General features: G+C 54.1%; 41 protein-coding genes and 2 non-coding genes across 43 annotated transcripts; 23 read left to right on the top strand and 20 right to left on the bottom strand.

Moving 5' to 3' along the window:
- Positions 1–197: 197 nt before the first annotated feature.
- Positions 198–2,306, bottom strand: BDZ83DRAFT_748928 (uncharacterized protein; the record flags this gene model as incomplete). Its single annotated transcript, XM_060513692.1, has 2 exons — positions 198–296; positions 2,121–2,306. The coding sequence occupies 2 exons, from the start codon at positions 2,304–2,306 to the stop codon at positions 198–200; spliced, it is 285 nt and encodes a 94-aa protein (XP_060368874.1).
- A 2,800-nt stretch (positions 2,307–5,106) lies between these two features.
- Positions 5,107–5,639, top strand: BDZ83DRAFT_103013 (uncharacterized protein). The gene has a single exon (XM_060501042.1). The coding sequence runs from the start codon at positions 5,223–5,225 to the stop codon at positions 5,505–5,507; it is 285 nt and encodes a 94-aa protein (XP_060368873.1). The 5' UTR covers positions 5,107–5,222; the 3' UTR covers positions 5,508–5,639.
- A 980-nt stretch (positions 5,640–6,619) lies between these two features.
- On the bottom strand, positions 6,620–7,103 carry BDZ83DRAFT_608282 (uncharacterized protein). Its single transcript, XM_060507469.1, has one exon. The coding sequence runs from the start codon at positions 7,092–7,094 to the stop codon at positions 6,789–6,791; it is 306 nt and encodes a 101-aa protein (XP_060368872.1). The 5' UTR covers positions 7,095–7,103; the 3' UTR covers positions 6,620–6,788.
- A 1,598-nt stretch (positions 7,104–8,701) lies between these two features.
- On the top strand, positions 8,702–11,717 carry BDZ83DRAFT_102946 (uncharacterized protein). The gene is made up of 3 exons (XM_060501041.1): positions 8,702–9,101; positions 9,185–10,084; positions 10,164–11,717. Exons 1-3 carry the CDS (start codon positions 9,016–9,018, stop codon positions 11,656–11,658), a joined length of 2,481 nt encoding a protein of 826 aa, XP_060368871.1. The 5' UTR covers positions 8,702–9,015; the 3' UTR covers positions 11,659–11,717.
- Positions 11,718–12,596: 879 nt separating this feature from the next.
- BDZ83DRAFT_569809 (2,3-diketo-5-methylthio-1-phosphopentane phosphatase) lies at positions 12,597–13,623 on the bottom strand (the record flags this gene model as incomplete). The annotated part of the gene is made up of 2 exons (XM_060504234.1): positions 12,597–13,468; positions 13,527–13,623. 2 exons carry the CDS (start codon positions 13,621–13,623, stop codon positions 12,597–12,599), a joined length of 969 nt encoding a protein of 322 aa, XP_060368870.1.
- A 555-nt stretch (positions 13,624–14,178) lies between these two features.
- Positions 14,179–15,057, top strand: BDZ83DRAFT_648467 (uncharacterized protein; the record flags this gene model as incomplete). Its single annotated transcript, XM_060510182.1, has 3 exons — positions 14,179–14,376; positions 14,565–14,703; positions 14,909–15,057. 3 exons carry the CDS (start codon positions 14,179–14,181, stop codon positions 15,055–15,057), a joined length of 486 nt encoding a protein of 161 aa, XP_060368869.1.
- A 1,855-nt stretch (positions 15,058–16,912) lies between these two features.
- Positions 16,913–18,141, bottom strand: BDZ83DRAFT_102855 (coatomer epsilon subunit). Its single transcript, XM_060501039.1, has 4 exons — positions 17,627–18,141; positions 17,428–17,570; positions 17,141–17,379; positions 16,913–17,079 (listed from the first exon to the last, which is right to left on the bottom strand). The coding sequence occupies exons 1-4, from the start codon at positions 18,018–18,020 to the stop codon at positions 16,971–16,973; spliced, it is 885 nt and encodes a 294-aa protein (XP_060368868.1). The 5' UTR covers positions 18,021–18,141; the 3' UTR covers positions 16,913–16,970.
- Positions 18,142–20,408: 2,267 nt separating this feature from the next.
- Positions 20,409–21,120, top strand: BDZ83DRAFT_608262 (uncharacterized protein). The gene has a single exon (XM_060507468.1). It carries the CDS (start codon positions 20,679–20,681, stop codon positions 21,021–21,023), a length of 345 nt encoding a protein of 114 aa, XP_060368867.1. The 5' UTR covers positions 20,409–20,678; the 3' UTR covers positions 21,024–21,120.
- Positions 21,121–24,589: 3,469 nt separating this feature from the next.
- BDZ83DRAFT_569884 (SAM domain-containing protein) lies at positions 24,590–27,672 on the bottom strand (the record flags this gene model as incomplete). Its single annotated transcript, XM_060504240.1, has 3 exons — positions 24,590–27,246; positions 27,307–27,450; positions 27,627–27,672. The coding sequence occupies 3 exons, from the start codon at positions 27,670–27,672 to the stop codon at positions 24,590–24,592; spliced, it is 2,847 nt and encodes a 948-aa protein (XP_060368866.1).
- Positions 27,673–31,282: 3,610 nt separating this feature from the next.
- On the top strand, positions 31,283–31,999 carry BDZ83DRAFT_102804 (uncharacterized protein). The gene has a single exon (XM_060501038.1). It carries the CDS (start codon positions 31,531–31,533, stop codon positions 31,903–31,905), a length of 375 nt encoding a protein of 124 aa, XP_060368865.1. The 5' UTR covers positions 31,283–31,530; the 3' UTR covers positions 31,906–31,999.
- Positions 32,000–33,760: 1,761 nt separating this feature from the next.
- BDZ83DRAFT_569860 (uncharacterized protein) lies at positions 33,761–37,591 on the top strand (the record flags this gene model as incomplete). The annotated part of the gene is made up of 2 exons (XM_060504238.1): positions 33,761–36,320; positions 36,465–37,591. The coding sequence occupies 2 exons, from the start codon at positions 33,761–33,763 to the stop codon at positions 37,589–37,591; spliced, it is 3,687 nt and encodes a 1,228-aa protein (XP_060368864.1).
- A 1,701-nt stretch (positions 37,592–39,292) lies between these two features.
- BDZ83DRAFT_569940 (uncharacterized protein) lies at positions 39,293–40,960 on the top strand (the record flags this gene model as incomplete). Its single annotated transcript, XM_060504247.1, has 1 exon — positions 39,293–40,960. One exon carries the CDS (start codon positions 39,293–39,295, stop codon positions 40,958–40,960), a length of 1,668 nt encoding a protein of 555 aa, XP_060368863.1.
- Positions 40,961–42,640: 1,680 nt separating this feature from the next.
- BDZ83DRAFT_608249 (triacylglycerol lipase) lies at positions 42,641–44,539 on the bottom strand. The gene is made up of 2 exons (XM_060507467.1): positions 43,908–44,539; positions 42,641–43,719 (listed from the first exon to the last, which is right to left on the bottom strand). The coding sequence occupies exons 1-2, from the start codon at positions 44,125–44,127 to the stop codon at positions 42,911–42,913; spliced, it is 1,029 nt and encodes a 342-aa protein (XP_060368862.1). The 5' UTR covers positions 44,128–44,539; the 3' UTR covers positions 42,641–42,910.
- Positions 44,540–46,508: 1,969 nt separating this feature from the next.
- Positions 46,509–47,817, top strand: BDZ83DRAFT_569807 (uncharacterized protein; the record flags this gene model as incomplete). The annotated part of the gene is made up of 3 exons (XM_060504233.1): positions 46,509–46,967; positions 47,025–47,172; positions 47,228–47,817. 3 exons carry the CDS (start codon positions 46,509–46,511, stop codon positions 47,815–47,817), a joined length of 1,197 nt encoding a protein of 398 aa, XP_060368861.1.
- A 111-nt stretch (positions 47,818–47,928) lies between these two features.
- BDZ83DRAFT_102573 (rhomboid family protein) lies at positions 47,929–49,005 on the bottom strand. Its single transcript, XM_060501037.1, has one exon. It carries the CDS (start codon positions 48,736–48,738, stop codon positions 48,040–48,042), a length of 699 nt encoding a protein of 232 aa, XP_060368860.1. The 5' UTR covers positions 48,739–49,005; the 3' UTR covers positions 47,929–48,039.
- Positions 49,006–49,271: 266 nt separating this feature from the next.
- BDZ83DRAFT_716847 (uncharacterized protein) lies at positions 49,272–50,700 on the bottom strand (the record flags this gene model as incomplete). The annotated part of the gene is made up of 6 exons (XM_060511884.1): positions 49,272–49,689; positions 49,758–50,018; positions 50,074–50,170; positions 50,222–50,312; positions 50,367–50,471; positions 50,524–50,700. The coding sequence occupies 6 exons, from the start codon at positions 50,698–50,700 to the stop codon at positions 49,272–49,274; spliced, it is 1,149 nt and encodes a 382-aa protein (XP_060368859.1).
- A 1,893-nt stretch (positions 50,701–52,593) lies between these two features.
- Positions 52,594–58,294, top strand: BDZ83DRAFT_648459 (uncharacterized protein; the record flags this gene model as incomplete). The annotated part of the gene is made up of 3 exons (XM_060510181.1): positions 52,594–53,215; positions 53,799–55,696; positions 55,781–58,294. The coding sequence occupies 3 exons, from the start codon at positions 52,594–52,596 to the stop codon at positions 58,292–58,294; spliced, it is 5,034 nt and encodes a 1,677-aa protein (XP_060368858.1).
- A 4,685-nt stretch (positions 58,295–62,979) lies between these two features.
- Positions 62,980–64,971, top strand: BDZ83DRAFT_569886 (ferric reductase like transmembrane component; the record flags this gene model as incomplete). Its single annotated transcript, XM_060504242.1, has 4 exons — positions 62,980–63,191; positions 63,255–63,416; positions 63,483–64,357; positions 64,418–64,971. The coding sequence occupies 4 exons, from the start codon at positions 62,980–62,982 to the stop codon at positions 64,969–64,971; spliced, it is 1,803 nt and encodes a 600-aa protein (XP_060368857.1).
- Positions 64,972–66,980: 2,009 nt separating this feature from the next.
- Positions 66,981–70,030, bottom strand: BDZ83DRAFT_569778 (formate-tetrahydrofolate ligase; the record flags this gene model as incomplete). Its single annotated transcript, XM_060504228.1, has 5 exons — positions 66,981–67,089; positions 67,142–69,669; positions 69,724–69,761; positions 69,824–69,844; positions 69,907–70,030. 5 exons carry the CDS (start codon positions 70,028–70,030, stop codon positions 66,981–66,983), a joined length of 2,820 nt encoding a protein of 939 aa, XP_060368856.1.
- A 2,018-nt stretch (positions 70,031–72,048) lies between these two features.
- Positions 72,049–73,380, top strand: BDZ83DRAFT_569946 (eukaryotic translation initiation factor 3 subunit I; the record flags this gene model as incomplete). The annotated part of the gene is made up of 5 exons (XM_060504248.1): positions 72,049–72,098; positions 72,246–72,726; positions 72,782–72,898; positions 72,951–73,175; positions 73,237–73,380. The coding sequence occupies 5 exons, from the start codon at positions 72,049–72,051 to the stop codon at positions 73,378–73,380; spliced, it is 1,017 nt and encodes a 338-aa protein (XP_060368855.1).
- Positions 73,381–73,996: 616 nt separating this feature from the next.
- Positions 73,997–74,095, bottom strand: BDZ83DRAFT_t64. Its single transcript has one exon. It is a non-coding gene; the product is annotated as a tRNA-Leu (tRNA).
- Positions 74,096–75,441: 1,346 nt separating this feature from the next.
- Positions 75,442–76,544, bottom strand: BDZ83DRAFT_102324 (uncharacterized protein). The gene is made up of 2 exons (XM_060501036.1): positions 76,349–76,544; positions 75,442–76,298 (listed from the first exon to the last, which is right to left on the bottom strand). Exon 2 carries the CDS (start codon positions 76,269–76,271, stop codon positions 75,459–75,461), a length of 813 nt encoding a protein of 270 aa, XP_060368854.1. The 5' UTR covers positions 76,272–76,298; positions 76,349–76,544; the 3' UTR covers positions 75,442–75,458.
- A 542-nt stretch (positions 76,545–77,086) lies between these two features.
- BDZ83DRAFT_608184 (SNF2 family domain-containing protein) lies at positions 77,087–81,103 on the top strand. Its single transcript, XM_060507466.1, has 3 exons — positions 77,087–77,350; positions 77,448–77,615; positions 77,691–81,103. Exons 1-3 carry the CDS (start codon positions 77,267–77,269, stop codon positions 80,685–80,687), a joined length of 3,249 nt encoding a protein of 1,082 aa, XP_060368853.1. The 5' UTR covers positions 77,087–77,266; the 3' UTR covers positions 80,688–81,103.
- Positions 81,104–82,014: 911 nt separating this feature from the next.
- On the bottom strand, positions 82,015–82,089 carry BDZ83DRAFT_t63. The gene has a single exon. It is a non-coding gene; the product is annotated as a tRNA-Lys (tRNA).
- Positions 82,090–82,803: 714 nt separating this feature from the next.
- Positions 82,804–84,744, top strand: BDZ83DRAFT_569791 (WD domain-containing protein; the record flags this gene model as incomplete). The annotated part of the gene is made up of 3 exons (XM_060504230.1): positions 82,804–82,908; positions 82,968–83,145; positions 83,207–84,744. 3 exons carry the CDS (start codon positions 82,804–82,806, stop codon positions 84,742–84,744), a joined length of 1,821 nt encoding a protein of 606 aa, XP_060368852.1.
- A 137-nt stretch (positions 84,745–84,881) lies between these two features.
- Positions 84,882–86,129, bottom strand: BDZ83DRAFT_102279 (glycosyltransferase family 28 domain-containing protein). The gene is made up of 2 exons (XM_060501035.1): positions 85,528–86,129; positions 84,882–85,416 (listed from the first exon to the last, which is right to left on the bottom strand). The coding sequence occupies exons 1-2, from the start codon at positions 85,847–85,849 to the stop codon at positions 85,019–85,021; spliced, it is 720 nt and encodes a 239-aa protein (XP_060368851.1). The 5' UTR covers positions 85,850–86,129; the 3' UTR covers positions 84,882–85,018.
- A 151-nt stretch (positions 86,130–86,280) lies between these two features.
- On the bottom strand, positions 86,281–87,333 carry BDZ83DRAFT_569774 (uncharacterized protein; the record flags this gene model as incomplete). The annotated part of the gene is made up of 1 exon (XM_060504227.1): positions 86,281–87,333. One exon carries the CDS (start codon positions 87,331–87,333, stop codon positions 86,281–86,283), a length of 1,053 nt encoding a protein of 350 aa, XP_060368850.1.
- A 1,107-nt stretch (positions 87,334–88,440) lies between these two features.
- Positions 88,441–91,866, top strand: BDZ83DRAFT_102259 (uncharacterized protein). Its single transcript, XM_060501033.1, has 3 exons — positions 88,441–88,624; positions 88,680–88,742; positions 88,805–91,866. The coding sequence occupies exons 1-3, from the start codon at positions 88,595–88,597 to the stop codon at positions 91,514–91,516; spliced, it is 2,805 nt and encodes a 934-aa protein (XP_060368849.1). The 5' UTR covers positions 88,441–88,594; the 3' UTR covers positions 91,517–91,866.
- BDZ83DRAFT_102274 (ankyrin repeat-containing domain protein) lies at positions 91,857–94,078 on the top strand. Its single transcript, XM_060501034.1, has one exon. It carries the CDS (start codon positions 92,050–92,052, stop codon positions 93,970–93,972), a length of 1,923 nt encoding a protein of 640 aa, XP_060368848.1. The 5' UTR covers positions 91,857–92,049; the 3' UTR covers positions 93,973–94,078.
- Positions 94,079–94,599: 521 nt separating this feature from the next.
- On the top strand, positions 94,600–96,203 carry BDZ83DRAFT_102235 (mitochondrial ribosomal subunit protein-domain-containing protein). Its single transcript, XM_060501032.1, has 3 exons — positions 94,600–95,232; positions 95,346–95,632; positions 95,731–96,203. The coding sequence occupies exons 1-3, from the start codon at positions 94,686–94,688 to the stop codon at positions 96,031–96,033; spliced, it is 1,137 nt and encodes a 378-aa protein (XP_060368847.1). The 5' UTR covers positions 94,600–94,685; the 3' UTR covers positions 96,034–96,203.
- A 2,143-nt stretch (positions 96,204–98,346) lies between these two features.
- On the top strand, positions 98,347–99,994 carry BDZ83DRAFT_569720 (aldehyde dehydrogenase; the record flags this gene model as incomplete). The annotated part of the gene is made up of 2 exons (XM_060504222.1): positions 98,347–99,532; positions 99,585–99,994. 2 exons carry the CDS (start codon positions 98,347–98,349, stop codon positions 99,992–99,994), a joined length of 1,596 nt encoding a protein of 531 aa, XP_060368846.1.
- A 693-nt stretch (positions 99,995–100,687) lies between these two features.
- On the bottom strand, positions 100,688–101,837 carry BDZ83DRAFT_102180 (uncharacterized protein). Its single transcript, XM_060501031.1, has one exon. It carries the CDS (start codon positions 101,752–101,754, stop codon positions 100,777–100,779), a length of 978 nt encoding a protein of 325 aa, XP_060368845.1. The 5' UTR covers positions 101,755–101,837; the 3' UTR covers positions 100,688–100,776.
- Positions 101,838–101,957: 120 nt separating this feature from the next.
- On the bottom strand, positions 101,958–102,950 carry BDZ83DRAFT_748902 (uncharacterized protein; the record flags this gene model as incomplete). The annotated part of the gene is made up of 2 exons (XM_060513691.1): positions 101,958–102,803; positions 102,930–102,950. 2 exons carry the CDS (start codon positions 102,948–102,950, stop codon positions 101,958–101,960), a joined length of 867 nt encoding a protein of 288 aa, XP_060368844.1.
- Positions 102,951–103,576: 626 nt separating this feature from the next.
- Positions 103,577–104,322, top strand: BDZ83DRAFT_569795 (ribosomal protein L17; the record flags this gene model as incomplete). The annotated part of the gene is made up of 2 exons (XM_060504232.1): positions 103,577–103,792; positions 103,918–104,322. The coding sequence occupies 2 exons, from the start codon at positions 103,577–103,579 to the stop codon at positions 104,320–104,322; spliced, it is 621 nt and encodes a 206-aa protein (XP_060368843.1).
- A 291-nt stretch (positions 104,323–104,613) lies between these two features.
- BDZ83DRAFT_748900 (uncharacterized protein) lies at positions 104,614–106,656 on the bottom strand (the record flags this gene model as incomplete). The annotated part of the gene is made up of 2 exons (XM_060513690.1): positions 104,614–105,913; positions 105,974–106,656. The coding sequence occupies 2 exons, from the start codon at positions 106,654–106,656 to the stop codon at positions 104,614–104,616; spliced, it is 1,983 nt and encodes a 660-aa protein (XP_060368842.1).
- Positions 106,657–107,453: 797 nt separating this feature from the next.
- Positions 107,454–109,189, top strand: BDZ83DRAFT_692332 (Mov34/MPN/PAD-1 family protein; the record flags this gene model as incomplete). Its single annotated transcript, XM_060511326.1, has 2 exons — positions 107,454–107,564; positions 107,726–109,189. The coding sequence occupies 2 exons, from the start codon at positions 107,454–107,456 to the stop codon at positions 108,725–108,727; spliced, it is 1,113 nt and encodes a 370-aa protein (XP_060368841.1). The 3' UTR covers positions 108,728–109,189.
- Positions 109,190–109,288: 99 nt separating this feature from the next.
- BDZ83DRAFT_569820 (R3H domain-containing protein) lies at positions 109,289–111,982 on the bottom strand (the record flags this gene model as incomplete). The annotated part of the gene is made up of 6 exons (XM_060504236.1): positions 109,289–110,020; positions 110,069–110,403; positions 110,456–110,544; positions 110,594–110,926; positions 110,977–111,845; positions 111,932–111,982. The coding sequence occupies 6 exons, from the start codon at positions 111,980–111,982 to the stop codon at positions 109,289–109,291; spliced, it is 2,409 nt and encodes an 802-aa protein (XP_060368840.1).
- A 1,257-nt stretch (positions 111,983–113,239) lies between these two features.
- On the top strand, positions 113,240–114,644 carry BDZ83DRAFT_608153 (zinc knuckle-domain-containing protein). The gene is made up of 3 exons (XM_060507465.1): positions 113,240–113,609; positions 113,664–113,799; positions 113,859–114,644. Exons 1-3 carry the CDS (start codon positions 113,531–113,533, stop codon positions 114,559–114,561), a joined length of 918 nt encoding a protein of 305 aa, XP_060368839.1. The 5' UTR covers positions 113,240–113,530; the 3' UTR covers positions 114,562–114,644.
- BDZ83DRAFT_608151 (cwf18 pre-mRNA splicing factor) lies at positions 114,645–115,539 on the bottom strand. Its single transcript, XM_060507464.1, has one exon. The coding sequence runs from the start codon at positions 115,289–115,291 to the stop codon at positions 114,662–114,664; it is 630 nt and encodes a 209-aa protein (XP_060368838.1). The 5' UTR covers positions 115,292–115,539; the 3' UTR covers positions 114,645–114,661.
- Positions 115,536–118,412, top strand: BDZ83DRAFT_608150 (uncharacterized protein). The gene has a single exon (XM_060507463.1). The coding sequence runs from the start codon at positions 115,743–115,745 to the stop codon at positions 118,182–118,184; it is 2,442 nt and encodes an 813-aa protein (XP_060368837.1). The 5' UTR covers positions 115,536–115,742; the 3' UTR covers positions 118,185–118,412.
- Positions 118,413–119,426: 1,014 nt separating this feature from the next.
- BDZ83DRAFT_569885 (emp24/gp25L/p24 family/GOLD) lies at positions 119,427–120,331 on the bottom strand (the record flags this gene model as incomplete). Its single annotated transcript, XM_060504241.1, has 3 exons — positions 119,427–119,576; positions 119,695–120,000; positions 120,128–120,331. The coding sequence occupies 3 exons, from the start codon at positions 120,329–120,331 to the stop codon at positions 119,427–119,429; spliced, it is 660 nt and encodes a 219-aa protein (XP_060368836.1).
- A 669-nt stretch (positions 120,332–121,000) lies between these two features.
- BDZ83DRAFT_748894 (SWR1-complex protein 4) lies at positions 121,001–122,956 on the top strand (the record flags this gene model as incomplete). The annotated part of the gene is made up of 1 exon (XM_060513689.1): positions 121,001–122,956. The coding sequence occupies one exon, from the start codon at positions 121,001–121,003 to the stop codon at positions 122,954–122,956; it is 1,956 nt and encodes a 651-aa protein (XP_060368835.1).
- Positions 122,957–125,857: 2,901 nt separating this feature from the next.
- On the top strand, positions 125,858–127,052 carry BDZ83DRAFT_101974 (uncharacterized protein). The gene is made up of 3 exons (XM_060501030.1): positions 125,858–126,187; positions 126,271–126,581; positions 126,648–127,052. The coding sequence occupies exons 1-3, from the start codon at positions 126,084–126,086 to the stop codon at positions 126,875–126,877; spliced, it is 645 nt and encodes a 214-aa protein (XP_060368834.1). The 5' UTR covers positions 125,858–126,083; the 3' UTR covers positions 126,878–127,052.
- The last annotated feature ends 1,735 nt before the right edge of the window (positions 127,053–128,787 follow it).

Below are 128,787 nucleotides of genomic sequence, written 5' to 3'. Positions count from 1 at the left end.
CCAAAGACTTTTAAAATTGGCCATCCATCGGTACATGATTGACGGCTGGCCCCCCCGGACCGGACAGAGCGATGGCGAGGTCACGGATGAACCGAGTCGGACGCGAGGACCCCGTCTACGGAGCACTACCCCATCGGGAACGGCGACGGTGACGGCCGTAGGAACGAAAGGAGGGAAAGCAGGATGCTGGATGATTGTTAAACCGAGAGAGAGGAAACGCCCGTTTCATTATGACGAACGTCCTCCGGCAAGACCACGGTGAACAGCTTGACGCGCACGACGCGGTACGTGGTGTACTGTGAGGCAAGTCAAGCAGAGACGGACATCAATCATCATCATGCTCATCAGTGGAGGCCCCTCTCCCGAGTTGCCCCCTGGTGTCTGATGTTCAGTCTCAATTCCAATGCAGGTCCGGTCCTCCACCAAGGTACCCAAAGTGGGCTCCCGTCTCTCTCAGTCTCTCTCTTGACTCTTCTTCTCACCCAGTCCTTCATTCTGGCGTTGGTCTTGCGTGAACTAGGGTGATGGAATTTCCCGTGAGCTCTTCCCAAGTTTTCCACCCCTCTTTTGCGTCATGGTGGGGTCCGGTCAACAGCGGTCTACGGGTACAACTCTTGACCTAACGATTGTTCCTGGTTTCGGAGTCCGGACTCTGGACTCTTGAGAAGGTTTGCCAATGGTTGGAGATGCACTCAGTTTGTGGCTCATGTGGGGTAGGTTATCCCCCCCCAAATCGCTCATAGCCACATACATACTCCGTACTGATGGTACGCGATAATAATGTACGCAGGCAGTAAGGGGAAGGGGAGGGGGCTCCGCCCGACGATCACTGATTGATAACAGAGAAGTGCCGGTTCGGAAGGGGGGGAGGGGGGCTCGAGAAGAGTCGGTGTCGGAAGTCGGATGTGGACCTACACGTGTATGTATGGAGTATGGTCCATGGAAGGGGAGACTGAAGTTGGCTAGGAGGCAACTTGGCACGTGAAGAGGGTCATTCGGCTTTAGACGGGGCATTGCAGACAGGTTATGATGACACTGAATCGACTCTGTTGGTCAAGTTGTAGATTACAATGTTTCAATCACAGTTGCCAAGAATTGCTGCAGCGGCATAGAAGAAGTTGATGTGAACAATTTATTTGGGGGTATCTATTCCATACACGGGAGCCAGTGTTGGAGGCTCTGCTAATGAAGAACAAGAAAAAAAAGATGCAGAATGCAAAATGCGAAATGCAAGGCAAGCAGAAGCAGGCCGAGAAGTAGGAGGGGTGGAAGGGGTAGGAAAGCAAAGATGGAGACGAATGTCGTAGCTTTGCATGTCTGTCGAACGATATTCTTCCCCCTTCCCCTTCACATCCCACCTTCCTCCGCGTGCCCCGCCGGCGATACAATCGTGGAGGGGTGCTCTTGACTCCTTCCCCTGCCTGCTGATGGTACGAGCAGCAACTTGCAAAGAGGAAAGGGTACAAAGTACGGAGTACAAAAGAGACAAGAAAAGTGGGCTTGATGTGATGCCCGACCCTGATGGCGTGACGAGGAAACCTTTTCGGATTTACGTCCTTTCCCTGACACCCCACCAAAGACTGCCGGAATGTGATGTGAATGTCTGATTGATTGTGTTGTATGCGCCGTAAACTCCCCGATACTGTAAATCCGGAAAACCCTCAATCGAACGAAGAAAGGATTGAGCGTTTGGCTGTGGTTCTCCTGTAAAAGTCCTGCCGTTGATAAGACACCCGAACGCGAAAGCGACCGAGTCAGCGCCGGCTGGAGCAGAGCTTGGAGGTAACGTCGGCGTAGTGGGGGGCCCTTGAGCTCGCGTGCTGCAAGTCTAGCTTCGAAAGATTGATGTTGCTGTTTTTGAATTCCAATGTCCTTGACGCCTTTCCGGTTTCCGTGACTATCGTAAATGCGTACATGCAGGTAGCCCAGTGTCCCAAGTTCCGATGATGTGTTGCTTGGTCCAACTGGGTAAGAGTGGTTGTGGAGAGCTCTTTCAACACCCCAAGCTGAAGCTCAAAGCTTCAAGCTCAAGGGTATAAGAGCTGACCGAGATGCATACAGTCGCTCCCCTATTTGGGTCCACGCCACGACGAGGCCGAGGGCGATCGAGACATGGGCACGGTGGTCTCGCTGCGGTCGCTGTCCATGGAGCGCTTCTCTGGAGAAGGGCTGCGAGGGAAGTAGGAGGTCATGCTAGGAGCCTGGACGCCGGGGGAGGGCAGATCGGAAGGCGAACGGCGGGTTTCGCGCCATGAGGCGTAGATGGACTTGCACAGGTGTGCGGACATGGTGTATGTGGGCGACATTTTGGAGTGGGTGTGTGTGGTTGTCGTGTGAGAAGACTTATTTGTAAGTTGTAGGTTATGAAGAGACGGAAGAAGTCTCAGATAGTTGCAGGGTGGTGGTCGCGTGCTTTGTATAAGAGGTTGAGTGAGGCTGAGGTCAAGTTGGATGTGGAGTTATCGACACGCGGCTCTGGTGGCAGAGGGAAAGAGCAGGATGGTGGTAATAGGGCTTGGTCGGTTATTATTAGAATCCTTGAAAGGGAGAATGGGAAACAAGATGATAGAAGGCAAGTTATGAGGGGGAGCAGACGGGCTGCATTATATTTGGGCTGGAAGTCGTGGGCAAAGAGATGAACTGCGCGGTAGGCGTGGGCGTGGCACCAGACCAGGCACCAGGAGAGGGGGACCCTTTTTTCGCTTCTCACTTTCCTCCACTTTCTCTTTCTGACTTGTACCACAGTAGGATGAATTGTACGAATGCCACAGGTAGGTACTGCGTACATTTGTGATGTGTCCTCACGGCGCGCGCGCTCCCACCTGTCAACTTGGACCCAAATCGGCGGACGGGGGGGCACGAAACATGCGATTTGGCGTCAAAAGAGGCAGAAAACGGACGAGGGCGGGCATGAGGAGATTGAGTGTGACTCGTTGCGCAGAGGGAACCGCCCACTAACAAGGCCCGGCGAGCTCCCTTCACACCCCTCCCTGGTGGGATGAGCAGGCAACGCAGGCTGGCAGCACCTTCAACCCCCACTGCCCAAGAGGATAGCCGCCACAGTCGAGATTCACCAATCAAGAGCCCAGAAGAGTGAGATTGATGGCTTCTGACCAATGGACGCCGAGACAAAGTAAGCAGACGGGTGAATCTGGTGCAATCTGACGGGAGGAAGGTGGGAGTGAAAACGTACGATTCGAGGCCTGTGGCTGTGCTAAATCATCATACGGACGGGTGGGCGTTGGTGGTCCGGAACCTGAAAGGGCGGACGGGTCCCTGTGGACGGACGAAGTACATACATACACAGTAGACATGTATCCCGTAAGGTAGGCTGGGCTGACCATTTTTAGCCACGGCGCATCATCTGGTTCGTCGGCCTGGCCCTTGAACTTTGAAAGGCCCCTCCATCTAGATCCAGAAGAGCTTGCCAACGGAAAGAAAGTGTGACTGGATATGGCTGGATGCCGTTGCTGATCCTTTTGGCGTGGATTTGGTACGTAGTCGCCGTTGGGTACGAAGTACGGAGCATGTGTGGGATAATGATCTGTTTGTTAGCTGTTGATGGATATTGCAGAGCGTTGGGATCTCGCCAGAGTGAGGTCCTGTCCATTGTCAAACTGCTCACTTTGGGGCATTGCCATTTCGGCCCTCGCAAGAGACACGACGACATTTTGCTTCAAGATGATAATCTAGCAAGAGTGACGACGGGGAGAGGGGCAGATTCCTTTGACTCTTACCAAGATACGTCACTGCTTGCGTGCTAGAGATGGGGAATGAGCAAGCAAGAGTGACACCAGCCACAACCCACAACAGGTACGGATACCTACGCAGTATGCCAGGATCTTTCATGATTGGCCGGGGTTCACGACCAAGGCAGCTCCAAGTTTGCAAAACACGATCCACGGTCAATAACGGTCCACCCGTGGCCGAACCGACCCTCGCAGGGCAGAGGCAAGAGATCCCGAAGTGGTTGCCGGGACTTGGCTAACTATCCGTTTACCGTACGGTACATTACTACGGGCAATATGCCCTCTGCTGCCATGCTAGGTACTCCATCAGGCCCAAGAGAGGCAGGCAATAGCACTGTGGATCGGCCGCTTCGGGTCGGAGCTCCTCCCGACTTCTGCTCCGACTTCCTTTCCCGACGGGATGCCCAAAGGAAGCAACCATCTGCCAAGTTTGAGGTCTCAGGATTGGTCTTTGGGCTTTCCTAGCCTGGCACCGCGCGAGAAGCTACGTGAAGGTTGCGGCAGGTGAGCTCCAAGGCTGCCTGATTGTGGACCGGTATGCCTACTTTGGAAGTAGGTATCCAAGGACCAACAGTCGTGTGTAGGTTTCGTGAAGGACAGAGAAACCCGCCCGGCCTCACTGGCTGGAGCTCCACGTTCCGAACCGTGGGGGTCCGAAGCTTCTGCTGCTGCTGCCCCGCGACAGCGAGACTGACCAGCAGCCTGCACTGCAGGCCTTCTTCAAAACCTTAACGCTCCAGCGGTGCGGTACTCACACGACCAAGCTCCAGCTAGGCAAGCTGTAACTCCTCCTGCTGTGCCGATTGGAGCTGCCGGAAACCATCTTCTTCTGTCTTGTGGCTCTCGGTACGCGGAACATTCGAAACTGTAAGATGTACCGTATGTCCGTACTTCCGGCAATTATTTCCCGCGTGTTTACACTACGTCTGCACCCTCTCCGGATGGGACGACGTTCGTCCCAGTCTGAGGAGCCGGGACTGAGGATGCGACATGGGTGAGGTACCTTGGTGAGGTGTGGGTTTTCCGATGGCTCTAGATGCACACACTCTCTCTCTCATTCCTCTGGGCTCTGGCGGCTGAGAAATGCTGACCAGCTTCGTGTTGGCTGAAACGTTGATTGTAAATCACAAAAGGGCAGAACGCGGCACGCCATTCTGTGTGGAATCGCAGAATGGTCAGCATGTGGACATTTGTAATGTGCCAGACAGGCTGACTGTTGTAGTGGTAAGGCGAGCTGCATGACTGGTCGAGAAGAAAACTTCGAGTCCACCCGCTGGCTCGCAAAATTGTTTGTTTGATGCAGAAGCTTTGGGGAGGGCGACGAATGTCATTTGTTTGAGATGGCTGAACAATTGACCAGTTTCGAGGAAGAAGTTCGTCTGCCAGTTGTGGTGCGAATACCTGCTCTGGTGACTACTTAGCTTGGTGGGGTGAATCTTGCCCTACTTATTTTGAGTTTAGGCCAGGAAAGACATGAACATCCGATATGGTGTAGTGGCCAACATGATGCCCTCTCATCTCAGTGAGAGGTTAGGCATAGCCCCGAGTTCGATTCTCGGTTTCGGAATTCTTTTGCCATTTTCACGTACTATGTTGTTGTTGAGCGTGATCTTGACTTATTTTTCATCTTCATGTTGTCAACTTGACATTATTTTGCTATTATTCGCCCGAATGAGCGTTTTTTTTTTTGTCGGTGCTGCACTGCCATTGTGCGATGCCCTCGCATTGTCCTACAACGCTGGGTACGTGCGCTCTTGACAGATAGACATCTTTGATGACATACAACAACAAGATGCAATTTACGCACAGCTCTCTGCTAGCACTTACTTGTCAAAGTTAAGCAGCCGCCCGTCAGTGGTTACCTTTCCTAGCAGCGCCGTCACAGAGTTAGCCTCACTTGTCACCGCAATCCTCAGGTCTGCCGAGGCGATCGTTGGTAGATATAATATGAAATGTCATAGCTTAACAGCCTAACAGATCCCGCGGGGCGCCAACGATGGCGCACTTCCGTCGTTTCAAAAGATGATGGCTGGGCGCCATCTCACACCTCATTCGGGGAAGATGGTCTTTCTATCTCTACTTTTGGATGTGGTGGTTGTGTATAACTCGACCATCTTATTGCGAGATTGCGTCGGTGAGTCGTCAGCGGAGGGGAAGGATTTACTTCCGGCTCACCGTCCGTCCACAGACGAACCTGGGGTAGACAAAAGCCCAGAGTCTGTGAGTGTGGTGGTGTTGGTTAGCTTCGGTCGCAAACTCGCAAGCAGTTGCCCCAAACATGCGCAAGCATAGCGAATGCCAACGTTCCATTTGCAATGATTCCCAATGATCAGAGACGTTTCGTTCTAGATTCACTGATTCGTTCATTCATCACTCTCCTTTCCAACTGGGGTCGCTTTGAAGGGGAGACTCGGAGAGGAGCCAAACGTTCGGGGGGCAGTGATGGCGACGGCCGCAGTGGGCGGCGGAGACAGTAGGAGATTTGAGGGTTGAAAGGAAAGCCGGCCGAGTCTATGCCATTACGACATTGGGGCGTCGCGCAAAAGTCGCACGCGCACTTGGCGTTTAATTGAATCTGGGGCCCTAGTTGGAGCTGAAGCAAGCCCGAACGGTACGAATGGGAGTCTCCCAGCATCCCAACCTTTCCGATCGAAAGTGAAGGGGGGAAGGGGGTTCATCTTTAATCGACTTTAATGACCTCTGCTCGTGGACTCAATGCGCAGAGTGAGGCTGTGAGGGAAGCACGAGGTGAGGGTGGGGAGGAGGAATGGGCAAAAGCCTACTACTCCTGGGATGAGGGCCAGGATGAGGCAACTTGTGTTGAAGAGGAAGAAAAGCTGTTGGCTTGTAACTTATAGGTGCCCGACATATGGTTCGACGGGCATTTTTCGCCAGACTTTTTCTAGCGCTGCACACTTAATGCTTCTCGAGTTCTCAGCCCCCTTGAGAGAGGGACGTTGTTGAAACAGGCAGACCCCAGATGCGGTGGCATGGGGCTACGTCGGACGCATGAAAGTGTGAGTGGTGCCTGGCTCGCCTTCACATTTCACGGCCTCGATGGGTCTTTTGGGACTTTGGGTTGAATGGAGAGGACCAGATAGGATGGGGGCGAGGGGGATACGCGGTAGGGATGGTTGGATCTTGGGTGGATGAGAAGCCCGGGTTGACCGTTCCAGGCCTTGAATGGTTCTTTTCCTGTGGGTTGAGTGAGGGCTCCTCTGCATAAGGGATCGAGACAATCGCAGCTTGGTGACGCCGTGATGGACTGGAGGATGCTTCATGAAGGGATGCCAGTCCCTTTTGAAAATGTTTCAATCTTAGGGCAATAATCCGCAAAAGACTCATCCGTGAGAGGCATAGATAAGAGAGTTCCAGCCACGCGTGCCGTGGTCGAAAGCCCATCGGTTTGCAGGTGTCTAGAAGAGCCAGAGCCAAAGCCAAAGCCAAAGCCAGAAGAGAACAAGCCGATTTCTGAAGATGGAAAATGCAGAGTGCCATGGCGGCCTCTGATTGGTCTCGTCTGTAACAAGACCAGCCGTCCACCGGCAATGCTTCCCCCCTTCCTGGTTCCTTTTTATTGTGGATTTTGAGGTGCTTCAAGTCTTCCTCCCCCCTGCACCTTTAGTGTTGAGTTTGACTGTAAGGTATGCAGCCCTGGCGAACATGCGCAGAAACCGTCCTTCCCCCCCTTGTCCGCCCCCTTCTCGGCCGCCGTTTCCTCCAAGAGACATGCCGGTAGTTGGATGTGCTTCTATGCCCTTCATGACAGTAGTCACGAGGGCTTTACGTCTGAAACGGCAATGGGAACTGTTGGCATCCAATCGTGTCCGTCCCAACTCGGCCTGAACTAATTCCACCTAATTACATCTTGCGGATACTCTCACCAACGCCGCCGCCGCCGCCGCCGTAGCTCCCGGATCGACGTACATCGTCCCTCTCTCTTCCATGGGCTGCAAGTCTTAGTTCGCTGCCGCCGCCGACGCCTCTTGATTTCCCTTTCCGAGGGGAAGAAACATACTCAGGCGTATTCGTCAAAGTCCCGTCGATGAGTTGCAATCGTTTGGCAGGCCAAGCCAGCATTGACCGAGATTCGGATTTTCCACGTCCCTCAAACGTCGAGAAACAAAGACATTGTCAGACACGGCCGGCACTAGACAAGACACGTCAAAGATATCAATGCTTTCTTCTCTGTCCCTTCTTCGTCTGTTCTACCCACTCTCCTCTTGGTCCCAGATTATCGGATCCTCTAGCTTTGCCCTCGACTCACACTATGACCCGTGAGCTCATCAAAGCTCAGCCACCCCTATTGCCAATTACCCAGCACGGTCAACGATATGGCTCTGCGGGCTTTGCTTTCTCTGCTTTTCCCTCTCTTGTCATCTAATCCACGAACTGTCCGCAGAAGAGGGAATATGGCTGAGTCGCTCACCACGCGCGAGGGCTGCCATCTCATCTTGCATCTCAAAGCATCTGCATCCAACATCCCTGGTTGCTCTCGTCATGCTCCGACGTCGTCACCCCTCCATCTTCGGGCATTATACAGCCCCATGTCACATCTCCCTCAAGTCTCCCCCTCCTCCTCCATCCACACACCGTGACCCATCCCGCTAGTCGTCCTCGATTTGCGCTGTGGCTCATCCTTCCGCATCAGAATAGAGGCCTGAGAAGTCTCAAATCCCTTCCTACGCCGAAGGGAAACAGGGTCCCTCCCCTGCTCATGATCTGCCCATGCCCTTAGTCCAATAATCGGTCACCCTGCTTCCTCCACCTACGCTTCTGTGCCCTTGCTTGTTAGGGCCGCCTCTCCCGCAAGAGGCCCGCCGTCCGAGTCTGAGAGGTCGGACGGGCAAGAGAAGGAGAGTACAGAGAGGCTAAGAGAGTCCTCTGACATATACAAGACGATCGCAAGCCCTGGCGCTCTGCCATGGATGCCTTTTTCCCTTCCTCCTTCCGCCCCCTTCACCAAACGTGTCAGTTGCACGTCACTCTAAAACTCTATTCTGTTTTGTCTTTACTGTTCTAGACGAGACGAAAAAGAATCTGCTGCAAAAGAACCAGGCCTACACTCCTTCGGTCTTCCTTCTGCTGCTGCTGACGCCTCTGCCTCATCCCGCACTGACCGGCTTCTACTAACTATACCATACTACACCTTATCCATATTGGCAATTCCTTCAATATTCTTCTTCTTCTTCTTTTTCTTCTTCATTAATCTCTTCATGTCCATGTGCCGCGCGAACGAATCTGCGCTGCTGTCCTCCACGAGGTCATGGAAGTTGTAATTCCACCCAGAGATCATGGGCCGTCCTACAGATATGTATGGGACGACGAAGGACAGGTCGAGAGGATAGAAAGGTTGGACCATTCCAGCACACCCTCTTTACAGAATCTTGAGAGTTAAGTTTGTACGGTCAACTAACGCAACTCTCTCACCTCAGAGTTCGCTTCCAAGAAAACAATGAACAGAGAGACAGTACAGTGAGCAGGCAAACGGTGCAATGGCCTTTTCTCCGTCACCAGAGCTCCGCTTCCGATGTCGCCTCGTCGAGGCCTTTTACTGGCTTCACGGGGAGCTACCCGGACCCGCAAAGTTTTCCACCAAAAGAACCAAAAGAACCGACTCGAAGAGCGACGTGGGCGCCGGGGAAGCGCAACTCGACGGCCACGATTCTGGAAAATATCGTCCCGGACTACATCATCAACTACATCAGGGGAGAGACGCCCGAGACCATGGCGCAGCGGAGAGAGGAACGCAAGAGGCAGACGGAGAGCCCAGACACGTTGGAGGCACAGGCCGCCGCGGCGAATCACGCGGCCGCGCAAGGATTTTACGATGAGGCGACCACGGATCGACCGTCGACGGGCGAGAACGAGATTGGGGATCTCGAGCGGATGCTGCCGCCGCCGGACGAGAAGCGCGGAGGCGGAGGTACCTTTAGCAGGATGAAGTCGGGCTGGAGGGCCGGCATCGCGTTGAACATCATCATCGGCTTCGCCATTCTCATCGTCGCCATCGTGTGTCTCGTCCTCGCGCTCGTCGTCGTCGGCATGATCAGGGGCGAGAGCATAATCTTCAAAGGCTCCTGCGCGACGGCCGAACAGCTCAAGATTGGCCTCTTTGTCGCCATCAACGTCATCACCATTGTGCTGCTGTCGGCGGCCAATTACGTCTTCCAGGTCCTGAGCAGTCCCACGCGCATCGAGATTGAGATGGCGCACGACGGGAGGCGGTGGCTCGACCTCGGGATCCCTTCTTTTAGAAACCTGTGTTTCGTATCGAAACCGCGGGTTGTCATGACGGCCATCATTATGCTGGCGGCCGTCAGTACCCAAGTAATGTATGCGCGCGCTGCTGCTGTTGTTGCTGAGAGCATGATTCCCTTCACCAGATCTGACAGGCGTTGACTTTTTCACTAGTTATAATGCTGTAATCTTTTCAACGCAACCTGGCTACGCGCACCAGGTGGTTTTCGTCACACAAGAGTTTCTCGCCTCGGGCCAGTTCAGCAACGCCTCAGAAACGAACGCCGGCGGTCTCTCCAGAGGCGACATCCTCGACCTCCAAGACCGGGCGTCCCGGAACCAGCTTACCAACTTCACAAACGCCGAGTGCGCAAGGGAATTTAGCGGCGTCTACCAAAGCGACTTCACCGCCGTCGTCCTGGTGACGGACGTCATCGCTCCCAGCAACGCCCTCGTCCAGACCCAAAAGTCTGGGTCCTCCCTCGCCCCCTTCATCGTTAACCCGTCCAACCCAACAAAGATCAAGATCAACAGCTCCTCGGTCGACTACTGCCTCGCCCGCCCCGAGGACCGCAACCCCTGCACTGTCGTCCTCAACGGCTCCCTCCTCGGCGTCATCGCCATCCTCAACCTCGTCTCCGTCTCCGCCATAGGCGCCGTCTACTTCTTCACCGGCTTCGAGCCCCTCGTCACCCTCGGCGACGCCCTGGCCTCCTTCATCTCCCAGCCCGACCACACCACCCGCGGCATCTGCCTCCTCGACAAGACGGACGTCAAACAGGGCCGCTGGGGCTACCGCGAGGCAAAATACTGGACCTCGCGCGACCACTTCTGGTTCCAGACCCCCGGCCTGACCCTCTGGACCTTTTGGCTCATCACCTGGGCCACGCCAGCGGCGCTCGCCGCCGCCGCGCTCGCCATCTCCCTCGGAAAAGACTCGTCCTCCTCCCTCGGCGCCTTCGGCAGCGCCCTCCCCCACGAGCTCTACCCCCTTCCTAACGGCGGCGCCCGCGCCGGAGTAGCCATCGTCGCCGCCCTCCCTCACCTCCTCCTCGCCGCCCTCTACCTCTCCACAAACGCCCTCCTCTCCTCCTACTACCTCTCCCACGAGCTAAGCCAGTACGCCCTCCCGGGCATCTCCCTCCCCCTCCGCGTCAGCTCCGGCCGGCCCCGCGGCACCCAGACAACAAGTCTCTACCTCACCCTCCCCCGCCCCCTATCCTGGCTCCTCCTCGCCCTTTTCGCGGCGCTCAGCCTCGTCCTGAGCAACGCCGTGCCCATGGTTTCCGTCGACATGCGGCCCGCCACGCGCGACGACAAGTTCCCCATGCCCATCAACGGCGTCGGCTTCAGCGGCGTGGGCCTGCTCGCGTTCCTGGCGCTCCTCGTCGTCGTCGCGGCGCTGGTGCTGGGCTTGGGTCTCCGGCGCGCGGACCCGTCGCCCACGAGCGTCGACGGGGAGAAGGCGGGGAACCCGCTCGTGCTGCAGGGCGGCGGGTGTTCCGCCGTGATTACCTCGCGGTGTCACCGCCCGCCGAGCGACGTCGGCGCCGCGTATAGCAACGTCGCGTGGGGTGTCGTTGACCAGGATCCCGAGACTACGTTTGGGCATGCTACGTTTTCGAGCCAGGGTGTGAGCGTCTTGGATCCTGCCAAGGGGTATGCTTGATTCTTGATTTGCTTCCTTGCTTCGGTTACGTTTGTCTGCACATTGTTTTATTCATTTCCCGTTCAGCTGTACATATTTCTCTTTCGGGCTCTACAGTACCCCTTGTCATGAGTTGGGTTCACGAGTGCTCTTGCTGTTTTCTTGTTTCGAAAAAAAGTTCTGCATCTAGGAAAGGCATTGTAATGGTGTTAATTAGGGAAGTCAGTGTGTGTATTATTGTTTTTATGGTGGAAATGGAGAACAGGGTTGATGTATAGAGATGGGAAACGAAACGGGTGACGACTGATATCATTATCTCGACCAAATGGATGGATGGGACAGGTACGGGACTGGATTGGACAATCGTAGGGGAACGGTTATTGTAGTACGTTTATACCCTAGTGTTTTGCTTTGGCTGGTCAGGGAAACCAGGGACTCGAGAATATACAGAAGAAAGCCTCTGGATGAGACTTGAGTTGAATTAAAAGAAGTTCTGGAACACAATTGGGCCGTGTCGCCATGTTGATCTGTAATTCTGTCTCCCTGTGTATGGAAAGTTGTCTGTCGGCGTTCCTCTCAAAGACGAATGCTCTGTGTTGTCAGATAGCTTTGATAACGGCTGAAGTATACCAACTGGTCGTAAGACGCTATCTGGGACCGGCCACATCAAGTGTCAAAGCAGTTACTCGCAACGGAAGCAATCATTTAAAATGGCAAGACATTGTATTCTTGATCTGTGACTGTATCTATATCTAATGATGTGGAAGATAGTTTATCAACTTCTCTTTACACCATTGAATCTCTAATCCAAGCCAAACCTTGTAACCGAAGCCAACGCCAGAGTATCCGAACCATTATTCTCTGAAAGCAAATTCGCACGCTATGCAGCAGTCGTCTTCAAACACAGAAACGACTTGACGATAAACAAATGAGAAGAGGATTACCCCTTGGCATGACGCCTAAGCGAAGACGGGAGCAATGTTGGCCTTCTCGATACTGGGCGTAGCAACGCTGAACACCTCGGGCCACAAAAACATCTTCTCTTCGGCAGGCGTGATGGCAACGAGCTTGGGGATCGCCGTCTTGCTCGACATGCGTCTCCACATGTTGGCGCGCGGGTTGAAGGCGGCAGGCATACCCTTTCCACCCGTCTTCTTGTCGTCCTCGTCGCGGATGCGCTGGATCTCGGTCTGGATGTCGGCAAAGGTATCAAAGGGGATGTAACCAATCGAGTTCTCGACGCAGTACTCCTCCAGACGCAGGCCGCGGCGCGCAAAGAGCACGTCGGCCTGGCGCGCGGCGGGCAGGTCGGACACACCGTCGCCGATGAAGACGATGAGGGGAATGGTGCCGTCCTCGCACGCCATCTCGGCCTGCTCGCGGGCCTCACCCATGGAGAGGGCCTTGTCGTGGCCGAGCTCGTTGTCGTGGCGCCAGATGGGCTTCCACGCGGACCCGTCGTCGGTGATCTCGGCCTCGTTGGCAACGATGTCAATGTGCGCGGAGGCGTCCTCGCCGAGGAAGGTGTCGAGGACGCGGCGGAGGATGGGCTTGAGGCCGGCGGAGATGACGTTGAAGGGAATCTCGTTGGCGATGCAGTACTTGTGGAACTCCTGGAAGGCCGGGTCGATCTCGAGCTTCTTCTCCATCACCTCAAAGCCGTCGTCAAAGGGGACGTTGAGGGAGCCCCACATCTCCTCGGATACGTCGCGGAAGGAGCGCTCGCCGGACTTGATTTGCTCGTCGAGGATCTCGCGCTGCTGCGAGCCGCAGCCGTGGGCGTCAAAGAGGATGTGGCCGGTGTCCTGCATGAAGATCGTTCCGTCAAAGTCTGGAGGACTCGGTGTTAGCAAGTTGTGAGATTCAGGGGTGAATAGAGGTGATCTTACCTGAGAAGCAGATGATCTTGCGCTTCTTGTTCTGCGAAGCAGGCAGGCCAGACTCGGCGGCAGCCTTGACTGTTGAGGGAGAGATGGCGATGGGCATCGTGACGGTTGGAGGATTGTGTATGCTTTGGTTGTGTCAAGATATGGGGATACACTGGCACTAGGAGACGTATTTGTAGACTCGAACAGATACACAAACAAAGGTTAGATATTTAGGAATTAAAGTTGTCACGCCTAAGTTTCACCGGGGAGGTGTCCAGCTTTAATAGAAGTCAATGCCCACATGCGATACTGCCGAACTCTTGACCGAACCGGTAACGGCAAAGAAAAGAAAAAAGGCGCAAAGCCAGCCGGCCAGCCAAAGCATCCTCTTCACGATGACGGCCTGAATTCCGAAAGGTAGTTAGCTTTTTCTTCACACCCCTCCCCGCCACCCCCGTCCCTCTCCCGAGTCCTCCGCCAAATACGGGGCGTCAGGGCGCGCCAACCTGCATGAGCAAAGGGCTTACATGGAAGAGAAACCATACCAAAACGAGGGGGTCATGGATCATGGCCGAACAAGAAGAACCCTAGCCAAGGCCAGCCAGCCTTTGAGCGAGAAGGACTCCGCTCTCGTTGGGGATTCTCAAAGCCGCTTCCGGGATGCTACTGCACAATGGCAAGCGGCCGAGACGCCGACTCGGACGGCGTCAACGGGCGCACCGCAGACTGCCAGTCGCCAATGGACACCACATACGATGACGGCGTCTCACAGGGCCCCAAAGGGCAAAGGCATTTGGCTTTTCCGAACCATGCCCACTTGGGATGTTCTAGCGCGAACGAGGGGCAGGGCCAGATTCGACCAGTGTACGGAGTATGACTGGTTGTTTCCTTTACCCCCCTCTCTCTCCGACTCTCGAGCTTTTTTCAGAGTTGCGGGATGGGCTGGCTGTATTGCCACGCTCCCACACCCTCACACGAGAGACGGAAGGCGGCGGGCTGTGCAATCTGACAAATGGCTGTGAGCGATGTGGCAGACAGCCACTTGGAGGCTCCGACCAGGTCTCAGAGTCTAGCAGAGCCTCTAGTGATCGCCAGGAGAAAGATTTCTCCAACGAACCCGGAACGAGTCCAGTGGAATGGCAGTCCTTGGTTCGTAACTTGTTGGCATTCAGCCCTCCCAAAGCCGGCATTCGAAAAGGTTAGAAACAAAGTGGACAGATAAAACCGTTTCCGACTGTTCGAGACAGCCACCACAATGGCCGATGATGGCTGCAGAATCCGATGCTTCGGTCAGCGTGCCCCATCGGTTCACTTGAGCAGGGGGGAAGGGTCGGGAGGCGACATGATACATCCGTCCGAAGAGCGAGAGAGTACTGCGTATGTGAAAAAAATAAAATAAACAGAGAAAGGTGCCACCAAACAGAACATTCCAGCCCCCAAGGACCACAGTCAAAAGCCTGGCCGCATCGGTACATCGACATGGGGGAAATGGGAAATATGCCACCGAGAGCGGAGTCTGAAGCCCGTCCCCACATTCACTGCGCCGAGCTGATCCAAGCAAAGCAGAAAACGTAAGGAAAGTCGGGACGTGAAGACCTGATGCCAGAGGGGATGAATGTGCTGCATTGAGGGTGCGGTAGACGGCCTTGCGTCCTTCCATGATGCGTGCAAGGATAAAGGGTGACAAGCCCACAGTTGTTGTTCCTTTGCCAACACCAGAGGCATGTGGCATTTGGTTGGCGGATGGGGAAAACATGGAGGAATTGATGGGAAAATGGCCAAATTCGAGCTACCTGCGCGGTGATGTCATTCCGTCCCTCAGTGGGGCTCTTTATCGTGTTGCTTGAGGCGTAAATGAGTACTCTGCTCCGTAGTTGCTGAGAAGAGCACCAAAAAGGCTCTAATATGTCCTGGTCCGCGTCCAACATGCAGTTTAACTGCGCTTAACCTTCAACAAGGTGCGCTAGCCAAGTGACTTTTGTCGTAACGCGATGCAACGCGATGCGGGCAGGCTTGGCCACGGTGTACGTGCCTTGGTCGTTTGGCCCCAGAGTCGTTGCTAACTCGCTGCTACACTCCAGCTCGTCTAGCCCAAGGCCCGTGGAGACGTGCATATGCATTGTGAAAGGGGCTTGAGCCTTGAGCCTTGAGGACGAGATCGAAACAATCGAGGTCGGGGATGCTGGGGCAAATGAGCGGAGCCTCCATCCTTCTCCAGTCTCCATGCTCGAGCCTAGACGTGCCCTCCATTTTCGCTGTCCTCCAATGATTCCATCCCATCTGTAGCGGCCCGGTCTTCTCATTCGTCTGGTCCCCGGCTGACTGAGGTCTCGACGAGTCCTCGCCATGCAGTTGTGCGAGGAGCATTTTCTAGCCGATCAGGACCCATGTCCGTTTTGGCGGTGAACACAACGAGGCCTGCGCTGTACGTATACGTATCAAGTTGAGCCAGACCAGCAGAAACCTGCAATCCTTCACAAAGAGTCCTTATCGACAACTTTCATGGCGCCAAACCCCTTGCAAGCCGTCATAAGGTAGCAGACCTTTATCGGTAGGGCACTGCTGATATCGTCAACCTACAGCAACCGATGACGTTGAAGGCGATCTTTGCATGTGCCTGCGAATGAAGTGAGATGTAGTGACTGAGCATATGCATCGCGCAATCTGTAATCTCGACTTTCTCTGAGCCCCGCGCGTCCGTGCAAGACCCTGAGTGCTCAATTTACCCCTCCACGTCCGGGCTCGATCCACAATGCTAGACCGGCGAGACAAGCGAGACAAAATTCGATGCTGTGCGATGCGAAAGATAGTGGCAACATTTTCTGTACTTCGGATGTCCTGTCCATCATTGCCCAAACTCAATCCTTGCCGGAAAGTCTGCTCCGTCAGCCAAAACTGTTCAGAGCGCAAGTTCGATTGGCCTGTCCCGGCAGTAAGCCCTAACAAGAACTGCTTGCCTGTGATTCTCCTACTTCTTTGACTTGAGAAAGTTGGGAAAAAGCCCTGAGTCAGGCGCAAGGGGGCCCCGGCCGTCTAGTTGGCGCTTGGTGCTAATCAAGAATCGGAAGCCATGATGTCAATCTGCCGATGTGAAAAGCCACCGATCCGTCACCTCGGGCGGCTTCGGTCAACCGGTCCTCTCAGTTCCGGCTGTCCAGTCCCGTCTTACCATGGCCCGGGGGTTTACTCATGCATGCCCGAAATGAACAGCTGGCCAGACGGTCTCGGCGAAACCATAGACCCTTCGAGCCCTGCCGATCACTGGCGGGTCGCGCGCATTTGGCAAAGAAAGAACCGACTTTCGGATCAAGCGAGGGCGAGCGGATGGGTATCTTCAAGCGGAAAGTAGTAATTCGAGTGGTCTCGTTGCGCCTTTCCGAGCCGTTGTATCTCCATTTGAGTTCCTCTAAACCGTACGCCTAACATTATGCCTCATCAGCAGTACACACCGCCCCGCTGTCTACCTTATGCAGACACCTTGGGGCTGTACTTTGTCGCCGCCTTGTCGAATAGCGCACTCTTCTCCTCCAGGTCCACCAAGAACTGATGCTGGGGGTCCGCCGCCTTCAATTTACTGTGTCCACGTGGTCAGCATGTCGACTCGACGCCTCTACAACCAAGGCATCGGAACTTACTCCGTGAACTCCTTGGGATCTTGGCCCGAAATCACCGTCAACACCAGAAGGTTAGCAATGGCTTCAGCATAGCCTGCGTCCTTGGCCAGAGCCTGGTCCAGCGCGGCCTGTGCCTCCTCTGTACGTCCAAGGTGCAGCTCAGCAACGGCCTGAGAGACGAGAGTTGCAATTGACGACGTTGCTGGCGCCTGCGCAAGCTCCTCGAACACGTAGAAAGCCTGCTGATACTTGTCTCCGCCCTGTTCTTTCTTAGTCTCGTTCTTTCATTCGTGGTGTAGTTATCGTACCTGTCTCAGACCAACCCATGACTCGGCCAAGTTGACCAACAAGCTGTCCTGTGCCCATCGTCTCGCGGCGGTGACCTCCTTGAGAGCGAGGTCGTTGCGGTTCTGTTGGAGATGGATCTGAACAATCAGGGCAACAGCGTCCACTGGGAGTCCCGGGTCAGCGCCAATTCCTTCAACTACTCATGGGAGTCAAACGTACAGCTTCCCTGGTGCTGTGAAAGTAAGGCAAGAGCCTCCTCTGGCTTGCCCGCCGCCTGCAGGACTGTGCCTCCAACAATCTGAACTGTAGCGTTTTCCCCCTCGGATGCGGCGAGCTTCTCAATCGTCTTCACGGCAGAATCCGTCTTGCCAAGTGCGCTCTCAGCGAGCGCTCCAAGGGCGACCAGTTCGGATTCCTTCTCTCCCTGTACGTCGGCGATAACATCTTCGGCATGACCAAGGGCGATGCGGGCTCGCAGGACTAGGACGCGGGCGGGAAGCTCATTCTCGGAGGAAAGGGCAGAGGTATCGTAATCAATGACCTCCTGGTACTGGCCCTGGTGGAAATAGTTGTGGATGTTGATCAATTCGCCTTCGGCAGAGTAGGGGTCCATTTTGGCGGTTTCGTTCGTTCGGAGGGAGGTTGTCGTTGATGATTGATGCCAAATGACGGGCAGCTGCGATGTGTTCCCCTTGACCACTTAACTGATGTGGGGGCCTTTCAAGCAACGTGGAACCCTGAGAAGACACGGAGGAAGCCGTGGCCGGGAAGGTGGATTTGCCGGGTGGTCTGTGCACCGTGGACGACCAACAGCACCACCGTCTAGGCTTGACTTTTGATCATTATCCAACAGCCCACCTTCTAAGGACACGAAATATTGGTGTAGGACTATGAAACCCATGATACGTGTAGTATGGAGAGATAAATGAGGCTGTCGCATCTTGCACAGTCTAAAATATGGTGTCCCTGAGATAAGGTATTTCAAGTTGAACGTCTCTCCCACTGGCATTCATGTCGGCTGTCTGACAACGCAAGGTAACGCTCAAAACACAACACCTTCAGCCAAGTGGCCGTAAATTCCCAATGCATACAATTTCTAGCTTTATCTTATTGCGGTTGTATTTCCTTAACGCCAATCAACAATCTCCATAACGCTTGTGGTAGTGAGTCTTACATATCATTATCTCTAGCATAGGCTACGGAAAGCAGCAACTTCGAGCATATAACGAGGCAAATAGGACAATCAGCTTCTAGTGAAGGCTGTGGGGGAAATATACGAGAAAAGTCTTCCGAAAGAGACCACAGTCAGTCTTAGTGACTACTAGCTTTGATTCTATGAGCATAGAACATATCACACACCATCGAAATGTTTTCTGAGGGACTCTGGATGTACTCCTCTACGCATATTACATACCTCTCAATGATTCGAGGCCACAAGACATGCTCTGAGAGTTGCCATTGCATCTATAAAGGGGGTGCTCTCTTACCAAGTCAAGTGTCCAGCCTGAAAGATGGGTCAAAGTTCATCTGGAATATCGTCTGGAATATGAAGATGAATATACCAAAGACAACCGTGGCAGAGTGGCGTTCAATCTCTCGCTTCCTGCCACCTAGGCGCAGGTGCTCCTTCCTTCAATTATTGGACAACTGCTATACCCAATTCCACGCATCTTCTCTCATCACAGCTCATCACTCTCGGCATTCACACAAGTATCACACATGTCAAATCCCCAGTCACTCACCAACTCCTCTTTCATGGAAGTCATCTTCACTCCGCCCCTGATTTTCCAGCTTGTGGGCTTGGTATACAGCTTGGCTCCGATGACCCTCCTTTACGTCGTACTGGCCCCTTTTGTTGACGACGATTTTCTCCTTGTTCTGCTTAACGGCTTGTTCTTCCGAACCGCTCACGTCAAATTTCGCTTCCATCTCGCCTTTCGCCTCTCCTTCGACTGAAATTTGAAGCACATCACTCCGTCCGGACTAGAATCACCTGACCTGCCCGTCTCGTCTTGCCGCTCATCTCACGATGGATCACTTTGACCCGCTTGAACTAAGAGAGGCAGGCCCTCAGAAGCCTAGAGGGCCCCTTGAGCCCAGTGTGCTCGACCGGAAGAGGCCAGTGGCTCGATTCCCAGACAGCTTTTCTGCCAATCTCGGTCGCAAGGCTTCCTCCTTCTTTCGTCAAGACGATTTTGCTCTTGGATTCGACCAAAAGTCCTCGTCATCCCCTCCTCCCCTTCCCGAAAGCCAAAGCATCATCCATCGAAAACGAGACATTTTACCTGGCTTACCTTCTCCATCGACTACTCGCGATCGTCAAACATCCGTCGCGTCTTCGGTCAAGGCGATGGTCGCGAAATTCGAAGGAGCAACTGCTACACCCAAGAAATCCGACAAGATGTCTGACCACGGAGATTTCGATCTCACCCCCTCCTCATCGCCCGTTGCTGACAAGGGCAAGAGCAAGGCGTCGTTTGATGAGTCTACTGATACCATCGCTGCTTCTGTCGCGGCTGGCGATGCTTCTCAGCCCGAGAAGGAAAAATCCGCTCGAGACATTGCCGACCTGGAGCTTCTCAAGATGGAGGATTACTTCAATGACGAGTCCCTGGCGCGCTCTCTCGACAATTATGTTGCTCCGAAGCATATCCATACCAAGGTCAAGGTTCTTCCTCTTGAGGAAGACGAGGGCGTCTCCATGGTGAAGGCTGCCAAGATTGAATTGTGGAACAAGTTGGCTTCGCTCAACGAAGCCTTCGAGAAGCGCCACCCGTCCGCCAAGGAAGAGCGTCTCGCTCAGGAAGCTGCTTTCGCTGCGACCAACGCTCGTCTCGATGAACTTTTCGGAGAGTCATCCAAGCAGGGCGCTCTCAAGGAAGAGGCCAAGAAGACCACTCGTGCCGAGCGCAGAGCCGAGCAAAAGGCCCAGAAGAAAGCCAAAAAGAAAGTCCAAAAGGCTCGCAATGGTGAGGTCCCCGTCGCTACTGCCCCTCAGGCTGTCACTTCGCCGACCCTCGAGGAGCACACCACCAAGGAGGCTTCGCTTCGCGAGAAGTATCCAGAGATCTACGCAAAGATCGACTACTGGCGCGCTCTTGGTGGTGCCAAGAAGCCCGCCGACCTTCTCGATCCTCCCGATTCTGGTAGCGAGTACACCGACGACGCCCACTCTGACGACGACTCGCTTCTTGCAGCTCCTTCTCAGCGCGTGGCCCAAGAGACCCAGACGCCCACCGCCTGTGGTCAAGCTGCGGAGAGCAAAAGCCAGATGAAGGAGGCCTCTACCGACGATTCTTCTTCCAACGATGATGACTCGAGCACTGGCTCGTCCAACGGCGACCCGTTCCACTTGAACAAGTATCTCACGCCGGAGTACCAGGCCAAGGCCCAGGATTATCTCAAGGCCTTCGACGAGGCTCAAGCTCAAGCTCAAGCTCAAGCTACCGACAAGCCCGTCTACGGGCCTGCCCCTCCCCCTTTCTGGACCCAGTCCGGAGGAAAGACCATCGCCGCCAAGCCGACTGCCACGGATAACCGCTCTCAGAAGACTGCGGAGAGCGACGAGTCTTACACCTTCATCCAGAGAGACCCGAAGGAAGTGCATGCGTTCTAGAGCAACGTACGAACCTCACTTCACGTTTCCGACGATGAACTGTCCGATACCGACGACGTCAAGGCCGCCAAGGTCTCCGCTGCTCAGCGGGAGCGAGACGAGATCAACCGTCGTGCGTACGAGCGCGTCAACGCCGCTCATGCTCGTGGTGAGATTGTTCATCTCGAAAACACAAAGTCCATCCGCGACACTTTCTCGACTGATATCGAGAAGAAGGACATTGTCCCCGGTTTCGGAAAGGGCAAGAACAAGCAGGCACCTGCCGCCTTCGACGAGGAGGCCTACGCGGACCGCTCAATTGCGTCTCACACCATGAAGCCCGCTCCTCTTCGCATTCCCTCTCGCGCCAAGCAGCCTACCGTCGACAACGACAAGGTCAGCGCCATGGATGTATCTCAGGCCCAAAGCAAGACGCCTACCATCTCCGATACTTCACGCTCGTCGACCTCCAGCAGGTACCGCATGGTTGCTGGAGAGTCCACCTCCTTCATCCAGGCCTACAACGGCAACAACCCGTTCCTGAACAGAACCACCAGTAGCTCTTCTACTCAGAGCGGCGGTCCGAGAAGTAGCGGTAGCGCTCGCAACTTCAGCTGGCCTAAGAGACCGAAGAACAGCAAATACGACTTCGTCGACAGTGATGATGAGGAGGCCACCAAGAAGAAGAAGTCGGACAAAACTCCAGCTCAAACTCAGACCACCACGTCTGGCGGCAGTAGCTCCCCTACGAACCTTCTGAACAACACCGATTGCCTTACCAGCTTCACTCGCAAGATGGCCCCGCTCCCCAAGCCCCCGGTCGACGAAGAGACTGGCGACCCCCGAAGCTACACGGTAGAGGAAATCAAGACCGTCATCCAGGACGAATACAACCGTTTCGTTCAGCAGTCTCCCAAGAAGAAGGCGCGCGATCTCGAGACGGCTCTTGCCATTCTCAGCGGTGTCCCCTCTGCGTCCTCGTCCTCCAGCCGCGCCCTGACTTCCCCGGCGCCCGCTGCTGCCTCGGACAACATCACCCGTCAGACCGTGACCGTCAACCTGTTCCAGCAGCGTCCTGCTGTCCGCCTCGCCGGCGCCACGGCCCTCCCGCCCACGCCTGCGACCTCTGTTGTTCCCGCGACCACGTCCCAGCAGATGGCAGATATAGATGACTTCCTCGCGGAGGAAAATGACAACCATTACACCACCTCCGGCCTTGCCGCCGCGGGCTCCAGCTATGCCTCGAGCTACAACTCCACCGCCTCCACTGGCCAGAAGAACCAGAAGGAGGAGGAGAACCAGAACAAGGACGAGCCCTGGAACGATCCCAACTACCACGAGGAGGCCCTTTCTCACGGCTACGCCTTCAAGAAGACGGGCTACAACAATCTTCCCGACGATATGGACCCCGTCCCTCTCACCCGCGGCCAGCGCCGTGAGGTTCTCGGGCACTACGGCATGGCTGAGGAAGACTACCCTGCTCCTCCCGCCGGCTACCCCAACCCTCCCGGCCCCGAGCCTGGCACCGTCTCTCCCCCCTGCCCCTCCCGCCCTGCTCCATCTGTTCCCGGCGAGGTCACTCCGGCTGGCAGCATTGGCGGAGGAGAAAGTAGCGTCTCTAGCATTCACGACGGCTACAGCGACGCTTTTGCTCCTGCTCGGACCTATACACAGGTTCAGGCTCAGGCTTCTGCTACCGTTGAGAGCCTCCGTACCCCTCGTCGCTTCCGTCGCGCCGCTACCGCGCCCCCCGCGCCTGCTCCCGACAGTCCTGCTCCCGGCTATGATGCTGACTGGTTCTGAACGAATGAATGATAACGAAGCATGCCGATACGAAGAGACGCACGGATGAACGATTTACGAAATGGTCCGAGACGTCTTATTCTTTGCTGCCTTGCGGAATGGTTTAATTTGTTTTGCTTGCGATAATTATGAAAAGCTGAGAAAACAATACGAAAAAAAACCCAAAAAAGACAATATGCTCAGAGTACCCATCATGGGGGCATCGTCGTGGAACGAAAACTTGGCACAGTATCTCTCGGCGTTTCGTTCTCTTAGAACTGTTCTTGAGATCAACCCGCCTAGATTCCTCGTCGCGGCATAGCTTCAGTACACAAGCACCCAAAAAAGTTACAAAATCAAACAAACCCCAGAGAAAAAACGACGTGTTGAATTACAGGAACTGGATTCTCGTTTCTTCGACTTTCCATTCTTCCCCCCGAGTGAGGAGGTACTATTTGGGAAAAAGAGATCAAGACAGGCAAAATTTTCTCTTGCTTTTGACAGAAGAAGTTGGCTTGCTCTGAACTCCTTCCATGATTTTACACACAACTTTCACTCGTTCTTGTTCAGAATCTGACTCTAGGAAATATCCTTTCCTCTTCCCTGAGAAAAGCATAACCCCCCAAAGTCAAACCCCCCTTTTTTTGCAATTGGCAGTTCGCATCTCGCAACAGTCTTTTTGCATGTTTGAGAATACCCTGGATTTTTCAGGGCACACGGCCGTGGCGAGATGAGTTTGAGGAAAGGAGGAATCGGACAGGATGGGAACATGGTAGGAAACGGGGAAAGATATTCTCGTGAACACTTTCATTCTTGACCGGTCCCCTCTTGAGTCAGAGGTTTGAGCCAAGCCGACCAAAGTAGATAGTCAACAGAATCGACCAAATTTGGATCGAATCACTGGAGCTCGTAGCTCATTTCCTTCCTCGCGTGACGTATGACTGGCAATGAACCTATGACTACGATTAATTGTATTGATTTGCTGCGATAGATCCGGTAGAACCTTCCTTTCCCGTATGTCAGGCTACCGATACCCAAAGACCTTCCACTCAAAGTTTCCCGCCCTGCTTCCTTCCTTTCTGCAGGCCCTTTTCTTCTGCCAGGTCCTCATATTCTTGCTTCATTCCCTCCTTCCTCTGTCTTTGTGGCTCGTTATGTCCACCCGTCCGTCCTCATTCTTCCAGCAATCCCCGAGATACCAAATCAGGCCCAAAATTGTCTCCTATTCCAACTTCAGTGCAAGCAGCCTACGGCGACGAATCGCGCTCTTCCGTTGATACTGTCAGACAGACATCCCGTAGACATATACACACAAACATGGAAGCATCAGATCAGAAAATTGTTTTGATTAGGTATCATCCCCTATCCATGGCACATCAACCCCTGTCGGGGGAGAAAAGCCATTGTGCCAACTCCATTCATCAACGTAGCCTCTAGTGCGCGTTAAAGGACCTCCTTCTTCTCCTGTGTATGTACAGCATCGGTTGCTGTGCTGCCAACTGAGTCTATGCCCTCTCTACAAGGCGACTCGACAGCCAGAGGAAGAAAGAGAGTAAAAAAGGTGAAAAAGGAAACAAAGGGAATCACTCTTGTGAAAATTATTCGCTCGTATGTCCAGGTCCATCGCCCTTCCTTGCTGGATCTTCTGGCTCTCCTCAAGCAATCCCAGATACGCCGCCCCTATGCGGAATTCGTGTCCCTCATACATGACAAAGGTATATATAGAAAGGTCCCATCGTACAAGAAAGGAAGGAAGAAAGGGGAACTTATTAGGTGCCACAAACACGCTCAAAAGGGTTCCACCTCTAAGCACTCTGTGGCGGTGCTCCGGCCGTACCATTGTTCTCCGATTCAAAAGCCAACTTCCGAGGGTCGGCACTCTCCACCTTGGGGAAGTTTGGCTTCTCCATGCCGGATACCCCGCTGTCGGTCTCACCAAAGGTAATGCCGAGGGAGTCTGCGTTCTTCTTCGCCTCGAGTGCTCGTCTTCTCTCATCTTCTTGAGCTTCTTCGAGGTTCATCAACGCAGGAGGGCGGTGTCGCTGCTGTCTTGCCTTGGCAAGGGAAATGGTCTTTTGTTGATACGTCGTTGTTATCGCCTGGGTATCATCTCGGTCAATGGTGGCCTTCATGAGGGCTGCCATCCACAATCTTCCTGACTTGAGATTGGGGACTGCAAAGTAGTGAACAGTCGGCTTGGTGAAGTTCACGGCGCGGGACAGGCCTGCGCGTGGTGGAACAAGCTTAAAGATAAACATGGTATCATCCCCCTTTTCTCCAGTGTTGGCGTCGTGTCCGGTGGTAGCACCTGCGCCAGTAAGCTTGGCGTGAAGTCCGGTCAGCTGTTCATTGTCGGCTGGAAGAACACGGTGGAAGGAAATATCAATGAGTCCCTTTTCTTGATCGTCATTCTCCGAATAGTAGTATGAAAGTCGGCGTCCTTTGAGCACAAACAATCGGGGCTTCCATGTCGTCATGAGGTTGGAGCTCTTCTTTCTCATCCACCCGCTGTAGTCGGCATCTTTGACGGCTTCAGCGGGGCTGATCTTCAGAAGTCCCCGTTGGTAAGCACTCGTCTCCTTCTTGCCCTTCTTCCTACTGCCCTTACTCGCCACGGTGGTGGCAGTACTAGGGCTCTTTGCGGTATCAGGAGAATCGAGCTCGAAGCTGGGCCCGGCAGAGGGAGTACTCGATCCGGTTCTAGCGGGCGAGGGCAAAGGCGAGTCCTTCAAAGATGGGTCGATTGGCGAAGCCACCTTGTTGCGATCGCTCGAGACTGAATCCGAAATTGCGCGCAAGCCGGCCACCTTCATCGAGGGCTTAACAACAGCAGAAAGCCACTCAGCGTGGATTCCCTGGCGGGCCGCAGGAGACTCGGGCACCGGAGAGGCACGAGTCTTGCCTTCGAGCTTCGTGACGCTGGGTGCTCCAACGTCCTTGACGGGAGGCACGGGCCGCGCAGACTGAGTGGTACTTGTTGAGGCAGTTCTTCTGTGGGCGGTGGACTGCATGCCGTAGTATTTTTGCGCGGCAGGAGAGGCCACGCTGTCACGGTTTGAGTCGACGCTTCCGAATCTTGAGTGCCTCGAAATGGCGGTAGCACTGCGCACCCGTTGCTCCTCGGCGTAACTATTCTTTCGGCCGTGGCTGGCGGTGCTATCGCGCTTCCTAAGCACGTTGCGGCGTCGGCCGTCGACTTCAGTGCCGCTAAAGTAACCACGGTCGGTATCGATGGCGGACTCTGGAGCGTGTAGACCAGACTGTTGCATGACGTCTTGGAGCCCAGTAGAAGAAAGTGGTCGGCTTGAAGCGCTGCCAAGGGTCCAGTTCCTGTCGAATGATGGTTGCTTCTTATGAGCGCCATCGGTCTGGGGAAACGTTCCACTCGTGGCCAGTTTCGGTGTCACGGTGCTGGCCATGGGTTGTCCCGTCAAACGGAAGTCGGTGGACGACGAGTGTCTGCGAGAGTGGTGCAAATCTCTGACGGACGCAGCCGAAGGCCGTTTCATGTGAGATGGACGGGTGGGACTGTCGACAATCGGGGAGACTGGCGACACAATTGATGCTGTATCCAACTTTGGCGTTTGCGAAAATGAAAGGCGCTTGCTTGAAAACGACATAGCTCTGTCGTCAACCGGTGTCATCCTGGGCATTGAGCTGGTCAAGGTGTCGGCCCGGCTTCTAGACCGCTTCGCATCTTCCGAGCCCACGTCACTGCCGTATGTCTGCGTCGTCCTTCTTGTCGCGATACCTAGGTTGTTACACTCGTCTTGCAGAGACTTGATCTTCTGCCACGTCTTGAGTCTCCTACCAACAGAACCCAATTCGAATGCCTTGATGAAGAGGGAACTCTGGTCCATGCCCAGCAATACTTCACCGGTAATCTCTTGGTCACGGAATACTTCGCAGTGCGATTTCTCAACGCCGACTGTGAAAAGGTACTCGGCAACTTGGTCCGGCGTCCATGCCTCCACCTCGGATCGACTATGCATGCCCTCCTCTTCTTCGTCCGTTTCTTCGCCATGAATGTAAGACATTCGATGATCGAGCTGGGCACTGTATTCGCTGCCGGAGTCGGTGGGAGGAGCACGCATTGCGCCGGTGCTAGGTGTAGAGCGCAAATCGGTAATATGCTCATCGATAACGTTGAGGGTTTCGCTGAGTACATGATCCTGGTTCGTGTTGATACGGCCGAGAGCCGCCGAGGGCGGCGCACTCACGGCTGGCGGCGCATTCTCGATTGCAGCGGTCTCTTGCTTGATGTTGTTGAGAGGCAGCGTAACGGGAGCCGGAGACTCGGGCGGTGGCGTGGGAGTGGGTGGAGCGGCGGGGGTGGTAATCTTGTCGTCGGTCGGGTCGGGAGGGTTTGTTTGTTTGGATTCGTTCACCACCTCGGGTAACGTTGCTAGTGGTTTCGAGAAGTTATTCGCGGGTGCTATCTTCGGAGCTGGCCTGGTGTAGACTGAACCATGGATGATGAGCTTCTTGTTATGTGCAAAGGTTGAGTGCCATATAGACGAACCTTCGGGAAATAAGCCGCTGTTTCCGTTCACAAGGTGCTTGCCCAGAAACCATCCATCTCCAAACTCGTCATCTCGTTCTATTAACTCAACTCGGTCGCCCTTGGTTAGGCTCAATTCGTCGGAGCTACGAGCAATGAAGTCATCTGCAAGAAGAGAAAGAGGTCAGATGGATTTCCACAGCGGAGAGACCCGGCCCGGTACTGTCAAGGGCGGGGAGACGAAGATGCTGCATGACGCGAGCGAATACGAGTGACGAGCAGCGGGACAAGGCGGGCGGGTGGGCTCAGGCGTTGTTAGCGGATGAGTGGAATGGACTTACGTATGACCAAGAGGGTATCGCCAACTTCTGGCTTCTGGAGAGCCATGATGTCGACGATGCCAGGCGCCGCGACAGATGCGGGTGGCGTTTGCTGAAGAGAATGAGTTGTAACGGGATCAATACATAGGAGATGAGTTCGCTGGCTGGGCAGCCTGGTCTGGGCTGGGCTTGACTTGGGTGCGACGATGACAAGGGGGGTGGAGACGTGCTGCTGGCGAAGCGAAAAAAAGAGTGGCAGTAGCCAGGGATTGTCAGTTGTTCGGCAGCTGGGACCAGGTAGGTATTAGGTGGTGACCGCGGTGGGCGGATAAGATGGTGAGGAGAAGTCGGATTGGAGGAGAGTAGGGCGAGGGTGGTGAATGGGAGATGATTGCGGACCGGGGTGGAAAGACAGGAAGGAGCAAAAGTTGGACGTGTTGACGATGGCCCCCAAAAGGTTGTTTTTCCTGTCAATGTGTCGAGGGCAGAAAGTTGTGGTTGACGTTTCTTTCCCAGCAGGATGAGGTCTCCTAGTCGTTCCCGTGTCGGACTCTCCTGGGCCGGCCACTCGGTGTGGTTACTGGTGTCGTCGGGCTGAAGAGCTGACTGCCGACAGCGTATGAAAAAAAAAAAAAAAAAAAAAAGTGGCGAGTTATTGAAAAAGGGTCGTTGCTGGTTCGGGGGAAGCAACGGAAGCTGAGGTGCGAGGTTGGAGTTGCTCAAGGCGTTGTTGTGGGATGTGATTGGGGGACACAGAATTGGCGTAAAGGGCCGCTATTGGGTCATTGCGACGTAGAGGTAGGGCGCATAGACGACGCTGGGGACTTTAGTGGACGGATGATGGAGTAGGACGGGTCAGACGAAGCTGGAGTCGGTGGTGGTGAGGCGATCCCAACTGGAAGCCTTCTGCCTTCTGCCTTCTGCCGTCCGCTGTACCGCTGCACCTGCACCTGCGCTACGCTGTGTCGGTATGCGCAGACCTCTTCGCAGTAGCTGGATTGTGGTCTGGCCCGAGAAGCTACCTAATGAGATGCAGACCTCGAGGTTAGTTTGGTGGGTTTGGTCGATGTGAGGCCGACTGGGCAGTCATGGGCTGGTGGTAAGTTGCTGACGGGTGTTTGATGTGGTTGTAAGGGGGAGAGGAGGAGAAGTCCGTAATGTGAAGGCCGAAAGTCTAATGTCTAATCCAATTGACGTCGAATTGTCGTCGTCGTCAGTCGAGCAAATACGCAGTACGAGGCAACGAGAGACCTGTCTTGGTGTTGTTTCTTCCTGAGGCAGAGTCGAGCAGTGTGCGATCCGCAGGGATGAACAACAAGAAAAAAAAAAAAGAGAAGAAGCAAAGGTGAACCGTGAAGGTGCACGGAACTAGAAGGTGGCAGGAAGGGGTCGCAAGCTCGGGTTTCGAGTTGGGACGGAAGGAAGGGACCGCCAGATGGTGGTGGTCTGGTCGAGGTGCAACTGATGGGATGGATGGGATGAGTGCCCGGATGAGTGAGGTGAGGTGAGGTGAGGTGAAGGTGACAGCAGGCGATTACTGGCTGGAGCTGAAGCCGTGAGACCTGTGTCCTAGGAGACCTGGCAATAAGGTGAGGTCAAGTAGTTGGAAGGAATGGAAGAAAGCCCAAATAAGGAAGGGGGCTTGCTGATACGGGGACCGTGTGACGAAAGCGAAGCTGACGATGCGGAACGCCCAATGCAAGGGACGGCAGCGTCCGTGAACCCGTTCCTGTTCCTGTTGGTTGATGTCGCCGTGCCGTGGCTTTCTGTGCTCAAGGCAAGGTGCGGCACCTTGGAGATGATGATCAGACCAAGGCTCAGAGCGCGCCCAAGGTAAGGTAGTTGCGTACTCGTTGGATCCGGCCGGGCGGGATTTGATTTAGGACCCGCTGCTGCTGCTGCTGCTGCTCTCTACACCGGAAAACAATACGAAAAGCAATGGATGATGGACGGTGACGATCTAGGTAAGGTGGTCCAATGCAGAAGTCAATCAGGAGCGAAGAATTTGATTATACAAGAGTTTTGCATTCGTAGGTCAGGTAGGTAGTAGCTAAGGCTGGAGAAGGGCCAGATATCTTTGCTCAATGAGGCGCAGTTCAAAAGGGACGGGTAATGGAGGATAAAGAACTGCTTCTCGGTCTACAGCGAAACACACAAAGGCCGGGAAGAGAGAGGCGACTTCAAGCTAAAGTACCTATGAGGAGGCACAGAAGAACTCCCAGTTGATCTCTCCCGTCTTCAAAGTGCATCTAGCGAGTGCCTTCCTTGAGAAGCTAAAAAAAAAGTAAAGTGCGAAAAAATACCTGACAGAAGGCAAAAGATGATTGCCGCTGAACGGCGCGAATGATGCGAATGCTGCGAGTGATCAATATGGAGGGCAAAGAATTGGAATGGAAAGGCAGGCCCAGGCCGGGGGCTCCTTCCCTCCTTCCCTCTTTCCCTCTTTCCCACCTATCCGCTCTTCCCACAATGGCAAATCTCACCTCAACCAGACGGGACCTAGGTACTAAGGTAGATCTATCCTAGTAGGGCAGGTCCCTTAAGAAACGCGATATTGGATCTTGCAATGCAGATGGACACGCATCATACACAGTACACACTATCCGTACCATCTTTACTACCTACCTTACCTACCATCCGGACCCGTGGGAAACGTGATTAGAGTTCACTGCTGCGAGTAGCAGATGGCGAATGAAGTCACCGACACGAAGAACACGTTCTTCACGATCTGACACCATCCCGAATTCCTGTCTCGGCCACATCATCAGAATACACTATGAGATTCCAACCACCAACAGCGGGAAAGCGGATGGGTCTTGTTTCGTTTCGGCTTCCGGCTCCATTGGCTTCCTTTGCCTTTCGTCTCCTCTCGCATACCTCCGCAATCCACAACACATTCGACACCTTTGCGATGTGCAAATGCAGCCCAGAACACTGTGATGCGACCTACCACCGACCAGTATAGCCCGTCGCCGTGCCATGCTGACGAGTTTCCCGTTTCTTCCGTCGCTAGGACATGCTTGGCTCCAAGCTCGCCCATTGCGTACCTGGCCAACCGAACGGACAGTCACGGCTGTGATCACGCATCCCTATCTTTTGGTACCCACCCCGAAGGAACAGCACACCGGCGGTCCGTCCGGTGCCCGTCACCAAGTTTCGCCATTTCACCATGCGTCAAAAGACCAGACTTTACACGCGCCACGAGGCCCGGAGCAACCAGGGCATTCCCGTTCCCCGTTTCCTCGTGGACACCAGCAAGACGATTGGGGGTGGGAGGGGACCGGGAGGGGCATCTTGCAGCGAGTGTGCAGCGGCTGGTTCCCCCCCGGCACAGCAAGGATGACCCGGAGCCGCGTGCAAGCCGCTGGCCCCAGACACGCCAATCACATTGGCTATCTGTGTCGGTCGTGGTGGTAGTGGCAAGGTGATGCCCGCTTCGCCAATGCAGTTAATCTGCTTGCTTTTGAACATTCGGGCGCGTCCACCTCGAATCACGGCTAACTGGCAAAATTGACAAGCCAGGGCAAGCTGGGGCGGCACAAAAGTAAGTAGTGCCGACCATTTCCCATCTGGACATGTCCCACCGCTATCTATCCAGGCTGGGAGAAATTGGGGGAATCAAAGTTCAAAGAAACAGGACGAAAGATTCTGCATTACATAATCTACCTGCATACCAGGCCTGCGCTTTCATTCCCCCAGAATAAGCAATTCGATAATCGAAGCTAGCGAGATGGACTGTCGGAGTTGTTCCCACAAGTTGACAAGTATCCGTACACTACGCATGCGATGCCGCCCCCGGCCTGGCCGCCATCAGATACAAGCGTACAAAGTAACGACACTTCTTCAGTTGTTCTAGGTGTCCATTCTGAAATTGCCTTCTGTATTTTTCGCCCAGACACTGGCTGTTCCTGTCTAATAAGTAAATATGAGCTTGACCGTATGTGAGGGAATGGCTTGGATACAGACCTGCAAGTTTGTTCTGCTCGTATCGGCTTTCATCATGGCGCAACCTTCTGATAGGGCTCTGGAGCCCGAGTATGGACATGTCGATGCCCCTCGGCTGGTGACGAGAATAATCGCAACGTTACACATAGGCATCGGTGGCTTATATACCTCAGAAACCCCGATAGCTGTGACGAGACTGGTTACACAGAGTTTGTCTTCTGGAAACCAGGAAGAAGCAACAATGACAAAGCAGACAAAGAACTACCGCTTCTTGTCATACCCATCGCCCCTGAGCCACTATCAACGGTGGGAGACAAGACATCAACGATGTGGAAGCAAGGGGTGTGTGCCATGAGGTCCGGCGTCAAGTTGCATACCTACCTTTGAGCGTGTGAAGGGAGTTTTCCAGGACGCAAACAGAAACATCAATAGATATAACCCGTACGCCTTTCAACCATAGGTGGTCTATTTGCACGTGGATATGAACTTTCATATATAACTGACTCTCAAGCTACTATGAGTTGTTTACTTCATTGAATCCGGAAGAAACCGTGGGGGGGCCCTTGTAGGTTTGCTCTTTGAATCCAAGGAAGCAAGGTGACTCTGCCGCAGGACCCAGCTTCCTCTGGTTTCATGACTTCAACATGCCATCTATCTACACCCCAATTTTGCCTCCCATCTGTGAGTCTTGCGCTAAGTTCATATTCAGACTTTGGATGTTTGCTAGGAAACAGCATTGTAAGGAAAAGAGTGTAGGCTTCTATTCGTTGCGTCTCTCCCTGTTGGGTTGATATATCCATGTCTGTGGTGAATGCGCACACATACACACGCCATGCACAATACGGTCTCGTGAGTTCATGAAATCTTCTGCATGCGGTCCGGATACGAAAGGGGACACGACTCTTAACTTCTCAAGGTGCGCGACGAATAGTTGTGATGAATGAATGCTTCAATTTTGACTCCACTTAACACTTGTCACCGGTGCCATCCAAGCCATTGCAAGTGGACCTAGAACGAGACGGGTATCGTGTCGAATGGCTACTAGCCAAGCACCAAGCCATATTCGGACTAACGCATCCCCATCCCACCAATCGTCAGGGCCACCCCAGTCACTACCATCTCGGCTCCGGCCTTAGCCTGGCAACTAGCAAACACCTCCCCCGTCGTCCCACCCCAATGTGTTCCAGTATGCTCTTCCATTGCTCCAATCTTCCAGCATCCTTTTGGGCGGTCCTTTTCATTAACTCTGGCCGTTATCCCCAATCTTTGGCGCACGTCCCCTGCAAGAATCGACCTTCTCTCATTTGGCCCAACCCGGAACTTTCACCACCGTCGCCGAAGTTTTCCCCGTCCCGAATGTCGGATCGTCACTTCAGTTGTGGAAAGAGCAACCCAACTGAAGTAGATCTCTTCTACACTGCTACCTTGTTTGGATACACTCTCGAGTTTCACCGATAGTCTTCCCAGCATCGCATCGCTATACACAGCTTCCACTTGACGAGGGTCTCCTCGGCCGCATACCGGAGAAAACAATACGCCACGCCGGACGTCTGCGACACACCTATTCGAGCTCGTTGCTTTGCTATACACATCTACTCGCCTTACCTTGGCCTCGGATCACGACGAAACCGCCCGCTGAGGAACTTCGCCCTACGAGATATCTGAGGCGCGCCTTCCCGAGACCTGCGCCGTCGCGCCTGCCATTGTGTCGAATATTGCTGTCCACCAAAACGGGACAAGACCTCAAAGTGCAACAGTTCCTGAAGGCAAGAGGGGTCGAACCGTACTCTCCCTCTTATTTCAACCACCACCCTGCGACTGCCTCCTCCCTCACTTGAGACGGTTGCTCTTTCCTCTAAGTGTCGACACAGAACCTGCCTCCGACTTCGACTCTGACTTTTGTTGGCTGGTGACCTGTCACTTCAGAGCTAGCTGAGACTCCGGCCTCATGGTACGCGCACACTATTACGTTTCCTTTCTCTTGATAAACCACAGCCTCGTTAACCAAAATGGCCGACTCCAGTCTCGCTCAAGATTCCCCTTCGCTCCCGCCGCGCTCCCGCCGCAAACCCCGTAAACGACCGCCCAAAAACAAAATGTCACCTCACAGGGCCCAGCAAGACGTAGTCGGGGGGCCCCTCTCAGGAGTGCAGGTCGCCCGCTCGAATGAGACTGTCAACTTTCTGCTGGGAAATCGTCGTCCAGCATGGATGATCTCGCAAAACGAACAAGCATCTCGCAGCCCCCATACGAATAAGAGACCGACGTCAAGGAATCGACAGGGTGTTCATGGTGTCCCGATAGTCCCGACTCAAGCGCCCCGGAAAGAGTCCTCGACAAACGCCTCGAATCCACCCTCTGTGCCAGGAACTGTCGCGCCGTCTGCTTTCCGACTTCGACCGCATGAAAACCTACAAGACAAGTCGACGGCTGCGCTTGAATCCAACCAACTCATAACGTACTTCCCCTATCCTATTTCATCTTCTGGAATCCCGCAGTCTTTCCCCTCGCCCAAAACGCCACAACCGTCTCTAACGTTTTCCTTCGGCAGTGACTGCGCAGCCGCTCTTCCCTCTCCGGCCCCAACTGACCAACCTAGTCCTCCCACAGTCACATCAAACCAGACCTCGCATCAGATCCGGGAGACTTTCCTTCAAAGTCCAGAACTCGGGCTCGATTTCGCAGCCAACAACTCAAACGCAACGACGGCTTGGACTAGCGAGACCCGCGCCCAGGAAACACCAGCCAATGTACTCGCGCAAAATTTCTCGGGAGCTGGCTCTGGGAACGCTGTTCCAGATCTGAGCAAGCCGACTCCTTTATCAACAAATCTTCACTCCACCTCAAGATTCACCTCCTTCGAACCCAGTGAGCACCCAGCGCTGTTGACACCGTCAATCACGCTCTCTGGAAACCCACCAAGCTCAGTCTCGGTGTCACTCCCTCTGGTTCCCGACTCTCAAGCCGCGCCTAGCCCTACGCTCAATATATCATCTCGACTATCATCTGGCCAGAACTCTAGACCGCCAGCGATTTCAAGTCCGCTTGTTGCTGGTGACCACACGCCACAGCCTCCTGGCGAAAGGCAAGATGCTTATTCCCATGCAGTACAGCCCGCAGGAACTAGCCGGGACTCGCTAGATAGCTTCGTTCAAGTAGTCATGGCCAAGAACCTCGACAGCTACATATCCGATCGCGGCGGCATGGCCAAACTTCCAGAAGATGGCACTACGGCACCCAGAGTACGGCTTCTCAAAGACGCTATTGAGAAGGCTGATTACTTCTACATAGTGCTTCACCAGATCCTTTGTTTATGGACGCTTGAGAAAAAAGCCGCACAGGAGCTCCTTGGTCTTCCTCCTGACGTGACGGACGGCGCACTCGGCATTATGCAAAATGTCCTTCGAAAGAACGAAAACATGGGCCATGACACGATTTTCTTCTTCGCAAACTTTCCAGCTAGTAGTGCCTCTGGACTTTGGCATACTGAAGCCTACCGCAACCACACTAGGGACATTTCCAGATTCCTAAACAATCTCCACGAACAGTGGAACAGAATTTTGGTTCCTGCCATGCGACCTCACTCAGGTCGAGGCTATCCTATCTTGGCAGATGAATTACGCTATCAGCTCAAACTTCGGTCTCCGATTCTAGAGACTATTTTCTTCACTGTCACTAGGAGACATACTGGTGTCCCAGACGGGCTCATCGCCGATCAGATGAATGCGCTATTCCGACAAGATTCTCAGAACGACCAAACACAGATGTCCGAAGAGGAGCAAAGGGTGTTCCAACACTCGCTGATCTCGCGATACAAGATCTTGGTCAGTCAAAGTCAACAGCAGCAGCAACAACAACAACGGCGAGTAGCACATCAGCAGCAGCAGCAGCACCCTCAACAACAGCACCATCAGCAACAGTCGCATCAACACCAGCAAGCTCACCTTCAACAGCAACAGGACTTCGCCAGAGCAGCCGCCATAGCACAACAGCAAACCGCAATCGGCAATCTTAGAAGGATGTCTACCAACTTCTCCCCGGCACAAGCCAGAGCGCCAACACCGATACAAAATTCTCCAACTCAAGGGGCTGAAAATATGACCGGGATGCCAAATTCCTTCGACCAACGCGCCGGGCCAGTACCGTCACAGTTGAGGCTTCTCAGTCAATCCCTGGCGAATCAGCCCCTGACCCCAACAGGTTCGCCTCACTACCCCAGCATGCAGTTGCCACATGTGGCACAGGCTCCAGGGCAGATATCTCCAGTTCTCCAAGCACCACCAGGGGGGCTATCAATGTCTATGCCAGGCCTGACATCGCCTACGCAGGCTGTTGCCCCTAGAGCCCCCCCACTTCATCCGCCTGGGTTGTTTCGTGATCCCTCACATTATCAGACTCAACCCCATAATCTAGGTTATCAGCTCCTCCAGCAAGCCCGCGATGCAGAACAAAGGCATACCAGGTCCCGGCAACTGGATACTGCCCAGAACCAAGCCCAGGCTATGACGCAGCTGCAAGCTACGAACGTGGTCCCCCCTAGAATTCAACTCCATCACCACCACCAACACCATCACTCCTCTCCGCGGCCTCAAGGAATGCAGCAGGGGCCGTCACGTGGAGCGGCTGTGCGGACATCAGTAATGCAGCAGCTGCCTTCGCCTCAACCCGTCGCTTCTGTTTCGCATGCGAGCCCAAGAGGTTTAGGAATCACTCAGGGAGCCCCGAGTACGCAAATGACGAGGCCTCCTTCGGCTAGCTCTAGGCCCACTCGTGACGCAGCAGGACGGCTCGTAGGCAACCTTTTCCGACCACCGAACGTGTCGATTCCGCTAGATCGTATACCTCATACACCATGGGAACCAAAGGCTGTGGGAATCGCACTTCACCAAGTCCAACTTCGGAGTCCGAGAAGAGTGCCGCGAGAGTTACCCAGGTCGGAAGACCAGTCACAACCAGTGAGGTTTTATCAGTCCACCAAAGAGCTTGCTCTAGGCCCGATCGCAACACCAGCCACGAACTGTGTGCACCGTCTCGCCTTTGTGGTGCCCGACGAGCACTGCAACAAGCTCTGCCCGACGAGCAATTTGGTAGGCGACTGTGTTCCAGTCTCGGAGTACTTTGAAGGGTCTCTTCGATACCGTCTTCGTCTCTGCGAGTTGCCAATCAACCCGGCCGAACCGGCAAACATCTCAGAATCTGTCTGGGCAGTAGCACAATCCTACTGGCCTGAACATATTGCCATCATGGTCAATGAAAACGTCGTTGCGGTCCGCCGAAAGCAGCATAACGGGCAGCATCTGCCTGTGGAACTCACTCCATACATACAAGCTGGCACAAATTCAATAACTGTCAGCATCAGCCCCATGCCCGCGGCTCAAAAGCCAAACATGATGTACTTCATGGCTGTTGAGGTGGTTGAGACGCTGAGTCATGACAACATTGTCAACATGGTTTTGAGCCAGGGCACAATCTCGGCGGACACGACAAAGCAAGTTATCCGGAGCCGTCTGGAACCAGCGTCTTCCAATGGGGACGATGAGTTGGTTGTGGTTGGCAGCGATCTCAGCATTGATTTAGCCGACCCTTTCAGCGCCACGATATTCAAAATTCCAGCGCGCGGTGTTGGCTGCACGCACATGGAGTGCTTTGATCTGATCAACTGGCTACAAACCCGACCGGTCAAGCCTAGGTGCACCGCGCACGGGGCTGGCGATGCATGCCGCGTTTGCAATCGCGGTACCGAAGCGAGACCTGAGCCTTCTTTGGTTGACAAGTGGAAGTGTCCTCTTTGCGACGGAGATGCTCGCCCGTATAGTCTTCGAGTTGATAAGTTTATGGAAGACGTTCGCAAGAGCCTCGAGGCTGAGGGCAAACTTCATACGAAGACCATTTATGTTAGGGCTGACGGAATGTGGAAAGCCAAGGAAGAGGAGGCTGATGACGAGGAGGAGGAAGAGAATGCAGAAAACGGGCAGCCGCCAGCCAAACGGGCCAAGACACGGCCGTCAATACCGGAGCCAGAGATCATTGAGCTGGACTAATTGCAAGGAGGCTGAAGCTTTGGACGTATGAGAAGGGACGTCGAATACGTTCCCTTTCTTGCTCTGGGGAAAAATTGCTTCTTTTTTTATTTTGCTTTGCGCGGGCATTGGGATGCCGAAATGATACCATCTGCAACATCTGGGCGTTTGGGGAATTCGCGATAGGGTGGGATACCCTACATCAAGGCATTGCAATCCTGCTCGTTTATGAGGGGATTAGGAGAGACAAAATGATCTTAGCCATCGGCTTTAAACGACAATAGCGATAGGTCCTGGAAGCTGTAGTTATGTAGCTTTCAAAGCATGTGTACGAATACATACAGCATTTTAATACCAACCAGCTTGTCATGTTATAGCTGTGTGACGAGTTTATTCCTGCAGAAGGTGTACTTTGGACGCGACTCAAGCTTGAGTATTATGCTCAAAGTGAGCTCGGCCATGGATCCACGTTTGCCAGTCATCTCAAATCCAAAAGAGGGTGGTTAGCCTCTTAGGTTGACATGGTGTTTATTTAAGGTACAACCCACGGTCGGCAGTGTCGGCAAGGTGAGGACTAAAGTACCTCAAGGCTCGAGGTAAGACGACTGGCAGCAAGGGAGTGACAGCGCTGGTGATTGGGTCAAACGCCCAATGACATCAACCCTACCTTTCCTTCCACCTGCCATAGCTGAACTCAACCTGACACATGCGCGGTATCTGTGTCGAATCGACCCGACTCAACGCGGCGTCTTATCCATACTTATTGCGGGAATAAACTTGACTTGACGACTGTGAACTATTACCTCACCTCACCTTGCTTTGCTTTGCTTTGCTTTGCTTTTGTGCTTCCTGGTGAGCATTTGCAATAGGCACCGTCCTTTCCTTTTCGTTGCTTTGAGAGACAGCTGGAGCTTTTGAGCCTACGCCTTCGGTCTCGGCTCCGCACACCTGGGGGTACTCCAACTCTCCAAGTCAATTGTCGCTCAGCTCAGACGACGAGGCTTGGAAGAGGGCTCAGCCACAAGCGTCTACGTCGCCTCCTTGTCAACATCACGCTCTGTTCTATCCATACGGATAACATCGAATTAATCATCGCCTGTTACCAGGAAAGCCGAGGTAGCGAGTTGTCTAACCTTTTTGACCTTTATTGCATCCCGTGGCGACGCAAACGATACCAACGACGCCGACTGCGCCGACTGTAGCTTCAGCCTCTTTCCACGACTTCCGACGAAAGCTCCCTCTCGATTTCTTGAAGGTTTCTGATGAACTGAAGCAAACATTCTTCTCACTTCTCTTCCGCCATCGTTCTTGGCTACCTCGCCATACTATTCCATACATTTCACTTCTAACGCAAAGCATTGCGCGCAGCCAAGAGAAGAAAGACCAAGACCGGGAAAAAATAGACACCACCCCACCTAGGTTGCTTGGACTAAATTGCCCCTCATTCCAATTCGGAGCTCGCACGGTGCAATACGTTCACTTAATTGAGGTCGAGGAGCTGTTTTGCGACGTCTGGTGCGCCTGTTTATCTGTGCCTCATCCCACCTCCGACCAGCAAAACCACCATCGCAGAGAACCCAAGTCGTGTCAGCATATTACACGAAGCGCACTGGGTACCTGAACCACACACCATCAACCGACGACACCTCCCATACTACCACCACAGGATATCCTCTTAGACAAGGAAAGCGCGGACTGAGCGAGTACCAGAAACTCACAACCATGTCGATCAGAATAGCGCTCGACAATGCGCCCGAATTCTACACCAATCTAGACAACGTCAAAGGCCGCGTCGTGCTCCACCTGAGCCGGCCAGAGCAGATTGGCGGCATCGTCGTCAAGCTCGAGGGTGAGTCCAAGACCGCCCTCGGCCTACCGCAGGACAGCTACCACGAGCGTAACACCCGGCCCGGAGGCGGGCCCGGGAGCATCGCGAGTGAGAACCACAAAATCCTCTACCGGGTCGCACAGGTTTTCCCAACGTACGAGGAGGACCTCGGCGGCGGCGGCTCGAGTTTCTCCCAGAGCTACGTCATCCAGGGAGGCCAACATGAGTTCCCCTTCAACTTCAAGCTGCCCATCAACAATGCCTGCAGCGATCCCGTCTCCATGTCCAAGATTGGTGGCATCGGCGGCATGGGAGGCTTCGGCGCCGGCATCGGACCCTTTGGACTCGGCGGCGCCCGTGTCATGGACGGGAGCAAGCAGCTCTTCCTGCAGCACGTCACCAAAACCTTGCCGCCGTCCTTCACCGGGTTCCCCCGGCAGGCCGAGGTGCGGTACTACCTCAAGGTCACCATCCAGCGCCCGGGCTTCTTGAAGGAGAATTGGCGGTACCAGATCGGCTTCAAGTTCATGCCCATCGAGCCACCCCGGCCACCAAAGACCTCACAGGAAGCCTTTGCCCGTCGACCATTCACCTTTAAGCCGCGGCCCCAGAGCTTACAGACGAAGAAGTCAACCATGTTCGGCTCCAGCAGGGACGACGGCACCGGGGACGCCAACGCCGTGCCACCGTCCATCGAGCTCTCTGCGCGCCTGCCACACCCCCCGATCCTGACGTGCAACCAACCTTTACCGCTGCGGCTCATCGCAAAGAAGCTCGTCCCGTCGCACGAGCAGGTATACCTCACCTCCATCCAGATCGAACTCGTGGGCAATACCCGCGTACGATGCCACGACCTCTTCAACACGGAAGTCAGCAAATGGGTCGTCGTCACGCAGTCCGGCCTCAGCATCCCGCTCCTCACGGACCCGATCTCGGAAGACCTGAACCTCGAGAGCGTCATCCCGGACGACCTGTGGCGCTCCATCTCGCTACCCAACACCGTCGCGCCCTCCTTTGTGGCGTGTAACCTCCAGCGATTCTACGAGCTCGACATCCAGCTGGGCCTCTGCTGGGGCAAACCGCCCACGCGCGGCGGCTTCCTCAACTCGACAAAGGAAAACCCCGCGGCGCAGACAATCTACCTCCCGCTTCACTTCTCCAAGATTCAAATCTACTCGGGCATCGCGCCGCCGCCGCAGCTGCTGGAGGCGCTCGCGGCGCAGGCTAACAGGCCCGGCGCGGCGACGATGAGCATGCCGCCTAGGTTACCACCTCGCACGGCGCAGTCTGCCCCCGTGACGGCGACGCAGGGGAGACCTCACGGTCAACAACAGAGACCACCGCAGCAGCAGCAGCACCCTGCGATGGCGGCGCCGCAGTATGATCCGCTGTATCCGCCGCAGATGGGCACTCCAGGGGCAGCCAACTTTGATGAGGCGCCGCCCAGTTACGATGAGGCTATGGCTGCGGAGGCACCTGCGCCGGGACCAGAGTCGAGGCCGGCGTATAGTGGCGTTACGAACGAGAATGCGCCGAGTCAGATTCCCGAGAAGGGGAACTAGAGATGATGATGATGGGATGGGGGGATGGGATATGATGGGTCAGGAGAGTTTCAATGTTCGTGTGTGTGTTTTGAGATGCTCAGGCTCTTGGGGAGACGAGTTAGGTGTAGATGGGAGGGATGGGAATACCTTGGAGGGAAATTTATGAGTAATGTCGGGGTTTGTTTGGTGTGTACTGAGAGGGCTGGTGGAAGCTCGACAGATGGGCATCGACATGGATGAGGGGGTAGTGGATGGTGAAGCGTTTTCGTTTATTATACCATGATCAATATTGAAGGGATATCACACTTTGAACCATATGGTATCTGCAAGAGGTGCTATTTTCATAATGATTGGTTGAGAATGACGAGATGAACCTCCGTGGAGTTTATATTATGATCTTGTTCGCCCCAGGTAAAGTCGAGCTCAGAACCTGCGGCAATGCAGAACCATGCGGAGTGTCAGGTATCTCATTAAGTACAGCATAGCCATCGTGAAAGCTTTCCAAATGTTTGGTCTTCCAAATTCGAGATATGATCCGTAGCTGTATCATGCCGCCTAGGAAATAGCAGATGAAATTCTGTCTCTGCCCTTTGCGAGACCTTGCATGTCTTCGGGTCCCCGGGTTGACTTTTGCTTCGACATGTAAATCCTCCGATCGTGAGGTAACTCAACTTTTCTGCACCGCAAGTGTGACCTTCCGGGTCGAGTAGCGTTCTCACGACGAGTAATCAGGGCATTCCTCAGTAGTGAGACCATTGGGCGATCTGAACAAAGGCAAGACACATGTTCCCGCAGTGGCTTTCCACGGGTCTTTAATAAAGGAATAAAAAATAGGCTTACTATATTTTGTCTCCATTCGGTTTTATATTCAGGGGTGAATAGAAGGGCAACGGGGAAGATAGTTTACTGGCGATGTGGTTGATGAAGGTTGAAAATATACTTCTTGTGTCTACCCTCAACACATTCATCTCGCAAAAAGCTTGCTAAAGACAGGCAAAGAGAAAAGCCCATGATAAACCAGGTCTTGGATGCTCTGATGGCCGTGCCAGTAGAAGCTTTACACGACGCGACGGGGCGGATTTTATACTACTGGACACGACGCGCAGATCACTCGGCCGGTGAGAATAGTTCTTGCTACTATACTTTCTTCTCCAACCTATAATAACCAAATGGGTTGGGAGTTTTTTCCGGCCGAGGGATTTGGGGTGGTATTTCGAGACACTGTGTTTGTGGATTATGCTCTTTGTTTTTCTCAGCTGAAGTTCTGCTTGGTGACTGATGAAATTTACAAGGGAGATGTCTTTTTACATCAATTCATAACATCACTAAGATACCAATCATATTCAGTCTCATATATAGTATGAACTGGTGAATACGAGCCAGAGGGATAGAGAAGAGGGGATGGAAGTCTTGAGCTGATTCGACGGTGTACCTAGCTCTAGGTGCCACACAGCAGCGGCTTCCTTTCGGCTGATATGATGATGGGCCCTAAAAGTGATACGTCCTCGTCGGAAGTTGGCGGTCAATTAGGACTCGACCTTTGGAAATCAGGTCAAAGTTCCGGCTATGACTTCTAGTGCTCACTGCTGCCAGGGAATTAGTGCGAAGCTGTCTTCATTGGTACACCCCTTTAGTAGTAAGGTGCCTCACCTTGGGGAACTTGACATTTTCTATGCAATGTAATTCTATGTCATTCATGGGTGATGGACATTTCATTCATGTTCGTGCTTTCGTAGTGTATGTTGTGGGCTCCTCTCCTCTTGTATGTTTTCCATCTACGGGTTCAAATGCGTCTCATACTTACAAGCCTTTCTTCATCTAATCCTGCCGATGACGCCATTGCTCGCTATTCTATCCCTTGCCCGTTCGGTATCTTACACAGCCCATAGTAGAGATTACAGCCATAGCCAACATCATTATACAGACCCCTCAAAGTGATTCCATCTCACACAACATACACCAACTGCCTCATAAACCCTCCTTGGCCAACATATCCGCAATATCAAGATAAAAAGCAACAGCATTAAACGTCCTCGTCTGCCCCATCCACACCTTACGCAACGTCCACTTGAGCCGATTCGACCAATTAATCAAATCCAGATGGCTCACATCCAGCAGCGTACCCTGATACTTCCCCCACCGACTACTCGCAACACTCACCAACCCATCGTTCGCGCCCTCAGCCTCCTCGATAACCCAATGACTCTGTCGAAACGGACTCAGCAGCGGCGGCCGATCCGTGCACGCGCCGTAACTAAAATACCGCACCTCATCGCTATCCGGCGTTGCAGGGTTAAACTTCTCCTCCATGTACCGCTGCGTAAGCTGCTCAAAAGCCTGCGTGCCCAGCCCGGCACGCTCAATAAGCCCGTACAGATTCGCGAGCTTAATGGGGCCCTGACCGTCCAACAAATAATCCGCAAAGGCACTCCCGCGGTGCGGCGTCGCGACGGTGACGAGGCTAAGCACTTTTACGTCGCGCGGCTTGAGGTGGGAGATCATGTAGCGGGCGTCGAGCCCGCCCATGGAGTGCGCGACGATGTTGACGGCGCGGCCGCCGGCTTTGGCGGCGATGTCGGCGCCCAGTTTCGCGGCGCGCTCTTCGATGGAGCCCGAGGGCGGGACGGAGGTGGTGATGATGTTGGAGGGACCGGAGAGGGTGCTCAACGAGTCGGAGATGCCGCGCCAGTAGTGGATGGGCGGAACGTAGGCGCCGAGGCGCAGTTCGGAGAAGCCCATCAGTCCGTGGGCGAGGACGATGGGGTTCTTTGGCGTGTCTGGCGGGCGTGTAAGTGTGGGTGGATCATTGTGGGTGGACCGAGGCGGAAGGGAGAGAGAGGAGGAGGGGGTAAAAGCAGGAAGACTCGAAAAGGTGCTAGGAGGACAGTATCCTAGAAAGGGCAAACCAAGAGAAAGGGGAAAGAGTCGGATCGGATAAGAAGAGAAGAGGGGGGTAAAATGGTACCATAGTGTTCTCTAACGACGGCATACTCGTCCGATATCTGTTTGCCCAGGTCTCTGAACCTCGGGTCACCGTCGTGCTTCGGCCGCAAGTGCGAGACGGAGAAAGGACGGCTGTCTCGGGCTGCAAGAGGGCGAAGCAAGCGATGAGACGCGGTTGGCGCACAAATCAGCCGGGAGGAGGGCGCGCAAGGGCGGCACCTCATGAGGCATGCGCTGTTCATGGCATGGAAGGAAGAGCGCAAGCCGCCGCGGGCGCGGGGTGGTGGGGAGAATAGAGAGAGAGAGAGAATCTGGCAAGTCGGATGGTCTCAAGTCTCTTGATGTGGGTTGGATGTATGTACCCTCTGTTCGCCTCAGTTGGTTGGTTAGCTCCCCCTCTTTTCTGTACCGGTTTGTTTGCTTTGCTTGTTATTCTCGAGGATGTGAATGGCCTGGCTTGGTTCCGGTCCCTCGACGTCTCTGTTTACTTTACAAGGTTTGTAATGGAGTGTGGAACGAAGATGCTTGCTCTGCAATCCAACGTCTGCATACGGAATATGTGTGTGTGCTGCGGAAAGGAAGGAAGGAAGAAACGCGCATTTCTGAGCAATGAGAGGTGTTTGCCAAGCATGTTTAAGCGCCCGGCTCTTTGACGTCACGCAGGACCGCGGCCGCGAACAGTTTAGCGCGACAGCGGGGGGGGGGGGTGTCTCTCGGCCGGAGGGTCCACCGTATGCTGGAAGTACTCCGTACACTACCTACAGTGGAGCTTTTGGGGGCCTGGCGTGCGGCTTGCGGCTTGCCCTGGGCTGCGGCCGCTAGTGATTAGTGGACGGATGTCTCCCGCACAATCCACCACTTGGTCAGAGCTTCTTTCTTGCACTTCTTCCTCCTTCATCCTTGTCTCTCACTCTCTACCCTCTGTGCGATCTGCGCCCTTGTTGACCGGGGGTGGTTGGGATGGTGCCTAGACATAGTCCATGGGTACATCATGTTGTTGTCGCTGTTGGTGTTGGTCTTTTTGCTTAGCTTCGCATGCCTGCAGCACTGCAGATTGCCAGATGCTGCCCTGAAGTTTGCCAATCCTGTTCTGCCTTCGGGTGCCGGTCCCGCTCCTTGTCCTTGATCAGAGTTCAGACTTTCCCGTCCCAGGTTCCCCGTCACTCCAACTGCCAAAACCAACGCCCACCGGCCGTTGGTTCATCTCCTTGCTGTCGTCTTCCGCCGCCATCTTCGAGGGTATCTTGGTGTGAGGGCGGCCGCATCATGCAGCCTGCAGTTGCCTGCTGTGCGGTGCGGGCGTGCGCACACAGTTTGTTGCACTGCACCTGCCATGGCAGCCCATGGCAGGAGAAACAAATCTCGGGTACGTCGGCCATGATTCATCGGCTCCTGGCGATCTGCCCTCTTATTTTCCTCCATGTTCATCTTCACTCTCTCTTCCCTCACTGCATGGAGATCATCGATGCTACCGTTGGTCGGCCACAGAACCAACACGCACAAGACAAGGAAGCAGTAAGTCAGGCTTCGACTGCGAACCCTGTCTAGGCCCCTCGAGCGTGTTTGCCCTTTCGCGAATGATATTCCATTATTGACTGTTTCCCCCGCTTCTGGGGCCACGTCTTGATTACCTGCCCCCAGCCCCCAACTCGTCCCCAAGCCCAAAGTGCAATGCGGCGTAGCAGCTCAAAGTTCAAAGGACTGGCCGTGAACCAATTTGTTCAACACCCTCCCGTGGCTATCCTGTAGTGCAGATGAGAGCAAAGGCTGCTTTCGCCATTGGATGGCGGCCCCCTGCTCACCGGCCATCGTAGACCAACATGGCCTCACTGAATGACCATCCAATGTAACCTCCTCATCTGCGCCGCCCGTGGGTAAACAGGCCGCAACCGCCAACCTTGCCTGCTTGATTCGTCCAGAGCTCATGCTGAAGAGGGCCCGGATCTGCAAACTTTCGACTGTTGCACCGTCGAACCGTTCCGCTGGGACGGCTTCGCCCTCTCACGCCCGCCATCCGCACCCACACCTGGTGTTTGTTTGCTTGCCTGCCTCGCTGGCTCGTTGGGAGGCGTCAGCGCCTTCTTCTTCCTTCACGGCAGTTGGGCATCTTGGAAAAGCCACTCAGCACTGCTTATCATTGTTCATCAGTCAAGTTGCGATTCGTCTTATAGGTACTCTCATCGCTGTGTTGTCAGTCACCGACTACTAGTACTCAAAAAGTTGCCTGGTTGAAGGTCGACTGAAGAAAGTTCTTGTTGGTACAACGTCTCTTCCGTAGTGGATGTATCCATAACGGATGAAACCGCGGAAGCTGATGGTGTGGCCGTTTGGATCGACCTCAGCCTGGTCCTGCGTGTACCTTACCTCCATCTCCGTCGGGCCGCTCGTCTTCATTGTCCACGGCTTCTGCTGTCCGCAATCATCCATATCCCAGCAGTCGCGATTATGCAGACCGGTTTGCTGGAATGCTTGACCCATTACGCACCTGGATTCTGCCGCGTGTATATAGCCCCAATGCCCGGCGCGCTTCTTCCTTTCCCGCTCCTTCTCTCGGCATGTCCAGCCACTCGATGGTCAAGCGACGCAGCGTTCACTGTCGCCTGTCAAGTGGAACGTGAGCACAATGACAGGCGACTGCGGAGACTCGTGCCCCTACCCGGGGGGCTTTACCTCCTACTCGCCTTCAGTAATTGGTAGTGCCATCTTTCTGGTAGCCTTTGCGCTGCTCGTGCCTCTGGCCTTGTACCAAGGCTTTCGTTTCAAGACGCCCCTATTCGCGTCGACTCTGGCAACCGGCCTTCTTCTCGAGGTCTTGGGCTTCGCTGGAAGACTGAGGCTCCGAAATGATACCGCCAGCGGGACCTCATTCTCCCTGTGGCTCATCGGCGCCATCTTGGGCCCAACTCTCATCGCAGCGGCCATATGCCAGATCCTTCCCCATGTCATCGCCCTCTACGGTCTTGGTATTGGCTTTACCCGTCCAAGAATCGCTGTCTTGTTTCTCATCTTCGCTCTTGCTCTTGTCATTGCGCTGGAAATTGCCGGGGTTGTCTCGGCTGTCTTTGGACTCGGCGGTGTGCAGGTATGGATTTTATGGTTTTACTGCCTAAAAGCTCCCATCTCTAACAAGCCTCAACAGACACCGTCGATTCTTCTTGCGGGCCTAGGCGTCCAGATTTTAGCGTTGCTGCTCTTCGTCGGACTGTTCCTCTGGTTCACCCAGAAGCTTCCTGACCCAAAGCATATTGCCGTGTACCAAGCACCGCGGTTTAAGAACTTTGTCAAGAGTAAGTAGACCCATTGCTGCAGAAACGTCATAATGGTCTGACAGTCTCTTCTCAGTGATACCAGCAGTCGCTGTCGTCTTGGTGGGGCACACCATCTATCGCCTCGTTGAGTTCTGGGACGGACTCAATAGCCCTCTTCAGCGGTCGGAAGCCGCATCTCTGGTCATCGGTGGCGCTCTGCCATTCCTCATCGCCTCGGTCTTATGCGTATACCATCCTGGCGCATCTTTCGGTCGGGCGTGGGGTCTGACGTCGCCGCGATATCGGTCTTTGTCTCTGAGATCGCGCCGCGGTGCTCCATCGCCTCTGCAGTCGCCTACTGCACCGTGGGACGACCACAAAGGACCCCGTCAGCCGGGATTCACTGCCACCCGGTTCCCGGACAAGAAGATGTCGCCCGTCGGAGTTGGCCCAGTTCCCTTGAGAGAGTCAACGATGGCAAGCAAGGTTTCCGGTAGCCCCGGCAATAGATCGGTCACTTACCCGAGCCCCATTGCGTCGACACACAAGTTGAGTCCCATCGGCTCACAACACAAAATGAGCCCAACCTTCCAGAGCACTCAGCAGCAGCCGACAAATTCCAATCGCTATAGTAACACCAAGCCCAATGCAAAGCCAATGGTGAATAGTGAAGAGCTGTGGTAGCCTGAAGTTGGTAAAGAGTAGCTCTTGATTCGTGGAATGGTATATCCTCTTTCATGCGGTAGCGTGGCGTTTGATATTTTTGGTGGCGAAGAATGCTATAACCTTTTGTCTTTTTTGTTACCAGGATACCATTCTCCTGTATATACCTTGGGCGGCTAGAGTTGATCTCAATATTCATATTTACCCATAGCCTCTGCATTTCGAGATGTAGATTGCTTGAGGTTACAAAGCAAAAGCACCCGTAGCTTTCCTCCAGAAGAAGTATGCCAAGCCAAAAGCTGCGCCTCCGAGGTGTCCGGCATGTCCCACTCCAGTGTCTCGCTCCATGCTCAGGCAGTAGGCGTCCACGGCAAACATTCCCAAGACAACAAGACGCAAGGGCAGAACCTGATTTGTTCCGGAAAGGCGGACTTTCATCGTGGGAAACATTAACGCCAGAGCTGTGCCGAGACCAGTCAAGGCTCCGCTTGCTCCAACAGCCGTCCTCTCGGTATTGTTCTTTGCTCCTCGTCCTCTCCTGGCATTGAAAATGTGGCAAAGACAAGCGGTGATTGCACTCCCAAGAGACAGCACGATGAACCGTAGTGGCGATATACTGAGTAAATAGAACGACTGGACATAAGTTTTGTATGTCGACATATTGACGAAGAGGTGTAAAGGCTGGATGTGACTGAAAGCCGAGGTAAAAAAGGTGAGGAGTCGGGGGTTACTTGAGCTGAGCATAAAGTATTTGTGAAGAAATGCTGAAAGACGCCTGCGGTCTATTGGGAGCGAAGAGAAAATGGGATGGAGCGCGGCCAGCCAGGCGAGATGGATGGCAATGTTGCTCACTGGAACTCCGTAGAAGAGGGCAGTCCAGAGTGGTCCAATATTGCCGGGTGCGAATCTTGCAGGATATCCAAGTACTGAGAGTGATGCCATGTTGAGGCTTTCTCCTATGACGACTAAAAAGTACTAGGAATAAGAGGTGACATCTAGAGGCATAGACCGTGAAGTGGCGCCGTTGGGTGACAAGATGAGACCCAATGCCTTGGACGAGCTCTCAGGGGTTTTGGGTTTGTACGAGCCAAGCTGGTGTTGATATCTCGATCTCTACGAACTTCAATCTCGGATTGCGTATGATATTTACTGAGGGAAAAGTATGTGTAGATTGTACAGAGTCTAGATGGCGTGACGTCGTCGTTTTCTGTCGAGATAGATTCGGAGGTTCGCAGTGCTCCGTTTTAGAAAGGAGCCGAAGTCGTCGTTGCATGGAATGTGCGTGTTGAAGAAGGATTGGTCCGTGCCTAAGATACGTGGTGTCCGACAGTGCTGATATTGAGCTCGGCACTGTCCCTCCATACTCAAGAATCCAAATGTTTAGTGTTCTTACTAACCATTTCTCAAATTCTTCATTCACGCTTTCACTACAGATGGCTCAGATACCTTAATTAGCCACTAGACTCTATTTTTCGTTATGCTGCTTGTGTACTCTCGCCCACTTTACCTGGTGTCAATGTATCTGGCTGCTTGCCAACTTGACCAGCGCCTTCCCCCTTCTCAAGATCCACCATCTCGACATCGCGAGGCTGGTCACCTACAGTCTCGACTTGCCCAGCGCCGCTTTCCAACGGCCGACTTCCTGCGCTCTCACTGCGCACGTATCCACTACTCCGCGACCACCTGTACAAAACGCTTTTTCTATTGGAAGCCGCCGTGGACGTCATCGTGTTTCGCTTGCTTGCGGCACCCGTGCTGTCCAACTGGCTGCGCATTCCGAGCATCAAAGTCACATGCCGGAGTAGAGGCTGCAGCGCCGGGAAGCAACCGACCCAAAAACCAACATGGAGCTCAGCGTCGGTCCACGCAGCTACGGTAAGCATCTTGTACGTCCTAGGCCGTGTCAGTATGGTGAAGGTGCTTGTCCGAGTCGCTCCTCGTTCTCCACAAGGAGTACTTACGTGTTGACGCCAAAGTCTGTCGTGACGATGATGGAAAATCGAACGATTCCAGTGACGACGGCAAAGATTCCCAGAGAAAAAACGAGCAAAATTTGTATGGCCTTGACGCCCATTTTGACGTAATTCGTCACGACACAAAGCGGAAGAACGACCAACATACAATCAACAAAGATGCAGATAATGGCATGGCCCAGCATCATTGATCGCTCTTCACGTTTGTCTCTACATTGGCGCCATGTGCTGGAATAATTGAAAACATCACTGAAGCAACGAGTCAGCCGGCCATCACCACGTCTCAGGAGAGGGTCCGTCTTACGGTATCTGCGAGCATTCCGTCAAGACGAAAAAGAATCCCGACAGACTGACTATGATCACAATAGCATTTAGAGCATATATGCTCCAGGTATACATCTCTGGCAATACAAATTAGCACACTATCTTGTCGAGGACTGGGAAGATCATACTGTGCTTGCTTAGGCGTGGAAGAAACGCTAATATGGACAGGCGTACTGCTCCGGAAGCGAGGAAGTAGACCAACTCCATGATGGAAAGCCTCTATTCGCAGCACGTTAGCTCTGTGGGGGAATTTTATTATGCGAATTAGCTGACCTTGAAGAACTGAAGCAGCGTCGGCCGGGGAACATCTTGAATCTGTGCCCCGGTGCCATAGTTGGTCGTGTCCATTTCAAGGGCCGAGAGTGTGACACACAAGGCCTGGTTCTCGTGTTAGTCCATGCAACTTACACGGGAAAGCGCCTTGACCTACCCAAGCTACTATTGCAAGGAAATCATCCCAGCCCAGAGCTCTTACTATCATCTTCCGTGTGAGCAGACGGAGAGAGACCAACAATGTCGAAACAATAATCAGAGCTAGGTTCAGATTGAATACATGGTGTCCACCCGAGTTGGGGTGGTACCGCAAGGATTGTCCGACTTCGACCATTTCAACAACAATGTCGTTGGATTTGAGTGCTTCGAAAGCTTCGAGATTCTTGCCATTCATGGAAGAGACCAAGATCATGTGCCGATTATCCGAGGCGGCCGATGGTTATAATGGAGTCATGGACCACATTCGCCAGCGTTGAGCCTATGCCAGACACGTGGGCTACGGAAACATCTACGTACGAGAAGACACTTGACGCCCAAGACACGCGCCAAGCCCTGTTGCGAACCATTCGTGGATTTTCTGCCGCCTCGAGTCTCTGTACAATTACATACTGGAGTCTAACGAGCATAAGACACCTCTCGAGGCGAAGTCCAGGCTGATGTAGATGCGTGGATGAGCCATGCCGGCCGCCGGAATCGCTCATCGCCGCTACATCTAGAGTTTACGCCTCGAATGCCGGTCTCAGAAGCTACTTCTTCGGCCGGAAAGGCGCTGGGTGGCCAGGGTGGTTCACGACGTGCTGAAAGATCTATGAATAGTGGCTTGAGTTGAAGCTGAAAGCTCGCAGTCACGGCAGTCATAGATGCCCAATCTCTGATGGATTCCTTCTCTTCGATGATGGTATTATGAGCAAGAATTGCTATTCTACCATCAGAGCAGCTTCCAGCTCTGTCGTTGTCGTCACGCAGATCACATCGCACAAGAATGATAGGTGCCGTCTATGTCCACATTCCGTTCCCGGATGCTTTCTTTCTTTCTTCTATCCTTCGATTCCCTTCGGTTTCCTTTCTCATCAAGAATAAGGGTTCCAGAACATCTGTGTAACGGTTGTGTTTCTTCAGCGATGACTGTGTATGATGCTTCTCGAAAGCTTGGCCTGGACCCCGACTTGACGAAAACGTCCAGATCCAAACCTTAATAGGAGCCTCAAGGATGTAAAGCATCGCCTTCCGGCTAGGTACAACCGAGCACTTCTCATCGAGGAAATAGTCTTTAGTTTCGCAGCGCGTTGAACGCTCACTGCCCACACATCGATCGGGCTGTGCTTACTCATACCCAAAACGACACAAGCATTCCTCGCCATTGCCGCGTCCAGGCCCTCCCTTCAAAGACATTTGCGATCGATTCAATTTAGCATGCCACCGAACGAGCCCGGCGCCCTCTCATCAATAAACTTGGCAGGAAACAGTAGTTCTTAGTAGTTCTTTCGTCAACGCAACCTCAGGGCACATAAGTAGGCAGAGGAGCCTGTCAGCGATCCAGACGAGTTCGGCACTCAGATGCCTGGCAATCTTCTCAATACTGCTCTCATTGTTCTTGCAATTCGATTTTCCTCACGGTTGGTCTTGGCATTCGACGCCTTTGACGAACGCGGCAATCGCTGATCCATACCAACACAAACGAGCGGCAGTCTTGGCCTAATTCCACATCCTGCGTCAATTGTTCCGCCGGCTCACGGAGAGAGGGGGCCAAGGGACTTTGAGAATTTCAAATCGAACGATTTACTTCATCACCTAAGTCCGAAGAGTCGTTCAAAGTATCGGGGTACTTGCAACAAATTCTGGAGGTAAGAAGTGGGAGATATTCTTTTCTTATTCACTTTCAGCTTACCCCGAGGCAAAGGTCCTACGTCAATCTCATCCCTTGCAACACCCTCAGCTGTGCCTACTAAGCTCTCAACGCTACACAGCAATTTTCCTTCTCCTTCTTTGAAATAAGGTAGAACGAATGCTTCAGTTCAAAGCTCGGGATCTGGGCATTCCAAAATAAGCTCCGACCACATTAAAGTCCAGAAAGAAGAACAAGCAAAGGGAGAAGAGCACCCGCCGGCACAGTCCGTGGCACGCCAAACTAGCAAATCGCCGTTTTCGTCAGGACACCAAGCAAAGAATACCTCCCGTCAGCCTACGTACAAGCCGAACAATACCAGAGAGCAAACTTTCCTTCCTAATGAGTACCTCGTCTCAATCCGATAGCATCGCCCCTGCCGCCGACTCCGCCGCCCAAACCGTCAACTCCCTCCTCCTCCGCACCTATGCCCTGCTCCAAACACCTCTGTCCATCCTGAAGCTTCACCAGGCTCTCAACGCCGCAGACCAGGCCCTAGCCATAGCGGCGCACTTACATCGCTTCGACCTCGAGCCCCGCGCGTACTTGTACCGCGGCCATGTCCTGAGTGCCTGGGGCCGCTGGCGCGAGGCTCACGCCGCCTACGTCCGGGCTGCCAGCGTGAGGGGGGTCGGGTTCACGGGGACAAACATCCGGGGCCTGACGAGGGACTGTCTTACGATGATTGAGTTTGAGGACGTGAGGCGTCAGAACATGAGACGCGCTCTAGAGATTGAAGGCAAAGGCAAGGATGGGTTGAAGATGGTTCGATTTAGGGATGAGGAGAATCTGGTTCTCAAAGCTTTTTACGATTATGATGATGACGATGATACTAATGACGACATTCACGACGATGATGAGACGCAATCTGAAGAGAGTCACAGTGGGCTCTATCTTATTCTGAACGGCAGCGGAGAAGTGGTCGGTAGCCGGGAGAGCCTGCCTGACCTGAGGAGTGTACGCGGTAGATCTGTCAGCAGATCGCCGACGCTATGAGTAAGGGGAGGGATAATGGTCATGACTTCGAATACAATAGTAAACATCTCAAAACGGTTGAATGTTGCTACTAAGCAGTAAACATCTGATGGATCACACGCGTTTCTCACATGGCAGCGCTTACAGCGCTTAGTAGCAACATTCAACCGTTTTGAGATAACTCAAACAATAAGTCGTTTGCCTGATCTTCCCTTTCTTAGTTGCTTTATGAGTTCGAATCATTGAGTTCTTTGACGGTATTGAGAAAGGCGCGGCATGTTCTATTTCAAAGCAAGCATGGACTCCAAAGTCTTTGTGTTCTGCGACTCCCTTGTGTCATCCTCGTGATATCTTACACCAAGCATCCAAGTGCTGCCACGATGGAGTCCCCAGAAGATGCCAGAAGATCCAACGACATCGAGGGTTGGGCCAGAAATTGATAAAATTCGGAGAGCTCTATACGTAAAAGGGTGAAGAGTATTTGATGCTTATCCTTCGTTCGACCTAGGTCCTGCTCGTGTCCTTGACTGTGACTTCACCAAATTGTCTACTTTCTGACCGACATCTAATAGAAATCACAAGGGTCATGTCGGGTAAAGGGAAGCCAACGTCGCCGACGCCCAGTGGTTCACAGAACAGTGGAAACGATGGCACGACAACCTCCTCCTTAATAACTGCCACACCAGCTGAAGATACTTCTGCTGACGCTGTACGAAAAAGATCTCAAGTGACAGCACAGACGTCCACAGCCTCCGATGAAACCTCGCCAGAGTCGGAATCGAAGCACACGACAACCTCATCGCCAGGTCAGAGCCAGAATTCACCTTCTCAACAGGGGGGGAAGTCATCGGACGAGCAAGAAGTCGGGACTGGAGGAACGAAGCCTCCTAGCGAGACAGATACCAAACCTAGACTTGGCTCAGGCGCCATCAGCTCCCTGCTATCCGCACTCGATGAAAATATCGCGTCGCCCGCCCAGGAGAAGCCCCTTGAGGTCTCAAAGGATGGGAGTCGTCAGACTCGCAATACATCTTTAGCCGCCATAATTCCAGATTCAGACATTGTCAGCCCCCTCGATCTCACGCCGTCCGTCCCTCATACACAATTCCAGCCGTCGACGCAATCACCAACAGCCACACGGCCACCCAAGAAGTACTCCGAATCGGTGGGTGAAGGCTCTCAAGACGATGAATCTAGCCCGAGTCATAAGGTTAGCGAGAAAACAGACGCTACAACTGCTGATCCTGAGCCTGAACTCGAAGCAGTCTCTAAGCGTCCCTTATACTCTTTATCAATTGAAGTAGCCTTGGACTCGCAGTCGGTGAGTGCCGTACTCGGGAAAGCAAACGGACTCTCCCCTCAACGTCCCCGTCCGATAGAGACTGCCCCGAGGGACAACGTCACTGGACATGGTAAGAACAAGGATGAAGGCGCCGATAACCATCATATTTTACCATCGGCAGTCTTACAGGAAGCGGAGCCCCTAACTTCGGGATCAGCCAGCTCAGAATCCCCTTCACCTACATCTGTGAGACCTTTGACACCGAGAGGGCTAGTGGCAGCGCGTGAGAGGGCAAAGAGAGAAAGAGAGCGCAACAGCACTCAACAAGTGATGGATGAGAGGCTACCGTATCCTGAGGACTCCATGGAATTCCCAGCGCCGAGACGTTGCCGACCAGAGTCTTCCCAAACAGTCACGTCTCCTGGGAAAACTCAAGCCCGAGATCGAGACGTGTCACCTGTATCACCAATCATCCATACTCCCACGCCAACTAGACCCGGTGACATACCAGGCTTCATGAGATCCAATGAGCCAGTCTCGCCCTCCACTCCCATCCAGAACCAACGACTGCATGGCTCCCGGTCCTCATCAACAGATACCGTAGTTCAACCTCCGCCTCCAGTTCATAATACCCAACGCCGCCGTCCGCTCCCCGCCGGTATAGGCGCATACAACAATGAGCCAGACCGCTCCGGTCCGGGCTTTACCCTCCGCCGCATCAAAGTCCCGCCCCCGGGCGCCCTAACCCGCACACACATCTTTATCCGCCCGCAACCCCTCCCCGGCGGTGAAGAGGAGCGCAGGATGATTATCCAAGCCTGGAACGACACCTTCGCGACGATGCCCCCCGAGTTCCAGACGATGCTCTCGAGCCGTCTCCGGTACCCGCGCTACACCCGCGACGTGGCGGCCCGGCTCCGCAAAGAGGAATTTGAAAAGGCCACGGGGGAGAGCATGTCCTCGGACGACTACTACGCCCTCTTCGACCTCGAGACGTCCAATGACGGCATGATTTCCGCGCTGCTGGAGTGGATGCAGGGGCGGACGTGGGTCAAGGTCCCGTTTGTGAACCGCATCATTCACCAACTCTGCCGGCTGATGTATACCTCTGCGCAGGAGGAGGCGCGGCTGCGGCTGACGTACCGACAGGATATGGACGCCGTGATGGAGAAGCTTGATGAGGTGGAGGTGAAGTGCGCGGCGGAGAGGATGCAGAGGGCCTGGGAGCAGCTGGATGGGTCTACGAGGAGGCAGCACACGTTTATCGGACAGACGCTCACGCGCAACGGCGATCACTGGGGTCACATCCCGGGCGTTGTGGTGATGAGTGGGTGTTCAAGGGACGCCAGACGTTGGGAGGCTTTCCTTGAGACGGCGCGCGTGCTCGCCCTCGATCACCAGAAGACAGAGGAGACCATTGAGAACAGAATCAACGATAGTGGGGAGATTCTACAACAAGATCTCGAACAGCTGAGCGGCATCCTCAGAGACATGGCGAAGAACAGCAGGGAAGTGAACGAGTACGTCGGGGCCAGACATCAAGGAGACCAGGTGCAGCGGATGTTCCAAATCGACAACAAGGACCTGGTCGATTCTCTCAGAATCCTTGACGACCAGGTCAACCGTGACAATGAAGAGCGTAGGTCTGCCGTCATGGCCTTTACCAAGATCGCGACGCAGCGGTTGGAGGTGCGCCAGAGGTATGCTAGCAGCCTAGACTATGCCGCGCAACACGCTCGCGAACCTACTATGCTCGCACCGGGCTTCCAGCCGCAGCCGCCGTCAGAGAGACTCGGGAACCATCCGCTGCGTTCAGCTCCCAACGAAATGAGGCTCAGCGTTCCCGTGGCGAGCATCCCATCAGAGGCGCCAGCATTCGCAACCACCTCACGGCAAGAAACCCCGCCTCCCCGTGATGGGGTCAGATTTGTCTTGAGTCCCAGAGGCAGCCAGGTCGTAGAGTTCATGGACACGACGGTACCTCCTGAGCCAAGCCCCGTCTTCACAGATCCCTTTAGTAAAACCTGGAACAACCTCGATTTGGCCGCGGCAAGGCCGGAGTGCCTGCGATGTCCCACGCTGGAGCGGGAGATCAGCGCCAGACTTGCAGAAATCAAGGACTATTGCCGCATACTAAAGTACAGATTGGATGAGAAACTGAAGCTCGAGAGTGCGCTCGAAGCCGTGAGTTTCCGCGAGATCAGAGCAGCGATGGAAGCTATTCACAACTACAAGAAGCTTATGGATCGCCCAGAGGTGCCTGAGTCTCTGCAGTGTATCGTGGACCTGCTGGAGATGCATGGCAAGCGAGTATCCGATCAGGTCGGCTTGCTGAATATGTCCCTTCAGCTGGGGCAAACTGGCGATTCGACGGACAAGATGCTAGCAGAAACAAGGACAACGATTAGGTCTGTTAAACGACTAGCTGACGCCATCCTCGAACTCAAATCACAGATGGCGCTCTACCTCGAGAAACCCTTTCCCAAGGTAGGCGACCAATCTGGCTCCGGCGAGAACGAGGCCCCAGAGAATGAAAAACAAACACGCTTGATAAAGTCACTGCAAAGACAAGTCCAAGAGTTATCAGAACGGACCAAGCGTACTCTGGAGCAGCAGGCGACAGAGAAGCTTGAGCTAGCGCGCAGGGTAGAGTCATGCATGAAAGAGGAGAGAGATCGCCTTAGAGAACAGGTTCGCACTTTCCAGAGCAAGCTTGATATGCAGGCCGAGGCTCAAGAGCGTGATTCGAATACGGAGCAGACCGTGTCGGACAGACTCAGAGAACTCAACAGAGAACGGGAGACGCAAGAGACAGAACTTCGCAATCTCGAAGCCCAGAATAACGCTCTGGAGGAGCAACGTCTAAAGACCACAGAGAAGCTCGCGGCTTTGGAGACGGCCAAGGAAGAGAGCCAAAGCGAACTGGCAGAACTCGCACGACAAACCCAAGAGCTTCAGATTAAGCTTCAAGCTAAGAGCGAAGCGTTGAAGTGGACATCGTACATGACTGTTCCCAGGGCTGTGGATGACGCCAGCTCTGATGCTCAACAAGGGAACAGAGCTTCTCAGCTGCGGACAGAGCTGATATCTGCGCTTGGCAAGGCAAGGTCGGATTCATATCGCATATTTGGAGACCAACAAACGAGGAAGGCTCTGCCAGATATCATACAGAGTGTCCTATGGCCCAACACCAAAGCAAAGGAGGGCATCAACGCGGATGTGCCCAACTTCTGGAGGCTAGCGGAGTTCGTGAGAAGGAGAAAGGAAATCATAGCAGCACTCGGACAGAGGGATTCGCACAGCTTGCAGAGAGCATTCAACTTGCTTGAAGTGCTCCACGAGTGGAATAGCGACTTGGGCGCTTGGCAGACAGAAGCGCAATCAGCAGAGGTCTGGCGGTCCATCAATCTCCTCAGATCGTACACCAATCTTGAGCTTGGAAAGGTCGAAGGGCTCGAGGCTAATGCCTCAGAGAGGCGCAAGGTCGCTGGGGCATTGCTCGAGCAGGCGGCGGCTTCTGAAGACGCAGAAGAGATCAAGAAGCCATGGAGTTCCTTGCAGAACAGTCTGGAAGTACAGCTGAACGGAAGTGCTGACGACGCTCCCGCTTGCGACTGCAAGTTTAAACCTCGCCTCTGTCCAAAGCACCAGAGTAACGGTGGACTCATGTTCCATAACTTTATGGAGTCAGATGGTTCAAGGCCGGCGGAGATAGAGTTGACGCAGGAGGCGTCCGAGGTGCTTCAGCGATTTGGAGAGACGTTCAAGGTATCGTCGCCGGTGTAGGTTTGTGCGATAGCGGAGGCATCCGGTAAAGAGATTGCGTATGCGCCGACTAGAGAGAGTTCTGCAAGAGGAGGATGATCTGCACAAGTGTTTTTGATGTCGGGTTGGCCCTAGAAAGGAGCAAATGAGAGTGCATACCAGGTGCTCGTTTGTTTATCACCGTCGATTTGCTATCTACAAAGCCTTGGCTGCTATCGCCGCGTGCTGTTAGTTCCTTGTTTCAATGCTGAGACCCTGTTTCTCGAGGTAGAGTCGAAAGGTGAAGTGGCGTTTGTCTCTGTCTCTGTCTCTGCATCCGCGCGGCCAGCTGATTCATGTGTTTCCCCGTTGACCAGGGCAGCGAAGTATGTTGATGAAGGCGGCCTTGAGCGAACGTTGGAATCTGCCAATGACAAATGCGGAAGTGTGTGTCGTCTAGGTTGACGTCGGTAGTGGTGGGCAGGCGAGTGAAGTCAAATTGATGTCGAGGAAGCGGATGGTGGGGCCGGGAGGAGGGAAATGGGGGGTTTGAGATTACCAGAAGTTACTGGGATACTACCGTCTAGAGCCTTGGCATCGCGGCAAGGGCTGTACCTTGCTATCTACTCCTCCAAAGTCCTTTCCTCGTCTAGCGTAGTTACCCGCGCGGGTGGATTGTTCACCACACCATTGCTGCGTTGCATTCCTCTCCTCCTTCTCTTCTCCGGGCTCCCTCTTCGTGACACTGATACCAACGCATCTACGCCCTGCTGCCAATAGGTCTAACATGACTCTTCCTCTCGACTCAGCCTTTTGCGCCTCTCCCGCTTGTATGTTCAAACCATAGGTCAACTCAATTCGATCCACCCTCAGCAATACCAGACCAGACAGATCTGGATCTTGTCTCGGGAACGGCATGTCCACGAGCCTCAACCTGCGTCGCCAGCGCGCACGTCAACTGTCTCAGCCCAAACGTGGACCTGGAATGGTCAAGGGGTGTGGCTTTCTCATCACTCAAAGATGATGTGAGTGGCACGCAAAGGCAGGCACGATCTAGGCACATCATGCTTAGCTGCATCTGTTGTGATGGAGGCACCTTTGGGCCCTGGCACCCAACGAAAACGACTGCATTTTGGCGTGCTTCAGAACCTGCCGCTTCCCATCGTCTCCGCACTTTCACCTCACATCACGACTGAGAACACGTGGATAAGCAACTCTGTACACCAGATAACGAGTGAATTGTTCCGGAAAGTGACAGCTCAAGAAGCAACGGAAGCACCAGGTCCATGACGCCCAAGAAAGTCATCGGTAATCTGCTAGCCTTCTAGACGGAATTGCATCGTTCCGGATCCGGCTCATCGCTTGCCCTCCGGTATGGTACGCGTGGATTCGAAGGGCAGCGGCTGCTTTCACCAAGACATTTGTCTTTTGAAGATGAATCAGAGCTCTACCAAGGCTACCAGACTATCGGAGCCAGACGCACGAGCGAGAGAAACGGGCAAGTCGTTACGCGACAAAAGTCTGGTACACGCGATGCTACGCAAATGAGCACGATACAACGGCATCCTGGCCTCGGAGCAGCTATTTGCCCGCCCACTCTAGCTAGACGGCTTGGGCAGTGTCACCGACCGAAAGCCTACCTCATGCCATTCGCCGCCGCCATTTACAACAGATTGATTAGATTGCTTTACCTGGCCCAATCTCATTGGACGCCCTCGCCGGTTGACTTTGACGTACATCCAGGCTGTCGCTTCGAGTTGTATGTACGGAGGCAGTCTTTGCCCTTCTGACGCGGCGCGCGCGGCTGCTTCCGGCGATGGCGGCAACGAGCACCAGCCAGCGGTGCAATGTGACGAGTCTAAGCTGGCTGGAAGCACACTTTGGCCAGCCGCGTCGCGTCACATCACACTGAGAGTTCTTGACGGACTGTCAAACTACGGATAGAGGTAGACGACGATGAGTGTAGTCCAGCACTGGCCAGGCCAGGTCCACGCCACTCACTTCATGTCCCGTCCTCCCGCGCTCTCCCGTCAGGCCCTGGCACATCTAGTTCATCCCGTCCCCGGAGGCGGCGTGTAAGTCGAGGAAACCCCCACTGGAACGGTGCCGTTTCCAAGCGAAAACACGAGGCCTGTCAAGCAAGCCCTTGACGACTTATCCTCTCGGGGATTAGACGCGGGTGGACTATGGTGAAGATCACTACTAACGGATCACGGCCTAATGCAGCAAGGTCAGGGGGGACCAGGGTTACCCTTTTAGCAGGTGACTTTGAGGAGGTCGACAAGATTTGCTGCTGACAAGACATTCCAAGGATCTCTCTCACAAGGGATATTTGGGCTCGAACTTGTACCCGAAAAACACGGCCCGTACGAGGGCCTTTGCAGTAATGTTTCTATCCCATCTAGGCAAGTCAATCTATCTGCAAGATGCAGATAGGCACGTTGATACCAGAGCTCCACACTGAATGCTACTATCTGGATGCATTTTGGAGCCGGAAGCCTGGCTTTCACTCAGCCCTCAGCCCTCGGCCATGACAGTGTCTGGCTTGTGAGGCGGACTCTGTCTCTCCTTGGCGTTGTCTCGTTTCTTTTTGTGGTTTGGCTCGATTTACCCAAATTGTGTCAACAACCCCCGTGCTTCCGTCTTTGGCTGTGTACTGTGTAGCGAGGCCCCGTAGACAACGGTGGGGTCGAGAGGCTGTCCATCATAGGCGTGATGGACCACTCTACTTTAACCTCAACGAACTCTGCTTGCCTGCCCTTTGCTTGCCTTAGTATGTATCCTACACAAAAGTACCTCGTCTATGGATCATTATCTTTTCTATCGCAACGCAAAAGAAATGTAGAGTGCTTTGTCAAGCTGACCAAACCAAAACAGCTAGTCCAGGCTCTACGGAGCTAGACCTTACGGCCCTTTCTGTTTCTCAAATTCTCGTAGGGGAATCCATCTTAATCTAGATCCACGATCTGTGAGACCTTCCCTAGCAAACAATCTCCCCCGTCTTTTCTTCTCGCCTCCCTTCCCGCTTGCCGCTGCCCAAGCTCCCCTCCCGCCCTGCTGCTGCACCTGCTCCAGCTGCGGAGAACAAGATGGCGTGAAAGTTACACCGGCTACCGGCATCGAAAAGGACACTCATCGAAGATGGGGTTGGCCATCTTGTCATTGGGCATTGGCATGGAGCGGCGATATGTGTCCACGTACGGTGTTTGAGCCCTTTTACTCAGCGGCCGTACGACGCAGCTATCCAGGAACGGCTCGAGGCTCTCCACATGAACCAAGGCTTATTATTTTCATGCTTGGCATCCTCGAGTCTCGAGGCGGGATGAGGGAGATGTACCTACCCTACCGTATGAGAGGGGAAAGTCCCTGTTTTCCTCTTCTTGGCCAAAGCCAGGGACTTGAACAACGGATCGACTTATCTGGGGAACGTGGCGCTTGTCTCACATGGATGTTTATGGAGCTGGGAAATCGGTCTCTGGTATGCACAGGTCTTTGGGACCGCCGTTGTGTGAGTGCGTTGTAAGCAAAGCAACATGAGAGGGTCAACAAATTGAGAGAGGGTGCCATGTGAAGCGGGTGGCCGGCCGCGAAGAGAAGGTCTAGACTGGATACACAATCCGACGGCTATCATTGCGACATTCTCATCGGGCAACCTTGGGCTGATTGCTCTCGAGTCTAACGGTGATACCCTCCCTCACCTTTCTTATCTGGACGTTTGCCCTTCTATCTGAAGTCCAGCTACGATCAGGAAAGGAGGGGATGATCAGAAGAAAAAAATAAGGGTGAGTGGGAGAAAAAGCCACGCGGGTCAAGCCACGGGAACTACGTCGGTAGACCGCATTCATCCAAGGACAGCATGTAAGTGGGGGCGTGCGGACGACTTGTGTAAGTTCACGTATGAGTTACATACAGCGGCAGGACTCGACGCCTTTTTTCAGAGTTTCTCAACGCCCCTCCTCTTCATCAGATACATCTCAATAGTACTGGATGTGGGACGGGCAAGAAATAAGGTAGGGAGGTATAGAAAGAAAAAGAAAAAGCAAGGAAGGTACGCTGTAGGGAAGGAACCAGGTAGTAGCAACTCCTTCCTAGATAGATCCGCTCTGCCAAACTTTACAGTCTCATAATATTCAGGGTTGGTTTTTATTTTTGTTTCTTTCTACTTGACCCTACCTTATAATGAGATCGATTCTAAGCCACAAGGGTGGGATGAATCTAAAATTTTGAGGAAGGCACGACCTGGACTGTGTACCTGACCTCCTTCCCTACCTACCCAATCTACCCGGGCCAACCTCCACCACCACTCCCACTTGGTCCCCCCCTCCTTCACACACATTCACCTCACCTCGATATTATCTCCGGTACACAACGCTTCACTTTATTCTTCCTCGCCCTCCACCGCTCCCGCTTGCCGCAAACGGGAGTCTTCCAAGTTTTTTCTACTTTATCCACACCTCCTGCTGCCGCGTCCCGAGCAAGCATTTCTCTTCATCACAATACTCTGAGACCCTCCGCGCCATTCTTATCAACGAGGGTTCTTTCACACCGTCGTCGTCTACACATCATAACAATACCTTCTTGTTATAAACTTGGCACATTCCCGCTTCTCATCCTTCCTTTTGGTGCACTTCAACTCACGACGACAACCTTGCCCACCGCGCTAATCCTCCATCCCTTCTACAGACTGCGAATAGCCTCACATTGCTCATCCCGACTACGCTCAAAAAATGGCTGGAGGTGCTAGCGGCCCCTCAGCTTACCCTTTGCTCTTCGCAAAGCGGACCAAGCTGAACCAGGAGGCGACGATCTACTTCGCCATCGCCCTGGCTTCTATCATGGGCCTCTTCATCGTCTTCCATCTTGGTCGTCGTGGTGCTTCAAAGGCTGGTCTTGGTACGAAGCTATCTGGTCTGGCACAGCCGTTTCTCTTCGTGTCTCGGTAAGACTCGAGAAAAAAAATTAGCTTGTACTTTATCGCATAAAATTACTGACCACCACATAGATCCATCCGAAGAGTCACCGTCTACAAGTTCCCTGCCCTGCCATCCACAGGCCACTTCGTCGTCGCTCTTGAATACCTCGTCATCAACATCGCCCTCCTGTTCACCCACATCGATGCCTCCGCTCTTCCCTATCTCACCGTCATCGCGGCTCGTGCGGGATGGTAAGTTGAACAGCACCGCAAAGCTCATTAGCATCGTTGGAACACTCCGAAACTGATACTTGACAGGCTGTCCATCGCCAACATCGCTTTCGTGGTCTTCCTCAGCCTGAAGAACACTCCTCTCGGCTTCCTGACCGCTTGGTCTTACGAGAGGTTGAACGTTCTCCACCAAATCGCCGGGTACATCACCATGGTTCTCATCATTGTTCACGGTGCAACATACTCCGCCTACTTCATCGAGGCTGGTAACATGGCACGCCTTCGTGTTGCCGAAGAAATCTACGGCATCGCCTCCGGGTTCACCTTCCTTTCCCTTGTGCTCGCCGGAGCCATCGTAAGATTGTGGTACTATGAGCTCTTCTACATTCTTCACGTGTCCTTCTTCGCAATTTCGATGGTTCTCGTCGGCCTTCACCAGCCTGAACTTAGCAAGAAGATCATCATCATTACGGCTGTCGCTGCTGGTATCTGGGTTGCCGACCGCGTTGTAAGATTCATCCGCGTCGTGCTCTACAGCTTCAACAACAACGCAACCGTCTACCCGCTCCCCCACGGTGGCACTCGTATCATCCTCAAGAAGGCCCCCGTTGGCGCAAGCTCTGGAGAACACTGCTTCCTCTGGGTTCCCAAGATCCGCGCTCTGGAGATGCACCCTTTCACTATTGCCGCCATGAACCCTCTGGAGTTTGTCATCAACTCTTACGACGGCTTCACCCGTGAGCTCCACGAATACGCAGTCCAGAACCCTGGTGCAACTCTCAAAGCTTCGGTTGAGGGTTCCTATGGAACGTTCCCCAACCCTGCCGAGTACAACAAGATCGTCCTCGTCGCTGGAGGTAGCGGAGCCAGCTTCACTGTTGGCACGGTTCTCAACCTGCTCAAGAAGGCTGCGCAGGGATCTATGCCGAGCGTCACTTTTGTGTGGATGGTCAAGGATCCCGGTAAGTACATTTCGCGATTAACTTTGCCTCCCAAACTCCCAAACTAATCGGATCTCTCAGCTCGTCTCGAGTGGTTCGCCGGTCACCTCTCCACGATTCGTCAGGCCCTCGGTGCCAACATCCAACTCTACGTCACCCGCGCGCCTGGTAGCCAGGGCTCCTCTTCCCAGAACCCCGGCTCTTCCAAGGAAGATCGATCCCGCTCGGGCACAATCTCGTCTGAGGCATCGACACCCTTCACTCCTTCATCTGAGAAGTTCGAGACCACCAACGGCGTTCCTCAGCAGCCTCAGCAGCCTCCTCGTATCAACACTCGCACTATATCCGACCCCGAGAAGTCCGGCTTTGAGTCTGATGCCACCTCGCCTTCGTCTCCCACCATCCAGCAGAACGGAGCTTTGAATAGCTTGGGCGGTATCCCTGTTCACTATGGACGCCCCGACGTCGCCAAGATCATCCAGAACGCTGTTGATGAGACGCCTTCTAGCGAGCGAGTTCTCGTCATGGGCTGTGGCCCCAAGAGCCTGATGACGCAGGTCCGTAACACGACTGCCGGGTGCATCCGCACATCTGGTCCGGCTGTGGAGCTTCACTGCGAGCAGTTTGGCTGGTAATTCGTGACAGCCGTCCGTGAGAGATGCATCCTGAGTTATGAGCGAGTGGTTTAGCATGGACTTATTGTCTTCAACATCCTGACTTGCTCATATCGCTGGCTTCACTCAACGTTGTTCTTCATGTGCATACTTTGATCTTCTTTGGTCTCTTTGAATGGTGTTGGAGTATATATGGGTACAGGAACGGCCTTCTGGTTTTGCTCTTCTTTTTGCTTTTATGCGGCAGCGGCTTGGCAACAAAAAGACCAGAGGATATAGAGATTGGATCCTTTCTTAGGGTTTGGTCAAAGAGATATCGTTCTGCTAGGTAGTTGCCGCCCGGTCATTGTCGTTGCGCGCGCGTTCATACCCTCATACAGAAGCTTGGCCTCGGTGGCCGCACTGTAAATTTTCGATGAATCATAGAACAATGGACTATTGGGAAACTCAGATATTTTACTCAATTCCTATGTGATGATAGCCTCTCCATGCACGCCTTGCAACTTACCCCTTTTGGTTTCAGTGTGGAGTGTGGGAGTGTAGAATAATCTATGTTTCGTAGATTGATCTGAAGTTTTGTAAACTCTGAGGACGGATTTGGTAAGCTCTTCGAATGTTTGACAGCCGATGGGGTTGGGGTAAATACAGATATTGATGAAGAGGTTTCCAACGGTCGTCTGATGTCCGGATCGTGATACCCCGCCAAGGACTCTTCCCTCGGAGCATCAATAACTATGTCGGACTTTAGATCAATTCCCCTCGGCCGTGGAAAGACAGAATACTCGCCGACGGCCTAACATCACCGAATCGCTTTGGCGGTGAAGTCATTGGATTAATCAACGTGGATTTCTCGAGCTCAGCTCCATCTTGTAAGCAGTTGATGATGGACTATAGACCTCCAGAAACTGTGTGAAATGCGCACCTTGTGTATTTTATGCCAGCAACTAATCCAACTTTGTCACGGCCCCGAGTCGCCCCTCCCCTAGTGGCTGCAAGGTATTTCAAGAACCTCCGCTTACCTCAGCCGCGGCGAGACGGCGAGCAGAGAGAGCGTAAAAGAGAAGGTGTCGAGGCGGAGAGAAGTTGGGGGGGAGGGGGGGGGGAGCATGCACTTGAAACCCACGAGAACCAGACAACTCGAGCCGGCCCGAGACGAAAAAACGCTTCCAGGCTTGTCACGACAGCTTCCCACAGACAACGGGAACACGCCGGCCAAGACCTAGCTCACGAATGTTACTAACTCACCGTGTCGCTGGATACTAATGTTGCAATGACACTGCCGACGCAGCCGCCGCCTTACACAGTACTCCAATCGCGCAATCCCATGCATCTCATCTCCAGGCTACAACTACCTACCTCGTGCCCCAAAAACGGAGCATCGCTTCCCGTAACTCGATTCCGGCTCCCCGATGAAACGATTAGATCACGGGCCCCCTCATACACATAAAGCAACCTACAAAGCTAGCTAGCTACCTCCCGCTGACTACTTCGAGAAAGTGGACAATGAGCCTCCCCGAAGGAAATGCCAGAGGGAGAAGAAAGTTACGATGACCGAGTTTGGGCGATTTTTGTGGTAGGTAGTCGTTTTGGGAATCCTCGTCGGGGCTTTGGCAACTTGGCATGAGATGACATCGGGACTCCTTGCCGGGGTCTGTTAATGTCGGCCGGTATATTGAAGTCTGCGGCTCCGAGCTATCAATCTGAGTACGCCCCCTGCTGGGCAACGCCTTTTTCGTGACAGCTAGAACAGCAGGGTTGTACGCCACGCTCAGAGCAATCGGGTTTTTGCTCTCTTGGATGTGAATAGTCTTGTATTCTTGTATTCGGTCTATCTAAGAGTCCGAGAGGAGGTATCATTGTTGAACAGATGCATATTTCTTTAGTCTTTCTTTCCGTATTCCCCAGCGCCATTTGTTGAATAAATGGAATGCCGCTTTCCTTTTTTCCCACGTCCCGCCATGTAAATCAGTTCTCTCTATAAGCGCCCCCAAAATTCAAAATGTCGTACGTAAGATGGTCCCTCCACGCACTTAGAATAAGCCATCAATCTCACCAGTCTCGGTGTCAACATCGACGTTCAAGTAGCCAGGGGCGGTAGGCAGACCGGGGATGGTCTGGATGTCTGCGGCGAGCGCGTAGCTGTGATTTTTGTCAGTAATGTAATGATTCTCGCATGGGTAGCTCAACTTACACATAACCTGCGCCGGCAGCCAGTCTGACGTCCCTGATGGGAACGGTGAAGCCAGTAGGAGCACCCTTCAGCTCAGGGTCGTGAGACAGGGAGTACTGCGTCTTGGCAACACAGATGGGAAGGTTTCCGAAGCCTTGCCTGGTGTAGGTATCAACCTTCTTCTGAGCAAGCTCACTGAACTCAACAGCAGCGGCGCCGTACATCTTCTGGCCGATGGCCTCGATGCGCTGCTGAACAGTTCCCTCGAGGTCGTACAGGAGCTTGTAGTCCTTGGGCTTCTCACTGGCGGCGATGACACCCTTGCCCAGCTCAATAGCGCCCTTTCCACCCTCGGCCCAGTGGTTGGACAGGATGGCATCCTCTGCACCAGCAGCGATGGACTCCTCACGAATGACAGCAATTTCAGCGTCAGTGTCCGTGACGAACTTGTTGATGGCAACAACAACGGGAATACCGTACTGCTTGGCATTCTCAATGTGCTTCTTCAAGTTGACGCAACCGGCGCGAAGAATGTCGACATTCTCCTCCTTGTACACAGCGTTGAGAGGCGCACCAGGGGAGATAGGGGGACCGCCACCGTGAACCTTGAGAGCACGAACAGTAGCAACGATGACAACAACGTCAGGGACAAGTCCGGAGGCACGGCACTTGAGGTTGAAGAAACGCTCTCCACCCATGGTGAAGTCGAAACCAGCCTCAGTGATGGCGAAACCAGCCTTCTCAGAGTGGTCCTCGTCAGGCTCGGTACCGACAATCTTCAAGGCCATCTTGTCAGCCAAGATGGAGCTGTTACCAACACTGATGTTGGCAAAAGGACCAGCGTGCACAAACACAGGAGTTCCCTCCAAGGTTTGCATCAGGTTGGGCTTCAGGGCGTCTCTCATCAGGGCGGTGAGCGCGCCACCAGCGCCGATGTCGTCGCAAGTGACAGGGTCACCAGCTCTGGAGCTAGCAATAACCATGTTGCCCAAGCGCTTACGCATATCAGCCAGGTCGGTGCTGAGAGCAAGAATGGCCATGCACTCGCTGGCAACAGAGATGTCGAAGCCAGTCTCACGGGTCTGGCCCTTCTCAGTCGGCGCAGTGCCAACGGTAATACCACGCAAGTGGCGATCATTGACATCCAAAACTCGTCTCCAGGTGATGGTTTCGGGGTCGATGTCGAGGCGGGCGAAGCGGCGAATCTCATCAGCGGTGAGGTCGTCGGGATTCGTCTTCTCGATGCCGAGCTTCTTAAGGCGGGGCTGGAAGACTGGCGGGAATACTCTCTTTCCGCCCTTGGCGGGCACCAGACGCTTGTAAAGAGGGCCATCCTTCTGAGTGTTCTCGTGGAACATGCGAGTCTCGATCGCAGCTGCAAGCAGGTTGTTTGCCGCAGTGATGGCGTGGATATCTCCAGTCAAGTGGAGGTTGAACTCGTCCATGGGGATGACCTGAGCATAACCACCACCAGCGGCACCACCCTTGATACCAAAGGTAGGTCCCTGACTTGGCTGGCGGACGTTGGCGAAGGTAACGCGGCCAAGGTGGGCGCCCAGGGCCTGAGCGATACCCATCGTGGTGGTAGACTTGCCCTCGCCAAGAGGTGTGGGGGTGATACCCGTAACGACAACATACTTGCCGTTGCGGCGGTGCTCCAGGCGCTTCAGGATAGTCAAGTCAACCTTGGCCTTGTAGGCTCCGTACGGCTCGAGTTCGTGAGATGCAATGCCGACCTCCTTGGCCAGGCGAGTGATTTGCTTGGGGTTCTGGGCTCTGGAGACCTCAATATCGGAGGGGACAGGCTCCTTAAGGTGCAGAGGCAGAGGAGAGATCTTTCTCTGTCTTTGCTTCTCGAACGACTTGACTGTGGACTCGACAACGTTGGACAGAAGCATAGCAACGGTCATGGGACCAACACCACCCGGAACAGGGGTGATGTGGGAAGCAACCTCGGCAGCAGAGTCGTAGTCGACGTCTCCAACGAGGCGTTGGCCAGACTTCTTGGAGGCATCGGGGACGTAGTTGGTACCGACATCGATCACAACAACACCAGGCTTGAGCCACTCGCCCTTGACAAAGCCGGGCTGGCCAATGGCCGCAATCACGATGTCCGCGGCCTTGAGGTGCGCCTCCAAGTCCTGGCTCTTGGAGTGGCACACGGTGACAGTCGCATCGGCGTTGCGAAGCAGGTAGCTGACAGGGCTGCCAACGATATCACTGCGTCCAAGGACAACAGCGTTCTTGCCCTTCACGTCGACTCCAGCCTCCTTCAACAGAACCATCACACCCTTGGGAGTGCAAGGGATGAAGAAAGGGCGGCCGCCCTTCTTGGCGAGCTCACCGATGTTCCTGGTGCCGAAGCCATCGACATCCTTCTCGTCTGCGACGGCAGATGTGATGACATACTCATCGAGGTGCTTGGGAATGGGGAGCTGAACCAAGATACCGTGGACAGCAGGGTCGTCGTTGAGGCGGTAGATGCGGTCCAAGAGCTCGGGCTCAGAAATGGACTCGGGGAAGTTGACCAATTCGCAATCGACATTTGCCTGACCATGTTAGTCATTGGCCATTAGGACTGGGGCGTCAGTGACATGTCTTACCTCCTTTGCGGCCTTCTGCTTCATGCGCACATAGGTGCCTGCGGGGTTGTGAGCATCGCGATAAATTTCATGGTGGGGTAAATGAGGAAGCACGACATACTCGAGTCCGATCTGTCACCGACTGTGGTAGACTACTGTTAGCATTGCGAAGGTATGACGACTTCGGAGAATGATGAGATATACCTTGAATGATGGTAAGGCGAGGCTGGAACCTGGGGTTCGCCTTTTGCTTCTCGAGAATGTCGCTGGCAATGGACTCCCGAATCTTCTTGGCGACGGCAGTGCCATCGATCTTGTTGGCGACCATGGCTGAGGTTGCAAAGGACCTATTTTTGGAAATCGAATCGTAGGAGCCCGGGGCCCTTGCAATGAATGGACGGGGGGATCGCCAAGAAACCAGAGATGCAACTTGTCCTCGCAGGTGTCCAAACGCGAAGTTTTTGGGATGATGGGAAGAAGATGAAAATGTCGGGACGGGCACCGAAGTCGAGCGCGCAGGTTGGGTGTAAGCGGGAGCAGCGAGAATGAGGGGTGGTGGGCAGCGGTGCAAGTCGGGATTTAGCGCGCTGCAGAGCCGACGGCCAGATGGGGAACGACCCGTATCTACCCCAAGGTTCAGAAGTGACCGGCGGGAAGGGGAAGTTTGGGTCTTTTGGGACAATGACGATGGATTGTGAGTGGACGACGGTGCTCTCGAGGGCAAACCGCGGGTTCTCAGCCGAAGCTGAGACTTGTTGGGCATGGCCATGCAGCGTGTTGTCCAAGACAGCCTCTGAGGGCCTTTCAACTGGCTGATAGACGACATGCCGAATACCGAGATGAGTGTGAGGTGTCTGTCTCCCTTTGGACCTTGGTGGTATGTCCCTTGCTGGCTTCGATCTTCCCTTGGGTGGAGCTAAACGATAGGGCCCTGTGACTCCCAGATCGCGTGCGTGTGAGTCGTACCTATGACTGTTGAGGTTCCCTGGTAGGCTGGTCCTGGCTATGCAGACTCTGTACGAGTGAGTCCCAGTGAAAATGGAAGGATCAGCCGTTTGTGGCAGGTCGAAAATTTTCGGGCGAGTCTCCGAAGCCGGCGGCAAACCCGATCGATAAGCAGTCGAGTTGTGGGTATTATATAAAGTGAGCTACTGCGTAAGTACGGAGTAATTGGCTTGTATATGGTTGGAGGAGGCTCCCGCGAAATGATATGTTTTGGGAAAAAACACACACAATTGAGAACCCAATCAAGACTGAACGGATAAGAAGATGGATCAAATGAATTGACGTGCCCAAGAAGGGAAAAGAGGAAACGGGGCGAGTGATACAAATACGGTACAAGAAACAAGACAAGACAAAGAAACAAACGACGGTGGTCCGGACGGTCTGATTTCTCTTTCGCAAAAAAGACTGTCTCGGTAAAGCGCATGTGAAACTAACATGAGCTTCACGTAGTTGAGCCAAAGGGTCCGAGGCTTGACTTGATAGTGTTTAATGCCAAGTTTCGAGGTCCGGAAACGCTGTTCATGGAACACGTATGAGTCAAGGATGAGTCGAGTTGCCATAAAAGGACGCTGTTGTTATACCGAGTACTCGAGTCGAGGGAAGGATGGGCAATTGGGAAATGCAACGGCGTGGGAATTGGATGATGATGACCGCACTATTCTGACGGGCACGTAGCTTCAACGGCTGAGCTGCCACGACTGCCACGCTGTCTGGCTTGGACAGTTGGAGGGTTGGCACTTGGAGGGCTTGGAGCTGCCATGACTCCCGTCCCGCCGCCAACCTCTCCAGGGGCAGCTCCTTCCGTGACGTGCGCCAGCCTGGACCGGCACGCTAAAGTTTTAGAAGGCTGGGTTTGCCTGCACCGGTGGAAGTTTCCTCGAACACCTCCCTCAGGCTTGACAGGCAAGACAGGTGCCTCGAATGCCTGAGGTGCCCTACTCTAGGTACCTGCCTTATCTTACCTAAGGCCTAGGAGATGAGCTGTAAGCGCTGGCGCCGTCACACACCTGGGACGATTGACTCACCTTGCTGTGAGCCTGTGCCACACCTAGGTAGCCCATGCTCGTGCTAAGTTAAGCTGCCACTTGCGGCTTGCCTGAGGCGGCCAAAGACGGCAAGGCGGTGAATGGCCCTCATCTCAACCGGCAGAATGGTCGCGGGGAAAAAGTGCGCCCCACACACCAGAGCACCGAAACCCACAATGTCGAGGTGAAGGCAAAAATTCACGATTGACCCGACGACATCAGCCTTTTAAAGACCGACGTCCCCTGCCGCAACAACGTGCCCGTATACCAAGCCCCCCGATATCGAGAACCGCATCACCTCCCGACATCAGACAATATGAGGCCCATTCTTCTGGCAGGCCACGAGCGTGCGCTCACCCAGATCAAGTACGTTTCTGCACCACCCAGCGCGCGAAATGTCCAATTCGAGGAGGGGGAAGCAAGACGCCAGGGCTATCTCCTCCCTCATCCCCCCCCAACTCCCGTACCATAGGAGGGGCCATGCATGCTAACCCGATGCGCCACCTCGAATAGGTACAACTCGGACGGTGACCTGATCTTCTCGACCGCCAAGGATCAACAGATTTGCGCCTGGTACGCACACAATGGCGAGCGTCTGGGAACCTACCACGGCCACGTCGGTGCTATCTGGACTGTCGACGTCGATCCCACCAGCACCCTGATCGCTTCCGGTTCCGCCGACAACACGATGAGACTTTGGGACGTCAAGTCTGGCAAGAACCTCAAGACCTGGGAGTTCCCTACCGCCGTCAAGCGCGTCGAGTTCAACGAGGACGGCACCAAGCTGCTCGGTGTCACGGAGAAGCGCATGGGTTACCTTTCCAACATCATCGTCGTCGACATCAACCCCGACCCCGAGGCCGAGCAGAGCGATGAGCGCGTCCTGACTATCGTTTGCGACGAGAGCAAGGCCACCGTCGCTGGCTTCAGCTACCTCACCAAGTACATTATCGCCGGTCACGAGGACGGCTCCGTGTCGCAGTACGATGCTAAGGTGGGTCTGGTCAGAGGGATGTCAAAAAGGGAACGTGAAGCTGACCATCCTCCAGAACGGTGACCTGATCTACAACGAGCCCGTTCACGAGCTTAACACGCCCATCACGGATCTCCAGTGGTCCCAGGATAGAACCTACTTCATCACCGCCTGCAAGGACAAGACGTCCAAGGTACATCCGACATGTCTGACGATCTGCAAGACCAAATGCTGACTTGATATAGCTCATCACCGCCAAGGACCTCGAGGTTCTCAAGACCTACACCGCTGATACCCCTCTTAACAGTGCCACCATTACACCCAAGAAGGACTTTGTCATCCTCGGAGGTGGTCAGGCCGCCATGGATGTCACCCGTACCTCGGCGAGACAAGGAAAGTTCGAGGCGAGATTCTACCACAAGGTCTTTGAAGACGAGGTTGGCAGAGTCCGTGGTCACTTCGGTCCTCTTGTAAGTCCTCCCTACCTGAGCTCATGATATCATATCGTGCCGCCGACTGACTTTTTGGAAGAACACCGTCGCCGCAGACCCTACCGGAAAGGGCTACGCAAGTGGTGGTGAGGACGGTTACGTCCGTGTCCACCAGTTCGACAAGGGCTACTTCGATTTCATGTACGAGGTCGAGCGGGAACGGAAGAACAGACAGGAGAACTAAGAAAGATTTGGGGAATTTCTGGTTGGAAAAGAAAAAATTCAAGAGCAAGGCCCCCCTTACTTTTTTCTTCTTTCGTCTTTCTTTTCGCGGCTTGCATTAGTACGGCGTTCTGGGAAATCTCTGGGGGGATGGTTAGATTTGGTTTTGTAAAAACCTAGGGCAGTCCGCGAAAACCAAAAACGAAAAGTAAAAAAGAAGCCTGGTAAAAACGGATGATATCAAACTTTCGTCCTCTCCGCGCTTTTGAGGCGGTGGGGAGAAGCCTCGAGGATGAGATGAACCAAAACGTAATGATGAGATTTCTGACAAGTTAGTACCATCAAATGAGAGTCATGATGATGTTCAAACGTGGTTCACTTGAATAGTGTTTTGTTTCCTTTAAGAATGCAATAACACGCAGTACTGTTTGCCGTGAGACTCTGCTGGTCTGTGAGGAGGGTCTATGTGTGCAGATGTTCGTTGTTGAGAGTTGCGACTGAGAGTCATTGAGCTCCCTACAACTCCGCAACTCTCTATAACGTCGGAGATGTCCCAACACCAAGAAAAGAAGAAACGTCCATCATTATCTGACTTCCTGAAGCTAATCTGTCTCGACCCGTCCCGGAAAACGCAAAAATGAAAGGGACGAGACTCGAACTCGCGCGGGTTGCCCCACCAGGAAACAGATGTTAAGCTGACCTTAACCTGGCGCCATAACCAACTCGGCCACCCTTCCGATGCCTCCTCCTCGCGCGTTTTAAATTTATGAAGCGCTAGCCTTGCGCATTTCTCCCGTTTGGTGGGGGTTTCTCGAAGGCGCTGGTCCATGTGGTGGTGCCCGTAGAGCCATTTGCAGTAATGGGTTTTCCCTACCCCTGGGGCCTGTTGTACCCGTCACTGGTCACCCCGCCCTGTTGACGGGCTCGGCCAGGGGCATATTTTCACGTGGCTTCTCTCGGACTGAGACAGGCCGATGAACCTTGGCGGAGAATGGGAGATCGTCACTATGAGTTGCAACGATTTGCATTTTTCTAATTCTACTTTTAGGTATTCGTACTTCCCAGCAGGGCATGCAATGTCTACAGATCTTGCCAAAGCAAATGATTCTAGAAATCACCAAAGCGCCAACGTGTAGCTGGCCTGAAGCCTCTGGCACGTTCTAAAGAATGTGGGGCCCCTTGAGCGATGACTCTTTCCGCATATTGGACATGCTAGCGCATTTGCAGTTGAGGGACTTTTTTCTTGGGCCCATGGAGGGCGGGCACCCCGCCGGTCCGCGCGGGTGTTTGGACGAGACGGGCACCACCACCGCTACTCGAGAGTTGGGACGAAGTCCGAAGGGCATATTCCTGCGACCGACGGGATGTATCTCTACTGTGGTATGTGTGTTGTGTGTTGAAACATGTTTGAATGTACGACGGTATGCACATCAGAAGAGCAGCCCGAACTGAGAGGGAACACTACGCTGAAACCCTGAAACCTGAAACTTTGTTGGGGGATTCGTCCGCACAATGCGAGTAAAGTCAACGTCATTTCAAGGAAAGCAAAGTAGACACAGAGAATGCACAGAGAAGACATAGAGAGAAGATATAAGCGACAAGGAAAATGTTAATGTCTTTATGATTACCCCCGTGTTGATGGCAGCCGACCCTTTTATCTTCCAAAAAGGTCGTCGACATGAAACCGCCAACAAGTGACGGGGGAACAGATAGTATGATGAATATGTGTAGCTATGGGGTTCGTGAGACTAGCTAGCCGTCCCTTTCATTTGGCATCATCGCGAAAACAGTCCCCTAAAAACCATAACACCGCCCCATGCACCTTGGTTTTAAGTGAAAAACCAGAAACAAAACGGAAAACCAACGCCTCTCATGAACACGCAACTCTCTAAATGCTTTGCGTGCGAGTTTCTTCCCTCCAATATGCCTGGCCCCCCTTCGATGCTCGCTCAATCCCGTCGTCAAGACAATGATGTCCGCATAACCGTTAAACAGACAACTTCAGGAGGTGTAGGAGGACGCGTTCCGCTTCCCCACCCCCCAAAGTTGAACCGCTGTCGAAAGTGAAGAAAGTCGTGGAATGCTAGTCGGGCAAATGCACTATGTGTGCCTGCTACGCTTTGGCCCGCCGCCAAACATGTTCTTGTCTAGACTGCTGAGGTCGAATATCTCTGCAAAATTGATCTTGCGCTTCGAGCCCGCGCCACGGCCGAGGTTGCTCCCTTGTCTTGATGCTGAGCGGGGCATGTTGGCGGGGTGTCGTGGTCTTGCTGTGCGCGTTGCGGGGTTTGCGTTTGTTGATGATGCGTCGTGTGTCCGAGAGTCTGAGAGGTCCAGGTTTGCGAGGTTCAGGTAGGCGTCTTGTTGCTGCGGCTGAGGCGGCCAAGGGTGAGATGATTGAAAGGTGAAAGAGTCTGCCGTCGGTACCGTGACTGATACCGGTTCCCGCCCTTCCTCTTGCTCTTCCTCGACGGGCTGCGGGATGCTAGGGGGCGCCGAGTCCGTCCTCAGTTGGGACGAGAGATGTGTGCCGCTGCTCGCCCTGTTCAGCTCCGGAGAGGAGGCAGTTTCCGCCTTGTCCGCCTCGTCGTCGCTCTCAGCGTTCTGGGAGCCCGCATCTCTGGCACCGTCAAGCCTCTCGGTCGCCCAGCTTCGGATCCTCCAGCCGTCGCCGTCGCCAAGCCCGATTCTCTCATTGTCGAGGAATGATAGCAGGTCGTCGAGGCAGTCTTGGTAGCCGTCCATGCGGGCCTTGGATTGGGCAGCCGCAGAGGTCTTGTAGAGTTTCGTCACGGAGAGCGCGGCGGCCTTGAAGGCGTCGATGAGTTGCTCGGGGGAGTCATTTTGCGTCGGCTGCTTGGCGGCGGCGGAGGCGCCCGGGAGGGAGGTGTTCAAACTTCGCATCGAGTCCATGATACCGTACTGTCAACGACCGAATCGCTGAAGGGAATCAGTACCGAGTCAAAGGGTGAGAAAGATGAGTCCCGCACCTCTAGCGGTGAAATGTAGGTAATTGAGGTTGTCGGGTAAACAAATCTTGCAGTTGATGCCGGAGTGGGGTCCAAACGGGGTCCCCCAGCGAAGTTAACTGTGTGGCGATAAGGTGCGAGATGGTGGTGGTAGTGCTTGAGTGCACCTAGCTGCACTACCTGTTGAGGTTTTTCGGGCGGGCTGCCTTGGACCGCAAAGAGTAAAAGAAGGAGATGCCGAGGACTTGGTGATGGAGACAATCAAACAGGCTGTGATGAGAAGATGCAGTTGATTGACGGCGGAAGTGAAGCACTGAGGTCAGCTCGCCTTCGCCGCAGAGCACATGACACTGGACGGCGGTGCTAACCGACAGCCAACAGCAGCTTAACAGGGCCCAATTTACCTTGGATCTTAGGTGGCTTTGACGTTATCCCCTCCACCTATGGCCAGTGCGCTGGATAGGTAGTCTTGGCCAGCTGACCCAATCTTGGAGCGGGCGGTGGATCCTCCGACGCTTTTCCAAATTCCCATCTCCCGTCAGCACCGTGCCCCTGGGCTGGCGAGCGCCCGAGACGACACGGGATGGGGGAAGAGTCGGAGGCTGCCTTCTTCCGGACCCGAACCACGGGCGGCGCTAAACGTACCGGTACTGGTGCACTGATCGGGAATTGACACGGCGAAAACGCGCTAGTCCTGTTTGGAAATTGTCTTCTACAGCAGAGGGATCCCACCTTTCCTCCCATCATCTCTAAAAAACATCTACGGACCGTTCACCCTCACGCAGCAACAAAGCATTCGGCCATCTTCCTGAATGCTCCGCGACCGTTTGCATTGCGATATTACTTTGAGCATTTGAACCACACCCACCCATCTAGAGCGCGCTGTCAGATCCGTAAGAAACGCGTGTAAGTCGCGTAAAGTGATTTCCAGCCGTCAAGATGGCTCCTCGATCTCGAGCTGCCGCGGTCGATACCGACGCGTCAATGTCCGACGCTGCGGATGCTCACCCCGTGGAAGATATGGTATGTTTTCCCTGCCATGATTATTCGCGTTGGTGTACTCCCTACGGAGCTCATGTTGCGATTGAGTCTTTTAGCCCATTCGCTGACGTGCAAGTAGGAAGTCGATGAGACGCCCGACTACACCGACTCAGACACCAATGCGAACACCACTGCTAGCAGTGTGGTCGGAGAGCCCCTCGGAGATGGTCGCAGAAAGCGATCCGAGGCCAATCAGCTCCGTCGCAGCATCTTTGGCAAGAAGCATGACAGACTGGGCGAATCAAAGGTATGCAAGGCGCAAACCGCTTACTATTTTGAATATACCATCATTCTTTGCGTGCTAATCAATACTTGAAAACAGGAAGAAGATAGTATCCGGCGATTCCGATACTTGTTGGGTCTTACGGACCTCTTCCGCCACTTCATCGAGACGAACCCCAACCCCAAAATTCGCGAAATCATGACCGAGATCGATCGACAAAATGCCGAGGCATCAAAAACCAAGAAGAAGGGCGCCCGCCAAGGTGGCGCCAGCAATGAACGAGTACGCCGGACCGAAGCTGAGGAGGATGCAGAGCTGCTTCGTGACGAGAAGCACGGTGGGTCCGCCGAGACGGTATTCCGCGATTCGCCCGCCTTTGTTCAAGGTCAAATGAGAGACTACCAGATTGCCGGTCTCAACTGGCTTATTTCTCTCCACGAGAATGGTATCTCTGGTATCCTTGCCGACGAGATGGGTCTCGGAAAGACCCTGCAGACGATTTCCTTTTTGGGCTACCTCAGACACATCATGGACATCACCGGACCGCATATTGTCATCGTACCCAAGTCGACTCTGGATAATTGGAAGCGAGAGTTCGAGAGGTGGACTCCTGGGGTCAACGTCCTGGTGCTTCAGGGTGCCAAGGACGAGCGCCAGGCGCTTATCAATGATCGTCTGGTCAACGAGGACTTCGATGTCTGCATCACGAGTTACGAAATGGTCCTGCGTGAGAAGAGTCACCTGAAGAAATTCGCATGGGAGTACATTATCATCGACGAGGCGCATCGTATCAAGAACGAAGAATCATCTTTGGCGCAGGTCATCCGTCTCTTCAACTCCCGAAACCGACTCCTCATTACCGGCACACCCCTTCAGAACAACCTGCACGAGTTGTGGGCTCTGCTCAACTTCTTGTTGCCTGACGTCTTCGGCGACTCCGAGGCCTTTGACCAGTGGTTCTCTGGCAGAGAGCAAGACCAGGACACCGTCGTTCAGCAGCTTCACCGTGTTCTCAGACCATTCTTACTCAGACGTGTCAAGGCTGACGTGGAGAAGAGCTTGCTGCCGAAGAAGGAGGTCAACGTCTACCTCGGCATGTCGGAAATGCAGATTAAGTGGTATCAGAAGATTCTCGAGAAGGACATTGACGCTGTCAACGGCGCCAACGGCAAGCGGGAGTCGAAGACCAGACTGCTTAACATTGTGATGCAGCTGCGCAAGTGCTGCAACCACCCCTACCTATTTGAGGGTGCTGAGCCTGGACCGCCCTACACCACCGACGAGCATCTCGTTTACAACGCTGGAAAGATGGCCGTTCTCGACAAGCTGTTGGCCAGAATGCAAAAGCAGGGAAGCAGAGTTCTCATCTTCTCGCAGATGAGTCGTCTCTTAGATATCCTTGAGGACTACTGTGTGTTCAGAGAGTACAAGTACTGCCGTATCGATGGTGGAACAGCCCACGAGGATCGTATCGCTGCCATTGACGAGTACAACAAGCCTGGTTCTGAGAAGTTCATCTTTCTTCTTACGACCAGAGCTGGTGGTCTAGGTATCAACCTCACCACCGCCGACATTGTTGTTCTCTACGATAGTGACTGGAACCCTCAAGCCGATTTGCAGGCTATGGATCGAGCTCACCGTATCGGTCAAACCAAGCAAGTTGTGGTGTACCGTTTCGTGACGGACAATGCCATCGAAGAGAAGGTTCTGGAAAGAGCAGCACAGAAGCTGCGTCTCGACCAGCTGGTCATTCAGCAAGGCCGGGCTCAAGTCGCAGCAAAGGCTGCAAACAACAAGGATGAGCTTCTCTCCATGATTCAGCATGGCGCCGAGAAGGTGTTCCAGAGCAAGGGCGCCACCGGCACACTTGCCTCCAAGGGCACCGAGTTGGACGACGATGACATCGACAAGATTCTTTCCTCGGGTGAAACAAGAACGAAGGAGTTGAATGCCAAGTACGAGAAGCTCGGAATCGACGACTTGCAGAACTTTACATCCGAGTCAGCCTACACCTGGAACGGTGAAGATTTCAAGACGAACAAGAAGGAGATCGGCATGAACTGGATCAACCCCGCCAAGCGTGAGCGAAAGGAGCAGTCCTATTCCATGGACAAGTATTTCCGACAGGCCATGTACCCTCCCAAGGAGAAGGACACGAAGCCCAAGGCACCCAGAGCTCCGAAGCAAGTACCAGTCCACGACTATCAATTCTACCCTCCTAGATTGCGCGACCTTCAGGACCGTGAGACTGCCTTCTACCGCAAGGAGATTGGTTACAAGGTGCCGCTGTCAGACGGCGACGACGAGAACCTTGATGAGCGCGAGGCGGAGCGAGCCTTGGATCAACAGGAGATCGACGAGGCCACCGCACTCAACGAGGAGGAGCTGGAAGAGAAGCAGCGCCTGTCGCAGCAAGGCTTTGGAGAATGGAACAGACGTGACTTCCAACAGTTCATCAACGCGTCAGGCCGCTACGGCCGCAATGACTACGCAAACATTGCCGAAGATATTGACAACAAGACTGCCTCCGAGGTCAAGCAGTACGCCAAGGTCTTCTGGCAGCGATACACAGAAATTGCCGACTACAACAAGTACATCAAGGTGATTGAAGACGGCGAGGAGCGTATGCGCAAGATTGAGCACCAGAGAAAGCTTCTCCGCAAGAAGATGTCGCAATACCGCGTTCCCCTGCAGCAGCTCAAGATCAACTACTCCGTGTCTACCACCAACAAGAAGGTGTATACCGAGGAGGAAGATCGGTTCTTGCTAGTCCTGCTCGATAAGTACGGTATCGACTCTGCAGGATTGTACGAGAAGATGCGCGACGATATTGCGGAGAGCCCTCTGTTCCGATTTGACTGGTTCTTCCTCAGCAGGACGCCCGTCGAGCTGAGCCGTCGCTGCACCACTCTACTCACCACCATTGTCAAGGAGTTTGAGGATGTTCACCCGACCAAGGGTGCTAATGGCGTCAACGGCAAGCTCAAGAGAGAGGCCGAGGATGAGGAGAATGACGAGGACAGCATCCTCGGCATGGCCCCTTCGAAAAAGAAGACTAAGAACGGCGTCAAGGTAGGGGCTAGACTGGTCGCATGAATGAACTTTGCTAACCAGAAATATAGAATAAGGCGCTGGACAACGTCAAGTCGGAGGTTGCAAGCAAGAACACATCCGCCGCGCCCTCGAGGGCATCGAGTGTCGCCTCGAACAAGTCCGCCACCAATGCCAAGAGCAAAACCAAGGGCAAGAAAAAATAAACGCAGGCGAGTGAAGCTACATGAGCAAGATTAAAAATTGGTCTTTGGGTTGGGGATAATGGCTTTTCATGGCAGTGGCTACGATAGATGGAGGCGTTTGGTCTGGCATAACCATTGGTCGGTTATCTGGTAAGGAACCTCTTTGTATGATTTTTGCGATAGAGGGGACTATGCCGTCTAGTGTTGGGCATCATTAGTTCGGACAATACGAGAACAAAATGCAATCAAAATATGACTCTTTTCCATGATGCGACGTATGGAGGGAATGTAGAATCGCCGCCGGACATCAACAGGAGCCGGCAGCCTATTCGATACTAGGGAAGTCACATTAAATAACTCAGCCAATATAAATATCTCCTCGTAAGGCGGTCACCAGGCGCAAGAAGTCGTTTGCTACAGCCTTCTTCTGCCAGGGCGAGAATAGGGTAAAGTAAACGTCAAGAGGTGCCATCGCAATCCCAAGCTTGTTGCTACGACGTCGAGGCTGATGAGTGTGAAATGGGAGACGTGGGAGGAGTAGAGGGCTTTACATCTACGGTAGGTGCTCTTCGTCTCGGGTTTCCGGGCATTTTGGCGCAGGTGCCTATTTGGGCACCGTAGTATGGTCAAAGCCTCGTTGGCGGAAAGCTATCGTCTATTACACGGGAGAAAATTGCGGTTTAGTATGGTGGCACTGATAGCTACGTTTGCACCGTAGTTGGATGTGGCGGCCAACTATTGGGTTTCTTAGATGTTGGACTCGTTAGTCCCGCTCACGTACATACAGGTGTTTCGTTGCTGATGAGGATTTACCTACCTATGGCAATTTATTCATCAACACGGCTATCACGAATAGTGTAAGCTGGTGTAAGCTGGAAGATGGAAGTTAACGTTCATTTTGTGAACAAAGTAAATGTATTGAACATTATCGTAAGAGTTGTTGGTTGCAGGTAATTTTTCAAAGAGTTCCCCATTTTGCAATTGCTTTTACTCAAGACGTCTTTCTCAGTATCATCGGGATGCATGCTTAAATATTGGATGCAACGTATTTAAAAGAACACAGAACAACCAACTGGTCTCTTTCATATATTCAGAATACGATGGCAAAAAGATTCGTACCGTTTGGCGTAAGCAGCTGGCAAATAAAGAAAGAAACAAAAAAAAGGAAAAAATACAAAAACATGAGACGCGATCCGTGGGACTCGAACCCACAGCCTTCCGATTAAAAGTCGGACGCTCTGACCAAATTGAGCTAGGAAAGCGACGACTTTAGTTGAAAACTCGAAGCGATTTGGATCACTATGTACCCTTTCGTGGGTGGGGCTGCCGAACGCACCACGTCAGTTTCCGACCCACGTCAAGTGAGCCCCGGCCCATTTCAGCCTGGGCTCTTTTCTCACCAGTCACCAAATATTTGTCTTATGAAGGGCGTTGATGTGTATTTGGGCAAGTTTGGCAGATGACGTTTTGTTTTCTGATACAGATACCTAGATGCTAAACGCACTGCATACGACGCGTATGCATCTCGTAAAACACATATAGGTGATCGAATATGCACACCAGCTCACATCCAAGCTGGTGCCTGTTGCTTTACTCCCAATATACCTCCTAGATAATCTTAGTTCTAGGTAGGCAACTGCAATACTTGTAAATATTTGAATGTCAACAACATCGCCAGACAATAGTCGCGTCAGACTGTGAGTGGTTGGCTGGCTTAAGATGGACGTGGAACGTCATTCCTGCCCCGCAGTAGCAACAATAGCACTAGCACTGCCCCTCCATCCCGGATCGACATCCCAGCTCCTGGTCCAGGTTCCCACTCGACACTGTCGACCGCCATTGTGGTGCCTGGCTAGAAAGCTGAACCCCGACGCAACTCGCTCTCCCCAAGACTCTTGGTTGTTTCATCATCTTTGCTCGGAGCTTTAGGGAATTCGATTCGCATTGCATACCAGCGTATTTGGAGTTCACACATCATGTCTGTCACCATCGAAAAGATCTTAGCTGCTTCGCCCGCTACGCAGCGTGGCCAGCCGACACAGCTCTCCACAGACAACAAAGGAGAGCGCATTGCTTACGCTGTTAGTCCCAACTGCACCTCTCGACGAACAATGCCTCAGTTAACAATGCATTATCGCAGGCCGGCAAATCCATCTTCCTCCGATCCATCGATAACCCTTCCGTCTGCAAGCAATACACCGGCCACACGGCGGCAACAAGCGTCGCTCGGTTCTCCCCCAGCGGCTTCTACGTCGCCAGTGGAGATGTATCTGGATCCGTGAGAGTCTGGGACGCCGTCGAGGCCGAGAACACGAAGGGTACAGCATAATACCTGCATGTCACAGTCGGCTCTCCTCCGGTCGCTAACTACATTTCCAGGCGAATACCACATTATCTCGGGGCGCATCAACGACATTGGCTGGGACGGCGACTCCCAGCGCATCATCGCTGTGGGTGACGGCAAGGAGCGCTTCGGCCACTGCATCACGGCCGACAGCGGTAACTCTGTCGGAGAGATCAGCGGTCACTCCAAGGTCGTCAACTCAGTTGCGGTGCGGCAACAGCGTCCGCTGCGGGCAGCTACCGTCTCTGACGACAGCTCACTGTGCTTCCTGCACGGCGCACCCTTCAAGTTCAACTCGAAGAACGCCAACGCCCACAAGGGCTTCGTCTTTGGAACGGCCTTCTCGCCTGATGGCAGCCAGCTCGTAACAGTGGGTGCCGACAGGCGGATTCAACTCTACGACGGAAAGACGGGCGAGCCTACGAAGTCGATTGGCGAGGGAGAACACACTGGTAGCATCTTTGCCGTTTCATGGTCTCAGGATGGCACCAAGTTTGTCACAGCAAGCGCCGACCAGTCTGTCAAGCTCTGGGATGTGGAATCAGGCAAGGCTACGCAGACGTGGAAGTTTGGAGACGGCGTCAGCATCGGCGACCAGCAAGTCGGTGTTGTCTTCCCACACGGCAGAACCGACGGCTTGATCATCAGCTTGAACCTGAACGGTGACTTAATCTACCTGAATGAGGGCAGCGACAAGCCTAGCAAGATTGTCCAGGGCCACAACAAGAGCATCACGGCTTTGGGTGCGTCGTCTGATGGCAAGGGGCAGACACTGTGGAGCGGTAGCTTCGACGGGCGGGTTTGCCAGTGGGACGTTGCCACTGGTACTGGCTCGGTGGTTGACGGACAAGCGCACACAAATCAGGTCACCCAGTTCAGCGCCGAGGCGGGACAGACCTACAGCGTTGGATGGGACGACCACCTGAGGATAGTAGACGAGTCAGCTAACACGTTCGCGGGAGAGGCCCTCAAGCTTGCTGCCCAGCCCAAGGGCGTAGCCGCCACGGATGGAAAGGTGTACGTGGCCACCATTGAGGGTGTTGATGTCTACCAAAAGGGTCAGCTCCTCTCCGAGAACCGTCTCGGTTTCACTCCCGGCACTGTGGCTGCCTACGGTTCGACGGTGGCCGTAGGATCTGGCAACTCTGTCAAGATCTACGCTGCGGACGGCTCAGGCAAGCTTTCCGAGACAAAGTCGGTCGACAAGTCGACGGCTTTGATTTCTTGCCTGTCGTTCTCTAGGGACGGTCAGTACCTCGCCGCAGGCAACCAGATCGGCAAGATCGTTGCCTACAAGACTGCTGACTGGGAGGTTGCGACGGACCGTTGGTCTGCGCACACGGCGAGGGTCACGTGCATTAGCTGGAACGATGCCGCAACGCACGCCGTCTCTGGAGCTCTGGATACCAATGTTTGCGTGTGGAGTCTGGCCAAGCCCGGAAGCCGTGTCAAGGCTCTCAACGCCCACAAGGATGGTGTCAACGGTGTTGCGTGGGTTGAAGGGGGCAGCAAGATTGCGAGTGCCGGAGGCGATGCTGCGATCAAGGTTTGGACCGTGGCTGGACTGCAATAGTCGGTTATGCCGACAGTTTTGTAGATGTTTTCATTAGGTGATGGATGAATAAATGAAAAGCGATATGATGTTATCTCGACGATGAACGCCGCTCGAATTTGGGTATCTCATGTCTAAGGGGCAAGCTTGTTGCTACAGTGTTCATGGCATGCACTCCACTTCGACCATCCTCTCTCCTATAATCTCATAGAGTATTCGTCATAGTACTCTTCTCAATCTTTTCCAATCATGATTCGTCTGGGAATGTGAAAGGCTTCCAGTGTTGATAAGACTCCTAGCCCATCGTCATCTGCGCCACCTCCTCCCGCTGAACCTCCTCTCCAGCACCGCCGCCGTCGCTCACTTTAGACGCCTCGGGCGCAGCAGCAGCAATACTAGGTTCGTCAGCGTAGCGGTTCATAAGCGCGCCGCTGACCTGCCAGACATCCACGTCCACCGTGTCCGCTCCCGTTGTCGCGACAGGATGAGGCCGGTACTGCTGCTCCGTCTTATCGAGCTGCAGGGCCAGCTGGTCCAGGGCCCACGCGATGTCGCCGAGGCGGCCCCAGATCCCGTAACCCAGGCGCTGGATCTCTTCGGCGAGCTCGACCTGGTGGTTGTCCTTCAGGGTTGGGTTGGGGACCACGACGAGGGGGACGCTGACGCGCATTCCGTCGAGAATGGTTCCCGTGCCTGGAAATATCTCGAATCAGCTTACACATACACACACATATGTATGTGTATAGGCGGATACATATAATGAAGACTATCGAGTCACTACGCGATGGATGATCCCCAGCTTACCTGCATGACAAATGACCACACCAGCCTCACGCACACCTGCCTGCGCTCTACACTTGACCATCTCGGTGGTCAGGTCATCGACAAAATCAAAGGCGGTGATTTCGATTCCTGGGTATTGATTCAGAAGCGGAGGTAGCATCTGGCGGGAACATTCTGCGTAGTCTTTGCCGCATTGAAGTGTGAGGTGCGTGTAGCGATTCGAGGTGACGTGGTCCAGGAAGGCGGCGGAGAGGACTTCAGTAAGGAGCTGGGTGAAGCGGGCTGTTGCGCCTACTGTTACGAGACAGTGCCGCTCGGGGGGTGTGGCTGGTTGTGCGGCCATGATGTGTTTGCGGCGCACCGTTTGTGCTAAGCGCCGATGAGAGACGCGGGCTTTTGTGGTCGAGGTTGGGATGTTTATGAAGAGACGTCTGTATGACTGGATGGCGATTTGAGGTTGTATTGAAGCTCTCACGGAAAGTCACTTCCACAGGCACAGGCACCAAAAGGCACCTTCTATTGGATTGCCTTTGGTGACGTTCGGCCGCTGTGGCACAGCCGATTGGCCGTGGGGCAGGCAGATCGGGTGTTGTTGCGGCTGCTGGCTCCTTCAAGGCCGGGATCTACGCCCTGGCCAGGAAGCTAGAGCCGTCCTTGGCTACCCGTCTAGCTGGGAACCCTTAATCATCGTTGAGGTCCAAGGCATTTTCAACTTCACACGTTCCTTTCTTATCATTATGAATTCGTCTCCAGGGTATCTATTTTACTGCCCTCCTACTCTCTAGGCCCCTGCTTCGATTCTACCTTCGTGTACTGATTGTCTGCCTTCTGAAATCTCCAAAATGGCTCAACACCCATCTCTTGGAATCTCTTCTTCTCGTACACCTTCGTTACCCCCCAGCTGCTCACAAACATGACCACTACGATGCCAATTATACAAACGCCGGCGATAAGTGGCGCAAGAATCGAAAAGACTGTGAAGCCATAACTCACACTTTGAAACGCGCTGTCACCAACGAGTCTGTCCGTGGCTAGGCCAACCTGCATCGCTGTCAAGACGATAACAACATAACCGAGCATCGCCGCCAGCGTTGCAAAGTTGTCCCTGATCAAATCTTCGTACACGGCGTGAGAAACTACCTTGGAATACCCCCGGAGCAGGTATCCCAGGCGGATGCGGTAAATCTTGTTCAGCCGACTGAGACGAAGCTCGCCGTACCAGTACCGCGGGTTGACGGACGCATAACAATGGTTCTGCGCGATCTGGGCCGATATTGCCTTCCACTGGTACCAGTTCATCCGATCCGGGAGCAGGCCTCTTTCGACGGCTATGCGGAAGTCGCTCTCGTACGCGATGAGGGCTGTGTAAGTAAAGAGGAAACCGAGCGCGCAGGCGACGAGCTGCTGCTTCCGTGGATCAGACTGATTGCCCGATGCTTCGACCAAGTTGGCGGCCCAGAAGTCTGAGCTTAGCAACCACCGTGGTATCGGCTTGACGAAGATTCGGTTCTTGGCCCAGACGAGATGCAGCTCGGGGTTCTCTGTGATGTGTATCTCGCGCGATATTGTCTGGTAATGGAGAGACCGGGGCGGCATTGGGCGGCCACAAATCCAGAGGAGATCCTGGACATCGTTGATTCGTTGGACGAGCAGCTCTCGTTCCAGAAATTCAATGTCGTCGGCTTGCGGCACGGTGATGTGATCGTGCTTGGTTCGGCTCGTTGCCGGTAGAAGATCGCTCCAGTCTCTTAGCTCCTGCACTGTCACTGCGGGATTGACGGCGTCATCGAGAACCCGGACGGTAAAGGGCACAGACGACTTGTCCATGGTGCGACTCGAGAAACTTGACATGTGGACGGTGAATCTTGCTTTATGCTGGTCTTCGGCGTTGTCTGGTCCCACAACTTTCGGTCCCGACGCTCTTTTCTGATCTTGGCGAGAGATATCACGGTCCTCCGAGGCGCAGTCTATCAGACCGTCACTATCGGGAAGCGGGATGTTGGTGACAGGCCTTTTTGCTTGCAGAAGCGCCCGCAATAGGAACGACTCCAACAGTGGTAAAAGCCCGATCGAAAATAGCCAACGGCGTGATTAAGAACCTTTCCAAAAAGCCCGATTTGGCTGGTAAAAAGAGTAGGCAGCGGAATTCCAGGGGTTCCAACAGTGGCGGTCCCCTGTCATTTTAAGATGACTTGATTGCCTAGAGCCTTTTAGCCTGCAGCAAGCAAACCGTGTTGAGATTCCGAATACAGACGAACCCGAACTCGCTACTGCAGCGTGAGACGAGTTGCTTACTTGTGGGACAGCGCTACAAAATTAGAGGTGGCTTTGATTCAGCTGAAAGACACTATTGGCGCAGTCGGACGATCGTTGGCATCGCAGGATTACAATGCATGGGGGTGGCTGACACCGCTAAGGTCGTTTCGGGCCGCCCAGTTGCAGGGAAGGGGGCTTATTAGCATTTTGGACCCCAAAGTGGCAGCCCTGTCAGGCTATGCTTATTACGCCGGTGCCTAGCTCCGTGGTCGGTTCGTATTCAAAGCTTGTTGATCCCCAGTTTCTCGGAAGTCGCGGTTGCGTTGTCGTTTTCTCAGGTTCATTTCGTTGTGTATGTTTCTTCGCAGCGAGTGGCCATCATCATGTCTATCCGCCGCACGGGAACGAGAAGGGTGCCTCAGGGCGCCCCTGGGGCTCCGAAGCCCAAGACGACATATCAGACGGTTCAGCAGGGCTTCAGGGAACTTTACAATCCTCAGAAGGAGACTGGGTCTTCCATTGATGTTGAGTATGTCTTGATCTGCTTAGGTTGTGAGTTGTGGTGGTATCTCGAGAGTCTCACACAATCGATAGCGTCGTCTTTGTACCTGGACTAGGTGCCCATCCGGAGGACAGTTGGAAGTCGGAAGCCGGCTTTAACTGGGCAACCGGAATCTATGAGGGCGTTACGAAAAACTCGTCTGAATCTACCAGCAAAAAGGATGGCCTGGCGAGGGACTTCCCCAAGGCTCGCATACTTTTGTATCAGTATGAATCAGCATGGGTTGGGGATCTCAAAGTCAAGACTTTCTTGAGAGACATTGCCAAGTCAATGTTGGAAGGGCTGCAAGCAAATCGTGAAGTAGGTCGATCATGCTGAGGTCTGAATCGCGAGCTTGGTCTAATCTGAGACTTAGAAAATAAGAGATCGTCCCATTGTCTTTATCGGACACAGCATGGGAGGCCTAGTTATTGCAAAGGTAAGAACCCGGCTACAACAAATTCAACTAATGATGTGAGTTGAGGCTTACGGAATGTCAAGGCTATCACGCTTGCAGCAGAAACATACAGGGAAATCTTCCCAAGGCTGTTTGAGTGCATCGCTGGATGCGCCTTCTTTGGAACGCCGTTCGGCGGTGCTCAAGTTGCCGCTATCGCCTCCATGCTGGGTAATATAGGCGAACAACTTGGGTACACCAAATCGTCGGCATTGGTGGATATGATGAAGCCCGGAGACGAGAGCTTGAACGAGCTCCGAGGCGACTTGCTGCGGTTAGCTGCCAAAATGAGCCCACACGTCCAGCTCTTTTGCTTCTACGAGAATCACCCAACGGACTTTACACAAGCAAAGCTAGGTCCAACCATGTCGAAAATCGCAAAGACGTTTGTTTCCAAGAAGCTGCAAGACTTCGTCTCCAGAGAGTCGGCGACATTACCTGGAATCCAGGAGATGGGTCTTGCCGCCAACCATCGAGATCTCGTAAAGTTTAGCGACTTCAAGGACCCTCGGTACCAACTCGTCAGAGAGCCGCTCAAGAGACTCATTCATGGCGCCAATCTCGTAGCCAAAAACAGACTCAACTCAACCCGTGGAATCGAGCCAGAGGTTGTCAACAATGTCATGGAGTTGCTGAACGGCGGTCAAGTTTCGAAGAAGCGCAAAATGCTTGCGCCTCAGTTTCCGCCATCAATCTGGATTCCCAAGGCGGAGGCATACTTGGAGTGGTTGCAAGAGGACCACGAAGCGGGGAGCGCGATACAGAAGCACAGAGGACAGGCACTGTACATTCGCGGTCCAGAGGGAAGAGGAAAGACGCGAGCGACTATGGCGGCCCTCCAGGATATCGATAAAATCATCTCAGCCGACGAAAAGGTGAGCCATGGGCGAGGACCTGCCCTCGTTGCGTACTTCTTCTGCGACCCGTCTTCGGACTTTTTGACTGCTGAAGACTTACTCAAGTCGTTGGTACGGCAGCTCATCGGCCAGCAAGCCACCTTGTCTGTGTACGCGAAGCACTTTGTGAAGAAGAAGGGCGAAGACTCGTCAAAGACTTCGGCGAATCTCACGGTAGAGAACCTGTGGCAGACTCTCCAGGATATTCTCACAGACGAGTTCATCGGTCGCAGAGTCTACTTCGTCATCAACAACTTACACGTTCTGCCTGAAGATGCCGAGTCCACTGTTAAGTTGATGCGGTTCCTCAACGCCGAGCTGCAAGAACTCAAGACAGAGGACGACAAGCGAGTTCCTACCAGATGGTTTCTCACTAGCAGAGAAGTTCATCACGTGGAAGACTCGTTAAAGGTGGACGGAATCCAACTCATCGATCTCGAGGATGACAAGTACTGCGACCAGGTTCAGCGGGAGCTGCGCAAGGCGGCACAGGAGAAGGTGCAAAAACTCGGCGAGACCAAGAATTACAATAAGGCGCTCACATACTATGCGAGCAGTCTGATTGGGAAGAGGGCATCCAACAGTCAATGGATCAAGCTTTCCTGCATGCAGCTTGCGGAGCTCCCTAAAGCAGAAAGTGATCTCAAGATCAGACACATGCTTGAGGGTATGCCTCAGGAGCTTAAGGCTCTCTTGGACGCTGCGTGGCTCCAAATTTTTCAATCCAACGAAAAGGAGACCGACAAGATCAAGGAGCTGCTGCGAACACTCGTTTTGACGTTTGAAGAGCCTACCGAGGATGAGCTTGTTGTTTTGGCGGGCTTCCCTGCCACGGAAGCGGGAAAGGCCGAGCTTCAGGATTTGGTGAAGAAGTGCAGGCCGTTGTTGACGGTGACGAGAAGCGGCAAGTCTGAAAATACCATTGGCTTCATGGACAGGGTCGTCAAAGAACATCTTTTGGAAAAGGAGACCTCGAGGAAGACGCTGGGCATGTCGAATGACGAAAGCAAGTGGCAGCAGGGCATCATTGCGCTCCGGTGTTTGGCGCACATCAAGGAAGCGTTCAACTTCCCTGAGGAAGTGAAGCCTGTTGTAGAGGCTCAGGAGGAAAACGAAGAGGCAGAGACCCAGTCTACAAAGGACGAGGACGAGGAGAGTGAAGGATCTGAAGCAGATGGGGAGGAGAGCGCCGCGGCTGATTCTGAGCAAGATGATTCGGACAGCGACACAGACTGGGACGACGATGAATCCACCTACGGCTACCAAGACGACGAGGCCGAAGAGGCGAGAATACTGGCCGAAAAGGTGCTGCCCTACCCCGTCAAGCACTGGCTACACCACGCCAGCAGAGCTACGCTGGAGATTGCGGAGGATCTCAGCGAGGATGACTTTTGGAAGAAGCCCGAGTCTTTGATTCGGTACCGGTGGCTCGTCGTCTACATGTCCATGACGAAAGTGCTCGATGGCTTCGAACCCAGGGAGTTGACTGCTTTGCATATCGCCGCTGCGGTCGGATTCAAGCAGCTTGTCTCCGCGCTCATCCAGAACGGTCATGAGCACGAGATTAACATGAGGGACAATCTTGTCAATACACCTGTAAGGCTACACTATATTCCATTCTTGAGCCATTGCCAGCTTGGAAATTTTGACTTGTTACTAACATTCGTGGCAGCTTCATTTCGCCGCATACATAGGCAGACCAAACATCGTGGACGAGCTTCTCAAAAGAGGCGCCAGTATCGACGATGGTATCGATATCGGCGAGCAGACCCCGCTACACATGGCGGCATTTGCTGGCCACGTCAAAGTCATGGAAAAGCTCATCAAGAGGGGTGCGAATGCCAACGCTATCGCCAGTGATGTCGGCCCAGTCATGAATGCCGCCATTTCTTCCGGTAGTCCAGATGCCGTCAAGCTACTCGTCGAGAAGCAGGTTTCGCTATCCGTCGAGGACGAGAACATCGATTCGCCTCTGGCGTTGGCTGGTCTCCACGCAGACCTGTCCATGTTTGAATACCTCACGCAAACCTACGCTGACAAGCTCCCGGCCAAGGAGTTCGACAAGGCCTTCATCAAGGCCGCCGTCTCTGGCAGAGTGGACGTGTTCAACAAGCTATTGACTTACTCTCATCCTCAAGAGTGCTTCCAGACTGCGCTAAAGGTGGCGGCAGAGGAGGAGAATTGGGACATTGTTATGATACTTCTGGAGCAGCGCAGAGGCCTCGACTGCAACGACCTCTTCCTTAGTGCGGCGACTACGGCGGAGCATCAAGATAAAGTCTTGGAGGCCGTCTGGAAATACACCAACGGAAACATTAGACCGGAGACTCTCAACGAGAGTCTGTATGAGGCTACTGATCTCGAGAAAGAGTCCACAGTCAGGTTGTTGATTGATGACTTCAAAGTCAATCCTAATGCCACTGGAGAACAGTAAGCTACCTAACACACTACACCATTATGTGAGGTCCAGACTAACAACGTTCAGTTACGGGACTGCCTTGACTGCCGCAGCCTATGATGGCACCCTCAAGATCGTCAAACTGCTCCTGGACAGAGGTGCCGATGTTGACGCACCAAACGGGTGGGCTATCCAGGCCGCCGCTGCGGAGGGCCACTACGACGTGGTCGAAGAGCTTCTCAACCGAGGTGCCGATGTCAATGATCTTACCACAAACGAGAACTTCCCGCAAGGGACGGCTCTACAGGTAGCTTGCGAATCGGGAAAGGTGGAAATCGTCAAGCTCCTGCTTGACCGTGGCGCCAATCCCGACCTCGGCACTGGAGAAGACACCTGCCCGATCATCGCCGCTGCCATGAAAGGAGAGCAGACGATTCTCGAGCTCCTTGTAAAAGCCAAGGCCGAAGTCAATGTCTTTGGAGGCTGGGACAATTCGACAGTCTTGATCAACGCCGTCATCAACCTTCCGGTCGAGTCACTGCGCGTTCTTGTGGATGCGGGCGCCGACGTCAACCTGGCTGACCAGGAAGCCGACACGCCCTTGATTGTTGCTGCTCGGGAGGGCGATGCGGACAGCGTGAGGTTTCTTTTGGATAATGGCGCCGACATCTTCCACGTCAACGAGGACAACGAGAACGCTCTTCAATCAGCCATACAGTACGGAGACGATGAGGACTGCACAGCAGTCCTCGTGGAACGCGTCTCAGAACTCATGGCGGCTTTGAGCAAGGCTATGAAGAATGGTAACATAGCCGTAACCGAAGTGATCCGCAGCGCTGCCATTGCTCACCAGGGTCTTAACTACGACGACGAGGAGGATGTCAAGTCGGCACAGAGTCAAGATGATAAGCAGCCAACGAGCTCCGAGGACAGAGACGACGTCTTCGACGGAGACAATGACAAGGGCAGCGACGAAGACACCCCTCGGACGGAGTCATTCCCTAACAGTGCCAAGAGAGTTGACGACGCAGCGTCTGAGGAAAGCGCTTACCGGCCCGTGAGAGAGCTATCCGAGGAGCTTGAGGCCGCCCTCGTCACCCAGGTCTCGTTGCTTCAGAACTTCACCTCCCCACCGCCCCGACCAGAGAAGGTGCCGGAGCGAGAGCAGCCCGTGGAGATGCCGCCAACGACGATTGCGGAGCTGCCCTCCCAGCGCAGATACTCTCAGCAAGTGCAGCTGGAGGAGCAATTGGGCCACTACGAATTCGACCAGCTCACCCGCATGGACTCCTACTCGAAGCCCGCCTTTGTCAAGCAGCCGACGCTGCAGTGGGCCACGCAAGCTGAGAGCCTGCCTGCCAGTGAACCACTCCTCTCGCCCGGCCAGGCCCCGATCCGACGGAAGCCGGCGCCCAACACGACGACGTTCGGCGCATCGTACACCCAGAACGCCTCGCCCGCGCCGTCAAACGTGTCAAACAGCCAATTCTCACCGCCAGCACCGTCGGCCACGCTCCGCAGGGCGAGTACGGACCAACGCCCCTCGTACCAGAACTCGACTTCGTACCCGGGAGCGCCTACGTACCAGCAGGGAGCGGGATACGCCGCCAGTCAGACGCACCTCGCTTCTTCTTCGCAGCCACCCGTGGCCACGGCCAACCTTGGCCGGATGTCGGTGGATTACCACGCCCCGTACGACCCGTCGTCGTTTGACAGACCGACGCACAGCCCGGGGACGACGCCGCCGCAGAAGACGCAGCCGTTCCCGGATTTGCCGTTCCAGCCGCCGGGCGCGTGGCAGAATAGCCCGCCTCTCGCGGGTAGTCAACAGCAGCAGTCGTATTTTGGTCCGCTGAGTGGATCGCCGCCTCAGCAGCAGCAACAACAGCAGGAATGGGTTGGTCAGGATGGAAGGTGAGTTTTCCCTCGACACGAAATATCGTCATTTGATGAAAGCAAAAGCTAATGTTTTGCGTAGCAGGCCTGATATGAAATCCCATCGCTCCTCTTTCTTGGGGATGAAGAATACATTGGATAAGGCGAAGCAGTTCAGCACTGGGATCATGAACCGGAGACCGTCCGGATTTTGAGTGACGTGACGCAGTTGAAGGGATAATTTGATGGAGTGACGTTAATTGAGATACGCGGGGAGCTTATGATACCATAATGAAAGTTTCAATATAATCGTCAAAGTATTGTTCGTGCACTCGAGTGTGGAAGAGGATTCAGAGCGTTTTTGTTGGACTAGCTGCAAAAATTCGAGAAGTATCAACACAGAAGAGACTGCTTTCAGTTCGATGAACATACTTTGTATCCGCCTGACCGCAATAATGAACGAGTAAATGATGCCTTTGTATAATTTAGCTACCTGTCACCAGCTGGCGTTCTTGACGAAGCCTGATGCTGAAATTATTGAATGTTCTTACGACATATCATTGAATCGACTTATACTCATGGCTGTGGCGTTAGCAATCGCGAGACCCACATATGTGGCTTGATGAGTGGATGTGGCTGGAGCTTGATCCAAAAATTTCCGGGGACAATTCCCAACTGGCCATCTTAGCAGAGCGCGATCAATTCCAGGAAAACCAGCATTGTCCTTTGGCTAATGTGAACGGAACCACGCCCAACATGGCAGCAACAGGGCAAGCATTCCGACTCTGCGTCCGCAGCAGTCGTCGGATACCATCGACGCCGCGCATCGCCGCAGCCCGCACGACGACGACGGCTACGACGACCCAGAGACGAGCCTTTACCGCCAGCACCACGCAACAGGCACGGAGAGAACGCGAAGAAATCTATGAAGACCCGTACGACCGCAAGCGCGAGACCGTTGAGGAGCTTGTGGCGCGCCTTAAGCCCGAGGAGGTGAAGAAGCTCCAGAAGCTCCAGAAGCAAGACCCCGAGTTCCAGTCCATGTCGGTGGCCGAGGCCTTGGAGGCGCGGATGGCGAAGCAGGGGCGGCTCCCGCCGTTGAAACCGACAAGGACGCCGAGGCAGAATGTTCAAAGGAATTCATTTTGGTACGATGATGATGACCCAACGGCGCCGATAGATCCCGCGTTGGAGGAGTTTGAGGAGGACGACATCACGCCCATGGCGCACGGGAAGCTGGATGAGATTCGCGAGTACAGACATTACCACCGCATCATGGCGTGGGAGATGCCGCTGCTATCCAGTACGTTGCAATTCCCCCGTCTCTATTCCTCCCTTCAGCTCTCCAGAAGCCCCCCCTTTGCCCCCTCTCCCCTTGAACAGAACGAACGATGTGCTGACTACCGATCCAAACAGAGCTCGCCAAGCCTTTCGAGCCGCCTAAGGAGGACGAGGTGCTGCGCTTCCGGTACACTTCGTACATGGGCGAGCACCACCCGGCGGAGAAGAAGGTGGTCGTGCAGTTCTCGCCGGCCGACCTGGGACTCACCGACGCGCAGGCGGACAAGCTCCGCAAGCTTGTCGGGCCGCGGTACAACCCCGAGACGGACGTGGTCAAGATGAGCTCGGAGAAGTACGAGCATCAGGCACAGAACAAGCGATACCTCTCCAACTTGGTGGACGATCTGATTGCCAGCGCCAAAGTGAGCAATTCTCTTCACATTTCACATACATATGCCCCATTTGCAGGCCAAGTTTTGCTACGAGAACCAATGATTAACAATGGAAAACTCTACAACAGGACCCCAAGGATGATTTCAAGGATATTCCCCTCGATACTCGACACCACGTCTTCAAGAACAAGCCCAAGTTCCCCAAGGAGTGGCGCATGAACGAGGAGCGCCGCAAGGAGCTCGACGATTTCCGCCTGCGGGCGCTCGAGATCGACGCCGGCAAGCTGGAGGAGGGACAGGTCATTGACGGCACGGAGAAGATTGAGCAATTCCTCGCGGCGCCGTCGCCCGAGACGGAGGGCAAGGTGGCCGAGATGGTGGCTGTCCGGGGCCGGGGCGGTAACAAGCAAAAGGGTCTCGGCCGTCGGTAAATGGTTGGTCGTATTTGTATCATCACCCACTACCACTGCTCGGCTTGAGCGCCGTCGAATCGGTGTCTCCTCTGTCCAAGTTCTGCTTTATCGGACTTGGATGGGTGAACGCCAGAAATCTTGTGTATGACTAGGCGGCGTGGTCCCGTTTATGGGACTTTGGCCTGCCCTTGTAACATCTCCATGTATACATCCGTGCCAGATCGGAACCATAGAAATTCAAAAACACCGGTGGCTTGCGTTAGGATGCTTGTATCAATGTTTCCGATTTAACAAATCAGAGCTTTCTCATCGGTAGCGGCTTGGCCGTAGGATAACGCCGGCTGATGAGCAGAAGTTATCAAAAATGGGCGGAACCATGGATTGCTCTGACAGCATCCTCCCCGCCATTCTCATTGTGCCATAAGCTTATACGACTGGAAGCTTGTACTGACGACCAAAAAGCTTGAGGGTTGCAATCCGTGTCTGGCACATCTATTCTCGTCTGATTAATAAACAAATCGGCCATCAATGTCATTCAAATATGCATATCTCGTTGAACAGCATTCCGGGATGGAACCCACCCGCTTTCCGCGGCCATGTCTATTTTGCCCAATCGACGTTTAGAGAAACAATGGGGTTAAATCATATCTAGTGCATCGACCGAGAAAGAAAAAAAAAAAAGGGGGACCTAAGTACACTGAACCTGAGTTGGGAAGATAGACGCGCCTCTCAGGGACAGGGATTGCTTGTGTTTAGTCAGCCGCGTTGATTGAAAGGTGTTGAGTGATGATGCCTCGGCAACTTTTTATTTTATTTTATTTAGTCCTGCTCACCATTTTTTTGCAGGCACCTCACGGCCGGCAAGCACCAGATCGTGCAGGTGCAAATGGGCAGGGGGTGGCGCCCTGTACCTATGTGGGGAAGAAACGGAGTAGCGGGATTGGCGAGCGGCGGCGCCGTCTTGGGTGATCCCGTCTTAACCAAGTTAGCCTGGCACGACCTGGCTAGAGCTCCCAAGCTTTTTTTGCCTCGGACTTTAGCTAAGGAAACCTCAAAGCTCACAATGGAAGCATGCGCTCGTCAATCTTGTTAAGTGTTATCTGACATGGACCGTGAGGATGGACGGTTCACCTGAAGCTGTTAGTCTCTTCGAAAGGCTCTCTAGCTTGAGCAAGGAAGAAACTAGAGAAGAACGAAGAGCTTCCATGGCCGCGATAGTAAGTAATAGTTATGGGAGAGATAAAGCGGTTGGCAGAAGGACCACAGCGCAGGACATGTACAGGATGGGACGGTGTCCCCGTCGCAGCCCGCTCCGTCGGGACATCTATGCCTCCATTCCCTGTCCGTCCTATTGTGCGACGCCATTCGGTACGGATCAGTTGTAGCCCTCTGCCTTCCTTAACACCTACACAGTAAGGTACCAAATAAAGATGCCATGAAGGGGAAAGGAAGGACAGCAGTGCTGCTGGGTGCCGTTCACATGCGTCTAGCGCACCGCACCGTTCCCGTAGCTTCCCTGCCCGCGCCTTCTTGGGGAAACGAGTTCGTTTCCAACGTGCAGTGCAGCGCATTCGCCTCCCCTCCCCCTGCCTTCGCTCACCAGCGTTCACCATATCCCGTCCCCTCTATCTCCTTGCTAAACGGGTTACACAAGTAATACATCACCACTCGCACTCGCATCATACAAGTCCCGCCAACAACCATTTCCACCCGACATACTGCAGATAGTTCTTTTTCCGCGTCACCCACGGGATAACATTAATGCTGGCAACGTCCCAGAAGTGAGGAATTGGCAATCACCAAACGATTCAGCCTATCCCAGGGACCCGGTTAACCTTTACCTCCGTTCTCCTTAATAAGATACCTCACCTGCTAGGCCATCTCATGCGCCGAGGTTTCTAAGCCCGGAAGTCCCTGCCCGTACATCCAAGGTGCCTCTCTACCTACCTTACCACACAGTACCTCACTTCGCGTACAAACTAAGGTACCAATCCATCACACCCACGCGACACGGAGGCCGAGCACAGGTGGAGCTTTGTCGCATCCATCACTTTTCCCCCTACAAAGCTACCGACGCCCTCTGCATCTGCTTGGCTGCTGATATTTGCTACTTGGACTACGAATACATAAGTCGAGGCAACCCTTACAACTCTATCTAACACCACCAACACCACCTCCTCTTCTTTTCCGCGACCCCGAATCCCGACCATTGTCAACTTCCCCTCACGAACCTCTCTTCTCCCTAGGTCCGGTTCATCGCAACAAAGGAAGTCCAGGAAAGAAGCACTGTCCCTTACACACCGAAGAACCGTACATCTCATCGCCATCAAAATGTCGCTCGCAACCGACACAAAGATCGCCGAGTTCACTCACACCTCAACCGACGACATCTACCGCCTCACAGACACCATCCGCGCCACCTTCCGCTCTAACAAGACCAAGGATCTCAAGTACCGCACCCTCCAGCTCCGTAAGCTCTACTGGGCCATCAAGGACTACTCCCCACAGCTCTGCGATGCCCTGCGCAAGGATCTGAGGAAGTGCAAGCACGAGGCCGTCCTCTCCGAGGTCGACTGGTGCGCCAATGACTGTCTCTACATGCTCAAGAACCTCAGCAAGTTCGCCGCCGAGGAGAAGTGCGAGGATGTGCCTCTCACCTACGCCGCCCTGAAGCCGCGCATCCGCAAGGAGCCCTTGGGCATGGTTCTCGTCATCGGCGCCTTCAACTTCCCCGTCCAGTTGACCCTTCTTCCCATCATCGGCGCCATCGCTGCCGGCTGCACAGCCGTCCTGAAGCCTTCCGAGAGCGCTCCGGCCACCGCCATGGTCCTGACCAAGATCTTCGAGGTTGCTCTTGACCCCAAGGCCTACACAGTCATCAACGGTGCCGTCCAGGAGACCCAAGCTCTTCTCGACGTCAAGTGGGACAAGATCATGTACACGGGCAGCACTGCTGTCGGCAAGATCATCTCCAAGAAGGCTGCCGAGACCCTCACGCCCGTCACCCTCGAATTGGGTGGTCTGAACCCTGCTTTCGTCACCAAGAACGCCAACGTCAAGCTCGCCGCTCGCCGTCTCATGTGGTCAAAGTGCCTCAACGCCGGTCAGGTCTGCATTTCTCAGAACTACATCCTGGCCGACCGTGCCATCGTCGAGCAACTCATTCAGGGCCTCAACGCTACTTACAAGGAGTTCTTCCCCAGCGGCGCCAAGAACAGCCCTGACTTCTCTCGTATTGTCAACAAGAAGTCTTTCCAGCGCATCAAGAAGATGATTGACGAGACAAACGGAAAAATCGTCATGGGTGGTGGTTTGGACGAGGACCAGCTCTACATCGAGCCTACCGCCGTGCTGGTCGATTCCATGCTCGACTCCGTCATGAAGGATGAGTCTTTCGGTCCTGTTTTCGCCATCATGCCGTATGACACCCTCGACGACGCAATCAACATTGCGAACCAGGTATACAGGACGCCTTTGGCGCTCTTCGCTTTTGGCAATGATCAGGAGAGCAAGCGAAGTGAGTAAAGCCCTCTAATTCTAGACAGGTGACTATACTAACATGCTTCGAGTCCTCAACGAGGTGACTTCTGGCGGTGCCACCATCAATGACGGCTTCTTCCATGCCTCCATGTCGACGGTTCCCTTTGGCGGCGTCGGTGATTCCGGCACGGGCAACTACCGCGGTCGCGCGTCCTTTGACGCCTTCACCCACCGCCGCTCCGTCGCGCAGACTCCCTCGTGGCTGGAGAAATTTATCCGCGTCCGCTACATGCCGTACTCCCCCAAGGAGCTCAAGCGCCTCCAAGGCATGACAAATGACAAGCCCGACTTTGACCGCAATGGTCTTCAGGTCCGCGGGCTCGGGTACTGGGTCAAGTTCGTCTTGGGGCTCGGCGCGAAAGGTGCTACAGGTGCGTTGTTGAGATGGGTGTTGGCCCTGGTAAGTATGTACACCCTAACCCAGCGAAGGCGTTCTTAGGACTTTGATCGGATGAAGTATTGGGTTGCGAGAATGAGTTTCAAACACAAAGAGCGTTTATCACACTTCACCTCCGCTGTTTCGTCTCTCTACCCAAATACACTTTCCCAAGTGCTATCACTGTTTTTTTTTTTCCTACCAAAAGAAAAACCACAACCTCACCACAACACATGCCCTCGCGCACCGTTTCCTTTGATTGTAAGTTTAGTCCCCCTTCAGATATGACCTGCCTTGGAGAGATACTGGGGAACACGGGAAAAAAAGTTTCGACTTATTGGACACACTCGCTTGGAGTGAAGGGACTCATGTTGCTGTGATGGGATATAGCGGGTGTGAATTCTAGCGGCCAGACAAGCCTTGGTCTCATCCCCCATCTCAGACGCACCTTGTACGGTACTGTGCTATATACCATTTCCTATACGTTATGCGATAGTAATGTAAAGAAGGCAAAAAGCATGCCTTTGACGTTCGTTAAATACCGGTATGGTTCATTGGGACCTAAGCTCGTTGAATTATTATGTGATCGGTGATCAAGAAAAGTCACTCTCGTTGCATGACGCGTAGTGTTCTTCCAACTTTCATAATGATATTGAAAAGGAAGTAGGAAAAAACAACTTTGTAGATATGGATAATAGGGAATTTTACCAAAAACGAAGCAAAGTTTAAGCGTAGACGAGGAAGATTGGATTCAAACCGTCGCCTCCTAAACTCCTTAACCTTCTGCCCCCTCACGCTTTCAGTTTACGACAGAACGGAAGTGTGTCCTGACTTCTTCCCGTCCATCACTTCGCAGTACCAACAGGAACACCCCAAGACCTCCTCGCCAACTCAACGGGCACATTCATCACCAGCCTATCATCGTCTTCTTTCATCACCACTAGCGTCTGCACGCGGGGTGATTTGCTGAGTGCCGGTGACGGGTCCGGATCAAAGTAGCCCGGCCTAGCGTCCGACCTCTCCCTCTTCCTCCTTCTTCTCTTCTGCTGTCTTTGACTTCCTCCCAGCAAGGTCGAGGAGACGATGGAGGAGAGGGTACTAGACCTGGAGAGGCTGCGCGGCTGAGAAGGGGGTAGTCTTTGGCGTCGTTCTTTCACGTCTGGCGATGTCGTCTCCAAAGTGAAAGGTTTTCCAGAACCGTGGGTTAGAGCACCCGCCGTTGGCGTCCCCTTGCCCTTGCCTTTCTCCCTGGTCTTGGGAATGATCAGCCGCTCACCAACATTGCCGCAAGGAGGCCCAACACCACCTGCAACCGGACTCTTCTTGCCGCTGCGACGGCTTGGCTCATCGTCGTTGGTATTCGACACTGCAGCGAGCGCCGCGGACGCAGGGCCCTGGTCCTTAGCTAGCCATCTCGCGTTCCGGTGCGCCTTGTGTGTTCTGAAGCCGGCTTGTGCTGTGGTCTCCCCGTCGACGAAGCGTTCGAGAAAGAGTTGGAGGCGGTCGCGGAGGCGGATGAAGATGCGGGCGGGGGTCGCTCGCGGTCGTTGGTGCTGATGTTGTCGCGGGCATGGTTGGGGACTGGGAGGTTGGTGAGGTGTAGTTGTCATGGGGAATTTGGGACATATGTTTGCATGAGAGTTGGTGATGGCGTTGAAATCTCGAGTCTCTGAAGGGGTGATCTGCTTTTCGAGGTAAGAGTATGGTCGTGGGCGAGGTTGACAGACGCTGAGCTGTCTTGTCCTCCGTGAAGCCTCAATCTTCTCGGCGTCGTCCTCCGTTCCGCGAAGCCCCCCTGATTTATGAAGGTAGGCAAATGACATCCAGATCAAGACGGCCCGGGCTGTAGCACGCACACCTATCCATGTCCCACTTCCCCCGGTGATAGCCCAAGGAACAAAATTGACGAATTCCACAAAAGGAAAAAGGAAAAAGGCTTGCCGTTTTTTTCATTCTATATGTGTTGGTCTGGTAGTACAAAATCCCACCACCCGATTCCTCCCGTCGCGGGAAGAGCCAACCGTAATCAGATACCCCGGAGCTGCGTATTATCCTGCTCGTCCATCTTGCGGTACCGCTCCGCCAGCACCTCCTTGACGCTCTTGGTCAACCCGCTCGGCTTCTCGTATCGCTGGTGCAGCGCCTTCTGCACCGGCGTCGTTGCGGGCGCCACCGCGCCGTCGGCCTTGACGCTGACCTTGTCCTCGGCCACGCCCACCGCCTGCTTCGCCGCCACGAGCACCGCCTCCCCTTGCTGCCGTCCCTTGTCCACCACGTCGCCGACGACGGCCTTGACCTCGGCGGCCTTGCTGTCGACAATCTTCTTGGCCTCGGCGGCTTTCGCGTCGAGGACCTTCTTTGCCTCGGCGGCCCTGGCGCGCGCGGCCTCCTCGGCAGCGAGGCTCTTTTCCCTCGCGCGCTCCCACGCGCTGCGCGCCTCCTTCTTGACCTCCGCGCCCGACGCCTCCGCAGCGGCAGCGCCCTTCGCCGAAGCCTCCTTGACCAGCGGGACGGCCCTCTTCTCGACAGCCTGCTCCACCTCGCCGGCCTTTTCGATACTGCCTCCCCAGAAGCGCGCGGCGCCGCTCTCGAGGCCCTCGCGCACCTCGCCCCAGTCGGTGCGCTGCGCCCAGCGGACGGCGTTCTCGACCTCACGGTTCCAGCGGTCTTTGGCGGAGGTGAGGAGCGTCTCGCGGTCCTTGACGGCCTGTTCGGCACGAGTCAGGGGCGGGGGGATGCGGATCTGGGGCTCGAGGAGGGAGGAGAGGACGTGGTGTTGGGTGCGGAGGGTGTGGGATTGGGATTCGCGGTTGCGTTGGTGAGCGAGGACTGTGAGGTAGGCTACGCCTAGGGTTACGGTAACACCGCCGGTCTAGTTGATGGGGTGTGGTTGTCAGCTATGTGCTGTGCCAATTGTATGTGTATACTATCTCTGTCGTTGAGGGTCTGAAGTGAACCAGAGAGAGTGTGAGGGAGAGGAAGAGGGAGTGTAGCGTACGAATCCAGTGGTGAAGCCCATGATGGCTGTTGATCCAGTCCAAATGCGACGTGCGCAATTGAAGACCGGGATTTGATATTATAGTTCCTCTCCGTAGATTGAATTCGGCTTCAAGGTTTCATGATGCAATTGGAGCAAGCACGTCGTAGAAAGTCGAATCGAATTGGCGTTGTCGCTTGTCACTGAATTGACCTCCGAGAAGCGGGACGGGCAGCTTCGGTGCGGAATGACGTTAATTAATCGGGCTTGCGAGCGAGCGAGCGACTTTCAGCCTCCCCGGGTGGATTTCGGCGACGGGCAGGGGTCAAGGTACCTTTTTACCACCTTAGCATTTGGCGGCAGGAACACTGAACTGCAGTCCCCGCCCAATTGTCCCGCTGAGCCAACCAGAGGCTCCAAAGCACCCTGTGCCAAAAATTTGGGAAACGACAGCCAGCGGATTGCAGCGAGCGACTCCAAAGGCTCTTAGCACGGCTTTCTGACGATCCAGTTCGATTCGATAACCTCAACTGCTCCGAAGTCCTCCGACCTGTTCACCTCGCAGAGCAGCCATTCCTCTGCGACTCACAGACGAGACGAAACGGGTTGCCCCCGCCAACGTTTCTCCCTCTCTCAATTGAGACGACTTCAACACATTCACAGCAGCCATGGCGGGAGGTCTCACCAAGTACAGGCATCTGAGCCGCAACTCGTCGGCGCGACAGGCCCTGCTTCGCGGCCTTGTCACATCCCTCGTCGCCCACGAGCACATCCACACCACCTTCGCCAAGGCCAAGGAGGCCCAGCGTCTCGCTGAGAAGCTCATCACCTACGCGAAGCGCGATAACGAGGAGACGAGGCGGAAAGCTCAGGCGATTCTCTACGTGAGTTGGACACACATCCCTGGTGGTCTCGGTAGCTCTTTGAGGTGGAAGCAGCTACTGGTTCCCGAGAAGAGAAGCGGTTCGAAAAAGAATAAACCGAAACTGACAAAAGGACATAACGTTAGACACCCCACGACCTCCTACCCAAGCTCTTCGGTGAGCTCCGCACACGCTACTCCGAGCGCCCGGGAGGCTACACGCGCGTACTGCGTACCGAGCCCCGGAGCACCTACGACCAGGCGCCCTCTGCCATCCTCGAGCTCGTCGACGGGCCCCGCGACGTGCGGTTCATGATGACGGCCAAGGCCGTCGCCCACGACAAGGACTCCGGCCACCGCAGCACCGACCTGACCAAGAAGAACGTCGCCAAGGTAACGAGGTACCGCAAGGACGGCAAGACGGCGTTCGACGACATGGTGGCCAGCTTCAGGCTGCTCACGGCCCGGTCGGACGCGAAGGCGGCGAGGAAGGAGGAGTTGTTGGAGGGAGCCAAGGTTAAGGCCAAGAAGGTCAAGGCTAAGAAGGCGTAAAGCTGAGTCAAGGCTATTGGTTTGGTGCAGTCTCCGTCGATGTATGAGGGTATGTCATCCGCTGGATAGGGGCAAAGACTTTGCTCAAAGCAGAGAGGACGATGTGGCGTGAGAAGAAAATGTAACTGATAAGAATGGTGTATTATCAAGAGGGAAATACCTGGCCAGTCTATAGATTACTGTCGTGTAGGGTATACATGTATACTACGGAAGCTCCAAAGAAGACAACTTTTTAACGTCTGCCATAATATGGCAGCAAAACACATATGTCTTGCCTTCTTCTCCTTTTTCTTATACAAAATCAAAGGTATCGCCCTTCTCCTGGATCATCTTGCCCACGCGCTGCGTGCCGACCACACGCTCCAGCTTCATGACGTCGTACTTTGAGAACATGATGCGCACAGCACCCTGTCCAGGCTCAATTCTCATATCCTGCTCGCTGCGCGCGAGGTAGTCGCCCGCGATCTCGCGGTAAAAGATTGGGTTGTCTGGCAGGCCGTACATGATGACGCGCTGGACGCCGCGGATCGGCGTCCGCCGGAAGTGGTGCGCTCGCTCCGTGTAGAGGAGCACCTTGTGCCGGCCCGTCATGAAGTGGGAGCGGGCGCGCGAGGCCTCGGGCACGTCGGCGTACTCGGAGATTGTGCCAAAGGAAAGGGCGGCGACGGCCGGGTTGGCGGAGAAGTAGTTGCGCACGCGGACGAAGTCGAGGTACGAAGGGATGAAGATGAGGGTGCCCGAGGTGTCCCTCGCGCGCTTGATGAGGGAGGGGAGGATGGCCGAGACGAAGTAGTCGAAGCGCGCATCGGGCTCCTTCTCGAGGGAGCGGCACTCGAAGCGGGAAAAGGTCTGGCGGGCCTTGAGGCCGAGCTGTGTCAGGACGCCCGGGTAATCGGCCTGGAAGCGGACCTTGCCGGCCCAGTTGTGGCACTGGGTGCGGAAGAGCTCGGTGAGCTCGGGCGTATTGAAACCGGAGAGGACAATAGTCTGGCGGAAATACTTTGCCTGGTCGTCGAGGTACCAGCTGCGCACGCGGCCAAAGTCACAGCCGTGGGCGTCCTTTGGCTGGAGGTTCATGTGCTCGAAGATGTACTCGACGTGTTCCCAATTCTGCATGAGCTGGGCGTCGGCCTGGTCGACGACGACCATCTCGATGGAGCTGAGAAAGTCGTAGTCCATCTTCTTCTTGTCCTCGTCGGAGCCTATGGCCATGCGTAGGCCGAGGGGACTGGCGAGCAGGATGTCCGAGTTGTAGAATTGCGAAAAGTACTTGACGGTCTTGCGCGTGAACTTCATACCGATCCGGAACATGTCGTCGTCGTTGCCCTCGAAAAGGTCGCGGAAGTCGGCGGGCTTGTCGTCTCCGAATTTGACGTCCTCGTCGGTGTATGCATCGTCGAATCGCTTTCTGTTTTCCCGCTGGTCCGGCGCGCACATGTCCTCGATTGTGTTTGCAATCGTTAGGCAGGACTGTCTTGTTGGCAGTAGGAATAGGATCTTGGGGCGCGTGAAGCCCTGGTCTCTGAGCTCGAGATCGGCATTCTCTTCTCTCGAGAGTTTGTAGTTGTTCTTGATGACTCTGTCTCGAGTCCTGTTTGTATGTAAGCATTTGAAATTCAAGAGGCAAGTTACGTTCAGGTAGGTCCCTTACTTGAAGACGTGGTTGACGGCATGTAAGCATACAAGCTGCCGCAAGCCGTTGGAGTTCTGGGTGTTTCGGTTATCGTACAGCACGTCGTTGTAGTTGAATATCGTTGGGGCAATGGCTCCTTGTAGCGTGTCGAGCGAGCCAATCTTCCTCGAGGCGGTCTCCCGTAACTTTTGCTTAAGTTTGAGGCCATCCAGGCCAGAGATCGGCGAGGGAATCTTCGGGGGATCCGATTCCTCCACTTGAGGGTATGTTACCACCGCCTTTGAAACCTTGGACATCATCCGCTTGAAAGTCCAGTCATTCTTCTGGATCGCCTTAACTCTCTTCGCCGTCACGCCTTCGTCAGGGGTAGCAAAGTGGCTGTCGAACGGATCTGAGGCATCGACGTCGTCTTCATCGTCGCTCTGCTCCGCTTCCTCCTCGAGATCAGCCATTGGGTCTTCAGCCTCCTCGACCCTGTCAACATCTTTGTCCTCCTCCCCGGTCTCATCGCCATCAGATTCAGACTCAGACTCAGACTCGGGTCCAGACTCGGACGCGGTCTTGACGGTGGATTCTGGCTTGCCGCTCTCGAGCTTCCGTCTTTTGGCACTTGGCTCTGAAGACTCCTTAAAACCCTGGAGAAGCGCCATGTAAGGCCGTGTATTTTGAGGCTGCTCATTCTCATCCTCATCATCAGACATGGAGACATCAGAATCTTCCTCTATCTCGGAGTCTCCCTCTTCTTGAGACTCATCATCCGAAGACCTGACGGTGTTAGATTTTCACAAATTTTCACATAATGTTTGGGGAGGTCAAACATACTCTTTTTCTTCCAGACGCGCAGTATCGAACCTCCTGCCTCCTCTTCCTCTACCTCGGCCTCTTGAGCCACCTCTCCCTCTTGCGCCTCCTCTTGCACCTCCTCTGCCACCACCACGGGTACCGCCTCTGCTTCCTCCCCGGAATCCGGCCCGACCTCTACCTCTTGGGCCCATTATATCTTACTTTCTGTCACTGAAAATTTTGTGTGAATACAGAAAGATATGAGCTTTCGAAAAACAGGGTACAAAAAAAAGTTGTTCACCGAAGCAAAACTCATTCACTTGGTCGACGGGAAAAAAGTTGTAAGTCGGCCATATCAGCCTTGCAGAAAATCCCACACTGGTCACTAGCCACAGCGGGGCACATACGCCACAGAGACCGTTATCTTGTCTTATCTTAGCGCGCACAACCCAGTAGGGGCCAACCACAAATCGCAAAATCGGCAAACCGCCCACTAGGAGAAAGCGAAAGAGTTCGACGATTTTTTGAAGCGACCTATCGCGAAAAAACGCTCCGACCAAAGACCCCAAACCCACTCTTCAATTTTTGGCCCGCGCATCACCACCAACCCGAAACCCGCCCTCCCCCTCCCCTCCTCTTCTCGATATCTCCTCCTCAACCGCAGGTCTCCTCCCTTCGAAAGAACCTCGACGACCCGAGATCCAACCTGCCCAGCATGGCTGTCGCTGAAACTGAGAAGTTCCTCCACCTCTCGCGGCCCATCGCGCCGGCCACGATTGGCATCCCAGGCAACATTGCCCCGCTCACCGTCAACATCCAGCCCCAGGTACGACACCTCTTGCTACGCTGCAGGACCTGATATCATTACCCGAGACATGTCATAGACCTTGACAAAGTCATGACATATATACACATCCATCATCAACACAGCTTACCCCCCGTGGGGAATCCCAACTACTCGTCGCTAACCCCACCTCCCCTTTCCAGGCCATCCTCTCCATTCTCGACCATGCCGTGCGAAGAGACATCCGCGATACGCAATCAACCCGCGTTATCGGCGCCCTCGTTGGTGTCCGTTCCGAAGATGGCACCGAGGTCGAAGTGCGCTCCTGCTTCGCCATCCCCCACACCGAGAACGAGGACCAGGTCGAGGTGGACGTCGACTACCAGAAGAACATGCTCGCCCTCACCCTCAAGGCCAACCCGCGCGAGTCCCTGTTGGGTTGGTACACCACCACCCACGAGCTCAACTCCTTCTCCGCCCTGATCCAGAACTTCTTCGCCTCCCCCGAGACCGGCACCTTCCCCCACCCCGCCGTCCACCTCACCATCAGCACCGACCCGACCTCCGATATTGAGGCCCGATGCTACATCTCCGCCCCCGTCGCCGTCAACGCCGAGCGCGCCGCCGAGAGCTGCCTCTTCATCCAGGTTCCCCACAAGCTCATGTACGGCGACGCCGAGCGCAGCGCCCTCGAGGCCATCTCCATGGCCAAGGACACCGAGGACCGCACCGCGCCCGTCGTCTCCGACATTGAGGGCCTCGCCCGCTCCATCGAGTCCGGCGCCAACCTCATCGAGCGCGTCAGCGACTGGGTCAACGGCATCCTCGACGAGGACGAGGAGCCCAACCAGGCCCTCGGCCAGTACCTCATGAACGCCCTCTCCCTCGCCCCCAAGGTCGACCCCGAGCAGATTGAGCACGACTTCAACAACCACATCCAGGACGTCCTCATGGTCTCCTACCTGGCCAACACCATCCGCACCCAGATTGACCTGTCGCAACGGCTGGCTGTTGCCAACCTCACCGGCGGCGAGAAGGACGGCGAGGGCAAGACGACCGAGGGCGGCGAGAAGGGCGAGCAGCAGCGGGGTGGTCAGCGCGGCGGCAAGCGCGGTGGACGCGGCGGCGGCCGTGGTGGTGGTGGCCAGAGGGGAGAGCCCAGGGAGCCCCGCGAGCCTCGCGAGCCGAGGGAACCTACCGAGTAAAGAAAAAAGGGGCAAGCTAATTTGTTTTGAAAAAAGAAAAGAGAGAAACTCCCTCTTAAACACGCAAAAGCCATGTGGAAGAGAGGATGGAACCAAACTTAACCCCCCAAAAAAGGATAACAGGAGGTCGAGAAGTTGAAAGAGACCTAGGACAAGCTAGCCCGCGATGCTGGGGAATTTTCTGCCGCAAGGTTAGCAAGCATGGCATCATGAGGAACCCACACTTGATAAAACCATCATGGCGTTATGGCAGTGGCAGAATTAGACGGCCTAGGGTAGAATGCGCTAGGCAGTTGCAATGATGATTATTCACGCTTTCATGCAAATATTCAACACACACGCACACACACACACAAGAGACGTCTGTTCAGGATGCGGCGCATGTAAATTTGGAAAAAGGTTTGAGTGATAATTAAGGTGCGTAAGTGTTCTAGCATGCAATAGCCTACATGATCTGATGCCATCCTATCCCTCCTGTGTAAACGCCAGTATGCTGTACCTTTGAAACCCCTGTACGCCGTTCATTCTGCCATGGACCGTCCAACAACATCAAGCGCGTACCTAAATACCCATGTTTGGCTTTTGCGGCAAAGTAGCAGGGTTGCCGTAGTGGGGCAGGTGGCTGAACGTCTGTCCAGCCGGACCCTGAGGGATGGCGGGTTTATTGGGAATATGAGGGGAGGGGTTTTGTGGGATGTGTTGCGGAGGATGTTGAGGGATATGATGAACCGGTGCTTGAGGCATAGGGTTCAAGTGATGAGGGTGCTGGGGCGGAGGCGGGTGGTAGGAAGGAATCGAGTTGTTCGATCCTTGCCTCGCCATGGCATAGCCGTAAGGTGCTGGTGGTCCTTGTTGCTGGTAGCCGGCGTATGCCAGATGAGGTGAGCCGATCTGGGGGCTACCATGGTGAGATCCAGGAGCACTGAAAGGCGGCTGTGGTGGCTGCATCGGAGACATGCCACCCCCAGGAACGAATGACTGCGTCTTGGGGTTAAAGGCGTGGCGATTGTAGCTGCCGGGGATGGGATGCTGGCTCTTTGGGTCGTTCGGGTTGATGTTGGCCGGCAGCTGCCCATACATGTACGGAACAGTGCTTTGACTGGGCGGCGCTGACATGCCTCGAGGGGTGTAAGCCGTGGCATTAGCCGTCGAAGGTGGAGTCATCGGCACCGGCGCGGGTCCGAACCCTGGTTGTGGTTGCCAACCTTGCTGTGGAGGAGTAGGGCCAGAACCACCATAGCTCCTTGCATTCGGAGGCGCTTGGAACTGGGCCTGATTTACCGGAGGCGGATACTAGCCCCGATCAGCTTCATGAAGTTGAGAACGGAAGGGCTTGCTTACCGGCGTCATGTTAGGATAGCCCGCATTGTAGCCCGCGTTAGGCATCATTGGAGCAAATGTTTGCGTAGGTGTAGTATTGTAAGGGGCTGCGGGAATTTGGTTGGGATACGGCTGCTGCACTGGCGCACCATACTGGTTTGCCACAGGAACATACTGAGGTTGAGGCACCCAAGTCTGTTGCTGCGGGCCCCAGTATGGCGTGTAGTTGTGCCTCGAGTCGAAACTGTCTGAATCATCCCGTCTCTGCTTCCCAGTCTTACCCCGTTTGCTGACAGCAGGCTTCTCCCTCGCAGACACGGAGCTGGCACGTGAAACGCCATTTTCAATTTCGTTATCTTGGAACGCGATTAGTGGCGGCCCGAAGGAAATGTTGATAGTCACACATACCAGGCGTAGATTCGCCAGTCTTCTCAGAATTGCCGAATATCCTCTCTCGGGCTTGCTTGTACGCTTCTTCACGCTGCTCTCTCGACAATCTGAACGAGTCAGCAAGTTGCAATCGTTCGAGAGGGTAGGGTAAAATACTTCTGATTTGCCGCAGCAGACTTATCCTTAGAGTCACTGCCGGTCTCAGACGTGGCCTTGGATGGAGAAGCGCTGTTGCTACCGAATTCCCCATCCTCCCCACGTCGCATGATCTTCCGCGGCAGGACCGCTGGAGGAGGAGTCGTTTCGGCATTGGTTTCTGGAGCAGCGATACTAGCAAGCGACTCAGGTACTCTGGCGTAAGGGGTTCTGAAGATTCGAACAGATCCCACACGAGCTTCATACTGATGCGTCATGCGGTAGTAGTCGGCCAGCTTATGTGTAAGCATCCTACAAAATGAATTTGAAGGTGGAAAGTCCATGTATGGGTCTCTGATATCGCTGTTAATGACTGCACATGGTTTCAATCCGTGGGTACTCACTTGGAATTTTGAACAAATTTGATCAGTTCGGCCTCCAATCGCAACAGAAAAAGCCGATCCTTCGGGGAAGCCATAGCCTCCAAGAGCTTTTCATCCGGTGCCTGTCCATAAATGGTATTCAAGAGATTGGCAGAGTCGGGGAGATTGGCGGACAGAGCGTTAGGGATAGGCATCTGTGGTTGATCTGACGAAGCACTCTGCGGTGTAATCATGCCTTGGCTTAAAGAGCCGGAGATGGGTTGGGCGAGACGGCGGTCGGGCATGTCGCCAAGCTGGATGATGCCTCTAGCACGCGCCGCAATGTCGGAACCCATTCTGGAGTTTGGTAAATTTGGCCCTCGGAATGAAAAGGAATCGTCATCCTCTGCAGCGGCGGCTTTGACGCTAGCACTGTCATCCGGCCTCAGGGATTCCTTCTCGTCCAGCGCAAAGGTCGTTCCCGACGTGATACTCTTTCCGTCCAGACTGGGAGGCTTGGTACCGAGCTCCGAGCTGGAGTCAGCTCTCTGGGAGTCGTCCGATCCATCCTTGGTTATAGATTTTGATCGATCAGCGTACGAAGGGCCCGTTCCGTTCACAACAAGGCTCGGTGTCGGTTGCCCAATGCTCAAATCCTTCAATCCATCCAACACGGCACCGGTCGCATCGGGCTTCTTTGATATGGTGGGCTCGCGCTTAGCGACAGACGGCGCAGACTTCGTAGAGTTCATGATTGCGGATTGGCGAGTATCAACTGCGTCTGAAGTAGCAGACGCGGTTATAGAGGCAGCACCGTTAGGAGAAGCTTGGCTGGGGCGGGCTTGGGCTGGCGCAGCAACTGGTCTGACGGTAGTGACGGGTTGGGAATCTTTTGATGCCGATGCAGCAACCTAGAATAGCGCAGAGATTGTCAGCATTCATCACTAGGCAACTACTGAGCTTCGGGAACGAGGGGTAACTCGGGAGCAAATCGCACCTTTGCGAAAGATGGCTTAGGAATGTCAGATGACATCTGAGTTGTAGCCATAGCCGGAGAAGAGGTTCGGAGGATGGCCCAACTTCAGCCGTGGGTAGTGAGATGGATATGAAAGTCGTCCGCTGAAGGAGCTTCGCGCAGGTAGGATGGTAGGCGCGCGACGAGACGGAATAAGAGTCCGGGTCGAAAAAGGATTAAAGACGAGGTCCGAAAGCAAGGAACAAACTGGATCAAGGCGAGCCTGCAGAGGAAGAAATACCGTGGATCATCGTCGGGACGAGGTCGTCATCGTAACTGTTGTGTTCCTGAATGTTGGATGAATGATGGACCCAGTTTCTCGTTGCAGGGGAGAAATGGGAGTTGTCCGTTGCGTGTTTCGTCGTCGAATAGATGTGCGCCTGAGTGACTAACCGTCAGTGGTTGTGGGAAAGGTTTGGTTGCAGGAAGCTGGTAGATAGTCGCGCAGCGGTTGAGACGAGGCGACGTGAAATTTTGGCGGCCTGCGAGGCGGATAGTCCGTCACGGGCTTGGGGGAGAGGGGTGTGGTGTGGGTGGTGTGGTGTGGTGCAGACGATGGTTTAAGGTAGTGGGAGGGAATTGGCAGAGCTGTGGTGTGTGGGTTTTTGGGATTGCGCTGCAAAGGGAAAAAGAGGATGGAGAAACTGGAGAACGGAGCCAACGACTTCTCAGCTTCTGGTTCACTCACCCTGGGTAAGTTGCAGTGCGAGATCAATCACTCATGCACCCCTCACTCGCTAAGTTGAATAGGTACTAATATCCGTAATCCGATGACAACGCTATGTCTCAATCTCTCACTCGTGTTGCGTGAGGCCCTCTCATACACATGCGGATACACACACTCTCTCTCTCTGTTCTCTCAGTTGCGAGGTATCTCCGGTCGCAGAGAGGTAGTAGAGAACCTTAGCGAGAAGCTTCAGTGTTGGCAACTCCCAATCGAGCGGACAACGGTCTCAAGTCGATAAAAGTGGTGTCAGACGGCTGCCATCCCCTCCGCAACCTCTTGTGGGACGTCAGACTGAAGAGTCGGGTATGATTGGGAATGCAATACGGGAATTCTGATGAGCATCAAGCCAGTCTCGGGCCTGGGTAGGGTGGGTTGGTTGGTGAAAGACAAAAAAGACCAGAGGCTGTGCCGAGAGTGGCTTAGTGCCGGCAGATTCCTAACGGAAACCTTAGGTTTGTGGCTGGTGCATCTGGGGCTGGTGCAGTGTTTCCGATCATTTCCTCTGCCTTACGTAAGCGTCTGACTTGCTCATCGTTGGAGCCAAACCTCATCCCTCTGTCGCTGAAGTTAACCACTTTCGACAGAGCTGGTTACAATTGTAATTCAGCTGACAACTGCGAAACACCAAAACAGCCTGTCGCTAATAATAAAACACCATCGTTGCACCAAAGTCTCGCGTCCCAAGCGAGGAAACGGAAGAAAATCTCATCTGCTTGATCTCACCATATCGGACCATCGATCGCCATCCAGACTTACAATAGTACGATTCCAACAAGGGCCTGATTGAATACGCCAGCGCAACGACGGCTATTCAAATTAAGACAAACCCTTCGCTCAAGTAGCGAGTTCATTCAATGCACCCATACAGAGGCCGTGGCGGGCCTCGCCAGTCCACCCCAGCAAACGTCCAATGTCAAAAGTGTCTCAAAAGAGATAAGTCTACAAGCTAACCATACGTTGCAAACATCAAGCTGACTCTCACAGAACGTCACTACTCTTATGAGTGCAAGGAATCGGCTACGGCCCGACCATACGTGTCTCGGCCGTCCCGAACTCAACAGCTACGCAACCCGAAGCTGATGCCCAAACTGACAAACGATGCGCCAGATGACGCGCAAAGAAAGTCAGTTTCTCACCTTCGTTTGTATTTCATGTGTTCAATGTAGCTAATTCGTGGAGTAGAAAAGGAATCGCTGACGAGGAGCTCGCGAAGAAGGAAGCTGAGAGAGCGAGAAAGAGGGAGCTAGACGAGAGAGACGACGAACTCATTAGGCAAACAGAGAGTAAGCGCAGACGATCCGAGTCTGTTGACTCCGTTTCCACCATCTCAACAAACCGCTCTGTCTCGCCTCCACCTAGGCGGCGCTCACCATCTCCCGCCTCTGCTCCGCGGAGACAGAGGTCGTTTAGTCCGGAGAGCGACGACGGTCGCTCTGTCTCAAGAAGGTCACCAGCAAGCAGACGTACTCAGTCTCCGCCTCGACGCCACCAGAGATCACTTTCTCGGGACAGTGGTTCACTCGTCGGAATCCAAGAGCAAAACTATCGTCAGAGGGATGCGGATCACGCTAGACAAACGGCTGGGGGTCATGCGCGCTACTCGCCCGATTCCAGGGATTCATCCACCTCCGGACGTGGTGGGGATGCTGTTGGCCGCAGGCGGTCGTTGTCCCGGTCCCCCAACCGTCGTGGTGCGAGGCCACAAAGCGGCCCAAGTCGACGTGCTGGCATAAATGACGGATATCGAGAAGAGCCTCAGCCTACACTGGGCCGAGGTGGTGGGAACCAAAGGCAGGTTGGTGGGTCTGAGCGACTGCCAGAACGAGAGCGCAGTCTTAGTCCATTTTCTAAGAGACTGGCATTGACACAGTCCCTGAACAGGTAGTTATTGGGTATCAATTATTCGTAGGCCAAATGGAGTCTATGCCTGCTCCCGCAACCGTAAAATACAAAAGCGTTCTACTACTCGCGCCAGGGTTTGCTGCTTAAACAGCCAAATCTTCATCCTCCTCGTCGGCATTCTCTCGTCTCTCGTCCTCTTCTTCCCTCTCGCGTACGCGCACTCCTTCCACTAATGCGATACCATCAATTCCAGCCGCGTCGCCCTCCCTGCTCCCAGCATCGACTTGTTTGGTCTGTGTAGCCGCTTTCTGAGCCCCTGTGATGCGTTCTCTCACCAGCTTCGCAATAGCATTGTCCGTCCGAACGTTGAGAATGTCCAGCTTCTTCTCCAAGTCTCTCTTCAGGTCCCAATTCGGCTTTTTCGGTTGAAGCTTGAACAAGTCGATACCCTTGTCGTCCTGCGCGTCTTCGGCTGCTTTCTGCTTCACATCCTCCTCAATGTCTGCCGCGAGCTCTTCGAGTGTGGGATTCTCTAGGTCTTGGGTCGGGGGCGCCTCGAAGCCAAGCTTGGGACCACGCGTTTCTGGGTCGTAGTTGCGCCCGGAAAGGTGCAGTTTTGTGACGTCTGGCTCAGTCGGGGGCGAGGCTGCGCGTTCTGACTCTGGCGCAACGATCTCGTCCGCAGGTTGTTTTCTCTTGAGGTTCTTGAGCTTTGCGAGGCGCGCTTTGCGCTCGTCTATCACCGCGCTAAGGGTGGCTTGGGAGCTCGACATGATGCTCTAGCTGAGAAGGCTTATCGCAATGAACAATATTGTGGTATGTCGGTCGGATGTTCCTCGAATTGGGGTATAGGTGAGGTTATGGCTTTTGGTGAGCGCGTTCAATCGAGAGTTTGATGGTTGAAAGTTCAAGTTCGGGTCGTAGTGGGGCGAGCCATTGCTACCCGCGGGATACTTCTACGAAATGCGCTAGCGGACGCACGGTCTTTCAACCTTCAAAATCGCATTTAGCTCGCCAGGGGTCTAGGAGAAGCTACCGTCTGTCGCAAAAAAATAAAATACCTAAGACTCCAGTTCAACGTCAAACTACGGATATCTTACCCCCAATGCTCCAAGACAGTTAACGAAATCACGGTCGCGCCGTCGTCGCTCGAATGCCGGCGAAGCTATACCTGTCCGTAACGACCGGAAGCTCTGGCTGTAACGCCCTGATATTACACCTGCGATGTCGCACTCCTTAGCAGGCCGACAATGTCTACGACACATCCGACAACGCGGCAACCTCGCAGCGAATAATTATATCCAAACCTCCTTCCAAGCTCGACCTAATACCTCTTCCGCTTTAGGACCCTCCATAGAACGGCCGTTTCGCATTCGCAAAATAAAAAGATTAGTCGAGTCGGGATCGAGAAGCGCGCCAACGCCTATCGGAGCACCCATCAATGCCGAAGCAAGCCGGAGACGAACAGAGTTCGCCTCCAAAAACATCGACACATGGTCACCTCAGAATGGAGGGGAGAGGAAGAAGAAATATGAGTTCACATCAGGAAATGCCGACACATGGATTTCTGAGCTCGTAAAAGAGAGGAAGAGAAGATACCTGGAATATGGGTACCTCCGCCATCGCTTGACCAAGAAGGAGTTGAAGGACTTTGAGAATTGGAAAAACGACTGTAAAAGGCTGTACGGATTTGCATCTTTCGGCGAAGGCTACAAAGTTCCAAAAGTCCTCAGCTGGATCCAAGACCGTCAAGCCGTTGAAGACGCAATCGAGCAATGGCCGACTTGGACTGAGGAGCAGAAGAAGACAAAGTGGCGAAAGCTCATGTTCTCTGCTTTATGGTCTTGCCCTGATCGGGCTGCAGCCATCCTCGAAATTACCACCCGCGATATCAAGCCGCCGGGTTACGCCATCAGTGATGCTATTCACTTCCTCGCAAAATGGCAAAGTCAACTATCCAAGCCTGAGTTTACTGAGCAGAGAAGGCATCTCTGCAACGTGGTCGTGACGGTCTTTGAACGTCTACCTGCGGCCTATATTCCCCTGAGGCAAAACACCATCTACATGCTGACGCATGAGGCAGAATTGCCCATCTTGATTGCCCTTTATGATTGTTGGAGGGGAAAGGATGTTCAACTCCACAGCAACACTCTCCAAAACATGGCCAGACGACTTGCAGTCAGCCCCCTGCATAAGAACTTGGCTCTACAGATGGCCATCGAGTCTATCCCAGACCAAGGTGTTGATCTCGACTCAGGCCTGTGGGCATCTTTGTGTACCTCAATCTTGAGTCTGAAGCGTGGCCAAATCAAGGTTGACGACGGGTTTTCAGCTGCGGACGCATTCGTCACCCTGATAGAGCACGGCTTTGCTCCCAATATGGTACACTACACGGCAGTGATCAGGTCGCTGTGCCTGACAGATCAAAATGAGGTTGCAGAGGAGGTCTTCCAGGTTATGCAACGGCACAATTTTGAACCAGACATGATCATGTGGTCTACTCTGTTAGATGGAGGAAAGCGAGCTCTTTCACCGTCGAGTATCGAATCTGCCGTCATAGGAGCTGTCGAGGGCAACGAGATTGATGTTCCCTTCTTCAACGACCTACTGATGTGTCTGCTTCACTTCTGCAAGTGGACGCCCGGTGTCATGCCGGCCTTTGGGCCAATGTTACACTTCTACTCAAAGGTGTTCCATTTGGCACCATTACAGGCTCTCCTTCCTGTGGACTTATCAATGTACCTCGAGGGTCAGGAAGGTCTGCAGATGCCAGCCGACTGGGAGTTGGCTCGACAATTATTTCCGGCACTCGACAGGGCCATGTCTGCCGTCTATGAGAAGATGGAACCGACGAGTGCCACCCTGAGCATCATGTTCCTTGCATACGTGAGGAGCATGTCGCAGCCCATCAACCTCATTTCGCTATACGCGTACCTCAGACAGGAGATTTTGAAGGGCAGCCCCAGCGCTACCAAGCTGGTCCAGGAGAAGGGATCATTCATGTACGACGTCCTTATCAAGGCGCTCTGCAAGCACCCAGGCATGCTCCGTGCCGCGTTGGATATTGTCGGCGACATGCTCAAGTACACGCTTGAAGAGCGGAGCAGAGCAGCCGACGCAGCGAAGCAATCCTCGAAAGGCAGAAGAGATAGCAGGAGAACCGAGGTCAAGGAGACCGAAGTTCAACAGACCGGGGCTCAAGATAGCCAAGCACAGGAGAGCAAAGTCCAGGAGAGCGACGCCAAGGAGACCGAGGTTGCTCCGGCGCCACTGCACCCTGCTCCCAGCGTTTTCACCTGGAGCATCCTCCTGCACGGCTTCAGCAAGGAGAAGGGATCCGGTGAGCGAATCCTCGCCCAGATGCGCCAGCACGGCGTCGAGCCGAACTTGGTCACCTGGAACACCCTGATCGCGGGCTACGCCAGGGCCCAGGACGTCAACAAGACGGTTCTCTCCCTACAGCGTCTCGAGGCCTCGGGCCACGAGGCGGACGACTTTACGCTGCGGGCATTTTCTCGGCTGGTCAACAGGGAGCTCGCACTGCGGAAGATGGAGGACGCCCTGACGCGGAGGGCGACGCGGGACGAGATAAAGAGGCTTGAGGAGCAGAGGATGGCGGAAATGCCGCTTGGCCCTGAGGTGAAGGGGAGGCTGAGCGTGCTGTGATCAGCGGGCGATCAAAATGGCTTTTGGAGCTGACGAGACGTTTGAATTATTTTTGAATGGCAATATACCCACTCTTCTTCTTTATTCCAGACGACGAACAATTTCCGTCTCTTGTAGTTTGTCTGTGACTCAGTGTTTGCTATGAGGCTTGTAAAACTACTTTCCGAGCTTCACCTATGGGAGTGTGTCAAAACCTTGGATAAGTACAAGTGGTATTCCCAGTCATGCAGCTAAAAGTGACTTCGAAAGGAAAAGTACGATTCGGTGCACTTGGGGTTTAATAGAAGCTTGGGAGAATGTGACAAAGCCGCTAGCAAGCATGAAGCTCGGTTGCTTCATGTCTCGACAGCGATCGCCAAGACTTGATTCCCCTTGTGTGGGTGGTATATATATACATGGAGGTTATTGTATGTCTCTACCACTTCTGTACCGTGAGCCTCAAACAGATTACGAGGTCGACATCTCCAGTCTATGGCTGCACGACGGTCTGGTAAAACACAACTTAGGAATACCAGCCCGATTTCACATTTCATTCCGTGCTGTTACCATGTACCCCCCACCCCCATCCCATCTCACATTCGTTCTTTCCTACCTCCAAGCACTGCTCAATCCGGTTCTGCTACAGGCTTTCTCAACTTTTTCACTAGGCCTTAATATCACTTACTGGCAATCGGATGAGACAGCCCTTGCGTATTGCCACTCTGGAACGGTCTTGTTTGAAGTCCTCCAACATAGTTGTTTGTGAAGTTCAATGATGACAAGGAGCTCAAGTACCTTACTACGAGCTGAGTTTCACGTGCGGCCGGGCTTGCTATACCCATCCCATCTGATAATGGGCACGTATGCGGCGCATTTAACTATAAATGGAAGCTTTCTATCAGACCAAATTGGTGGACAAGTAGTTGGGAACTAGCCCTTTCACGAGACTGGAGAAATATCGCGAAATGTGACTTTTGGGGCGCACAATAACTGGACGCCTCGCCGCGCAAGACACAAGCAAGAATTCTAACATTCGACGTATGCTTCATTGACCGAGCCTCGCTTTTCGTAGCTACAATTGGTGTGTATATCATTACAAATCCGTTGCCCAACCCCTGGCCGCAATGGCCTGACGCAATGAGCAATTTGGAAGCCTGCCTCCCTCTTGAAGAGGCCTTTACCAAGCACTGAGCATGGCCGATTGACCCTTTTCTGCTCTTGGGGAACGCAACAAGCACGCCCAAACCCGTTTTTTGATTTCCCTTATGTGAGCTTCTGCTTGATGAAGAATGACCGCAGGTGAGACAATTGCCAGGTGCATGTAACAGCGAGGACGGTAAGCTGGATAAGCATCCATCTGATGACACGGGCGTTGGTGGATTCGGACTGGTCTCTGAACTCGGCTTCGCGTTCCTGGTTCGTTTTTATTAGCATTGCATGGTACCTTGATACACCATTGGTGCGCCATTTCTCCCTTCCCAAAGATTGAGAGAGAAGGTTTCTTTCTCGGCTCTGATGGTGGGAGACTTACACGCTGGAAGACTTGCTCCCTGCGAATATCCTGCAGACGAGCGTTGAGGTCCTTGACGCGGGTCGCGATGTCCTCAAGCTTGCTCTTGTCGGAGCTCTCAATCTCGGTGCTCTCGCCAATAGCAAGGTCAAGTGTCAGACGGATGCCACCGTTGTGGGAGTGGAGCGAGAGCCAGCCGGCGCGGCCAGAGGTGGAAGACGGGGTGAAGCAGAGCATGTGGTCGCCGGCGTCGGCAGCCGTGAAGGTGAAACGGCCGGATGCCTGGCCGCGCTGAGAAACTACACGGTGGTCGTTGTCGAAGGTTTCCTACGTGGTGGACTGTCAGCGTGGATTTCTTCCTGCTCTTTTGGGCAAGCCAGTGAATGTGACCCAGGTGCCCATAGCTATATGATAGCTCCAAAGGGGGGATGCAAGACAAAGGGGGTTGACTTACATCAACGGAAATGTAGATGCTGAGACCATCGTGCTTGGCCCACTGGTTGATCCGGTCGTCCCACTCCTCGGCAGTGTAGTGGCCAACGACGAGCGTGTCCTTGGGGAGCTCCTCGAAGAAGCACTTGGGCGAGGTGCCGTCGATGTAGAAGTACAGCGCCTGGGCGACTGCGCTCAGAGAGAGCAAGGGGAGAAACGGCCTCATATTGTCGACGACGGAAGCTTAATGCGACTGATGAACTGTAGGGCGAACCGTAGGTTTATCGGGGCAGGGTCGATTCGAATTCGCGGTGCTCGTCGTCTGTCGGCTGTCGAGGGGGTTGAATTGGAGATGCTTCGTTTCTTCGAGTCGACAGCGCCAGGTCAGCCAGTTCGCTCGGGTATCCACATTAAAGTCCCAGGGTGCGCGGGAGTAACTTGCAAAGCTGCCACGTTCGAAAAATTGGTGGTGGAACAGGGGTGGCATTGGCCACTACCTCTTGGGACTTGGGGGAGCAAGTGGATCACGTGCGATCCCCAAACGACAGACTGCGCGCCTACCAATGCGACCTGCGCGTCCAAAGAAATGTACCTTTTTGGGTTCGAGATTTCGGAGACGTCGAAGAATAGAAACAATCCTCATCCTCCGCCTTTCTTCCGCGGAAACCACTCGAATGAAACCACGAAGACCACTGTAATCAACGAAACCTTCCGAAAAAAAGACTCCATGATACCCGCTTCCTTGATGCATGCGTACAACCCAGCGATAAATTGATGCCATCGAGCAGACTAGTGGCAATCGTCAATCGAAAATTAAAATCCGCCCTTCCGACCGGTCGCGCAGCATCGCAACTACTTTCCAGCCAATACCTCTTCCTCCCTACCAACCGCGAGAATGACGTCCTCCGATGTGCGAGATGTCCTCAATCTCCCCGACAGCCAAGCAGGCCCCCGACCCGCGAAGAAACAAAAGACATCCGGCGCACGCCCGAATCTTAAGGGTCTCGCTCGTGAGGTTCAGAATTTGGGCGGTGACAACCCAATCGCCATCGTTCCCGAGGTATCGATCTTCAAGAAGCGGCGATTCGCAAGCAGGAAACCGGCGACAAAATGGGAACTTAAGCCCTTCACAAACTCGGCACGGGGCGACAGCGGCGCATTAGTGCTGAAGCACTGGAAACGCAAGACACCGACGGCTACGGAAAATGGGCATCAAAGCGGTGACGCCGAAATGAAGGATGCTGAAGGAGAGCAGGCGGCGGCTAAGCCCGAGAACTCGATGTTTGCGAAGTTCAACGTGGAGGTGGATGTGCCGCAGTACAGCGAAGACCAGTACCGGACGAACCTGCAGAACGACGACTGGAGCAAGGAGGAAACAGATTACCTGCTTGGGCTGGTGAAGGACTTTGACCTACGGTGGCCGATCATATGGGACCGATACGACTATTTGCCAGAAGCAATCAACGGAGAGGCGTCGGCAGACGGGGACGAAAGTAAGGCTATCATCCCTGTGCCGAAGCCAAGGACGATGGAGGACCTCAAAGCGCGCTACTACGACGTTGCGGCAAAGATGATGGCGGTGCAGAAGCCCGTTCAGTATATGACGCAACCCGAGTACACCCTCCACGAGCTCATGGCCAACTTCAACGCCAATCAGGAGAAACAGCGCAAGGATTTCGCCAACAACGCGCTTACCCGAAGCAAGGAGGAAGCCAAGGAAGAGGAATCACTACTGTTGGAGATCAAGCGCATCCTCGCGCGCAGTGACCGTTTCAACGAGGAGCGTCGGGAGCTCTACAACCGTCTGGATTACCCACACACTGACCAGGACATCAGCGCGTTCAAGTCCAGTGCTGGGTTACAAACTCTCCTGCAGAACCTGATGAATGCCGACAAGTCTAAAAAGCGGAAGTCGCTCATGGCAGCGGACGGCGTCAGCCCCTCCGCGCCCGCGGGTCAACAGCCCGCGGCTGCAGCGACAGCGACCGCCGCGTCAACAGACACCAAAGACCGCCGCGAGAGCATCGCTGCTGCGGCGGCTGCGACCCCGGCGGAGAAAACACACAAGGAACCTCCCAGCAGCGTCGCGCAGACGCCGACGGCACCGGCAGGCGGGAAGAAGGGACAGCAGCAGCAGGAACGCCGCAAGCTCAACGATGCCGAGATGCATGTCTACGGTGTCACGCACCACGACCGCCTGTCCAGCGGACCAACGTTCCGCTACGAGAAGATCAATAAGCTCTTCACACACAAGTCGAACCAGCAGCAACTGCGCATCATGAACACGCTTAACGAGCTCGACATCCCGCCAAGGCTGGTTATGCCGACAGCACCGGTGACAGCCCAATACGAGCTCCTGCTCGGCGCCGTCAACAGTCTGCTTGATGCTAGAAAGGTCACGGACAAGATTGACGCCGAGATCAAGCTCGAGCTAGCCAAAAAGGCGGAGCGCGAGAAGGCGAACCAGCCAGAGCCGGATCCAGCTGCTGAGAAGAAGGAAGGCGATGGCCAAGCCCAGTCTACGGAAGAGAAGAAGGACAAGACCACCGCAGGGGGCGAGGGCGAAGGCGAAGGCGAGGCAAACGCCGAACCTAAAGCTGCCGCCGAGCCCTCCAAGGATGATGAACCTAAAACCAACGGAGACGCCGGCGGTGGGGAAGCAACTCCCGCTGCGGATGGGGATAAGGCTGCTGCAGCAGCTGCTGCGCCGGCCGCGACGGAGGAGGGCAAGGGGGACGTGGAGAAGGAAAAGTCGGCGCGGCCGGGGAGCAGTGGGGCAACACATAAACGGAGCGCCAGCGTCATGAGCGCCGGAGGCGAGGAGAAGAATGCCAAGAGGCAGAAGAAGTGAAGCAAGTGAAGGTCATGTACCGTCAAAGTACCGTCAGACAACCAGGTACTTTGCCTTCTCGCTACGCAAGGCGCTACGCGCCGTGGACGAAGATGGATGAAGTGCCTTACGATATGTATAATCACACACACAATTGAGATTGAACCTCGAAGGAGTCATCTCCGCGCATGACCAACCATCCCCCTTCCTCTTAGACCGGGGGGACGTGAAGGGGAACGCGAGCGCGAACTGTCGGTGTATGGACTATTGGTCAATAGGGCCGCGGCAATGTTTTGGAACCAGGACTTGGGAGTGTGGGTAAAGTTCATTGGGTGCGGTTTAGGTATCGAGGCAGAGTGACGCGGGAAAAGCCGCCGCCTCTACGGAGTATGTCTGGAGTTAGTGGGAAAACATGTACAAAAGCATGAAACAAGGAATATGAGAAACAGGACTGCTGCTTTTGCCTGACGTTGCTAGGTATCTTTGCTTCACGTGTGCGATGTGACCGGGGGTATCTCTGGAAGATGTGCCCATGTCTAGATGATACGCCCTTGTCGTAGTGGGATGAGGTAGCAATAGGAAAGGAGGGTCATGAAACAAGAAAAAAAAAACGCCGATAGGAATGCAAAAGAACCAGAGACTGGCGGTGGGCAATACCAAGATGCTGCATCTCGAGGTAACCTTGTCGGTTTCGCCCCGCGCTTACACGTTTGTTTGGACATCGTGTAAGTTGCTGTTGCTGTTACAACGATATCATGCCAGGGGTACGGAGTACGGAGGAAAATTTTGACAACTCAAAAGGGGAGAAATGGAATAAGTCTCTGCAGTTCGTTTCTTTTACAATTACGATTGCGGCGTGAAAGAGGTGGTTACGAGAGATAAGGGACCCTTCGGTGTAGGGCAACCCATGAAGTTCAACGCAGGACGTGACGTCTCATTAAGCAAGATGCAGCTCATAGGCGGCTGCAGGTGAGGCTAATCATCTTAATATAGCAACGGCAGCTAAAAATATCGACGTGGAGAGCGGTTACGGTTGGGAAAGGTGACTGATCATGGCATGCCGCTTGCCTTGGAACCGGGTCATGTAGTTTGCTGGAAGGGTGAAAGGGGGGTTTATGAACGCACGAGGCTGCCAGGGCCCTTTAGATCTCCGAACACGCCTGTGACGAGACTGGCTAGCCCAATGATTGGAGGCCAATCGAGATGATGTCGGTGAAGGTCTTCGTGCCACGATCGTGCTTCTACCGATTTCAAGGGTCCTGGTTTTTCTGTGGCCACGGATGGGGGTGTGAGTGGAAGGCCGTCAAGGTTAAGCGGTGGCCGCGTAAGGGACCTAATTGGCAATCTCGAGATCTTGCCTGCAAGGGAAGAAGAGTTTCATACGTATGGAGAGGGAGGTTAGACGAGGTTCAGAGCAAGAGGCGTCGGCGTGACGCCAGGAAACAATGGGCTCGGCTCCGTTTCTTGCCTTGGGTATCCTGGGCGTCGGTTCGTTGAGAGGCTGTCGTCATGCTAGAGAGCGCGGGATGTATGGTCGCTTGCGTACCTTGCAGGGTGAGAAAACTAGAAATCTAGATATGTAGCTACTCGTCCGGCGCGTATGTCGCACAGCGCGGATACGGGGAGTGGGTTGTAGTCAGGCCTTTGCGGAGTGGGAGATCTGCAGGCCGCTCGCTCGGCCAGAGATACCAGGACCAGGAGCGGAACTTGCTGTTGGGTCCGGTAGTTATTATTAGAGTCCTAGGCGCCTCGAAAGTGTAGAAATTCATGGGTTTGAGGAGACTGCCATGCCATGTGGTGGAAGAGAATTTTTCTAGAAGAAGGGCAGTCAGCAACGTGGAGTTTAACGTTGTCGTTTGCGAGGAGAATGAGGGAGCGCTTATGAGTGGGCGCTTAGTTGGAGTCGAGCGACACCATTGGCTGCAAGCCAAGCTGGTGTAAGGGTTTGTGTGATGGAGCTGCGATGTTGTGCATGGCGGAGATCTTGACACTTCTAAGATTAGAAACACGTCGGTATTTCTGACAATAAGGGTCATCTCTTGGACGACAATGAGTTTGAAGATGACGTCTGAAGAGATATGGCAGAGAGATATGAGGCGTGATGTGGTGAAGTTGCGAGGAGGTTGACGGGAAGTCGAGAGCCTGTCCATGCTCACCATTTAATTGGCCACGTGATTAAGTACTTAGGTAGTAGACTTTTGCTCGAAAGTTGAAACCGAACAAGAGAGCCAGTGTATCCACCTGAATGGCACAATCTCCCAAGGCCAGGGCTCAGTTGTTTTCACAAAGGCTGCGATGATCGAGGACAATGAAGATTAAGGTATCCGTAGTTTGCGGTGGAAGAGATTGGATCGACGACACAACAGACAGGGCACTCCTTCCCTACGCTTGTGAAGTTGAAGAAGCCATGGTTTGCATCGAGTTGCGGATGACTAAGGCAAGATACCTTAGTACTGCCTGGGTACCTATCCTTGCCAAAGTAGGTAGAGTGCCTTCTAGGCAGTCGCGGGCCGAGCAGTTAATCTGTGGAGGTGCCTTTTACTGCGGGAGTCTCGCAACAGGTAGTCATCCTGATGGGAGCCTGGGGAAGGAACAGATCAGAGGCGGCAGAATAGGGTAGGTAGAAAACAGGCCGGGTGCTTAAGGTAGGCTCATGCCTGCACAGGCAAGTTGTCAGTGGGTGAGGTGAGCAGGTCGACGATTCGGATACCTCCTGCCGCTTTTACGGGTGCTCCAGCTGGCGGTTGGGCAGGTGGGCAGGTACCTGGGTCCTTCCGTCAATAGGAGCTGTGAACGGGGCAGTACGGATAGGTTCCTGACATGGAAGGCCCCTCCCCCTGTCAGCGCGCTTGAATCTCTACTGCGGTAAGCGGGCTCGGTAGCCCCCAAACTGCGGATGTTCCGTCGCCCGTAAAGAACCAACAACTGCAGGCCCAGTCCCAATGTTCCATTGCTCTCGCCAACGTCAAGGATTTTTCTCGACGGTGCCGAATCGTTCATCGCGCCTGTGCGACCCTCCATTCTGTCCCGTCAGATTATTTGCCAGACCCTCGTCTCCCAAGACACCGAGACTCTCTCACTCTCACTCTCTCTCTCTCGCGCACTCTCTCATGAGTCACTTTGGACGCTTTCTGTTCCCTTTCAGCAAATGCTGCCGCCCCATCGGGCTGCTATCGCAAATGAGACACATTTCCCAACTTCGTTTCGGCGGCTTTGGACCAACCACAAGCTAAGCATCTCCATAGAAATGTGGTAGGCCTGACATTTCTGCAAATTCTGGTCCGCATCCCTCAATCGTCTGCTGAAATCGAACGCCGTTCGTCGTCAATGGCCAGGAATAGCAACATCGTGCAGGACATTGGATGGGACGATACGTCTCTTGCGGACGACGACTACCTAAACAAGAATCAACACAATCCCATCCAGGCGCCGTCTTGTTTCCAGCTCTCGCCTTCCCCGAGCCGGCCTCGAATCTTGGTCCATACAGTCCCCCTCATTTTCTCATACCGCAGTCAATCTTACTCTAGCCACCTAACTGTTGACCTGCCTGCTATGTATCGCCGTCACATCCAACACACTCAACCGACGTCTGGCCGGCCGTCCACCACTCTGGCACTCTGTCTCGGCTCCCGCCATAGGTCGACAAGTATGTACACCTATGCTGCCATGCCCCTTTACCCCTGCCTCTGCTTACCCTACTTTATTGTCACAGTTTATCTCACCTCCACAATCCCTGATCAGTTGGTGACGGCACAATGCTACAGACGACGGACCAGGGTCTTAATTCTCGACTGCAAAAGAATACCTGAGTCCCTGACTTCTCTCGTTCTCGAATCCCGTCGCCCCGCTTTTGTTTGCTTTACCAAGGTTCCCTCTTGGACTCGCCGCTCTCGCAGCTCCCTGCAACCTCGGTCCTCGATTTTGCTCCATTTCAACTCTTGATCCTGCGCCTTTCATCCCCGCTCGCCCAAAGTCGCCCCTGCCTACTACGTCGGAGGAGACCAAGATGTGCCGCATTTGCCATGACACTCGACGCGTCGGCCGTGTCAATTCATTTTGGATCTGGCGAGACGGCCTCCTAACACGAATAGCAGTTCGGCTGGCGGCCCAGAGGTTCTGCACTGTTTGCTACCGTTGCCTTTCTTCCGTGCTCCACATCGCGGTGGTCATTCCGCATTTGTCTGATCTTTCGATGCTACAGCGGATACTGTCACACAGATGAACAACGGTCAACCAGACACAGTCCCGGAGTGGGAACCCCCATACGGCAAACACATTGCACCATTGTGCTGATGCTCTCAAACGTCTTCCATTTCGCCCCTCGTGCTTCTCGCTCCGGCCGGCCCCACGAGACGACATTCCCGCAATTTCTGGTTAGGCTTTCTTCATTACCGAGCGACCAGGCAAAGGACTCACGAGCTCCACCAAGGCCAAGTTCGTACGCATACGGCTACGAGTCTTATCAATTGCATACTTAACTTCGAGACAGTATCGTGATTCGTCACGTCGATAGACGCAAGCCGAGGCTTTCTAGAGGAACTTAGCTTATACCTCGAGGAGAGCGTCTGCTACTAAGTACATGAGTCGGGTGATATCTCTAGGCACCTGGTCAAAGCTACAACGACTAAGCATGAACATAACTCCGTCTGCAACGTCGAGTTGGGAAGCCAGCCAGCTGCAGGCCGTCCACATTTCTGACTTGGTTTCCTCCTGAATCTGATGGCCAAAGATCATTATGCCTTACCTTTTGATATGCGCAATAGACGGTGAAGGAGGTGTGCGCTTGTGCGCCTGGGTGTGACAAGATGTCAGCACTTGTGCGGCGAAATCGTGATAGCCGCATGATTCTCCGACCAATGCAGCGCACATCACAATCCCTCTGATCTAAGCAGGATGTGAAGGAGTTCACCATCGAGTCAAACTCTACGCCATATCGCGAAGAACCCATGACATCTCACCTCGAGCAACAACATCTCATGGAACGAAACCGACGGGCCAGCGTAGTCCCGGTTGCTAATATTGGACTGCCGAAGATTGGGCAAGTCGCGCCGTCGAGAAAGTCTCGTCTGTCTCGTCACAGCGCATGTGTCGAATCGAACCGCCCTGTTACTCAACTCTCCTCCTCCCGCACATCAGGGCTTCTCGTTGGCTGCATATCGATTTGTCGCGAACCAATCAGACCAGTGATGCCGCTTAGCTGCCATCACGGTAGGTGTGAGTGGGTCGCGGCGGTAAATATACCCGGGCGAGGAGCGGAGGGCGACGCTGGTGCGGGTGGGAGGGTCGATTCGGACGCCTCCGCGCTTTTTTCTCTTTTCTTTTCGCACACCCGCTCTGCGACAAGCGCTACGCACAATGTAAAGGAAGGGATGCAACTACTTGCAATACCTTTTGGTCTGGAAACACTTTGACCGCCGTCAGAGCCGACGACACAATGCCTTCTCTTCCAACGCCTTGCCCTCACATACGCGACAACACGACGAGACGAGACGAGACGAGCGGATCAGTCCCGGGCAAAGCTGGGGTAAATAAGCCCATCAACGCAGACTGAAAGTCAAGTTGCCCTCCCAGTCCCACTCAGGATTGCACGGCTAAAAATAATCCACCTTGGGCTGTATCCTGGTCCATCTACATCGGAAGATTAACGTTTTTGTTTCACCCCTGCCCCGTCAGAGGAACGAGAGCAGACACCACCAGTCCACCACCAGCCTTGAATGTAAAGGGAACCTGGGAAAAACAAGATGGGACAGTCACTTCGGTCACTTTCTCTAAGTGCTATCGCCGAACTCACTTCACCTGGGCTCTGTGCCGCACATCCAGACCGTCCCCGTCCATCTCTCAAGTCTCGACAG

Source organism: Colletotrichum acutatum (assembly GCF_030867785.1).
Source record: "Colletotrichum acutatum strain CBS 112980 chromosome Unknown BDZ83scaffold_15, whole genome shotgun sequence".
Classification (NCBI taxonomy): domain Eukaryota; kingdom Fungi; phylum Ascomycota; class Sordariomycetes; order Glomerellales; family Glomerellaceae; genus Colletotrichum; species Colletotrichum acutatum.
Note: the sequence above shows the minus strand (reverse complement) of the source record. Positions and strands in the feature narration are given on the sequence as shown.

Bases quoted from the DNA above. Each gene is read 5' to 3' on its own strand.
- BDZ83DRAFT_103013 (XM_060501042.1), top strand. From the start codon at position 5,223: ATGAACATCCGATATGGTGTAGTGGCCAACATGATGCCCTCTCATCTC.
- BDZ83DRAFT_608282 (XM_060507469.1), bottom strand. From the start codon at position 7,094: ATGAGTCTTTTGCGGATTATTGCCCTAAGATTGAAACATTTTCAAAAG.
- BDZ83DRAFT_102946 (XM_060501041.1), top strand. From the start codon at position 9,016: ATGGAAGTTGTAATTCCACCCAGAGATCATGGGCCGTCCTACAGATAT. The intron at 9,102-9,184 runs GTTGGACCATTC...CTCTCACCTCAG, and splicing joins CAGGTCGAGAGGATAGAAAG to AGTTCGCTTCCAAGAAAACA. The intron at 10,085-10,163 runs GTATGCGCGCGC...CTTTTTCACTAG, and splicing joins GCCGTCAGTACCCAAGTAAT to TTATAATGCTGTAATCTTTT.
- BDZ83DRAFT_102855 (XM_060501039.1), bottom strand. From the start codon at position 18,020: ATGGACCCCTACTCTGCCGAAGGCGAATTGATCAACATCCACAACTAT. The intron at 17,571-17,626 runs GTACGTTTGACT...CGGGACTCCCAG, and splicing joins TTCACAGCACCAGGGAAGCT to TGGACGCTGTTGCCCTGATT. The intron at 17,080-17,140 runs GTAAGTTCCGAT...ACGTGGACACAG, and splicing joins GATCCCAAGGAGTTCACGGA to TAAATTGAAGGCGGCGGACC.
- BDZ83DRAFT_608262 (XM_060507468.1), top strand. From the start codon at position 20,679: ATGAAGGAGGCCTCTACCGACGATTCTTCTTCCAACGATGATGACTCG.
- BDZ83DRAFT_102804 (XM_060501038.1), top strand. From the start codon at position 31,531: ATGAGCTTGACCGTATGTGAGGGAATGGCTTGGATACAGACCTGCAAG.
- BDZ83DRAFT_608249 (XM_060507467.1), bottom strand. From the start codon at position 44,127: ATGAACAGCGCATGCCTCATGAGGTGCCGCCCTTGCGCGCCCTCCTCC. The intron at 43,720-43,907 runs GTACCATTTTAC...CACGCCCGCCAG, and splicing joins CGTCGTTAGAGAACACTATG to ACACGCCAAAGAACCCCATC.
- BDZ83DRAFT_102573 (XM_060501037.1), bottom strand. From the start codon at position 48,738: ATGGCATCACTCTCAGTACTTGGATATCCTGCAAGATTCGCACCCGGC.
- BDZ83DRAFT_102324 (XM_060501036.1), bottom strand. From the start codon at position 76,271: ATGGACTCGATGCGAAGTTTGAACACCTCCCTCCCGGGCGCCTCCGCC.
- BDZ83DRAFT_608184 (XM_060507466.1), top strand. From the start codon at position 77,267: ATGGCTCCTCGATCTCGAGCTGCCGCGGTCGATACCGACGCGTCAATG. The intron at 77,351-77,447 runs GTATGTTTTCCC...ACGTGCAAGTAG, and splicing joins CTCACCCCGTGGAAGATATG to GAAGTCGATGAGACGCCCGA. The intron at 77,616-77,690 runs GTATGCAAGGCG...ACTTGAAAACAG, and splicing joins ACAGACTGGGCGAATCAAAG to GAAGAAGATAGTATCCGGCG.
- BDZ83DRAFT_102279 (XM_060501035.1), bottom strand. From the start codon at position 85,849: ATGGCCGCACAACCAGCCACACCCCCCGAGCGGCACTGTCTCGTAACA. The intron at 85,417-85,527 runs GTAAGCTGGGGA...AGATATTTCCAG, and splicing joins TGTGGTCATTTGTCATGCAG to GCACGGGAACCATTCTCGAC.
- BDZ83DRAFT_102259 (XM_060501033.1), top strand. From the start codon at position 88,595: ATGTTGGAAGGGCTGCAAGCAAATCGTGAA. The intron at 88,625-88,679 runs GTAGGTCGATCA...TCTGAGACTTAG, and splicing joins GGCTGCAAGCAAATCGTGAA to AAAATAAGAGATCGTCCCAT. The intron at 88,743-88,804 runs GTAAGAACCCGG...CGGAATGTCAAG, and splicing joins GAGGCCTAGTTATTGCAAAG to GCTATCACGCTTGCAGCAGA.
- BDZ83DRAFT_102274 (XM_060501034.1), top strand. From the start codon at position 92,050: ATGACTTCAAAGTCAATCCTAATGCCACTGGAGAACAGTAAGCTACCT.
- BDZ83DRAFT_102235 (XM_060501032.1), top strand. From the start codon at position 94,686: ATGGCAGCAACAGGGCAAGCATTCCGACTCTGCGTCCGCAGCAGTCGT. The intron at 95,233-95,345 runs GTACGTTGCAAT...CGATCCAAACAG, and splicing joins GGAGATGCCGCTGCTATCCA to AGCTCGCCAAGCCTTTCGAG. The intron at 95,633-95,730 runs GTGAGCAATTCT...ACTCTACAACAG, and splicing joins ATCTGATTGCCAGCGCCAAA to GACCCCAAGGATGATTTCAA.
- BDZ83DRAFT_102180 (XM_060501031.1), bottom strand. From the start codon at position 101,754: ATGTCATTTGCCTACCTTCATAAATCAGGGGGGCTTCGCGGAACGGAG.
- BDZ83DRAFT_608153 (XM_060507465.1), top strand. From the start codon at position 113,531: ATGCACCCATACAGAGGCCGTGGCGGGCCTCGCCAGTCCACCCCAGCA. The intron at 113,610-113,663 runs ATAAGTCTACAA...CTCTCACAGAAC, and splicing joins TCAAAAGTGTCTCAAAAGAG to GTCACTACTCTTATGAGTGC. The intron at 113,800-113,858 runs GTCAGTTTCTCA...TTCGTGGAGTAG, and splicing joins CCAGATGACGCGCAAAGAAA to AAAAGGAATCGCTGACGAGG.
- BDZ83DRAFT_608151 (XM_060507464.1), bottom strand. From the start codon at position 115,291: ATGTCGAGCTCCCAAGCCACCCTTAGCGCGGTGATAGACGAGCGCAAA.
- BDZ83DRAFT_608150 (XM_060507463.1), top strand. From the start codon at position 115,743: ATGTCGCACTCCTTAGCAGGCCGACAATGTCTACGACACATCCGACAA.
- BDZ83DRAFT_101974 (XM_060501030.1), top strand. From the start codon at position 126,084: ATGCTGCCGCCCCATCGGGCTGCTATCGCAAATGAGACACATTTCCCA. The intron at 126,188-126,270 runs GTAGGCCTGACA...GTCAATGGCCAG, and splicing joins AGCATCTCCATAGAAATGTG to GAATAGCAACATCGTGCAGG. The intron at 126,582-126,647 runs GTATGTACACCT...TTATTGTCACAG, and splicing joins CTCCCGCCATAGGTCGACAA to TTTATCTCACCTCCACAATC.